Below are 135,037 nucleotides of genomic sequence, written 5' to 3'. Positions count from 1 at the left end.
GTTAAATTTGTTTGATCTTTTAGGTAAAACTATTCAATCTCTTCTTAATAGTAGTTTAATTAATGGAAATGTCCCTGTTTGTTTTAAACATGCAGTAGTCCAGCCACTTCTTAAGAAACCGAATTTAGATTGTACTGTTTTAAGTAATTACCGACCTATATCGAAACTTCCTTTCTTATCGAAAATTTTAGAGAAGGTTGTTCTGTCCCAGCTTGCGTCATATTTAGATCTGAATGCTGTTATAGATATGTTCCAGTCAGGTTTTAGGTCTCTTCATAGTACAGAATCCGCCCTTCTTAAGGTTTTTAATGATATTTTTTTGGCAGTTGATTCAGGAAAGGTAGTTATTCTTATTTTACTTGATCTCACAGCTGCTTTTGATACAGTTGATTATGGTATTTTATTGCAGCGTTTGGAAGATGTTGGTGTTAGGGGTACTGCCTTAGATTGGTTCAAATCATACTTAAATGATAGATCTTTCTCGGTTTGCCTTGGAGATTTGTGTTCGACATCAGCTACATTACGTAGTGGTGTGCCTCAGGGGTCTATTCTTGGGCCTATTTTATTTTCATTATATATGGGCCCTTTGGGTTCAATTTTTCGTAAATATAATATTATGTATCATTTATATGCAGATGATACTCAGTTATATATCCCAGTAGATCCAAGTGCATCTCAATCTTTTGAGGAACTTGTTCAGTGTTTAGGTGAGATAAGAGCCTGGTTGGCAAGCAATTTTATTCATCTTAATACTAATAAGACTGAGTGTGTTGTTTTTGGACCTTCCTCTGCTTCCAAGGAAATTATAAGTAGGTTGGCCTCTATGAAGATAAGTGTTTCAGATCATGTTAAGAATTTGGGTGTTACAATGGATTCAGCTTTAGTTTTAGATAAACAGGTTTCTAGTGTTGTGAAGGCTGCCTTTTATCAACTTAGAATTATTTCTAAACTGAAATCTATTCTTTCTTTTAAGGATCTGGAGACTCTTATTCATGCTTTTGTGTCATCACGCATCGATTACTGTAATTCTGTATATATAGGTATCTCACAGGGTCAGTTATCTCGTCTTCAATTAGTACAAAATGCTGCTGCCAGACTTTTGACGCATACAAAGAAGAGAGAGAGAGAATTACTCCAGTTTTGGTTTCTTTACACTGGTTGCCTGTAGAATTTAGAATTGAATTCAAGGTTTTGTTGATGGTTTTTAAAGCGTTCCATGGCATTTCTCCAAAATATATCGCTGACCTTTTAATTCCTTATCAAAATTCAAGAAATTTGAGATCTTCGAATCAGATGATTCTTCATGTTCCTAAAACGAGATTAAAATTTTCAGTGGCTGCTCCCCGTTTATGGAACCCTCTCCCAATGCATATTAAATCTTCCCCATCTGTGGATGCTTTTAAGTCTAGATTGAAATCGTACCTTTTTAGTAGAGCCTTTGGAGTCGATTAGAGGGATTAGGTTGTACTTTTTAATGTTGAATTTTGTTGAATTGTTGTGGAATTTAGTTTTTGTGACTGTATGTATTGAGGCTGGTAAGCACTTTGGTCAACGGCAGTTGTTTTAAATGTGCTATAAAAATAAAATTTGTACTGTATTGTTTGTATTGTTTGTTACTGAATTAACATACATCTACACACCTCTAAAATTTCAGTAACTGCACCAGACTCAGTTATAATAAGACTTATGTATGATTTATTTCATCACATTGAATGTTTAAATTAAGACACCAACACAAGAATCATGCAGTTTCATGTCAGTTTGTCAATGAATATTAATGTGCTTTGTAGAATAGTGAACTATTTTACTGTTATTTTGTATGTGTTCAGATCTACTCATATGTTGTGAATAAGGTTTATAGCAGGTGTTAACAGTGATTAACAACAATTAATCTAAAGGTTGGGGTCGGGTGGGGTTGCTATAAACCGTTTATGCTCATTTGACTTGAGAAAATACAACCCCGCACCTCTTTTGTTAATCACTGTGTCACACCCCCCACCAAACACAACACACTACACCACACCCAGCATTTAGAGCGCTACAGTGCCCCCCCTGCACCCATCCACCACAGTCCTGCAGGGGGGCCAAGTCATTAGTTCAATTTGTGGTGGCCAAGGCAAATTACTACTGTGAAATGTGTCTGCTTTACTCACTGCTCATGAAAGACACACTGCCAGATTCAAATGCGTAGTATGATGTCACAATGACAGAGAAATTAAATAGAATTTTCGGAATCTTTGATCTTCAGTTGAACCTTCTGAATAACTCTTGCTGCAGATTTAAGCCTCAGATTTCTCTCTTAAACTCAAAGTTTTTGTTAAAAAGCAAACACATGAACAAAAAGAAATAATAAAGAGCATACATTTCCTTAAAATTATGACAGTTCACTGATTTAGAAAGCACAGGAATATTAAGAAATAATAAACTCACAGAACTGAAACTAAATGATCCTTGTGTTGAATCTTTTAATAAACTGATCATGATTTGAGTGCTGTTAGTAAAATTTTAAGATGTGTGTGTTTAATAAAGTAATGTTTTTTCTAACAAGTTAAAGTCCTCATTATATCAAAATTTAATTTTTTAAAAATTTTTTACTTTTAGTATGAATGTTAGCCTTACATTTATCTATAAACTACCTGTCTCCCATGTTTGGTTTTCCTTGTGTTATCCTCTCCGTGTGAGTTTTTCTCCGCATCAGTCCAAATCTTCTGGTTTCTCTGTCTCCAGCTGCCCACAATGTATGTTATCAATCAGTGTTTGCCAGTTTGTGGATTATATATTATTATCTGTATATCTGTATCTGTCTCTCACATAGAATTATACATTTTGTTGTTGTTCATTTTTATTAATCTCAGATTTTATATGTTTGGCTGGCTTAGAGGGACAACCAACAATTAGCAGATTAGATTTGTTATGTCTGTTAAGTGTGTTTTAGTGTGGACTTTTGACTTTGCTGCACAAAAACACAGAAAATAGTACATATCTCCAATAGCACAAATCACCAGATAATGATCAGGCTAAGGAATCTAACTTCCTATCCCTATCAAGGAGGCTGCAGGTCTGGCTTGATTCTTGATTGGTGAAGCTACAGAGCTTCAGCACCATGGACAGCAGCTGATCCAGAGCCAAGAGCAGCAGTGGATGTGACGACTACCGAAGCACCAACAGGCATCCATACATTCCAGTCGAGACTTTATTGTCGGTTTACTGCTGCATTTTCTGTAATTTTCCAGTTTTCAGGTGTTCAAGTAAAACTTTGTTGTATGTGGCTTAAAATACATCATGTTTCAATTTTTGGTAACCTACTGTACGTTTCTTCAATTTATAAATTTTTACACCATATGTTTTCATTTGTTTAATTTTATGATCTCCACATTCCATATATTTTTTCAAGTACTGCCAATAAATTTAAACACTTATGACACTTCCTTGTTTTCTGCTGGAATAAAACAGTATATTGAGATTGTTGATGTACAATACAGTCTATCCTTAAACCTTAAAGCATTTATTAGAATATTGATAGCAAAGTTTAAGAAATAACAATGGAATTAAACTTGTTAAATATTTAACAAAATTAAATATTTGACAAACACAAATATCACCCCCATCCATCAATATCCAATAGCATGTGCAATACATTCACTTATTAAGGTGTATTTGACAAACACAACGATCGTTCATGCCATCATGTGCAATACATGACTTATTTCATTCCTAAGGATGCATTTTCTATCCCTGCTTCTGTCCAACTGTCTGTCTGTCCACCACCTTGCTGTAATAATAATAAAAAAATCATATTGGCTCATTACCATCACATTTGGACAGAAATTACAAACCAGATATGAACAGAACCACTACACAACTTATATAGTAGGACTTCTTATATAATTGTACATTTCATTCCATTAAAAAAAAACAAAAAAAAAACAGTGGCAGCATGAAGCACATTTGGATACATTACTTCACAAATAAAACAGTTTTCAAAGACATTTCTAGTTTCTAATGTCTTTCCTGAAATAAAGCAGGTGTGTACAGCCCCAGGGACAAACACCATCAGTGGCAGCACAGGACCCAAAGACAGACAGCCAAGACAAAGATGCTTTGGAGGTGAACTTTACTGTACTGTCTTTTTTAGTGTGCACTTACACTTCATTAAAAGTATGTTATGCCAACATTATACATAAGTTAAACATATTAATAAGCATGTAAAATTAAACATTATAGTGTCCTTTATTGTGTAATTACTAATAATAAGCTAAACACAGATTTATCAAAAGATAACTTAATTGATCTCATCCACTAGTAAATTGTGAGGGAGGACTGAATATTCAAAGGGGAAGGGGAGTTAGAGAAGCCTATTCGAATCAAATAATTCACATTAAAATAAATGTTTCTTTATGGTGTTTATCTCATAGAAAGGGAGGAAACCACAAAGAGCACAAAGGCAAAATCCCATGGACCACTTTGGAGACATCACTGACCAAAGGAAGTGATCTACACCTTTAAATTGGTGAATGAAGTAGTGATCAAGCAAGGACAAATGTTAAGCATCTCGCCCCTACAAACTTGGCTCAGCAGCAATGAAGTGGATGCAGCTTCTTTTTACATTTCTCAGTGGTTTCAGTCCAGGTTACTCTATCACCAAGGGAGTGTGGTTGGGACACCACAGACACCATTTGTGAAAGTAATGAACATAAATGACAACCACTGGATCACAGCAAGCAACATTTTCTGTTGACCCAATGAGGTTTTCATATATAGCAGCCTGAGCACAAACATTACCAAGCAGATAAAGCAATTATTATTCTGGTTGATTCGTCCACAAGCACCCCAGTTGTGGATTTTTGCATTGGCCTTTGCAACTGTGTTATGTGATGGATTCAAACCAGAGGAATGTCTGTTTCAAGAAAGAAACATGAGCTGAACACTGTACAGAGCTTTGAGGAACAAAAAGGCTCCAGTATTTACATACCAACAAATATGAGCAAAACCTGAAAGGGCCACAGTGGAACTGTAAAATCTGCACTAATTAAAATATGCATTGTAGTGGTTGGGATTAATCTTATAATATACTAAATGTTTGAGCTGACATAAATGTTCATAGATATGATGTTGCAGAATGAATAAGCAGAATGAGTAGATTTGCTGTGTTAGTCATTGAGTATATTGACAAACATACACTTACTTTTCTAAGTTGTTATTTGGAATTCAACCTATTCAAAGTAAACAATTCCTTTGTCTTGTGGTATGTTGACATGCAAAGATGCTGAGAAAGTGTTTATTCCAAAATGTAAATTTTTGGAATAGATTTTCATTAGTTTTAAAAACAAATGTCACATTGGATGAATTTCCAATATATTTGCATTGAAAAAAGGGAACAAGATCCATCTGAGATTAGGATGACACCATAGAACCTTTTTGGTGGAATACTGGATTGATTTGTTGAATTGTTGAGAAATTCTACTGGTCAGCATAATTAAGATATATAAACCCGCTTTGTTCCAAGGCCTTGAAATTTACAAATTAGCCACTGGATGCAGCACTTCACCAGTTTTACACTGAGAAAAAAAATTACCATCAAATACACATTGAAACTGAAAGCAAAAATGAAAGACCTTCATGACAACACGTCAAAATAAAAGTCGGGTTTAAGATATTATGATAGACACATTACACTAGGCTAAAAACTATGGGTGATCTGGCCTTCTCTTCATTGGCTCCTAAATTGTGCAATTCCCTGCCCTCTGAGAATAGGAATGCAGAATCCCTTAGCATTTTTAAATCGTCCCTTAAAACTGAATTTTTTAGGGTTGCTTTTACGTGATTTATGTGATTACTTTGTCTTTTATTATATTGGCTTTGTATTTTTTGGTTAGCATTTTTTTTTACTGCCTGTATTTTTAAAAGTTTGTAATAACTTTATCATTTTCATATGCATGTAAAGCGCTTTGAGGTGCTACTTTTAAAGGCGCTATATAAAATAAAGTTTATCATTATTATTATATATTACTACTGTGTACAAAAATTAAATTAATATTATTATTTTCAAGGAATATCATACAACCATTTTTTTTTATTATACAGTTCTGTATGTTTACATCCAGTATCAAGGTCTCATGTACATGTGGAAAGCATTTTCCTCCCCATTAATGGTAAATGAATAATGTGATAAATATCGATATCTTATGATATGGGAAAAATATTGTAATACTGTAGAAATAAAAAATAACACTATACCCTGAAGGGATAAAATAGTCTAGAGGGCTATTTGTTTGAGATGTATAGATAAAAAAACAAGTAGCCTTCTAGATTTTATCCCTTCAGGGTGCCCTCACTCACAGAAAGGTTGGAGACCTCTGGCCTAGACTGTTTGAAATTTTGTTCTGTGTGTGTCATCCTATATTTTGCATAATAGTAAATCTGTGTATCCTGTGTCTTTAGTAATTGCATGTACCGGCTTGTGTACTGTTCACATCTCCTTACATCCTGCCTCTCGTTACTGTGCGAGGTTAGAGAAAGGGACAGGAAAGAACAACCACGCTAGGGATTGAAACAAAAACTCACATGACAGGCCATTTGACAGCCAGCTTTCTGTGCATGCACTTAATGTGTGTGCAGTTAGAAAAAGTTTTGCCATCTGATTATGGCTACACCTCTCTACTGGAGTCATTAGATCAGTGTTGTAATCAGGCCTATATGCATGTATACACCGTATGCTTATGCTTTCCCAAGTTTGTGTATAACAACTTCTTAGGATCAATATTTGCTTAGTTACATAACCTCTCAACATTGTAAACCATATTTGGACGGTAACTGTTTTCCACGTCTGTAAAAATAAATTTACATGGCACCTTAGTGATAAAACCCATGGACTCAGATGTTGAATATTTATGGTGGAGAAGCAAGTTCAGTTATCCTACGAAGCCGGGAACACGCTGCTCACATGGCCAGTCGCATGATTGTCAGTTGTAAATAAAATGTAATATGCTTGGAATAATAAGAATAAATTCCTATTTTTCATATCCTATTTATTATTTAAATCTCCTGTTTAAAATCAGGAAAATAGAAACTGTTGTGCATTTCATCTCTCAAAATGATGGATGTCATTAAAAATTTAGAGATTAGCAGAAAGAAGTTAATGCAACCTCTTATTTGCATAAGGTAAACACAGAGCTGCTTGCTTTACATTTTTATATATAATTGTATATAATACATATTTTGAAATTGTATTGCATATCTGTTGCTACCATAATAATGACCCATTTCAAATGTGTATGTGCTTTTCTTCTCTTATTTTAGTTCTTAGTTGAGCAGTTATGAAATATTGTTCTTGTATACTTGTATTGTTCCAGCATTTCACAATAATTACGCGCGCAAATTACAGTGAAGCACCACAGTTATCATAAAGGCATTGGTCAAAAAGGATTTAACAGTGAATGAAAATAAGCAGTCATTTGTTATATTATTATTATTATTATTTTAATCCTCAAACAAACAAACAAACAAACAACAAAAAAGCAAGTTAAGACGGCGTTCTCCCTGGGGCTAAGCGGAGATATAGATATCTCCTTGTATAGATTGTATAGATAAAGTGCACGCCGACCCAAACAAATCCATGCATTAATTAAATAAGACATTTATTTCGTCTCATACGTCTATTTAATTGTTCATATGATCCCGAGGGCCGAGTTACTACCTGAGAATGATTAGCCTATGTTAATAAAATTGAATTAATATAGAGAACTGATGTGCAGTTAATGCTTGTCAACTGTTTTTAATGTCAGTCAGTGTTTTAGGATATAATATAACATACTTCATGTATGTGCTTTCAAATTGATCGGTCGCTGTTCATTTCCAATAGTGCTGAAATTCTGCTTCAGTCATAAAAACTTTAAACTTCGCTATGCTATTGTCTCTCATGTAATCGGTTTCAGGTTCTTTTAGTGTGACTCCCAAATTAATGCAGACACAGCCTGAGTCCAATATTAATAATTTTATATTAAAGCTGTGTCTCATTTAGAAGGCTGCATCCTCCAGAGGTTTCATTCGAAGGCTGCATATGTCATTGAGGCTGTCTCATTTCAGAAAAGCAAGTAGAACATTGCTTTAGGTGTATCCTTCGCTGCTACAGATAACCCACAATTCTTTGCGTCGCCATAAACAACCGTCGTTAATTTGAAAAATGCCAGCGCCGGCAGAAGTACACACAAGCGCAGATGTGGTGTTTTCAACTTAACTTAAATTGCCTCCAGTAAAAATGGATAAACTTTGTTCTTAATATCCTCCTCCTTTTTTTCTCTAACAGATGTGTGTTGTACGTACGCTGCATCTCCTCAAACATTGAGCAAAATAAAACAATTTTTTCTAATTACTTTCCAAATTTAAAAATAATTTTCCTTCATTTAAGTAGTGTGAGAGCGCAACAATGCTCTAAATGTGTTGGCAAATCATCGTGATACTTCTTGTTTCCTTTTCCGCCCGTCCGAAGGCCGTCTCGTTTAATTCTAGGTTGAGGGCACTTCGTGTACGTTACACATCCTACAAAGGATTCGACCTCCGGAGGACGCAGCCTATACAACTACTCAGGTGTACATACACTTCTGTTTTTATTCTTCTCTACACGAATCAGCAACGTTCTAAAACACATCGCCCCCATGTGGACATTTTGGGTGACAGCTACTAGCTCATCACAAAATAATATTGCATATTGTACATAAAATGTTAATTAGTGTTTTTTCTGATAAACAGATTCTCCCTCTGATAATTTTTCTTCAACAAACCTGCTCAGTCCAAAATCCACAGAACTACAGGACTGACCCAGATGGTAATATACGCATATAACGGCACTCTGCAAGAACAGCAGGACACAAACCAGATATAAAACCTTGCAGTATGGAGAAGCCTAATGGTTGTTGTACAATTTAACTCTGGTTTAGACAGCTTAAAGCTTATATGCTTCAAAGTAATGTACAATGAATTAAAGATGCAGTGAGGAATAGTTTACATTTAATAAGTCTACTCCCCACTGGCTTTTTCTTATAAACTGAGATACAAAATGAATTTACAGTTTTTGTTTAAAGTTCAGAAGTCAGTCATTGAACTTCATTTACCAGATTTCCGGTTAGAAACTATTTTTGTGGTTTGGTAAGCTTCTACAAATTCTTTAACATTTGATGTAAAAGGCTTGCAGCTTGAATCCACCAAACACATGTTCCTCTTTTCTCTTGCATGTAGAGCATGTAGCTGCATGCAGTTCTTACAATCGACCCAAGCCTTACTTTGTGATGCTGTAGTAGTAGGCCATTAAAAAAAACACAGAGAAGAAACTGACAACTAATCTCTAGTGGTGAGTTTAGGAAATTGCAGAAGTTGATTGTTAGACCTATTTTTATTATATAATATTTATTTTATTTTTTCAGTCTGAAAAAAATCTTGACCAATATTGTTTTTTTTTTTTAGAAGTTTTTCCCCCTCATTCAAGTAGATATAAGCCGTACATGCCTGTCTAGAAATTAGAGAGCATCACCAAGATGCCAACCAAATGAACTAATGTTTAATTACTTTGAACATGTGCCCTCCACATGACAATGAGGACACTTCAACTGATTGATGCTTGCCATGTGATACTTTTATTGAAAGAAGGTTTAAGGAAGAATTCAAGAAAATAATTTCTTCCTTTTTTATTTTTCATGAAGTCGCATAACATTTGTAATGATTTGGCGGATCCATGGAAGATATTCTGAAATCTTAGTATACACATTAGGTTTCTCAGGTGAATTGCAGAGAGCAACGTAACGAAATGATACGACACCAACTGCATTGTCTCCACAAACCAAAGGGCCCCCAGAATCTCCCTGTTGAGAAACACAGATCAACACATTACTTAAGTGCCATATATCAGTTAAATCCAGTTCATGAATTAACAAAGTCTATGGATCATCTTTTGTACGTACATTGCAGAATCCACCATGGCCATATGTACACATCATCTGTGAGAGTGAGTAGTAAATCTCTCCCCACCTATTGTAGCATTCTCTGTTATTCATTAAATACACGTTTGCCTCCATTAGACGACTACTCGATTCGCCATTAGTCCACAGGTCCCCCCAGCCCGCAACACTACAGAGAGTATTTTCGTGAACATTTTCTCCATCCTTTGGTAATGATATCCATTTAACATCGTTGCTTATTTTGACTTTTTCTTGTAGCTGTAATTCAAAAACAACCATTACTAATAGAGAGATTTAGTAGTCTTTTGTAAAACTGAACCACAGTTGATTATATTTGATTTTTGATTTTTATATTTATATTTGACAGTTGATTTTTAAGTACTTCTTTAAAAGTATTTTTCTACATTTTATATATATATATATATATATATATATATATATATATAATTTCTTTTTTCTTTTTTTTCTATAAACTAATATTTTGTAGGAAATAGACTCTTTTTTTGATTATGTCATATAGAAATAATACAAGAAATAAAATAAATACATTCTCATAGTGTGAGTTTGGTTTATGCTAGTGTTTCTGATCAGATATTATTTTTAACAGATAAACAGGTTGTTACCCTCAAAAGCATGATGTCATTCCAAATAGGACGAATGTTGTAGTTTGGATGTGGGAAGTAGTCCTTCACGCCGATGCGCTTCAAAGTCTCACTGTTGCTTAAGTCATGAGCACCAACCACAACTGTCCGAATCCCATATCTGTTGAAAGAGTGCATTGGAAATTTTATGAAAATGATACACCGTATGGTTGCACTGCAGTCGTTTTTTTTTCAATCAAACTTGGTTTGTTTGCAGTTTAGACTAAACAAAACTCTTACCCTTTCCAGCAATGTGCAGCAGTCAAGACAAATTCATCAGAGATGAGGAATCCACCGCAGTGGTGTTGCCCATAAGCCTGAATAGAAACCATATAAGGTCTGGAGTGGGGTTTTGCTTCGCTGCCGTTCACTATACCCACATGAGCTGAAAGAGATTGCGCTATTAGCTATCTTATTCACCTGATTGATCAATATTCAATTTAGTCAATCTGTCTTACCAGTGAAGGTCAGGTGTGGCAGCAGAGAGGCCAGCAGGAGCAGAGAGATGATGGTCATCATGAAGACAATCAGTGAGCTCTTACTGACAAAACACTGTATACATATATTTTAAAGGGGGTGGAGACATTTATCTGATCACAAATCTGCATAAAATGTGGAAACGGCTCTAAATGACTGATTGTTTAACGTCTTATAAACTCTGAATTCAGATAAATTTTGCCACAAAATTGTTCCTTGTTTTCCTTTGGGAAAGAAAAAAAAAAGCAATGTTACAGTGAGGCACTTACAATGAAAGTGAATGGGCCAGTTTTTGGAGGGATCTTCAGATTTTTGGAGCTTCAGATATTTCAGAAATATGAAGCTCATGACTTTGTAAAAGCATCTACATTAATTATTCCGTTAAAACTTGTAATTTGAGCCATAAAGTGGTTTAAATCACCATTTTTACAGTCGTTTTAGGGTTTATGGCATTGTCATGGAAACAAAGTTATAAAATTGGATACAACTTTACACAGAAAAGGTTAGTTTAGTAAGTTAACACACATGTTGTTCACATCTTGTGCTTATACTACTACAACAGTGAGTATTTGAACATTTATGGATTGGCCCCATTCACTTTCATTGTAATTGTGCACTGTGCACATTTTACTGTAGCCAAGATTTTTATTTCATTTTATTTTATTAATAAATGGAGGGACAAGTGGACATTAATTTTTGCGGTAATCAACAATAACAAGTGCTATCAAATAAATTTGTATTGAATATCAGATATTTAGATATCAGTTCTCATAATGTGGTAAAAAGTAAAAATTATAGTGATTCTTAATTCTTACACAAAATGCAGTAAAATTTACAATTATATTTTATTTTTTACTTATTTGTTTTCACTCGATACACTTTTACTTGCTTAACAATTCCTTGCAATCAAAGATGGTTTGTGTTGCAAAAGCAGAGCAGTTTCACAATGTTCAAGTTGGGTGTAGTAAAATGAAGAAATGACCCCAAGAAGCCTTGGTTTACAGTGAATTTGTAACAGCTGTTACAAATAAATTGTAAACCACGGCTTCACGGGGCTTATTGCTTTTATAAAACGGTTATTCCATATACTTAGTAAGGTTTCACAAAATAAAACAGAGCAAATAATTGTAATGATATTAATAAAAACAGTATTCCTCCACCAAACAATGTAGTTCCTCAGAAACAGTTGTGGTTGGAACCTATGGTTGGAACAATGTGGTTGCCAAGCAACACACAAAGTAAACAAAGGTGTAGGTATGTACAGAGCCGTTAAGAAAGAGAGTTGCGACACGCTTTGATCTCGCCGCCGCGCGGTCATGTGGTTCATGGAGCTCTCAATAGTTCCAAACAACTCCGCTGTCAATAGGTTTGAATGGGATTAATCGGGTCAGACAACAACAGCGGGTATACTTGCAGCATTTTCCGCCAAATATTAACACAAAACGTCCATTGATTAATTCGTTTAATACACTGATGTATACATTTTGTCTGTGGAGTTTAATGGAAATAATATTAATGAGTTTTTCTTGTTTAACTTTGGAGGAGTAAAAACATAGTACAATGCAACACACAGGATAAGGCAGTTACATTTCTTTGTATGCAAAGTATAAATAGTGTAAACTGCTTAATAAAGATTGGAGACTTGAGGCATGACTTTGTGTGTTTTTGTGTTACACTTATTCCTGTGGATGTGCAGACCAATGATGAAATAAATTATGCTTATCTAAAGAGTATAAGAAATCTAATTAGTATGTAAAATGTGTTATTGTATTAATATATATTTCTTCATCTATGGTCATAATTATTCACATTCTAATACAATATTATGTTAAAATATAAGATACAATATGCATACACAAGTGAATATCAATGAATACTAGAAAAATGCTAGACTTGGTTTGAGCCATTTTCAAAAAAACCATCTGACCAATTAATACACTTACCTATTCTATTCTATTTATTTATTTATATTTATTTAAAAAAAAAAAAATCATTGCTACGTGAACTGTGCTAGACTAACTGAGACTTGTCACAGCACTTGTATTTTATTGCTCATTCGTTGGTCTGTTTGCTTCTACATTTTAAGTCTTTTTGGATAAAAGCGTCTGCTAAATGTAAATGAAAAAAATGTAGATTTAAGTTTTGCAAATACTTCAAAATAAAAAAGGCAACCAACTGTATTCATCAAAATATTTTATTATATAATATATCCAGGAAGAGAGCAAATTGTGTTCCTTGGCAGTCTTCATAGAAACATCCTAAAGGGAGAGAAAGACTGCAGAAAACAAACAAGGAATAGTTTGATATGAACATAGATATGTTCACAATAGCCATTGCTTTCTTTCATTTATCTTAACAGTAGGAAATTCACTGGGTGAAGGCTCAAACATCCTCAGATATGGATCCACATCCACAGTCAAATTATTATATAATCAGAGCTGGGTAGTAACTGATTACATGTAATCTGGATTACGTAATCAGATTAAAATATTTTGAAGAATGTGGGTAACCAAACACTTACTGGTCCCCATTGACTTTCATAGTATTTTCTTCCAAATAAAATAATTTTAGTTAAATATTGGTACCTTTCACCAAACAAGAGTAACAATACTATTCCTTTTTTTTGTTATTATTATATTTATTTTAAAGGACAATGAAAATGAATAAATGAAAGAAATATTAATGAGAAAATCTTTACTGTTCAACAGCTGACAACTGAGGTAGGTATTGATGCCACCCAGTCAGCAAACAAATTTGGCCCAGACTTGGCATGCATCTGGCACAGTTGGCATTCATCCGGCACTGGCATACAGCATGTGGGCCAAACATGGCCCAGGTTCGGCAGAGATGGTACCGGGTTTAAGACGGCACACAAGACATGGGCCAGATGTCAAATGCAGTATTTGGCCCAGATGTCAAATGCAGATATGTGGGCCACACAAGTATTGCCGATCTTGACCCATATTTAAAATCCATTTCAAATATTTTTGAGTAAAATGCCAATGTTTTCCCATACAGAAAGGTAATATATTCACATATATGTGAAACTGTAAATAAAATTTTTAAAATGCATAACATAAAGCTCATACTGTGTGTTATTATGTGTTTGTATGCAAAATTATATTCATGCCTCACGATATTATATAATATATGATATTATATAGTATATTATAGAATAATATATTCTGTTGTTTTATATATATATATATATATATATATATTCATCTGCCATTCATCCAGCATGTGGGCCAAACATGGCCCGGGTTTGGCAGAGATGGTACCGGGTTTAAGACGGCACACAAGACATGGGCCAGATGTCAAATGTAGATATGTGGGCCACATAAGTATTGCCGATCTTGACCCACATTTAAAATCCATTTCAAATATTTTTGACTAAAATCCCAATGTTTTCCCATACAGAAAGGTAATATATTCACATATATGTGAAACACTGTTAAATATATTGAAATACATTTTGAAAATATATTTTTAAAATGCATAACATAAAGCTCATATTGTGTTTAATGGTGTTTGCATGTGAAATTATATTCATGCCTCATATGATATTATATTATATGTTATATTATAGAATAGTATATCCTGTATTTATATGCAACTGACTTCAAACAATGTTTTGCATTCACTGCTTTCATATTCTCATTCAATTTACAGTTTGATGTAGGCCTACTAAACAATACATGATGAAATTTCAGGACATTTTATTTGACTTTTGTACTATTTATGTAAATGCGTAACTTTGATGTGTTTTAGGCCATGCTGGCCAATCAGAAGCCTGACAAAGTTTCAAGTAGGCGGAGATAACAGCGCAGGCTCTGACGTCACAAGCCAAAAACTCCGGTTTAGCTGTCTACATGATAACACTGCAGCCAGAGTTTTTTTTAAATCTTCACCCTCGCAGGAGTTTTTTCAAAATGTTCGGTTTCAGTGACCTGGGGCAGTGTTTGCGTGAGGACGAACGGAACAAACCGCATAGAAAAGCTGCTGTTTTGAAAATAACCGCGTTCGTGTGGACGGCCAATGAGCGCGCGCGTTGAGCATTCAAATCACATTTAAACTGGAGCGGAGGAGGTTACCATGGTAACAGCGCGTCAACTCACTCAGCTGATAAGTAACGAGAAGCTGTCTCTCTGCTGTCTTCACTGCTTTCAGGTAAGTTTAGTCCCTAAAGTTACACAAATAATACATACAACTGTTCCTGACACTTTCTTACATGTTACTGACACGTTTCTGTTGAATCTTTACTTTACAGGAGTGGTTTAGTGTCTTCAAAAAGACCGTTAGCATCACAACCGTTAACTATAGAGGCTAACAATTAGAGGTAAGGTAACTTATACATTTGAGCTCTTATTAATGAACGTTTGAGCTTTTAAGCACCTTTTATGTGTAGATGAGCGGCTTTGATAGTTTTGTAAATGTTTTGCTGATACTTTGTCAATAGATAAATGGAAGTCACTATAAGCTAATTAATTTAACCTAAAAGTCTGCACTGTGGGGTCAATCGGTGACGTCACTTACATGAACTAATGGGCTGAAACTATTTCAAACACATTTTGAACTTTCATTGCAAACAAATATTGATCAATTGTACTATGATTTCAGGAGCGTCAGAAAAAAATACCTAAAACAGGGGAAGTTACAAAACAATTTGTAATGTGAGCTGCTGACAGAGATACAGGAAACACAGGTGATCTGAGAAGTCTTATTAAATAACTTTATATGAATTTTTCACAGTATATTTCAACTATATCATCATGCATCTGTAAAACCTAAAAATATGAATTCTGGTATCTTAAGATTTTTTGTATGTTTTGTATATTATTATTATTATTATTATTATTATTATTATTATTGCATTTCACCTCTCCTGTAGTTTGTTTATTTCTAATAATCCTGACATTGAATACTACATTTGTTGGCTATGTGACATATTGTTCCTATTCTTCTGTGCTGATGGCTGTGCTGCAGAGCTGGAGCGGAGCAGATCTCCTGTCGAAGAACATCTCCAAAGCACCATGAACCATCTGACTAGTAAGTAAAACCTCAAACATTCAAAAGTTTGTCGAATATTCAAAAAAATATATCAAATAAATATCAAATATTTCCCAGACAGCAAGCAGTGTCGGCCAGATCCGGCCCACATCTGGCCCGCATGGATTTCACGCGGGCCAGATGTGGGCCGGATCTGGACCGACACTATGTTGCTGTCTGGGTTCCTGTATGTCCTACAAGGCCATCTTGTTTAACTCTGCTCTGAGGACACTTCATATACAACAACCTACAGAGGGGTCAATCATAATTCAAAAAAAGACACAGATGATAATAAAAAAGTTCTTTGAAATTAAAATTTATAACAGTAAGACAGAACCAGTACTGTGAATGCACCTCACTTCAAACTGTAACGGTCTGTATATTATTTTCTAAACTTTAAATGTAGTGAAATTTTTGTTTAAGCAGACTTTGTTGCTCGTGGAAACCTCACGCGAGCCTGAAAGATACTTAAAACTTAAAATATTATTTGCACTCTTGAAGACTGTTCACCAAATACTAAATTTCAGTCCAGCAGAATTTTCTGCACACTTCACCACCGAGGCCAAAATGAGCATTGTGAATGTAAGAGCCTCACACTACATTGTTTGTTTGAATTGTATTTCAGGGCAGTTCGTGAAGACGGATAACCTGGACAGAAGTCGGTTCCAGATCCAGCCTCCACACCAGACATCTCACTCACAAGGATTGCTGTCTGCTAGATATTATGTGTACTCTTCAGACTTAGGTTCATGCAGATATTATTCAGGGACATGAACACTTGAATACTGCAAAAATATACCTTATTTAAGAATTTTGTGTTAATTGCGTGAACATTAAACAAATATATTTATTTGACTGTTTTTTTGTTTTGTATTCCAAAGCACCTAAAAGCCAGTTCACACTGCCATACTCCAACAGGGTGAACACACTGACCAAGCAAAACAAATAAGCATGTTTTTATAGTTTTTGTGAAAGTGTGAACTGACAATGCTGTATGTTAGGTGTGAGATTCATTCAACTTGGTTTGCTGATTAAACATGATTAAATATTTGTTCAGAATATTTTGTTGTTGTTGTGACTATTCATCTAGGAGGGGTGTGTATCAAGTGGCTTGGTTATGGTTTTGTTGAGGCTGACATGTGGAACCCATCTGATCCAGTGTATAGGACCAAAACAGGGCCAGCTATGGTCATACAGAACCTCAGATCCCACATAGCAATTTTTCTCTGGCCCAGCTCCGGCCCACACAATCAGCTTTAGCTTGGCCCACATACCGCAATGACTTACGGTCCTAGTGTGGACCAGGTCTGGATTCCAGACAAGGGCCACACATAGGCCAGAACTGGCCCAATTCAGGGCCAGTTATGGGTAATTAACTTGGCTGAGACTTGGGCCAGTTATGGCCCATGTGTGGCCCTTATCTGGAATCCAGACCTGGTACACACTAGGATCTGGGCCAACACTATGTTGCTGTCTGGGCCAGAATAGGGCCAGCTATGGTCATACAGGTATGGTCCCACATAGCAATTTTTCTCTGGCCCAGCTCCGGCCCACATAGCAATTTTTCTCTGGCCCAGCTCTGGCCCACACAATCAGCTTTGCTTGGCCCACATACCGCAATGACTTACGGTCCTAGTGTGGACCAGGTCTGGATTCCAGACAAGGGCCACATAGCCATAACTGGCCCAATTCAGGGCCAGTTATGGGTAATTAACTTGGCTGAGACTTGGGCCAGTTCTGGCCCATGTGTGGCCCTTGTCTGGAATCTAGACTTGGTACAAACTAGGACCGTAAGTCATTGCGGTATGTGGGCCAAGCAAAAGCTGATTGTGTGGGCCGGAGCTGGGCCAGAGAAAAATTGCTATGTGGGCAGTACTCCTTTCTTTAGACTTCTCAGTCACCTAATAAAACAGAGATTAAAAAAGTTCTAAGACAATGCAAAATTAAATGTCATCCAAAAGTACATAAGCAATGATGGTACAATAAACAAATTGTAATGTTATAATCAAATATAATAAAACTTACCTTTATTCAAAATAGAGCTGCAACTCACAATTGCCCTATTTACCAGAACACAGTTTCAGGTGTACGCATTTCTTTATGCACAAAGTGAATTACGTTTTTGTTTTTTTTCTGGGAAATTAAATGAAAATATTGGTAACACTTTACAATAAGGTGTCATTTATTAACATTAGTTAATGTATTAACTAACATGAACAAACAATGAACAATGCATTTATTACACTATTTATTAATCTTTGTTAACGTTAGTTAATGAAAATACAGTTGTTCATTGTTTATTCATGTTAGTTCACAGTGCATTAATTAACATTAACAAACACAACTTGTGATTTTAATAATGCATTAGTAAATGCTGAAATTAACATTAACTAAGATTAATAAATGCTGTAGAATTATTGTTCATTCTTAGTTCATGTCAACTAATGTTGCTAACTAATGTTAACTAATGAACCTTATTGTAAAGTGTTACCAAAATATTTGTTATTAGAAACATGGAACAATAAACACGAGGAGTTGTGTTTTCGTTCATCACTATATTATAACAACATATAAGCATGTCTTCTGTTCCAAGCATATGCACACAGGCAGTTATGATAACTAGTTTAGTTATTGTAGCTAGTATATCTATAATAATATAATAAAAATCTAATAGTCTCACTAGCTATTATCTAACAATAAACATTATTAAACCTGACGACATGAAAATACCACTATTAATTACTATTCAAGAATAGGTCAGCTAAGGCGTTAAAATATTTAAAAAAGCAGTTATTTCATCAACTTACGAGTGAAAATGCTCCAAAGACACTGAAATTAATGGGGTTAATTCAACTTCCTTCATCGAGAGAAAGATTACAGAAAGACGTAAAACAACTAGCATCAACTAGCATCTGCTATTAAGGTGTTTCTCACTTTATCTAACTGCAAATATAGCATATACTGCCTATTATCTAAAAATAAACATTAACTATAACGCGTTTCATAAAATACAACTACTGGTCAGATTTCTGAAAGGTAAACTAATGTGTTAAAATGGCAAAAAATGCTGTAATTTCCTCAACTTTCTGGCGACTGTGCTTGAGAAGCACTGAAATGAATGGGCTTCAATGCTGAAACTATCGGTTGTTTGGAACTATTTGCTGCTCCATGACACGCTTTACTTCCGCATTCCTAAGTTCCTATGGAAGCCTATGGGAGTGTCGCAACTCTGTTTCTCAACGGCTCTGGGTATGTAGTGTAATTTACAACGGCTTCAAACGTGGCTCAACCAATCAGAATCAAGGACCGGAACTATCAGATTTATAACCAATGTTGCCAACTTAGCGACTTTTCTGACCCCCCTAGCGATTTTTTTCCACAAAAGCGACTAGCGACTTCTTGGACAAACCTTAGCGAGTCTCTGTGATCGCTGGTACTGCCGCAACGATGCGAGAGGAGCAGTGCGTTCAGTTAAAATAGATAGATATTATGTTGCTTCTCTAATTTTCCATGCAAATATAGCCGAAATCACAGCACAGGAATTGTCTTTGTCTTGTCTTATCTTGTGTGTATTATTTGATTTCATCAAACGATGGTTCAATTATAAATTAGGATTTTTGTGCAGAGTAATATCTTGGAAGGGAGAGCTGGTTATGTTTTCTTAAAGTGCTGCGTTTCAGTCACTATTTCATATTTATCCCGTTGACTGACAACAGAAACAGTAAAATATATAAAGGAAAACAGTTTTATTGAGAATTTGGCTGCATTAAAATACAGTATGAGCACAGCGAGACAAACAAATGTAAAAGGCAATACGACGTCGAAAGAAGTTGGCAACACTGTTTATAACAATGCTATTAAAACCACATCTAAGCTGATGACCACAACTGTCCTCTGTTAGGGCTTTAGATTTGGAAGCAAAGATACTGAAGGTGCAAAGTTTGTGGTCTTGCTAGAGGTTTCCACTATGTATGATGTAAATGGTTCGCAGCTTGAAGCCACCACACACATGTTCCTCATTCTCTTGAATGCTGTGGTGACTGGTAAAGGACATGTTTAGTTCACTTCACTTCTGTTCACTTTCTGTTTTGTTGTGGTGAAAACATATCGTAAGAACATGGTAATAAGTCGTGGCCTCAAGATCCAGTGTTGAGGGAACAACATCTTACCTCTACAAAATGATCTGGGGTCTCATTTATAAATGTTGCGTACACACAAAATGGGCATAGAAATATGCGTACACAATTTTCCACGCACATATCGAGATTTATAAAAAATAAACTTTGCATAAATATGTAGGCCTACTCACCGTACAGACATTCTAGAGTATGCGTACAAACTCTTTTTCCTGGAGTGAGAAAAGTAATGAAGTAAACAATGATTTTAAACTCTGTTTTCATTACGATATACACAATTACATTAAATATTCCACTCTCATTAATGGAGATAAGCACTGAAATTACATAAAGTCATTACGCAGAACACTGTAAAAAGTAATTTGTTACATTTACTTAATTGAATTAAGGCAACAAGTTTGCACAATTTAATTAAGTAATCTTAACTTAATTGAATAAAGTGTAATTTAAGTCTTATTTACTAATATACTAAAAGTATTCCTTACTTATTTTAAGTCCTATTTACTTAAGCCATTTAAGTTTAGTTAACGTAATTGAATCTGTGATCAGAGGAACACTGAGAATAACTATACCTTGTTAAAAAAAAACACACAGCTCTCCATTCACATTTCAAAACATTTATTTCATATAAAAAAGCAGAAAACAAATGTAAATCAGCATGGTAATTTGTAATAGTTGTTCATTAACAATGCTTGAATCAGAAAAAATCCCAAATTAAATGTTAAGAGTAGTACGTTTACATTTAGTCATTTAGCAGACGCTTTTATCCAAAGCGACTTACAAATGAGGACAATAGAAGAAATCAAAACCAACAAAAGAGCATTTAAGAAGAATAATATTCCCTGAGCACATTAAAACAATAAAAAAACCTCACCTGCCGGTAGCCCTAGTAATTCTGAAGACCTCGATTAGCTTGTTCAGGTGTGTTTGATTAGGGTTGGAGCTAAACTCTGCAGGACAGCGGCACTCCAGGACCGACGTTACCTACCCATGATTTAAACTGAATTTTTTAATAGACTTCTTGTAAACTCAGAGATGTGCGTTCAGACGGCTTTTAAATTACCACACAACCTTGCTGTTTGTCAAAAACTGTAATTCGGCTGGGGATTTTAACACAGGTCGAACAAGATCTGTAATCATCAGGAAAACCCAAAATAATGCTCAAGTAAGGCCTTTTCTTCACCTGTCTCTGTTTGCTCTGTGTGCCTGAGCCTTGTCTTTAACACAAAAAAACAGATGACAGAGGCCACATGATTGGCTAAAATGTTGGTCACAATCATTTTTATGTAAACACAATGCACCTGAGGAGATCCTACTTCCAACTTGCACATTCATTATTACAACATTACACATTAAATGACAAAATATGAATTTAAAACAAAATTTTTTTTACATGTAGTACAGTGGTTCTCAATTCCAGTCCCCCTCCGTTCTGCGTATTTTGTATGCATCTCTTAGACGTTTGTTCTATTATTATTTTTAATTAGGTTACGTGTTTTCATTAATCTTAATTTCCATATTTACATGCTGCAACGTTGTATGATTTTTTTATGAAATATTTTTAAATATAAACTATAATTCGCTCATTTCTCTCCTCTAATCCTCACTCATGAAGACTGTTGATGCTGATCAATGCATGTGAGACTAATTTTAATTACTTTTCGTTTATTTGTGCAGATTGGCTTTTTGTAAAGAAAAAAACAAAACAAAAAAACAGATCACCTTATAGAAGCACGAGTAATTTCTCCTGTATTATTTTCCTCCTCTCGCCGCTTCACTCCAGTCCAGCGGGAGGCGCTAAAACACACGATCGTTTGTCAAACACCATTAAACCTCAGAGGAAGAAGTTCAGTTTCACGCGCTCTCTGTTGTTTTGTTGTGATGCTGGCTTAGTAAAAACGGTTAGAAATATTGTTTCTGTAAATAGGAAAATACAGTTTTTGAATCAGGTCAGTAAATCTCTGTAATATTCTCATCCTCACAGTCGTGACTAAGTGTTGAAGCAGGAATATCTGGAGGAGTATCAGCTGAACTGAGATCTGCTGTGAAGATGGTGTTTGTTAAAGAAGAGAGTGAGGAGAACATGATTGAACCAGAAACCTGCAGAATAAAACATGAGGAACCAGAAACATGGAGAATAAAACACGAGGAACCAGAAACCTGCAGAATAAAACACGAGGAACCAGAAACATGGAGAATAAAACACGAGGAACCAGAAACCTGCAGAATAAAACAGGAGGAACCAGAAACATGGAAAATAAAACAGGAGGAACAAGGAGGTTGGTGTTTATTCTTCATTTATCTTTAATGACTGTTTGTGGTATATCCACCAATCCTTAATGTAAAAATAAGACCTTAACTTACAATTCCAAGTTTCAAAGTTCTCATGGAAATGTGACTGAACCGACACAGAGATTTAATTATTAGACTTTATTTTCGCTTTTTGGAATCGTAAAACTGTTGAGAGTGTATGAGACTGAATTTGTTTGTACGTTAATAGAAGCCGTATTTTAAAGGGATAGTTCACCCAAAAATGAAAATTCTGTCATTAATTACTCTTCCTGATGTTGTTTGAAACCCGTAAGACCTTCGTTCATCTTAGGAGCACAAATTAAGATGTTTTGGATTTAATCCGAGAGCTTTCTGATCCTCCCATAGACAGCAAGGGTCCTTACACGTTCAAGGCCCCAGAAAGGTACCAAAAACATCATTAAAGTAGTCCATGTGACAGCAGTGGTCCAATCGGAATGTTATGAAGTAACGAGAATACTTTTTGGGTGAAAAACAAAACAAAAATAACGACTTTATTCAACATTTATTCAACTCTTCCGCCTCTGTTTTGGATGCATATTCATGAGAGCGCCATGACGCATACGTATGTATTACTGTTGTAGGGTTACGTCAGCACGTATGCGTGTAAGTACCCTTGCTGTCTATGAGAGGATCTTAATTTGTGTTCCAAAGATGAACAAAGGTCTTACGGGTTTGGAACAACACGAGGAACAGTAATTAACGACAGAATTTTCATTTTTGGGTGAACTAACCCTTTAAGTAAAGTCACTATAGGACTGTGGTTATTTTCAAGCATGTGAATGTCTCGGTAGAGCATTGTTTGATTGTTCGGTACATTTCACTGTAAATCAGTGAAAGATTTTCAGCAGGCTTTTACTCTCAGATATAATCCTGACAGCACTGTCACAAACATGTAAGTAACCTTGTTTATTCTAATACCTGACCTGTGATCAGTGATTTCAGATATGCAATTATTCAAGTATATTGCATAAATGCAAAAAACATTAATAGGCCATATGCCTAACAATAATTATTCAATAACGTGTGTCCACCAAAGTGTTTTTAGCCAGCTGAAAAAATGCCAGGTGCTCTTCTTAAAACGGCCAGCTGGTGGTGCTGGAGAATGCTTTGGTGGCACAGCGTTTTTCCAGCTGAGACGCTTTGGTTGTTATGATTTGAAATATCCAGGGTAGGGCTGTAGCTATGGAATATTTTAGTAATCGAGTATTCTACCGAAAATTCCATCGATTAATCGAGTAATCGGATAATAAGTACTTTTTCTTTTTTAAAGAGCAACATTAAATATACAAGAGAAAATAAGATGGGTCTCTTAAAATGAACAAGTAATTTGTTTCCTTTTTAGAAAAATAAACATTTTTATTGCTGAAATTGCATATATTAATAACTGTGAAAACTAAACCCATTTAGTGCATTTAATTGCCATATTACATTCAAAATGCAAATACAAATATATAAAAATCAATTTCAAATTACTTTAAAAAAGGTAAACATAGTACATCCTAAAACTGACTAGGGCTGTGTGATATGGCCTAAAAAAAAAATCCTGATTTTTTCCACAAAAAATCCGATTTTTGATTTAAAACGATTTTTAACTTTATTTTGTTTTGATTTTCCCTTCTGGGATTTGATCTGGATTTCCCCCTTGGGGTTAAAGTGCAATCAGAAAGAACAATCCAAACGGCAAGATGGCAGGCCCTGCCATTGTAAACAGTGAAAATGTAACATAACATAAAACACAAAATTACCCTTTTTTATATGTTTTCTTTAAACACAAGTTTAACATCTTTCTATTTAGTAGATAGGAGGTAGTTCTGATAAAGTGCAAACAAAACATTAAACAGCATTAAATATCAGTGCATGAGAACATAAAGTGCTTATTTGTTGTGCTGTTTTTAGTTTGAACATCCTTTCTTTTTTTTCTAAACATTCTTAGACAGGAAGACAAGCCTGTCTACTACCTCTGGCTTGAGGCATGCACTGTGGCATGTAACAATGCCTCCCCCCACACTGAAAAACCCTCTCTGAGGGGGCACTCGTTGCTGGGACCGAGAGGTATTTTTTTGCCAGACTACTTAGCCTTGGAAAATTCTGTTGGTGGCGCTTCCACCACTCAAGGGGATCTGTGTCTGGGTCTACCTCAGGGGTCAATAAGTAAGTTGTCAGCTCAGTCTCTATCTTTACTGCCTCTGACTGGTGGGGAGATGAAACTGGTGCATTCTTTTTGAAGAAGGCAGCTAAAGTCATCTTCTTCTTGGGCGGAGGCTGTGCTTCTTCTTGGTGCACCTGCACAGCTGGGCCAGGCTGCTGTGGTGTACTGTAGTTGGCAGGAGCATGAGCTCAGCCTCAGCGACAGCTCTTTTTTTGACTTGTTCCACCTTCTCTGTAGGTTGTGCGGAACCTTTGGTCCATCAGTGAGGACATGTCCAAGAGTTCATCCTTCACAGGGTCGCTGTATTTGTCGTCAAGGTACCGCATTATGTTTCTTTTTATTGTTTTGGTGAGCTCTGTGTCTTCCTCCTCTGGCTGTAGGAGACTGGTTTTGGACAGATGGAGCACCGATTTAATGTATGAAACGCTGACATAAGACTCCCCAGAAAGTGCGTCGGTAAAGTCTTGGAGTGGTTTCACAGCTTTATTTATGGACTCCAACACATCAAGATCTTGCCAAGTGGGCACAAGATGACGACTTTTCTTGTCCGAACCCAGGACACGGACTATGGCCTTCTCCTGTTCAAGAAACCTCTCTATCATTTTTTGGCGTGAACCCCATCTGGCCGGGGACTCCGTTACTAGCTGATGAGTGGGTAGACCAAGCTCAGCTTGTACTTCAGTCACGTCTCTTCTTTTTTTCCAGCTGTAAGAAAAGGCAGACACAGCCTTTTTACATACCCCAATGGCACGTTCGATCCGCGGGCCCTTCACACCATTTTCTGTAATAAAGAATACATAATCAAAACACATTTTAGTGGAACATGACCTACATTCACAAACTTGTCTTTCTTCATTTTCTGCATAATATTAATGCATGCACTCATACACACACATGTGCACACATATACCATTATGATTATTCATGCCAATTTTGTGGAAATATATATCGGTTTGATATAATGGATTAATTAGGCTGTTCACGTGTCTTTTGCGAATGGGAAAATATATATCACTTGAATGCAAAGCCATTAGATTATTACCTATAGCATTGTGCAATCTGTGTCCAAAGCACTGGAGGTTGGGCCACTCATTGTCTTGCAGAGCTTTGATCATGCTGGTGCCACTGTCTAGTCATACAGACGAGTCCGTCTTCAGCAAGGTTCCAAGAGCTCAGAGCATCTTTTAGCCCCTGGGCAATTATTTTGCCTTTGTGGTCATTGGGAAAGTAAGCCGTTTGGAGGCAGACGTTTCACAGAGTCCAGTCGTCGTTAACGAAGTGCACCGTTAAACTCATGTAGGGCTGCATCGTTTGACTGGACCATAAATCTGTTGTGGCGGAGTAAACCGACACCCCTTCCAGCTCCCTAGTGATCCTTTGGCGTGTACCGTTATATAGCTGAGGCAAGGCAACTTCAGAAAAATATTTGCGGCTAGGTAGCACATACCTGGGGTCCAAAACATTCAGCTTGTGAATAAACCCTGGCTTTTCCACAGTATATATGAGCACCATATCTTTTGCAATGTACATTGTACATTGCGCGTGCCTCAAAAGGTGACTTACAATGACTTACAAAGATACATAACAGCTACAAGTGTATGCACTACTTGCTTTATGCAAGCACTATATAGGATAAATCACTAACGTTATACTATATTTAGCAGGAGCATTCAATAAATTGAATCAACAAATATAAAAATAAAACACTATATAGATTGATTCCTATTAAATCAACTGTATTAGGGTCAAAGATGAAAATGGGGTTTCAAGCATAAAAAAAATAAGTGTAAAAGAGCTTTAAATTTTGGCTTTTTCACATACATTAGAATATGTCCTGTTTAACTTTATATTTTTCTGAGCAAAAAATAATTACTACCGTGCATTTTTACTTTGATTTTACAGAAGACAACCACTAAAATGTCATTCAGTGTAACAATATTTTTATGCAAAAAAATCTTATCAGACATTTTTAGAAAAACTATAATCTGATGACATATTACAGGACTCTATTTAAAGATCACAGTGCAGCCCCCAAATACTAATTTTTTGTCATTTTAAATCTTTATACTTCGCCAATATCCTTTAAACCATTAGGTTTTACCCATTTGTTACCAAGACATTTTTGTAAGGAAGTGAAAATCAATTGAAATCTAATAAAATTTAAGAAGGAGCACATATTATTTTACATATTTTAATAAGTACAGCTCAGAATAAGTATATTGTTTCATTTTTACATAAATATATTGGTTACACCGAATGACCATGGTTTGTTAACTGAATGACATTTTGACAAAAATTGAGCAAATATTGTCATTGTTTCCATTATTGCAATGTTTTGAATATTATTTTGTATCATTAAATTCCTGAGCAAATCACAGAAGCTGAATCAAATAATAATTTTATTCCACAATGCATACATATCATATATTTCATTTCATTGAGAACTTGGAACTTGATGGACAAACACCTTAACAATTTTGAAACAAACTGGTGGTAATATAATCAATATCCCTCATTTCATTGAGAACTTGGAACTTGAAGGACAAACAAACACACACACACCTTAACAATTGTGAAACAAATGGTGGTAATACAATCAATTTCTCTCCTTTCATCCATGAGAGAGAGAGAGAGAGAGAGAGATGCCTACTCTATAAATTTCTCCCAGTCTGCTGTAGTGAGTTTGGACTTCCTCAGGGTTAATGGCTCAGGTTCAGACACTATTGCCTTCACATCAGATGTGAAGTAAAATAGTTTGTCTGGTGTCTCAGGCCACACAAATGCATTCTTTCCAGCTCCACTTTGATGCATGCAGTTAACCTCTAATTCATCAACTTCAGCCCTCAAAACCTGCCCAACAAAGGGCTTGCCATCATACAGGACCACCACAAATTTGCCAGATAAGTCATCATCAGGTTCCAATGTCACAGAGGCTTCTGTATTTGTTCCTCTGACCTCTTGGATGGTTTGGAAGTCGATCTGCACTGATGGTCCACATTCACAAGTAGCATTGATTCTGGAGCAGAAACAAGATGACTCCCGATGGTGGATCTTCCCAGGTGTGTCTGCCACAATTTGGTGGATTTTTAAAGTGCCCTTCACAAGTGGCAACTCATTTGGAACAGCTTCGTCATATTTGCTTACCACAGTCTCATCAATCCAAAAGTATTTGATGCTTGATGTTGTGTCTTGAAGGACATTGAAGAGATCTTTTGGGTCCTGGATATCTCCTCCCTTTCGTACAAAGTCATCAGCACATCGCTTGGCAGCACCACCCACTCCATCTGGTGCCCCTTTGCCATGACTTTTCTCTGAGAAGTTCCATGTCACTCTTTTGAACCCAAAGAGAAAAGGAACTGTGCTCATCAGGTAAAAATTCTTGCCATTTCTATATTGGGTTACTGGGCCATCACTCATGCAGTGTAGTGTGGTGATTGAAGGATTTTGTTCCCTCAACTTCTCCAGTACTGGTTTGAGGTGAGCCCAGATAGCACGCTCATCATGACGCAAAGAATTTGAAATTGTAACGTAGGACTGGTGACTGGTAGATGTGTATGCTACACTTGTGTGAATGGTAGCCTGTCTTCGGTTGCCACCAAAATGAAATGCCTGCACTTCAGTGGCCAATTTGCAGGCATAGTTTTCTGAAAAGTCCATGTGGAGTACAGCCTCTTCCTCAGACAGGGTCTCTTTTAGACATCTACACTGTTCTGCCTGGTGGAGCCAATTATACTGGTGTCTTGCTAGAGAGTCAAGCTTACTATTAAAGACTTTCAGAAGATCATCCCAAGTACCATTGATTGTCTTCTTCACAATGTTGGTGAATGGCTTATCCCCTTCTACAGTCTTCTGTCTTTCCCACTGTTGCCACATAATCTTACCAGGTTCTTCAGGCACATCAGCCTCAATCTCATTATAGCAGCACTTGGGACATACACGGTACTAGTGTTGTCAAAAGACCCGGTACTTCGGTACCAAGTCGGTACTAAAAAAGTGAAAACGTCACGGTATCAGGTTTCTTTAAGTACCGGTGGTACCGAGTACCCGGTCAACCCGGTTCTTGACGCGTAAGGCCCGATGATTTCCGCGATGCAGACAACGCAGACGGAATCTAGTTATAAAAACGGAATTTACAGTTTAGCACGGAATGTCACGGAATTTGTCAAAGTTTGGATGAATTAATCAAAAGTAGGTCATTGCACTTAAATCAAATCGTGACGTGGACTAGTATCTGTAAATATTAAGCTGCAAAAGTCGATTCAAATATGAATCCCGCATGTTCTGCAGTCTCTGTGTGAGTGAATGAATGGCAGAGGCAGCGGTTTTTTCTTTTACTACATACGCTGAAGCGCCTGATGCTCGCGGTGATTCATCATCTGCCATCTCAATGAGGACATAAATACATAAACAACATCTACAGAACTGCTCTGAGAGTCCCCTCGCGAGCATTTTACCGTTTCATTGAGTAAAACCAGCGTCATCATATAGCTACACAGAAATGTAAAGGTATTCACGGCAACCCGTCAAAATAAAAGTTCATCTTAAAGACATTGTTCCAGAAATATAATTTTATATATATATATAATTTTTTTAAAAATTATTTTTTTTAAAGAAGTCACAATATTTCTTCCATATTTAAATTTTAATAGTAAATCCCCTTTATTTACCAAAACAATACAATGTGGTTAAATTTAATTAATTAAAAGACAAATTAAATTTGGGTGAAACTTGTTTACTGTTTTTCATACTTTTATTACTTGCTGAAAAACTTGAAACACAATTTAAATAAAGTATAAAGAATGGCATTGGTTTTTGTACATTTTTATTTTTGTTTGACTTTATTAAAAATAGTGTTTTTTTTTTTAATTAGCATGTGGTACCGAAATTGGTACCGAGAACCGTGGATTTTGACTGGTATCGGTACCGAATACTGAAATTTTGGTACCGTGACAACACTACACGGTACATGCAGTTTCTTTGGCGGGGGTCACAGACGATGGCTGCTATTAGTTCAGAAGTGCTTGACGTTTTAAGCAATCCTTTTTGCTTGAGTTTTTCGACCAGAAGCTTAACATTCTCATGATCTATACAAGCACATGTGTTCCGATCATTTGCTTTTGGCTCAGTGATGTGAAATGGCCTTAAACGTAAGAACTGTCTGTAGGATACGGAGTCCTCTCTGGCCACCTCTGAGTTATACTCTCCATGGAGTTCTATCAGTGTCTTGGTGAGGATGCGTCTCTGAAGTTTAATTTTGTTTTTCGTTACAGTATCTTTCTTACCAGACAGCTGTCGGCTGTTCTCATCTCTGCTAAGAAAAGAATGGACCTTTTCTCGTCGTGATGACTTTTCCTTCAAATCCCCTTTCCTCTTACTGGCCATTTTCACCCGGCTCTGTTTCTTAGACCTTTGTAAATCCTTCCTTAACTTTTCTTTTCTTTTTTGAGCTTGAACTAGTTGTTTTTTCAATTGGAAGAGCTGTTTCCTCAATTTCAAATTTTGCTTTTTCAGTCTTTTGCACCTGTTAGACAGCTTTTATTTTGTTCTCATTTGGGGTGGAAAACGCCAATGGTGGTTCTGGCAGAGACTGAGGCTGTTGAGTGGGTTCTGCAGGAGAGGTTCTTTCAATATTTTCCTCAGGAGGCTCTTCAAAGGAATCTGGTGTAAGATCCAGAACTGCCCTTATACGTTTTGCTTCTGCCCTGTGTTTTCTTTGATTTTCCTGCCATTGCTTTCGCCTCTTCTCAGCTGCAGCATCTGATAAATTTCTGATTGACGGGTGATCAGGATTTGCAGCCAAGGCAGCTTGCTTTCTTCTCTGGTAGCTGAAATACAGATTCCATGCAATTATTGACAAAATTACTGACATAGATATAAACCGTGTTATGAATTAAAAATACTTTCTGTTTGGCAACATAAATGACATGTTATCAGGATTGGTATTATGGGCAGAGACTCCCCTCAGTGGCCTCTCTTGAACTTGTGGTATAGGTAGGTTGGGCTCTCTATCTAAAAACAGCAGTAATCTATTATTCTGCAGGGCTTGGCTTTGACACAAATTTCACGATTTGATTTGATTTCAAATCAATTTGATATTGATTAACATCAACTGAAAACAGCATAGACTGAAAGATCGATTCTTGGGATTTACAAATCCGTATTGTTTCTTCAAAATGAGAATCAATAAAAAATCGAGAAATCTATCTTTTTAACCCAGCCCTATTATTGTGACATTGCACTCCTCAATACCTTTCTCGTCTCCTTGCTAAAAGCGCTGCCCTAGCTAATGGGTCTGCATTAACCTTTTGCCGGTGCCTAGTAACTCTCTCTTTGTTTGTGGGCATCTAAAAGAAATCAGTAAAAAAAGACAAAAATGCATTAAAACATTAATATTTATAAAGTTTAATATATATTTTTTGTGCTAAACATCCCTCATTTATCTGAAATATAAATAAAATGCTAAAAATGTTATCTAAACAGTGACACTGTCATTCAGTGTAATGGGTGACACTGTGGTGTAACAGACAATTTGCATTACACCGAATGACAAAACATTACCCTGAATGACGAGACTTCTACTTAAGCTAATATTGCACGCTAACAACTAGCCACCTATATCAAACAGTGAACTTGACCAGAAAGGTTCATCATAATTATTCACAACATCTACTTATTTTTCAAAAAATCTAACAATAAAAGTGTTTTTTGGCATTTCACTGAATGACATGCGTTATTGTAACTCAAGATACCACACTATAAAAGGTGAAATTATCAAATATTTAAGAGCAATAAACGTACCTTGCTGCAGTGCCACACGGCCTTCAGGGGGGCTTTTGATGATGTCACAGACTGCTTGATGACTATTGGTTGTTCATTTAATTTCAAAATGGCTTCCTGATCCTGTTGCACTGAATGACCTCTGACAAACTGCATATTCGGGACAAAAGTCCCCTAGTTATTTCAATACTTAATGAAAAAAATAACATATAGTCCTTTTAATATAATACAGCCAACAGTTATGGTAACATGCCAAAGAAGCAAATATTTTTTTAACATGGTATTTTATGCGTTTATTTAAAAATGTATTAGTAAAATCATAGTCCGGACCATTACACTGAATGACAATTTGACACTTTGGAGCATTATTTAACTCATATTTTGTCATTGTTTTTTCACAAAAGTTATTTGAAAAATGAAAGTAGACACTTTACTTGCATTTAATATGTTTATTTTGTATGTAAAACCACTTTTGTAAATTTAATTTGATGCGGACACAAAAATGGTGACGTCTCGTCTTTGACCCATTAACGTTTTTCAGTCAAGAGTAGTGAGTGATTTTTCTCTTTGTGTTTTGGTGTTTTATTAACATTGAAGGAATAATTAACCCCAGAATAAAAAGTGTTTTATATTTATATCATCATTTACTCACTCAAAAGTTTCTTTAAACCTGAGTGAGTTTCTTCTGCTAAACATAAATGCTATTTTGAGGAACATGGAAAACCAAACAGTTGCTGGTCCCCAGTGACTTATTCCATAGTATTTTTTTTTTCCTTCTATCAAAAGTCAATGTGGACCAGATACTATTTGGTTACCCACATTCTTTTGGGACAACATGTGAGTTAGTAAATAATGACAGAAATTAAATTTTAAGGTGAACCATCCCTTTAATGACAGTCAGCAGCATGTTCAGTACTGCCCCTTCAAGACATGCACGCATCTAATATACAGAGGCACGCATCCGTTTTCTCTCAGCTGTTTACTTACTCATTTTAGACATAAGCAACGGAGTCTATACATAAACCTTGTGTGTTTTGACAGTATTAGTGCACAAGATAACTTGGTTCAGTAATCAGGCGCTTTTTGACAGGCTTTAGCACGCGCTCAGAAAAAGCGCACGTCAGACCAACACATGAATAAAACATTTAACCTGCAAGGCTTTAAAGCAGATCCGAATAATGTACAGTATATTGAGACGGAGGAATAAGAACTGCATCTGATAGAATGTGCGCTGTAGCACGATACTACGATATTTCTTCAAAAGCAGATCGTGGAGACATTTTTATCGTCCATGATCAAAAATCGTCATATCGCACACCCCTACATGGGGGTAAGTGATTAATGACAATTTTCATTTTGGGGTAGAGTAACCCTTTAATCAAAAATGTTAACTTCCCCTCCCCCTCAAAATGACTCATCTTCTCCTCTGGTCATGAGCTATGGCGCAAGGGGTAATCACTGGGATAAATGACGGGGGGGAAAGCTGAAGCTGATGCTTCACTTTATAGAAATCAATGCACTGACCAGTGCTGACATGAGCCATGGGGGAGTACACTACCCTTAAAAATTGAAAGGATATTATGATATTACCACAACATCTTAGGACATCGAAAAAAATTTTTTTTAATGAATATGACTTAACCTGATGGAGGATGCGCTCAGTCATTCATGCAGTCTCTCTCTCTCTGTTAAGCCCCGTTCACACTACAAGCAACACGCAGCGACACAAGCAACAGCGAGCAATAATGACTGGATGGGACGTGTCCAGCGACATGACAAAGTTCAGAATCCTTAAGCTTTATGCAAATGAAGAGCGACTTTTGGGACCGACAGCCAATAGGAAAGAAGACGGTAGAGCTCGTGATCATTCTCCTCTCAGCCGTAGGTAAACATACGCAATGGAAGAAAGTAGGCTCTGTTTCTCATTCATTTTTGTTTGTATGTACGAATTTAATTTAGATTTAGATTATATTTAGTCTTTTGCCTCCAAAATGTTTGTACTTGGCTGCAAGAAACCTGATTCGCTGTCAAGGGAACGCCCACTAGTGACAAAAGTCGCTGCTAGTGTGAACGGGGCTTTAGGCATTTTTTGTGCTGTTGATCGTTCTCGTCGCCAACATTCTCAATAAAAAAATTTAATTCTTCATGCTAGGGTGTCTGCAGTAAATCCCCCCCCCTCCCACAACTAACTGCAAACTGGCATTCAGATCTGCCTCCATTTTGTTAGCAATGCCCCAACTTTTAATGATCCAATCAATTCTTGAAGGACAAAATCAAGTCCCGCCCTCTCATGTTTCAAAAGAGAATTGCTACTTCCATTTCATGCCGACTTTAAAAGTTGGCAACCGTGCATATAGTAAAGTTGTCACGAATCCTGTCCATGGCCTTCCATCTGCTTGCCACCAGAGGTCTCCCTCCCATTATATTGACTCTCACGTTACACAGACTGTTACATGTCACTCTGGACTACATTTCTCATGTTCCATTTCACTGATTGCGTTTTCACCTGCAGCCAGTTACACATGCTATAAAAATCAGTCTCAAACCACCATTCAACACCGAGTATTGTTTGCGTTTATCTCTCTCATAGCCAGAGGCGTCATGCCCATTCAAAGTGAGGGGGCACGTGATTTTTGAGCCAAGTGGATTTTGAATGCAGTTTCCAAAAGACAAAAAAATAGCCGATTAATGTTTTCTATATTTAATATAATCACACCGGTGTGATTACAACGTTCAGCGAGCCAGATACAGACGCGTTTTTACAGCACTGCGCATTAACCAATCAATCACACATGATTCTGTTGAGCTTATGAATGCAATGACGCAATCAGAGGCGTTCAGATGAGTCCATCAATAAAATGCCGGTGTTTTCTTCACTCGCTCGCTGACTGAATACCTCTTTCTCTCGTCAGAAACAACAGTACAAATGTGTGTATGAATCTGTAAGATATTAATTTCACAGTGTAAAGAGCCTCAGTGATTTTAATGGGAGTTTTTAAGAGTGCTTGAACTCTATACTGTCAGTAAAAAACGTTCTTTGCTCTCTTTATTTACAATGAAAGTGTTATGATAAGTAGCCTAACTTACAATGTGTTTATTTGCATTCACTTTCAATGTTAAATTCACATTAAATATGAAGTCAGTCGTATTAAAATGTTATGGCATCACATCCATATCTGTTAATTAAAACAGACTTTTTATGCATTTATTAGGTTACTTTGACCATCGCCCTCTAGATCAAGTAACATATGTAAAGGTGAGAATCAAGATATTTCATGATATAGTTAATGCGTTTGGGAATGTTTTGAATAAAAAGGAAAAAAATAAAACATAAGTGCTGTTGTGGCTGCTGTGTGTCACATGACCCCCCAACTTGTGCCCCCTCAAAAATAATGACTGCATGACGCCCCTGCTCCTAGCGATACCATCTTTACGGAGCCAGTTCCCTGTTCTAGTGTCTAGTTTAGTCATGTCTAGTTTTGCCTGATTACCTGTTTCCTGATCACCTGTCTTGGATTTATCTCTCGTCTTGTTGTTTGGACTCTGTCTGTTCCTTGCCTGGATTAGTTCTTGTTTGTGGATTACCCGTTTGCCTTGCCCTCTGGATTACGTTCACCGTTGATTGAGCTACGCCTGTCTTTGGATTACTCTTTAGTCTTGTCCACCTGTTTGCCATTGTCTTACCCCTTGCCAATTTTATGACCTTAAAGATTTGCATATGGATCCGCACGTCTCTCGTCTCAGTCTCCGTTACAAAAGTACTGATTAAAGTAATGAACAATATGCAGGTTTTGTGATGTCAAGAATGACATAAAATGTGCTTGATTCTTTTTAATGAATCACAAAGTACTAAAGAAACACCTAAGATATACATATGACTCATTTGTACAGTAGTAAAAATAAACTTGTCTCTGTGTATATATACAGACTAGGGATGTGCGGGACTAGTCGACTAAATGGTTCAGCTCCTGCTAGTCGACACTGAAATCAATAGTCGATTAAACGAGAGAAAAACCCCCCCCATAATTTTAACGTTACATTTAAAACATTTTAACAACAAGCTAAAGTAAAACTTTTAAAATATCAAAATATTTAAATATTTTTAAAGCGTATCTGGGTGGAAACTATATTTTACTTCAGACGTCGCATGCCTTTTCTTCATGTCAGTTGCGGTGAGATCAAAATGACCAGCGAAGAACCAGCAAGGTGTGGGATTATTTTGAATTAGAAGGAAACGGAAAAGTTTTGTGTAAACTGTGTAATGTCAAATTGGCTTACAATAACTCTACTGGAGCGATGCGTAATCATATTCAATACAGGCACGTATGCTTTAGCTTGGAGGCTAGTCAAAGCCAACAAATGTCAATCATGTCATAGACTACAACCCGCCGCTGCGGTCCGCGATCCCATCCGCGCCGTCTATTCCTCTAAGACCCACTTCGGTGGTGGTGCGGGATTTCCAGGCTCTTTTCGAAACTGTCTGCTTGTTTGTAGTTTTCTCTCTGTGTGCCTGTAACTTCAGTTCCTGCCGGTTTTTTTATTTCAAGTGCGGAATCACCTCTAGTCCCGTCTTTCGCCAGACCACGTTAACATGTTAAATTCATTGAACAAATGCGCATGCTCTGAGTAAGTAAAACGAGCATTGTTTTGTTTTTAGACAATATAGCCAACATGAAGTACATTTTTAAAAGCTGTTTTAATTTTTTTTTTTTTAACTTGTGTTTTAATATGTTGGCTAACGTTATATGAAAATGAAGAATTCTGTCAGTCTATTTTCCATTTCTGCGTTGCTCCAGCCGATCTGAATAAATAAGCTATGCACTGGTTTATGTTGAGTGTATGCTCTTCCTTATTTTCTGTTTAACGAGCGCCTAAAATTAAATGGTGATAACGCGAGGCAAGCATACGACATAATCGCGACCTATTTTTAGCAGATTTCATTGAGGGATTTGACAGTGTGATGCAAAGATTAAGTATTTCAAGTGTAGGCTGTTATACACGCACAGTTTTTTTTTCTTTTGCCATTTTTTGGGAGTTTCTAGCTTTTAGACTAGTCGGATACAAAACTTCCGTTTAAACGACTGTCAAATTAGTCATAGCGCACATCCCTAATACAGACACACTGGTGTTTTTATCCTGATGCAAATTCAAGAAATAAAGTCTTTACAAAAGTTATTCAAAAAAATTTAATAATAGGGTGATTACTAGAAGATTCATACAATATATTTTTATAGTCATATTCTGTTAATCATTATGTAGTTTATCTTGCAATTTCACTTTTATTGTAATTATATTTTATAATTATTAATTGGAATATTTTTCAACATTGCAGCACTTGACTGAGTGCAGCGACTATTTTATAACAAAATGTCAAAGATAATCAAAGATATTCAAAAGGCTTTCTAACAGAAAGTACTGGCTTATTTTTTGCTAAAAACTTGTGATTATTTCATATTATTATCAGTGGCAGAAAACACAATACTGATTTATTCTTGGTGTATAAAGAAGATGGTCTAGATGATGGTATTTACAAACATTCCAATGGTTTCATCTGAAATTGATTATTTTTAAATTATTATTCTTGAATTAAACCAATAAATAGCGGACAGTTATTGAAATCAACCATCATTCTGATAAACAACATTATTTTCGTCACATTGTTCGCGAATGCTCAGGTGTATAAAATCTGCTTGTGATATTTTAGGCCAAGCATCTTCAACATTTATAGATGTTTCTGAAGTCTGTGAAGTGTTTGAAGTTTGTTCATTTTCTTGACTTATCTGGTTTGATGCAATAGAATTGATGTACTTCGAACATACACCTTTTGCTTTCGTCTTGGCTATTTGTCTCAATTGTTCATCCAAGTATTCATCAGTTTCCTCGGACAGAAGCTCCTCATACCGCCTCTTGTAATAGGGCTTTCTTTTACAGCAGTTCTTCAGATACTTCTGACAGCATTTATCACAACAAATCCCAATCTTGGTGTTTGACATCAGACACCATCCAAAGAAACCAACAGCTATGAGGATGTAACCCAAAGACTACAAAAAGAAAGAAAGAAATGTATAGTTAATAGATTAAAAAACCAGAAAGCTACAGTAATTATTCTGTAGGGGAGACAGGGCTAGGTGTTGACAAAGGAATGTTTATAAGTTTCTTGGCTGCATTGAGGTTTTGAGTTAAACTCCGATTCCAACTGAGTCAGATTCCAATGATAAACTTCCAATTATAATTAATGTTGAATGGAAGATTCCATTGTCACAACATGCTCCGTGCCCAACAAAAGGATTAGGATTTGGTTTTTCCAGCAAAATGGTAAAAATAAATGAAGTAAAAAAAGAGGCAACTGGCCACAGTCTCCAGGACACACTATACAGTATCAACCACCATACAACGAATGTAACCGATAGAATCTATACAGACGGGGAAAATAAATTCAATTTTCCCCCCAGATTTAAATATCATAATTTTATTGTCCTGATTAAAGTACTTACCTGTGAAAAGTTTTTGTAGATTGTAATCATGCTCTTTTCTTGAAGAGTGTGTTTCTCCTTGCAAGGAATTTCAACCAGTGAGTCATTAAATTTGGTCACAATACAAACATAAAGGTCTCCATCTAAAAGGACAAATCCCCACCAAAACAGATAGATTCCAAAAAACTGGAAGATGTGAGAACAGAGACCGCCGCAACTGACAGCACAAACCTTTGTTGTGGTTTGTCTAACTATTTTTAAAATGAAGAACAATATCAGAGGAATGACAATAATGTAAATGTACCCAATTAAATGAAAATCAAGTGTGCAGGAGCATGAAAACTCAGAATTAAAGATGTACTGAACAATGTAAATCAGAACAACAGCTAGAAATATATTTGCAGCCTGTGACAGTATCACACGCAGTTTGTCTGGAATATCAGCGAAAAGATGTGGCATGGTTGATCAGGTGAAGCTCAGATGCAGCAATTCAAGACAAATAGCTATTTCCTCTCTCCTGAAGTCTTGTCTGGGTCCTTGATGTATCTGTATATCAGTCAAGAACAAGACTTTTCTCATTCTGGTTTTACGCAGTCTAGCCTTACCACAAAAGCTTCCCCTCTAGAAGTGCCATGACATTTTTCCAAAAAGGTTTCAGTTTGAAAGATCATATGCATCACTCATGGCATGTTGATATTAGGCAACACTAGCAACTGTCTAGGAAAAAAATAAAAAAATAAATTAGTATATTCCATTTCATTGGCCCACACCCACCGCCACTTATGTATTTCCATTTTTAAATACTGTTGTTATTCACCATCATCATAACCATAACTCTTGATAATGGTATTTACCATGTGCCAGCAACATGTTTCAGGTTTCTCTGTATATTTCTATGAAAAGTGAAGTAAGAGAGCAAAACATGACCTGATGTCTGTGTCCAAGACCACAATTGCAGAACATGTGTTTTCCCGAGTACATTCTGCCAGTATTAGTGTTCCTATATGATCAGGGTTCCCACGCTTCTTGAAAGTATCTGAATTTCAGACATATGGATTCAAGGCCTGGAAAGTACTTGAAAACAAACATAGGTCCTTGAAAGTGCTTGAATTAAATTTGAAATAAATTTAGTTTATGGCGCTATTTCAAAAATTGTCCTATATGTGTTGTCAAAGACAGAATGAAAAAAACCTAGCGTGTGTTTATGTGCAGCCTGGAGTTTTCTTAAGCCGCTCCTGCTGAGTTTCTGACTCCTGCAAACATTCTGTATTGTATATAATTTTCGCGCTATTAATATGTGGGGTATTGAAATAACATTTGAATAAGCGCTCGCAGTTCACTTTCACGTTCGATTTCGCGATCACGCGCACTCTGTGTAAAGTGAGCACATCTTTACAGTGCGTGAATAATTATTAGGCACATTGATATTCTGATCATATTTTTTTCCAAGCATATTTTACCAATTCCAAACCACATCAATCTTAATAACTACTTAATACTTAATAACTACTATTCATTTTGTATTTAATCATATATATATATATATATGATGTGTAATTGTTCATGAAGGCTGGAAGTGAAAATCTCCTTATATTCATGTGTGCAGAATTATTAGGCACGCTTTCTTTTACAGATAAAATGAGCCAAATAAAGAGATTTAACTGAAAAGTCAAAAATTATTAAATCCCCAATGAGAAATATTCAAAACTAATGCAATACAGAAATTGTATGGTTAAGACATGACCATTGGTCAGCGAAATGCTCATTGGGTCAGCAGGGTCAGACAAAAACAGGTGGAGAAGAAAAGACACACGGTAACTGCAAAATAATTAAGAATTAATGTGAAGAATTAGGTGTAAACCATCAAACATTTATTATCCAGCGCCACCATTTTCCAGAACTGCAACCTTCCTGGAGTCTCCAGAATTACAAGGTGTCAGACTTTGCTTGGGTAAAACATCCTAAAAAATGACCCTCACTTAATAAGAATAACATGCTGAAGTGTTGTGAAATACATGAAGACAATTTTTTTATAGGCTTTATAGACGGATAAGTTGAGAGTGACTCTTGAAGGACCAGCATCACATCCTCCGGTACCACTGTTTGAAGAATGTATCTTCCAGAATAGCAGTAAGTTTTAGGAGCTCATTTTTAGTCAATCTCTGCAAGACAGACTTTTCAGGACTAAAAATAAACTCCCAGAACTTACTGCGACATGGAGCTAAGGAGAACATGTAGAGCTTGAAAAATAAGAAAAACAGCTTAGTGAAAAGCGTTTACAGTTTAAAAGCAAATAGAAAGTCCTTTCCTTTTTTTTTTTTTCCTCCAGATTTGCACACGTACAAGGTTTAAAATATTCATGACATATTTTTTTTAAATATTGGAATTTTGAGCAGCTGCATTCCTCTAGGTCAAAGATGAAAAAATGGGATTTACAAAATAATTTTGACTTCAGTTATTTATTAACGAGTAACGTATCTATTGAGAGAATGTGCACATTTTTAATGTTAACAGGTTTTACAGTATTATTACATTGAACCACTTTTTATCCATTTAAAAATTGTGAAATTCTTTCAAATTTAAATCTTGTACAAGAACTACAGCAAAAACCAGTTTGATGCATATATTATCAATATTTTAGAAATTGTATTTGAATATTACCAGTATTAACTTAAATTCCTTTGAACACAACTGCTCACAACGGTCTAAATTTATGAAACCCCCACATTCAAAACATTATTACTCTGAAATTTTTTATGTAAATGTTAAGTGCAAGTAAAATGTTTAGTACTGTAAGGTCTTTCATGACACTACTTATGCTGGCGTGTGAATTTGATAGGTGCTTGATATAAAATAAATGGTGCTTAAAAAAGTCCTTGAAAGTCCTTGAATCTGGTGTTCATGAATGAGTGGGAACCCTGTATGATTTTAATTGGTATATCTCACAACACCATAGCAATTTCACAACTGTGCTCTATATACTGCCCTACAAAGGCAAAAGACCTTAACTCGCTAGAGTGTGAAACTGAGAAAAATGACTTTAAAGTTTTTTACTTGTCCAGCCAAATTAATTATAGGTAGGACACTGGAAATTTGGCAATTAGATGTTTTAGTAATGAAAATGATCTACATTAAAAAATTGTGAACTCAAACTTGATTTTTGTTAATGTACTCTGCCTTTGCACTGTCTGCAAAAAGTGAGAAGTCACACCAAGGCAAAAGGCAGTAACTTCCACATTATCAATATTTGGTTGCTGATCACCATTTACAAAATCGTTATAGTAATACCTGTATAAAATCTAGTGATCATGGGCTATCTCATATAGGCTACTGCATATAGTAATGTGACTGTATTCTTTTTTTTTTTTTTTACCATAACAAGCAGACTAAAAGTTAAACATGTGAGTGGATACCGTTTTGCAACCAATTTATTTGCTATGCTTGGTAACGTAAAAGAATGCTAGACATAACATAATTGCTTATATTGACTTGAATGAAATAGCCTAACCTAAAAGAACGACTTGTGGATTTATGTGAACGCCAGCAAGCAGGCATGCTCAGAAATGCATGTGGATTAAACATCCATGGGTTAAATCCATATCCTACCTTTTCTTGTAACCCGATAAAATTAATTGCAAACTGCTAGACTACTGATTTTATGATTGATCATGCCACATGCTACGGCATTCAACACGCATCCAACTAGAAGTGACAGCCTGGTGAATAATCTGCATTACAAAAAATATATTTAAATATTAAAAAATATATATTCACGATTATGTATTGCTGCCAAGGTGTCTGGTCTTTACAGTGCTTAAGCCAGGGACCAAGCTTATCATTGTTTCTCCTAATAGCATGAATGCAATCTGTTATTTAAATGATTAAATTAACTAGTTTGTTAAGATGAAATAACAAACCCTGTTTGCTGGAGCTGTCAATCACACAGCGCGAGTTTATCTGGACACTTAAAACCTCGTTATAATAAATGTTTCTCTTACACAACACAATAGGTTAAACCTTTTGCAGTATTTACATGTTTGCTGTTAGTTATGAAAGTATTTTGTGAAAGTGCAGAAAACGAGATGTGGTGATAAGATCAAACAGACTGTCATCTGCTTAGTGCTCATCACTGCAGCCTTTCATGTGATGGGAGTAGACCTAAATATAACGCTATAATCAACACTTTTCATGACAGCTGTAATTGTAAAAACATTGTAAAAGTATTTAAGACTATTCCACATGTAATACTGCCTATGTAAAGATGTTAGCCCCTTCAAACAGAGTGTTCAAATGACTAAAATCATAATTTATTTCTATGTAAGAACATTATAAAATAATAATAATAATAATGAATGCAGGTCATGACCCCTTTAAAAGTATTAAATTTGAAGTGCTAATACCTGCAGATTCCCTGTAGACAGCAGTAACATCACGCGCATTTGTATTACATGTTCAGCCTATAGATCTGCAGTGTTTACAAATGACATCGCCATCTACTGGCCTGTCAGCATAATGCAGTGTTTTTAGTCGTTTTCATAGATCTGTGTGAACGGGGACAGTTTTGACAACATCTGTACACAATAGGGCTGAAATTATTAGTCTACATTATCGACAACGTCGACACTAAAAAATTGTTGACACATATTTTTGTCGTCAAGTATTTGTTTCATCTCATATGACCTAATGTCATATGAGAGTCTGCAATAATGTGGTTTGACCAGTGTGGTGCTTTAGTGCGAACCTGTAATTCAGCCCTCCTGGATGCAATTCAAGAGAAGAAGACAGAGCTTCAGAACAAACACAGCCAAACCTGAAGCTGCTGAGTGGCGTTTGGATGAATATGTAAATATACGCGGCACGCTTTCCTCTCAATAACAAAATAAACAACAAAAACTGGCAGCGGTGAGAAAGCAGCAGTTAAGAACTCATCTGATTACAGCGATGAGGATGTTTGCTCAAGCTCTGCAGTTCTGTACTCCAGTAAAGTCCAATCATGTCACATTTATTTATATAGCGCTTTATGCAATATATAGCTTTAAATCAAGCAGCTTTACAGTATTAAACATGAAAAACCAGAGTCAGTGTCGCTTTCAGTTAGAATTACAACTTGATTTTCTGTTATAAAGCAGCTCTCCAGTGTGCTAGCTAATGATAAAATCTTTTTATTAGTGGGGAAAAAATATATAAAAATTAATTAACGTGATAGCTTGGTTTGCAGAGATCAAAGCTTGATCTAGCTCAGGACTATTTTGATTATCATAACCCTATGTTATTTTAAAAGAGATTATGTTGTGAATAAAATAGTTTATCCAAAAATAAAATGTCTTATCACCAGGGATGCATCAATCTGATGCTCAGTATTGGTATCGGCTACAACACTGGCGTTTTCTGTCGGATCGGGTATCGGTTAGACGAGACCGATCTAACTTTTAACTTTTATTTGTTTCCCAATAAATAATGTTGTTTCATTAAATGTTTCAATTTAAAAAAAAAAAAACGTATACAGTGAGGAAAATAAGTATTTGAACACCCTGCTATTTTGCAAGTTCTCCCACTTAGAAATCATGGAGGGGTCTGAAATTGTCATCGTAGGTGCATGTCCACTGTGAGAGACATAATCTAAAAAAAAAAAATCCAGAAAATCACAATGTATGATTTTTTAAACTATTTATTTGTATGATACAGCTGCAAATAAGTATTTGAACACCTGAGAAAATCAATGTTAATATTTGGTACAGTAGCCTTTGTTTGCAATTACAGAGGTCAAACGTTTCCTGTAGTTTTTCACCAGGTTTGTACACACTGCAGGAGGGATTTAGGCTCCACACAGATCTTCTCTAGATCAGTCAGGTTTCTGGCCTGTCGCTGAGAAACACGGAGTTTGAGCTCCCTCCAAAGATTCTCTATTGGGTTTAGGTCTGCAGACTGGCTAGGCCACGCCAGAACCTTGATATGCTTCTTACAGAGTCACTCCTTGGTTATCCTGGCTGTGTGCTTCGGGAGGACCCAGCCTCGACCCATCTTCAATGCTCTAACTGAGGGAAGGAGGTTGTTCCCCAAAATCTCGCAATACATGGCCCCGGTCATCCTCTCCTTAATACAGTGCAGTCGCCCTGTCCCATGTGCAGAAAAACACCCCAAAGCATGATGCTACCACCCCATGCTTCACAGTAGGGATGGTGTTCTTGGGATGGTACTCATCATTCTTCTTCCTCCAAACACGTTTAGTGGAATTATGACCAAAAGTTCTATTTTGGTCTCATCTGACCACATGACTTTCTCCCATGACTCCTCTGGATCATCCAAATGGTCATTGGCAAACTTAAGTCGGGCCTGGACATGTGCTGGTTTAAGCAGGGGAACCTTCCGTGCCATGCATGATTTCAAACTATGACGTCTTAGTGTATTACCAACAGTAACCTTGGAAACGGTGGTCCCAGCTCTTTTCAGGTCATTGACCAGCTCCTCCCGTGTAGTTCTGGGCTGATTTCTCACCTTTCTTAGGATCATTGAGACCCCACGGTGAGATCTTGCATGGAGCCCCAGTCCGAGGGAGATTGACAGTCATGTTTAGCTTCTTCCATTTTCTAATGATTGCTCCAACAGTGGACCTTTTTCACCAAGCTGCTTGGCAATTTCCCGTAGCCCTTTCCAGCCTTGTGGAGGTGTACAATTTTGTCTCTAGTGTCTTTGGACAGCTCTTTGGTCTTGGCCATGTTAGTAGTTGGATTCTTACTGATTGTATGGGGTGGACAGGTGTCTTTATGCAGCTAACGACCTCAAACAGGTGCATCTAATTTAGGATAATAAATGGAGTGGAGGTGGACATTTTAAAGGCAGACTAACAGGTCTTTGAGGGTCAGAATTCTAGCTGATAGACAGGTGTTCAAATACTTATTTGCAGCTGTATCATACAAATAAATAGTTAAAAAAATCATACATTGTGATTTCTGGATTTTTTTTTTTAGATTATGTCTCTCACAGTGGACATGCACCTACGATGACAATTTCAGACCCCTCCATGATTTCTAAGTGGGAGAACTTGCAAAATAGCAGGGTGTTCAAATACTTATTTTCCTCACTGTATATGTATATATGACACTGTTATTTATTATGCGTTAATTATTGCTCTAATTATTCTGTATTTTCATTTGTTATATGAGATTGCTATGGAGTAACAATTTGATGATTTCATGTAAATTAAATGTTCAATTAGTACATGAATGATTGTTCTGATCTGTTGTATCTATAAGCTATTGGGGGTTAAACCGATCGCAGTTGCTCTGTGATATACACAGACCAGGCACCATAGTTCAGCATGCATGTGATTCGCAGATAAATTTGCCAATTTACACATTTAAGCGATTTTAAACCACAAGAGCAAGAAAGCGAAAGACAAGGGTTTTTTTTTCGAACACGCTTAGAGAAGTATTTTACACAACACGTTAATACTGTTCATTCTTGTCTCAGATCTCCATTTGTTTATATATATATATATATATATAGAGAGAGACGTGAGAGAGCCGGTCCTTAAGCATATTTTCAAAGTGAAACTGTTTTGTGGTGTAAAAAAGGTTGGAGACCCCTGTTTTAACTAATTGCAAAGGCTAAATAATCAGTCAATGTCTACTGATTAATCAGTGAAATAATTGATGATTTGTTGATTAATCATTCTAATAATCATTAGATGAATCAATTATGAAAATAATCAATTGTTGCAGCCCTAGTACACAAATGTTTTCCTTTTTCCAAATGTCCCAATTGATTCTCATTTATTCATTTTAGGCCTGATGAAAGTGAAAGAAGAAAGACAAGATCTGAATGAGGAGGAGAAGAAACATCAGTGTCAGAAAGATCATGATGTCAATGCTGGAGAAAAATCAGTGAGTTGCAGCATTCAAATAACAGACGTCAAAAAGCCTTTCAGCTGCTCTCAGTGCAGAAACACTTACAAACAGAAAAGAAGCCTTATGAAACACATGAGAATTCATAGAGGGGAAAAGCCTTTCAGCTGCTCTCAGTGCGGAAACACTTTCACGTGTAACAAAAACCTTAAGAATCACATGTTAATTCATGCTGGAATAAAGCCTTTTACCTGCTCTCAGTGTGGAAAGAGGTTTACCAGGAAAAGTCAACTTAAGGATCATTTGCATATTCACTCTCCAGAAAAGCCTTTCAGCTGCTCTCTGTGTGGAAACTCTTTCACACGTAAAACAAACCTTAAAACTCACATGTTAATTCATACTGGGATAAAATCTTTCATCTGCTCTCAGTGTGGAAAGAGTTTTACACAGAAAGGACACCTTAAGGATCATTTGGTAACTCACTCTTCAGGAAAGCCTTTCAGCTGCTCTCAGTGTGGAAACACTTTCACACGTAAAGCAGACCTTAAGAAGCACATGTTAATTCATACTGGGATAAAGCCTTTCAGCTGCTCTCAGTGTGGAAAGAGTTTTAGAGAGAAAGGAATCCTTAGGAAACACACGAGAACTCATAGTGGGGAAAAGCCTTATCGCTGTTTTCAGTGAGGGAACACTTTCACGTGTAATGAAAACCTTAAGAATCACATGTTAATTCATACTAGAATAAAGCCTTTCAGCTCCTTTCAGTGTGGATTGAGTTTACATTTATGTTTACATTCACATTTATTCATTTTATCCAAAGTGATTTACAATTGGGGAATACATCAAGTAGTTCAACTCAAAGAGGTAAACAGACACAGAAAGTGCTCGTAAAACCAAATTTCATTGTGCAAATAAATACAAGCCGCAACTGGTAGCCAGTGCAAGAAGATAAAGAGAGGTGTAGACTCGTTGAAGACCAGTCGCGCAGCTGCATTCTGAATCATTTGTAGAGGTTTGATGGAAGTCCAGCCAGAAGAGCATTGAAGTAGTCCAGTTTTCACATGTAAACGAGGATTTAATCATCACATGAGGATTCACACTAAAGAGCTGCCTCACCAGAAAATTCACACAAATTAAAAGACTCCCCATCTGTCCTGTTTGTGGCAGGATATTTCTATTGGTTTTAAAAGCGTGGAAAATTGTACTGTGTAGGGATGGATATTGTTAAGGTTTTAAAGGCATTACTGTTCTTACTGCTGATCTATTTAGTATTTTTATCGGTTGTTTTTGTTATTTGGCTCAATTCTCAGGATGTGAACTTTTTCTCTCAAAGCTATAAAACTATGTAATATGTACAAGCTCTCTGAACAATTAGTTTCTTGTTCTGTTTACATGTAACACACCGATACACAAATAAATCTACTGTATGAATTAAAATGTGCATATTCTTTTTCTGTGTACTATAATATAGACTTTTCCCAGTAAACTTTTACCTACCGTTGAAATCAACCTGTGAACACACATGTGGGGCCCAAATTGGTTGCACCTAGGGCCTGGTCAATTTTGTCCCATAAAACAACATGTCATCTGCTGAGAATCTTTTAATTGCTGGCAATTCTATTTAATTGTTCAAAAAACATGCTGAAACAATGAATCAAACACATCAGGGTTATGTTTAGTGGTATCAAGGCAATCCCCTTCATTTCAATGGAGAGCCAGCGATTCAGGCGTGTCCAGTGCCTGTAATGGAGGAAATGTTAGTAGAGCTATGACAACAATACTCTTGCATTTATGATGTTTCCTTGAGGGACTACTGCAACAGAGTGAACAAAGGTCAAAAAAAAAAAAAAAAAAATATATATATATATATATATATATATATATATATATACAGGTGCATCTCAATAAATTAGAATGTCGTGGAAAAGTTTGTTTATTTCAGTAATTCAACTCAAATTGTGAAACTCGTGTATTAAATAAATTCAATGCACACAGACTGAAGTAGTTTAAGTCTTTGGTTCTTTTAATTGTGATGATTTTGGCTCACATTTAACAAAAACCCACCAACAAATTAGAATACTTCATAAGACCAATAAAAAAAAACATTTTTAGTGAATTGTTGGACTTCTGGAAAGTATGTTAATTTACTGTATATGTACTCAATACTTGGTAGGGGCTCCTTTTGCTTTAATTACTGCCTCAATTTGGCGTGGCATGGAGGTGATCAGTTTGTGGCACTGCTGAGGTGGTATGGAAGCCCAGGTTTCTTTGACAGTGGCCTTCAGCTCATCTGCATTTTTTGGTCTCTTGTTTCTCATTTTCCTTTTAACAATACCCCATAGATTCTCTATGGGGTTCAGGTCTGGTGAGTTTTTGCTGGCCAGTCAAGCACACCAACACCATGGTCATTTAGCCAACTTTTGGTGCTTTTGGCAGTGTGGGCAGGTGCCGAATCCTGCTGGAAAATGAAATCAGCATCTTTAAAAAGCTGGTCAGCAGAAGGAAGCATGAAGTGCTCCAAAATTTCTTGGTAAACGGGTGCAGTGACTTTGGTTTTCAAAAAACACAATGGACCAACACCAGCAGATGACATTGCACCCCAAATCATCACAGACTGTGGAAACTTAACACTGGACTTCAAGCAACTTGGGCTATGAGCTTCTCCACCCTTCCTCCAGACTCTAGGACCTTGGTTTCCAAATGAAATACAAAACTTGCTCTCATCTGAAAAGAGGACTTTGGGCCACTGGGCAACAGTCCAGTTCTTCTTCTCCTTAGCACAGGTAAGACACCTCTGACGTTGTCTGTGGTTCAGGAGAGGACAACTGTAGCCAAATTCCTTGACACATCTGTGTGTGGTGGCTCTTGATGCCTTGACCCCAGCCTCAGTCCATTCCTTGTGAAGTTCACCCAAATTCTTGAATCGATTTTGCTTGACAATCCTCATAAGGCTGCGGTTCTCTCGGTTGGTTGTGCATCTTTTTCTTCCACACTTTTTCCTTCCTCTCAACTTTCTGTTAACATGCTTGGATACAGCACTCTGTGAACAGCCAGCTTCTTTGGCAATGAATGTTTGTGCCTTACCCTCCTTGTGAAGGGTGTCAATGATTGTCTTCTGGACAACTGTCAGATCAGCAGTCTTCCCCATGATTGTGTAGCCTAGTGAACCAAACCGAGAGACCATTTTGAAGGCTCAGGAAACCTTTGCAGGTGTTTTGAGTTGATGAGCTGATTGGCATGTCGCCATATTCTAATTTGTTGAGATTGGTGGGTTTTTGTTAAATGTGAGCCAAAATCATCACAATTAAAAGAACCAAAGACTTAAACTACTTCAGTCTGTGCATTGAATTTATTTAATAAACGAGTTTCACAATTTGAGTTGAATTACTGAAATGAACATTTCCACGACATTCTAATTTATTGAGCACCTGTATATATATACACTGTTAGAAATCGCTGTAGATTTAGCAGCACAGTACTGTAAAAACCTACAGTACAATACCACATTTATATATTACTGTAAAGTGCTGTAATTTGTATTGCATTCTGGGTAGTTTTGCTTGGGTGGGAATATTTTACAGTATATTTTAGCGTTGCTGTAATATGAGAAGTAATAATACAGGGATTGCTGTAAATACACACACACACAACACAACTGCAGCAGGTCGCACGTTGGAGAAGAACGGATTTCGGGAACTTTGGTAAGTTATTTTTTAAGTTTATAATTAGGTTTTAAGATTTTTCACTGTAGTGTTCATAGTTTTTATTGTGTAATGAAACTGGGAAGCTAGCAAGCGAACGTTTCACTCTTCTCTCTCACGCTGTAACGTTAGTTGAAAACTCTGTTAAGGAATTGTCTACCGCTGTTCCATTCCCATTCCCTGCTATCGTTAAATTTTTTAACCTAACTCCGTGAATAAGCTTAGTGTATTTCGAGCAATATTACCTTAGAGTATTTCAAACCATATTTTATGATTGCTGAAACTGTGAAAAGACAAGTCATGGAGGTTTGTGTAAATTTGATTTTGTTTGTCGTCTTTCTTTGAATGAGGTGTGTTTTACCATAGTTTGTGAGGTAAAATAGCATTCGCCAATAACAAATCTCTGTAGGGATTCGATAATGTCAGTGGTTAAAAAGGAGATTTAGGCGGGCGTCTTGGGCAACCGCCCAGGTGTACATTTCCGAATTTCCGTTGTTGCCAATAAAGTTCAGTGGAACACCCTATTAGCTAACGATGCTTTTAGGCAAACGCACCCCAGGGCAAATTGACGGGGGCAACACCTGCTTAATTTTCACCAGTAATGTAATTAAATTAACATTGCTATTAAGTACACTATAATACTGAAATGCAGTAATACTACGCTAACGTTACTGTCCTATTATTTAAAGCATCATGTTAGAAAAAAATAAATGCATGGAATGATTCTAGGGATTAGCTTTTCACAGATTTCTGTGCATAGTAATTATCTAAGACTTTACTGTCAGTAGATCATATCACAAAATAGGAATGTGGCTAATTACTCCTTTACATGTGGCTTACCTGAGTGCCCTTGCAAGAAATTTCAGTCTCTTAAATCTCATATGTATCGACACCATGGCAAGACAAAAGTCGTGAAGGCACATTTCAACCTTTCAATGTTATACTGTCATGCCAGGTTAAGGATTGCAAATTCCAGAGCACTGTTTTTTCAAGTCTGTGTGCACACTTAAAATGCCATATAAAGAATGGTAAAAAAGTGGCCAACTAAGAACCCACAAATTTTCCTACCAAGAAACTAGTAGTCCCACTGTTCCTACCAGCCAACAAATTCAGCAGTGTACATTGCCTGAAGAAATGTTTGCTGAAGCTTTGCTTAGTGAGCAAGATGCAGAGCAGGATGATGTTCCTGACCAAAGTCAGTTTTTAAACAATTTGGCTCTCTTTTATCTTAAAATGCAAACTAAAATGCTCTTTCCTGCTACCACTATTCAATCAATCATAGAGGAATTTCAGGAGGTGCACAACACTGGCATGAAGTTTGTACTCTCAAAGGTTCATGAGAAGTTAAATATTTTGAACCTGCAGGACAGTGAAATGTGACGGGTCTCCCGTTCTTCCTGCTAGGGCCGGCCAGTGGGTGTGGCTGGAGACTCATCAAGTTGAATGATGTACACCTGTTCTCCCCACTATAAAGCTTAGGTTTTTTTGGCATGCTGGGCTGCTCCTGTTTGCGTCTGGTTTGAGTTTGTGTCTTTGTTTACTTGGCTTTTGTTATTACCTTGGTTCTGTCTGATGCTTTGATTTAATCATGTGCCTGACAGAAATTGTATTTGATTGTGTTGATTTCTTGTTTTATTTACTTTTATATTTATGTTAATAAATGTTTTCATTGCACCCAAACCAAGCTGACTATGTCCTCCACTCTTTTGTCACGGCTTTGAGCCAGACGTGACAAATGTGGGGGCTCGTCCTTTAAATTTAGATATTTGCTTTGATAAACTTCTGGAGGATATGGTTGGTTTGGTTCTTTTGGGTTGTTTCACGGGAGTTCAGCTTCGGTAAGTACTGGCTACTACTTGTATATTTGAGGGGAGATTTATTGTTGGATATGCTTTTCCCTGTTTAGGTTTAGCGGGGTTTTACTCCGATCTTTTTTTATTTTAGTTTGTTTTGTTTGTATGGTGAAAGCAGGTAGAGCAGTTGTATCGGGAACACGTCCGTGTTTTGAATGGTGACTCGTTAATCGGTCGCTATTTTAAACGCTGGTTTACAGTGTATAAAAACCCACTGCAAGTAACTGTATGAAGATTAGGGATGAGTTTAGATAGTTTTGAAATTTAGTTAGAGGGAATTGCTTATCTAATTTCTACCCCTCAAATATTTTTGAGAAAATTAAGTAGCCATACTTTTGTCTTTCACAATGGCCTCAAAGGTTGAGGAATTTATTAGTGCTCCGTCTCAAGATTTGTTAAACGATTTGACTAAGGATCAACTAGTAGAACTTGCAGGTCATTATAAAATTAACTTGGTAAGCCAAGATAAACGTTTAAAAGATAATCTTAAAGTCTTGGTAAAAATGGAGTTAATCGAGCGTGGTGTTTTAGAGTCTCATTCTCTGGAAGGTGAATCACAAGGTGTTAATACGACATCCACAACGTCTCATCTAACATTTGAACAACAAAAACAATTGTTATTAATTCAAACTGAGATGAGAGAAATTGTTAGAAGCGCAAAATCGTGTTGAGATGTCTAAGGTTCAATTACAACAACAACAACTTGATCTTGAACGCTATCGTTTAGATCTAATAAGAGATGGTAAAATGCCGTTAACTGGAGGTGTAGAGTGTGATTTGGTTTCGTGTAAATTTGATGTAGTGACTAATATGAGACTGATCCCTAGATTTGACGAAAAAGATGTTGAACGTTTCTTTTTGTTATTTGAACGTGTGGCAGATGCACGTACTTGGCCAGATGGAGAGCGTACGTTTATGTTGCAGTCTGTTTTTACAGGAAAAGCTCAAGAAGCCTATTCGTCTCTTAGTGTGGAAGATGCTACAGATTATTTGACTGTTAAGAATGCAGTGTTGAGGGCATACGAATTGGTCCCAGAGGCCTATAGACAATTTAGGTCCTGGAAGAAAACTGATAGACAAACGCATGTTGAGTTTGTACATGATATTTCAGTGTATTTTAATCGTTGGTGTACAGCCTCCGATGTAAAACGTTAGCTGATTTGAAGGAGTTGATGTTGCTTGAACAAGTTAAAATTCTGTTTCACAGCGTGTAGCAACATTATATTAGTGAGCGTAAACCTGACACTGCATACGAAGCGGCAGTTATGGCTGATGAATTTTCTCTGATTCATAAAACCGCTTTTGGTTATAAAAATGTTGGAGAAAATTTTCAGAGAGAATCAGGGTATGATCCTAGTAGGTCTTCCAAAATTTTGCGTGCTTCACCTGACAAACAACGTTTTGTCTTTGGAGAAAAAGAGAAGGCAAACGTGTGTAATTATTGTCATGGGTTTGGTCACTGGAAGAATGAGTGTCCGTTGTTGAAAGCAAGAGATGTTGCTAAAACTAAGTCTAAGTTCTCAGTGAAACCTGTTGTTTTGGCTGTGAGCGCTTCAGAAGTGAATAATGTGCAGAAGAATTGTTCGGAATGTGTTTCAACATTCTCTCCATTTGTCACAGATGGTTTCGTGAGACTGGTTAATTCTACGGAAGATGTACCAGTAAAAATTCTCTGTGACACAGGGTCGTCAGAAACTTTTGTTCTAGAGTCTATTTTGTCTTTTTCAAATGACTCTTACACTGGAAATGATGTGTTGATTAGGGGCATTGGTCTGAATGTGATATCTGTTCCCCTACATAAAATCATTTTGCGTTCTGATTTGATCCAGGGAGAAGTGGAGGTTGCTGTGCGTTCCTGTTTGCCTGTGGAAGGAGTACAGGTAATCTTGGGAAATAATTTGGCTGGTGAACGAGTTTGGCAGGATGTTTTACCAAATTTGGTGGTTACACCATCTGTGTCGATTTCTGAGATGACTGATGAAAATTTTACCTGTCCCTCAGATGTGTTTCCGTCATGCGTGATAACACGGTCTATGAGTAAGATACAATCTGAGGTGAAATCTAGACCTAAAAGGATGGGGAGTGAAACTTTGGACATCCCTTCCATCTTATCGGTGTCACGTGGTGATTTGATTAAAGAACAAAAAGCTGATGTTACTCTTACTGAGTTGTTTGACCGAGTTGTCCCTTATGTTACAATTGTTAACCTTCCTTCTGGATATTATCTAGAGGAAGATGTGTTGGTTCGAAAATGGGTGCCGCATGGAGAATTTGTAATTGGTGATCCTGTGCTACAAATTGTAGTACCTCAGTCTCTCCGTCAACTTGTTTTACAAACGGCGCATGATGCATCTGGACATTTGGGAGTGAAAAAGACATACAAGTTGCTTTTGAAACGTTTCTATTGGCCAAAATTGAAACGTGATATATCTAAGTATATTAAGTCTTGTCAAACATGTCAGCTTACTGGAAAGCCAAACCAGTCTATAAAACCGGCTCCTCTCTATCCAATTCCTGCTATTAGTCAACCGTTTGAGCATCTTATTGTGGACTGTGTCGGGCCATTGCCCCGGTCAAAAATGGGAAATTAATATTTGCTCACGGTTATGTGTCAAGCGACTAGATATCCAGCTGTGTACCCATTACGTTCTTTAACTGCAAAGTTGGTTGTAAAAGCACTAACTCAGTTTATCTCAGTGTTTGGAATACCTCGAATTATTCAGTCTGATCAGGGGAGTAATTTTACTTCCAACTTGTTTGGTCAAGTTTTGAAACGGCTTCATATTCAACATAATCTATCTAGCGCCTATCATGCCCAAAGTCAGGGAGCACTGGAAAGATTTCACCAAACATTAAAATCTTTATTGAAATCGTACTGTGTTCAGATGGATAGGGATTGGGAAGCTGGGTTACCGTGGTTAATGATGTCAGCTCGGGAAGCCGCTCAGGAGAGTACCGGGTTTAGTCCCAATGACCTTGTTTTTGGTCATGATGTGCGTGGTCCCCTAGCTGTTTTGTCTGCAGATTGGAAAAAATTTTATCCACCCAAAAATATTTTATCATATGTGAGTGATTTTCGCAGACGAATTTTTGAATCCTGTCAATTGGCAAAAGCATCTTTGAGTAAAGCACAAGATCGAATGAAACGGCTCTTTGATCGTCGTACAGAATTGCATTCATTTCAGTCAGGTCCTTGTTTTGTTTACTATTGTTGGTTCACCATTTCAGGCCATATTTGCAGGTCCATATACTGTTGCTCGTAAAATTTCTGACCTGAATTATTTAATCACTACGCCAGATCGGCGAAAGAAGACTAGAGTGTGTCATGTAAATTTGTTAAAGCCTTTTTATGGTTCTGAAGATGCTGGGGATCCTAAAATAAATATTGAAGACAAAGTTGATACATCTGATTCTTGTATTAAACCTGTTTTGCTTACAGGTTCTTTTGCCGGTGATGACGATACTGGATTGTCAATTGTGATCAGTGGGGACCATGAGGAGATTGATCCTGGAGATTCTATTCTTCAGGGTCGTTTACACAATTCAGAAGCGTTAAGTTCTTTACATGATCGATTTAGTCACTTAACAGAAGTGCAGCGCACTGATTTGATTAATTTGATTTTTGAATATGTTACACTGTTTCCCGATACTCCGTCTCGTACAAGTCTGATTGAACACGACATTGATGTGGGAGATTCGGTTCCAATTCGTCAGCGTTTTTATCGAGTATCTGTGAATAAAAAGAAACAACTAGAAAACGAAATTGATTATATGTTGAAAAACGATATCGCTGAACCTTCTTTTTCTAGTTGGGCGTCTCTGTCGTTGTTGGTGAATAAATCTGATGGATCATTCAGATTTTGTACTGATTATCGAAAAGTAAACGCTGTAACAAAACCTGATTCGTTTCCATTGCTATTGTAATTAAACAAGGTGTGCAACCACTGAGTAAGAGCTTTTCCTTCTGGAGCATCAGAGAGTGTTTGAACCTTCTGTAATGTTGCATATGAGTCCCTCAGTTGTCCTCGGTGTGAAAAGATGGATCTCAAAATAATACAGTCATTGTTGGAAAGGGTTCAAATATACAAAAATGCTGGAAAACCAAATAATTTATGGGACCTGAAGGATTTTTCTGAAGAATAGCAGGCAGTTTAACTGTTCAGGACAAACAAGGGACTCATGAACAACTATCACTAAACAAAAAAGAGTTAGTTAGCATGTGGTAAACATAACTTGACAACACTTTGGCGTTTTGTTCCACAACATAAAGTACACACCACATCCATACCAAAAACACAGATTCGCTGGCTTATAAATACATTATTGGAAGCTATAAAAAAGACTAATAATGGATTATGAGCATGCACATTGAAAAAGCAAATGCATCACTTACAAGTAATTATAAAAGTAATATAAATATAGCTTCTTATAATGTGTCTTTATAAATATATTTATAGCATATCAATACTTGCTTATAAATAAGTATAAATGGGGCTCATAATATAATTCATTATGAGCATGGGCTTCTTAGAAAGTGTTACCATCTTTCTTTGTTGAATTTTTTTAAAGCATATTTATTTACTGATATGATCGTTAACAGGCTTCTGGTCAGAATAAATCCTGAAGACGAAAATACCAGAAAGAGGGTGAAGTGTACTGCCAGACAGGGAGTCAGCAAGAGGACCAAGAAAGACGTACAGAGGAAGGTCACAGCCATCAACCCTCACGTAAACCGCTTCATTCGGTCCTTGATAGAATATGAGTGGAGAACCTCAAACTGAATCTTGCTTGCCAGCACTTTTAGTGGGACATTTGTTGTTCTTGTTTTTGTTGTTGTTTGTTCATTTTCAGTTCTCCCTTGAGGACATTGTACCTCCGTAAGTTCCCTTCACTGGTACACACATACACACTCATATTCCCACAGACACATTTGTACAGAAACATTTACTCACACAAACTCAGACACTCACAGACAGCAAGAGGACTTAAAGAGGATTAATATGAAATGGCATTAATATTTAACAGTAATGCATCAATATTGATATTACAGTACAATACCGTATAATAAATTAAAGCAGAAATGCATTTTATTACAAAACACACTAAAAATACAGTAAAATACTGTTTTCTAGTTTCACAGCACCGGTTTTGTGTACTGTAAAGTGAATTACAGTTCAGTTACTGTAAATCATAATACAGTAACTTGCTGCCAGTAAGTTACTGTAAAAATACAGGAAATCGCTAACAGTGTGTGTATATATATACATATATATATATATATATATATGTGTATATATATATATATATATATATACACAGTGCTCGACATTAACACTTGTCCGGGACAAGTGAATGTAATGGACGGGCAAGTGAAAGAAAAATTTACTTGCCCGATTGGACAAGTAATTTGAAAATGTCAAAAACAATAATATCTGCCTATATTTGTGATATAGCCTTCGTTATAGTCAGTAACAAAATTCAAGCTGCCGCAGCGGAAACTAGATCAGCGATTGGAAGCGAACTTGACCAATCAGAATCCAATTGTATTTTTACCTCAGGCAGCAACAGCTAAGCGCGTAGTTTTAATTTCCTAAAAAGCGATGTTTCTCAAGCCTCCGCAGCCCGGTCAAGGGCCTGGTAAAGCATCAAACGCAAAAAAAAGGACCACAGAGTCTAACACGGATTATGAAAAAAAAAGGAAAAGGAAATTTATCAATTCGTGGAGGGATGAATTTGACTGGGTGCGCTATAAGGACAAGGATGGAGTGATGTTTTGCACGGCCTGTCGGATGCATCCTAATTTGGCTGACAAGTAAGTGATTCATTAAAGGATTTAGAAATCTAGCTTCAATATCTGACCAATTTTATAATAAAACGTCTATTGTTAGTAATTTAATAACTTCTGTCATCGTACACTTCAGTCATGGAAAATGCAATCCCATGGGTCCTAACGATATATGTGTACACACATTGTCACACATAAATTAGACAGAATCATTTTATTCACACGTACTACTAAATTATGTAATCCGATGAACAAGTAGTAGTATACAGCGGTGTCTCGCCGTCTTTCACAGTTTCAGAATTGAAATCCAACCCACTTCGAATTTGCATGTTTTGATGTTGTACACGTTGCGATGTTCAAGAAATAGTCACTGTAATCAATACAATAAAAAAAGGATAGGAGCGTGAGAGTGATAGGACCTCTTAAATGCAGTTTAGAAAATATTAAATAAGGATTTGATTGTGATGTAAAGTGTAACAAAGACTGCTGGCGACCTCTTCAATACGACTTGCACGATGTTAATTCATATTTTAAGTTATTTTAAAGGCTATTGTTCACTTGGGCCTATTTTTATTACTTAAAAATAACTGTCTGAATAGTGAGCCTTAATTTTTAAAATGTATACTGTAAAATTTTTAAAGATACATAATTGTGTGTGTGTAATCAAAAGGACTCATGGGTAGTAACTTTTGCATTTGTGCATGTTTTTACACTCCCCTGCCAAATGAGGTGGAGAGTTTGAGAGGAGGTTAGGAAAGTGAAAAGTATTACTCTATTACAGCTCATCTTCATTAGTCAAGGGGACAGATGCCTTCAGGCATGATACACTTCTGGCCCATGACAAAAGCAAACACCACCAGTCCTGTAGTGCTGCACAGAGGGTAAAAGAACCTAATGCACCAGTACCAGCTGTTGTTCAAGGAGTGCAAAAAATGGAGCAGGCTTTGTTTGAAAAAATGAAGAATGTGATGTACACAGCCTACTACATTGCAAAGGAGGAGTTACCTTTCAGTCTGTTCCCCTCTCTACATGGGCTCATCCAAAAACAGGTGGAAAACTTCCAGACTGCTATGATTCTGACAAAGCATGTGCTCAGTATGTATTGCCTTCATCACCCACAACTGTAAACTGCTATTTTTTGTTTGTTCTTTTAACAGCTTCATAAGCATCATATATGACATGGAGAGGGAAAAACTAATGGAGACTTTAAAGAAGTATTTCTCCATTATGATTGATGGGGCAACTGATGCAGGCACAATCGAAAATGAGCTCATCTATGTCCGCTTTCTGGGTGAAGAAGGGCCAGTAAATGTCTTTCTCTCTATTCAAGATGTAAAACAGGGAACCGCTGCTGGAATTCTGCATGCCATTTACACAGGTAATGTTGTATGGGTGTCATTTTAACTTAACTGCCTCTATCACCAGGCTGGATCTTTTTTTGCACTTAGTTAGAAAATGTTGTCTCTTTTTTCCTGTTTTCTTACAAAGCTTTTGAAGAAGCAGATATTTCTGACTGGAGGCACAAGCTGGTTGGATTTGGCAGTGATGGAGCAGCTGTCAATGTAGGATGCAGGAATGGTGTGTCAGCCCAACTTTTGAAGGACATCCCTCACCTTATAGCAATACACTGTGTTGCTCATCGGTTGGAGCTTGGTGTTTTGAAAGCAATTAAAGAAGACTGCAACATGGCGAAACTTCAGAGCACCTTGAGGCAGATCTATGAGCAGTACCACTACTCCCCCAAAGCCCTCAGAGAGCTCCGCCTTATCGCTGAGGCTCTGGAGGAGAAGGTACTTAAGCCATCTAACCTGCATGGAGCTCGATGGCTGCCATATGTGCATCGTGCAACAAAGGTGAGTGATGAATCCTTCTCAGCCGTGTCAATCAAATTTTAATGGAAATGAGTTCAGGCACATGGACCTTATTTTGTTGTTGTTTGTTTTTGTAGATTTTATGTGACAGTTACCACATCTTTGTGGCCCATTTTGAAGACCTGCTGAGTGTGGAAAGGAAACCAAAATCAACAATCAACAGCTGTGGGACGGGCAAAGCAAGTAACAAACTATTTGCATAACATCAACAATGTCTTGTTCCTACACTTCATGTGTGACACACTGGACCAGCTAACAGAGTTAAGCAAAGAGATCCAGAAAGACACAACCACTATCTGTCAAGCTATCGAGAGCACTGAAAAATGCTTCTGGAACATGACTGCCCTAAAAGCAGAAATGGGCCCACACATGAGTTGTGTTTATGATGCAGTGACAAAAACTGGGGAATACAAAGGAGTGAAGTTTCCTGGTGCATCACCACCAGCCTTGAAGGAAGAGAGGGTAAAAGTGATAGGTAAGAAATTAAGTATTATGTAGAATTATGCACATTAGCCTTCTTTATGCATTAAAGAGTTAGTTCACCCAAAAATGAAAATTCGGTCATTAATTACTCACCCTGATGTTCCACACTCTTAAGACCTTCATTCTTATTTGGAACACAAATGAAGACATTTTTATTTGAAATCTGAGTTTTCTGTCCCTCCTTAGCAAGCCAACAATGCACTTGCATCACTTCGTAAAATTGAGATTAAACCACTGGAGTCACATGGATTACTTTAATGATGTCTTTCCTAGCATTCTGGGCCTTGGATGTTTAAGTTGCAGTGGCTCTCTATGGAGGGACAGAAACCTCTTGGATTTCATTAAAAATATATTTGTTGTTCTGAAAATTAATTTTGTTATGATCCAAACAGATGTCATCTCACATTTAGAGGAGAGAATAAAGGACCTAGAAAGGGACAGTCCTGCCAGCCGTTTTAGGGGAGTTCGATCCATCTGTCTGGCCCAAATGTGAGAAATCAGACCTCAGTGCATGCATGCAGTTCAGGGAGAGTGGACAGGAGGATGTCAGGTCACTAACAGAGCACTTCAGTGGTCTTCTGTCTAGGTAGGGAATTTGCACTGAGGATGTTGTGTCAGACATCCAGACTTACAAAGCTTTTGCTCAGGGCAGATCATCTGTCCCTATGAGGGACACATTTATGAACATCCTGATGTCAGGTGTGTGTAATATTGTAGTGACATGAATGAATATTGAATACTGAATCCTTATATTCTGTGTATGTAACAGGAACATTTCAGGATGAACATTGACCCTTTTCGGTTCATGTTATGAAATGAAATATTTTGACAAACAGCCCTGTACTGATAAACTCACAGCTTAATGTCATGCTTTTCAGAGGAAAGGCGTACACGGTTCAAGAATCTGGTGCCTCTGATGAATGTCTACCTTGTCCTACCAGTCAACACTGCAGTGTGTGAGAGAGGATTCTCCACCATGCAAACGAGTAAAGTCTGATTGGAGGACCAGCCTGAACCCAGACCAGCTCCAGCGACTGATGTTTTTATCAGTGGAAGGCCCAGCTCTTAAGCATTTTGATGCTGGACTGGCAGTGGAGAGGTGGTGGACCAGCAGCCAAAGACAGCGTCGACCAGGGTTTAACCCCTGGCAATCAAGACAAACAGACACCAACACCGAAGACGCAGAATTGCTGAACTAAATGCGACATGCACACAAACTTGCATATATACTATTAAACTCTATAAACTAGGGATGCACCGAATCCAGGATTCGGCCGAATATTGGACTTTTTGACGGGGTTCGGTTTCTGCCGAACCTTAAAAAAAAAATCCACCGAACCCTTACCTTGCATTAAGCGCGCTACACTGGTCAACGTCACGCCGCCGTTGAGTACGGGAAGGTGTTTAAGGTGGACCGTTCGAATGCAGTATATGTGAGAAAGTGAAAATGGAACTTGTGAGCAGAAAAAGTGTTGTTTGGCAGTACTTTCAGTTGAAAGAAGGCGATTCAAGTCGAGCTACATGTTCAATTTGCAATGCCGATTTGTCTCGTGGTGGCAAGGACCCCAAACAATACACAACATCGCCGCTGTTAAAACATTTGCGTATTAAACATCCGAAAGAATACAAGTTGTGCATGAAGGAATCTACAGACAGCAGCCAAAATGCAGCAACTTCAGGTATGGCAAAGGAAGGACAGTCACAGCTAAAAACTTGTGTTAACCAGACGACCATTAGCAGCTTTGCTAGCCCTACACCAAACAAACAGTGGGCCTCAGTGAGCCATTCATGCAGCAATTGGGAAAATGATAGCCATTGACTTGCAGCCCTATAGCATAGTGGAAGATACTGGATTCAACGAGCTACTCCATCTGCTTGAGCCACGTTACAAAATCCCCTCCAGGCGCTTTTTGCTGATAAAATCATCCCTGAAATGCACGAGTCCATCACTTCCCGCATACAAGCACACGTTGCCGAAGCACATGCTTTTGCATTTACATGCGACATATGGACTTGTGAGTACACTACACAGTCCTACATCAGTGTGACCTCACATTGGATTGATGATGATTTTAAGCGCACACATGCTATTCTTCGATGTGAAGCATTTGATGGAAGGCACACCGCATTAAACATTGCAGATGCACTGCAAGAAATTATCAGAGCGTGGGACATACCTGTTAACAAGTGTCACCTGGTCTTGAGGGACAATGCTTGGCAGGGGTTCCAAGTGTTGGCTGTTTTGCGCACACGCTCCAGTTGTGCATCCACGACAGTCTTTTATCACAGCAAAGTGTTTCTGACATGATCGCACTGGCCAGGAAAACTGTTGGTCACTTTAAGCACTCTTCAAGTGCTAAATCAAGGCTTTCTGCTCTTCAGCAGGAGTCGGGGCTGCCAAATCACCATTTAATCCAGGACGTGTCAACGCGATGGAATTCGACATATCTGATGTTCGATCGTTTAACAGAACAGAAACGTGCCATAAACCTCTACTTGTCTGAGACAGATGGTATGCAACATATTCATGCACAGAGGTGGACTCTAATGGAGGATGTTCTCAAGGTGCTCAGACCCTTTGAGGAGTTGACGAGAAATAAGCGCAGAAAATGCGTGTATATCCACTGTTCTGCCAGCTGTGATGATGCTGAAGCGCTATGTCCACAACAAAACAGACGATCATGGAATCAAGCAGATGAAAACTCGCTTGCTGAAATCTCTGCAGGATAGATTTGAGGGAAGCGAGCAGAATAGCCACTTCGTTGTGGCAACAAGTCTGGATCCCAGATACAAGGCGAAATTTTGGGTGAGTGACACAGAACAGTGTCGATCAAAGTTGCTTGTGCAGGAGGCTGTATCCCGTTTATCTGAATCAGATCAAGACGCATCTGCTAGGCCTACTACTACAGCAACTAAACAGGCTGAGGAGGAACAAGGTCCGAATGTTTGCGCTAAACGACACTGTTCAGGAATCTGGAGCGGCTGGGACGATCTGTACCGCAGCAATACTGAGGCAGTCACACCGGGTGCTGACGCGGAGATGAGCGTTTTTTTCAGCGAGCCTCTGATTCCTCTTAGAGAGGATCCTCTTCAGTGGTGGAAGACAAACCAGCAGCGATTTCCACTGCTGGCGAAAACTGCAAAAATGTACCTTTGTGCGCCACCAACCTCTGTGCCCAGTGAAAGACTTTTCAGTACTGCTGGGGACATTCGTTCCCACACTCGCAACCGGCTGTCAGCCGTTAATGCCGAGCGTCTTGTTTTCCTGAAAGGAAATTCTCATTTCATGTGAAAGGTTAGATGTTTAATTATATCAGGCCAACAATTTTTCGTAATATTTGGCTACTGTTCTAATCGCAGCCTATACTGTTATAAACGAAACAATCGCCTACTATCCATGTTTGAGTAAATGTTCAATAACGTTAATTTCAGATTTCATTCTGATTTAAAAAAAAAAAAAAAAACTTTTCTTTGCAGTGTTGCACTTTTATTGAAAGGTTTTGGTTTTACTTGGGGGTAGCCTACTTTATGGGATTATAAATCTAAAAGGCTAATATTTTGGATATTGATTGGATCCTGGCATAATGTTGCCTATTCTTTTTTTAATTTTTTTTTCAGTTAAAATAAAATAAAATGAAAAATACACTGCTGTGGACGTTGTTTACTTCATTAATGTGTTTATTGTGTTAATGGTCTGAGGATGGGAGTAGGATTCGGTATTCGGTTTTGGGTTCGGCAGAATCTTAACCAGTGGATTCGGTATTTGGCAGAACCCCAAAAATCTGGATTCGGTGCATCCCTACTATAAACACTATAATATGTTTTGTGTATCTGCAATAAATAATTATATTTATAACTCAATTGAAATGGGTTTTTTTCTCTCCGGGCAAGTAACTTTTATACTCGGACAAGTAAATGACAAATTGAGACATGAGAATGCTTAATGTCAAGCCCTGTATATGTATATGTATATATATATATATATATATATATATATATATATATATATCGTATTGACCTGAATATAAGACGACCCCTATTATAAGGCTTTTGAAAACCAAATTTTTTTTCTCTCTCTCTCTGTAAAACACTAGAATATTACTAGAATATTAGCCATTTATTAGTAGTAATTAAGCACATATTAATGCCTTATTCTACATCCCTAATCCTACCCAATACCTAAACTTAACTACCTTACTAACTATTAGTAAGCAGCAAATTAGGAATTTATTGAGGGAAAAGTTGTAGTTAATAGTGAATAAGTGTTCCCTATTCTAAAGTGTTACCAATTTTTGTTTTGAAAGTATGGTAAACACTGGTAAAATGTACCAACAATGACATTGAAAAATATACACTTTTTGATGTACCTTAAAAATAACAGGTAGCCCATCTGAATTATATAACATTTAGGCTATCCATCTCATAGTAGCCTACCAAAATTTTATCAACAATAGAAGTGAAATCTTATTGTAGTCTTCAAATCTGGGTACTGTCTTATGTTTTAAAATCACTTACAGAGGAAGTTTGTTCCCATCAGGCTAACATGACAGTCACGACTCATGCTACTGTAAGCTTTTCTTTTTCTTTTGTTTTCACTTTACAGCACACATTACATTATATATTTCATGGCACACTTGTTTTATGCGTTTTTGGCGCCACCTATTGTTGTGGGTGTATTATTGTCAAAGTCTAGACACTGAATATAAGACGACCGCGTTTTCTCAGATGTATTTCCAAGAAAAAAACATTGTCTTATATTCGGGTCAATACGGTATATATATTTTACCTCAAGTTCTCTTTGGAGGATTGACAGTTCATACTGTTCTCTTCATGCAATCCAGGTATTTATCCACTGTCAGTTTTCTTTTTGGACTTTTCTGATGACAAGACAGTCAGAGCAAAAAACAGCATTAGGTAGCCATTGTTTGTTTATGTTCACAGTACCTTCTGTCAGTCGATAGTCCTGTCTTCTTGAAGAAAGCACACACATTTTAAAGATAGCAAGCGATGAAGGGTCGGGTAGAAGCGTGTAGACTGACATGTTTTTTGTCCACGACACACCAAGATTTTGAGAGTCACAATCACATAATCTGATACAATGACTATCGTAATCAACAAAAATATTGTGTAGTCTGAACTTGACATTAGAAAGACAATCCTGTGACAAGATACAAATTTGGCAGGGTTCATACGGCTGCTTGAATTCCTTGAAAATGCTTGAATTTTAATGTCGTGTTTTCAAGGTTTGAAAAATGCTTGAATTTTGGATAAAGTGCTTGAAAATTCAGATGCATCCGTTTCATAATAATTCGCTTTCTTACTGAATAGTTTATCATTTTTTACATAAAATAAGCCTAAAACAGCTCCGCTCTAATCAACATTAAGTGTAATTGTCACTTCAAATTTAAGGACATAAAATACATAAATGCTTTAAACGATACAAGAAAAGACTTCATTATAATTTCATGAGGTCTCAAAACTATATAGGTATGATTTCGTTGAATAAATAAACAAAACAATGTCAAAATGCGGCGTCGGTGTGAAAGTATCTCTGAAGGAAACCACCTGTACTCAGAAAAGTTTGGCATTTTCATGTAGCGTTAATGAGCATTGCTGCTTTATGTACAGTCGTTACCGGGGAAACCATTTTGTGCAGTTCCAAACGCGCCCCCTGCTGGCAATTTGCTGTTTTTGTTTCTGAACAATGCAAACATTGCTGTCTGTGCCTTCAAAAATCCAAACTATTAACAAAGTAAGGTGTGTGTTTTAAATTAAGATAATTTATACTTTTGCATGTGGGTGTGTTTTAAATTAAGACAACAGCAACTTTTCACAAATCCATTTTGTTAAAAATAGTTCAAAGGCTGAAATGTGAAGTTTATCACTATGTAAAACTTTGTGTATTTATGAAAAACCTGTTTTTGAACTGCTAATCATGTTTGAAGTCATTTTATGTTACCATAGACATTGCCCCTACCTTGCTCATACAGTAAAATTTTGTTTTAAAAATAATGCAGATGCTCTGAAAATTCTTTAATTTTTGAAATTTTATAAGTTATGTACTGTATGTTGGCTATTTATATTAAGCAATGTTATATGCAATCCAGACAGGTGGTTTTTAATAGCACAATAACATCTGATTTAAAGTGGAGAACCCAAGTATATATGTAAATGTAATTTACCAGTTTAAAGTGCTGGAAAATCTTGAAAATGCACCTTGAAAGTGCTTGAATTTTACTTTTGAAAAGGTGTAAGAACCCTGATTAGGTCACAGTAAAGCAGACATTTGCATATGCATTTTCATTGAACATATATTCAACTTCATCCTTCCAATTCATGCTGTCTTTTGACTAACTACTTTATGAAATCCTTCATCCATACAGATGGTTTTGTCCTGACTAGTGCTTGGTGGACTTGATGAGTTGAACAGAGAGAAGCAGGTTTTTCGAAATTGTGCTCACCTCACATTATCAGTCTATCGTGCATTGATAACTCATTATGGATTCAGTAGAATGATGACAGGGTTGTATCGTCATCAGGGGCAGTTCTTTTTAGGTAGTCTCAGCCCCCCTAAAGCTATACTCAGCTATCTGAACGATCAGGCCAGTACTGCTTCCTCAAGAAAGTTTATCATTCTCGCTTGTTTATCAATCTCAGTGTGGTACTCATGCGCAGATCGTTAATTTGGCATTGTATGGACAGCACGGCAGCCTGGTCTCATGAAAGTGCATTTCAATAGCATTGTTTTCTGTTTCTATTTGGTGTGCTATTTATACACAGAAACTGACTTTGGCGTGCATGCATATGGCGTGCATATTTTTTCAAAAGTATGTGAAATGGTTAAGTCAGTTTCTGTGAATAAATAGCACACCAAATAGAAACAGAAAATCGTGGCATTGAAATGCACTTTCATGAGATCGGGTCATTCACTTTCGCATCTTCTTGAGCAAATAAGCAAATACACCCAATATTGTGTCACAATTGCTGTCTTGACAAATATCCAAGAAGTTAAACGTATGTCTCAAACATAAACAGTTACGAAAATATTGGATGTGTGTCAGTATAACGGATCCATGCATTTCTTATATTAGGTTAATAATATTAACCAAACAACAAAAGAAAAACATAAGAGCTGCTCTTAACTAAGTAACTTCTGTAACTTTAATAGGTGATTGTGTCTAACTGCTTCATACAGTAATACAGTTTTCATAAGCACAGTAAAATACTGTTTATTTAGGGCATTTGTATCGTTGTATCTAATGGTCTCCCCCTAAAGATGAAAGCCTAGAACCGCCTCTGATCGTCATCCTTCCTGTTGTGTGTCCATCTCTTCAGTATTTGCATTCAAAGCAAACTCAGCTCAGGACAGGATTCAGAAGCTGTTGTGAAGACCAGAGTTGGTGATCCCGGGAAGACTGCAGAGAGCATTTCAGGTTTCTCAAAGTCGTCAACCATTACTGGTATGGGCGTTCTTGATAAGAGAAACACAGCAGCTGGGCTGAACACCTCTCCACTCTCATTCCAGCATGTCTAATTCCTTCCCAGCAATGTAGTTAATGCTTTGTGGTCAATTCATAGCAGAAAATTGATGCCCCCCACATGATCCCAGGTAAAAATCAAGTACACTTCCATAATGTATTTAAAGTGTTCTATTTTCGCGCACTAATTTTGTACTTAATATACTAAAAATGATCCTTTAGTGCTTCTTAAGTTAAACTTAAGATCATCTAAGTGTACTCAACTGTGCTATTTTGAGACACCTTGAATATGAACTAAAATGCACTTTTAACATACTATCTCTGTATTTAAAAAATGTATTTAGTCACCACTTGTAGCACACTTGAACCCATCTTTCATACATTAGTACACTCAAGTGTACTACAAGTGGTAGCTAAATACGTTTTAAATACATACAACAAATGACTTTCTAAATCAGTTTAAGTTGAAACGACTTTCACAATCAATTTGATTCAACTTAATTCATGTTTTACTGTTGCTTATTGTCATTGTAGGCTTAGGCTTCTTATTAGCCTATTTTCTATTAATTGTAATGAGTTTTATTTATTTTTTGTTACAAAATCGTAATTTATTTATTTTTAACATCAGCCCCCCCATTTTTTCTTGGGTTACACGCCAGGGGGGGCTGCAGCACCCTCGGCACCCCTACTTCCCGCGGTAATGGACTGGAGCAGAAACAGTAAGAGTACAGTCATGGTATATAGCAGGGGTGGCGCTAGGGGTGGGCTAAGGGGGCTGAAGACCCGAATGTTTTTATTACCATGTCTTGTGCGCATCAAGATGAATTTTCATGCTTATTAAAATCATTACTATTAAAATGCAGCTGCTTCAGGTATATTTAACTTACTGTAGCCTATAAATTCACAATACCAATCTCACCATCTGTCAAAATTAGATTATTGTTACTGTATAGCAACAAATATATATTTTAATGGTATTATATGCACAGACTTTATTTCTAGGACACGCATTTAGAACGATTATATGAACATGTTAGGATTTAGCATGGTCTGTGGAAGACTTTACTAAGTCTTAAGGCAACAAAATTCAACCAACAAGAAATTAATATTAAGTGATTTGAATCGTAGAAAAAATATTGTCTTTTTGCTTTAATTTGTGAAACTGGTTCTAAACAAAGCCATGTCGTGCATCTCTGCACATAGCAGTGTTTCATTGCTGATAAAACTTTAGTTTTTGAACGCCTTGAATCAGCGATTTACTGACCCATTCATAAAAACAGTTTTGAACAAACTGAAAAAATTACTTCGGTCAATAAGACTATTGGTAATTTTAGTCTAATTTTTAAAAGTATTCTAGTTTTTTCTATCATTTTATATTTCTGTGTTTTAAATGTTGTATTTGAAACATTAATGTCATAATATTACTTATGCAATTTGTAAGTGCAAATTGTAATTAATTAACTTGTCTCTTAAAAGAAAAAATAAATAAAAAAATTAAGCTACTTATCCAATGTAACGTTTCAGCATAGCCTATTTTATTTGAAGTACTGGTATATACCTATTCTGATACATACATTAATGGCTCTGGACTAAACCCCGGATATCCACTCACCCTAGAACCGCCCCTGGTATATAGCACATTTTAGTGCTTTATGTACATCCATGCCTAATAAGGTACTGGTGGTGGGTGAGGAGAGATCCCCTTGTATGATTATAAAGCACTTTGGCTGTACAGAAATACACAAAGTGCTATATAAATGCCCCATTCATTCATTCAAAAGATATATTTTTGATTTTGGCAGATCAGCTCCTCCCACACATCAATCACATCATCGGTGAAGCTCCTCCCACAACAGTCACTTGATCACTGAAGCTCCTCCCACAGCCATTCACCAGTAAATGCTGGAATATTCCCATCAGTTTACAAGTGAAGACGAGCATCAGAGCATCAGTGAGAGCTGAAATCTGCAAAGACTGAGTTTATTAAAGAGGACAGAGAGAAGATGAGAGATCCAGAACCCAAACACACTGAAGATAAAACAGGTTGGTGTTTATTTTTGATTTCTCATTCATTCATGATGCTGAAGAACATTCATGTTATAAATATTCAAGCACTTCATCAGATTTAGATGAACAGAAATGGGACTATACATGAACTTTCCAGAATGGCTGACAGGATTGCAAGTGTAACTTAAGCAAAACCTGACTTATAGTTTCTAAAAAAAAGCTGTATTTTTCATAAATTATCTGTAATCTTATTTCTCTCATTCTTCTTGCAAACACTTTGGTTAGAGGGTTGATGAATGCGGTCAAAACTCAAAGAAGTGCAGTAGCTAAAGCTGCGGCCACTCTAGACATTGAGCATGTGAAGTTTCATTGTAAAGTTGAACAGAAATGCAGGGAAATTGGCTTGAGCTTGTGTTTCAGTCTTCCACGTTCACATGCGTATGAATGGAAGACTGTTGGAAATTTAGACGCAAAAACAAGGGAGACTTGATGTCTCTTTAGCAAGGTTTCTTCATTGAGAATGTGCTGTGACGCTGCAGTCATCAAAGTTAAACTAAAGACGTGTTTCATTGTAGTTTATATTTTATGGGGTCAGTGTTTAGAGATGGAGACAAATACCTGGGTGACGACCTTAGATGAAGCATGCAAATGAGGTATTCAGGTATCGTTAACTGCTCCAGACTCCAGAGTTTCACAAGTCCTGATCCAATCTGTATAAAGAATGGGAAGGTGGCTCCATGAGCCATTAAAGACAATAGAAGAGAGTCTCTGTAATCTGGCTCATTTGACTTACAATGAAGAGGACAGGAACCTCATGCTAAAGACTTTGCTTAACATGATCATTCTTCTTCATCTTCATCTTTCGTAAACAATGCACTTCACCCTAATTTTTCATGTGATGTCTTAAACTGATGTTTAAACATTTGTAATCCCACAGAACAAAAATTCAAATATTTTTAGAAAAATATATTCTCAAGTTGTTGTCAAAATTATGGCACATTTTAATGTTGTTATTACGTTAGATAGTAATAATGTACCTAATTCATGGAACGTTTCAGGAACATATAATTTATAGAAATGCATCAAAATGATCATAGAAGTTGTGTATTTTATCACTATTATTCCATTTCTCTATTTGAATTATTTTGATGTACTAAAAATGAAATTCAACATTTTTCAGAGCTGATGGAAGAGAACGAGGCAAGTGAAGAACTGAGTGAAGTGGAGGAGGAACATCATGACAAACCTGGAGAAAAACCTTCGAGTCCCTCGAAGACGAAAAAGACACTTTTAAAGAAAACAAGAGCCAAGAAGTCTTTCACCTGCACTCAGTGTGGAAAGAGTTTCCCGTACCAAAAACATCTTGAGCGTCACATGAGAGTTCATACTGGAGAGAGACCGTTCACATGTGATCAGTGTGGGAAGAGTTACATGCTATCATCACACCTTAAGAGACACATGAGAATCCACACAGGAGAGAAGCCGTATGCATGTGATCAGTGCAGGAAGGGTTTCTCAGAAAAACGAAGCCTTGAGATTCACATAAGAGTTCATACTGGAGAGAAACCGTACACATGTGATCAGTGCGAGAAGAGCTTCAGAGGAAAGCGAAGTCTTGAGATTCACATGAGAGTTCATACAGGAGAGAAGCTGTTCACGTGTGTTCAGTGCGGGAAGAGTTTCACAATAAAAAAACATCTTCACCGACACATTTGGATCCACACTGGAGAAAGCCCACACGTATGCGACCAATGTGGGAAGAGTTTCACAGAATCATCACGTCTTAAAGGACACATGAGGATCCACACCGGAGAGAAGCCGTTCACATGTGATCAGTGCGGAAGAACATTTTTTGTGGCATCAGCTCTGAGGACACACTTGAAGGTTCATGTGAAGGAGAAGCCGCATTCATGTTCTGAATGTGGAAAGAGTTTTTCACGTCAGCAATATTTACAAGAACATCAGAAAATACATACCGGTGTGAGAGAGTACATGTGCTTTGAGTGTGACAAGACTTATACTTCAGCGAGCCATTTAAAGCGCCACCAGGTAATTCACACTGGAGAAAAACCTTATAAGTGTTCACACTGTAACAAGAGATTCAGTCTGTCAGCATGTCTGAAAAGACATGAGAGGATCCACACTGGAGAGAAACCGCACGCGTGTGATCAGTGCGGAAAAAGCTTTGCTTTTAAAAGCTACCTTAAGCTACACATGAGGACCCATGCAGTGAATCATAAATCATATCACTGCTATCCATGCAGGGAGAGTTTCTCTCAGTTATTTTCTTTATTCATTCATATGAAAAACAATCACGGTCTGAAATCACGGTGAGTAGTTCATATTCATGTGCTGAGCAGTAAAGTCTCTTCTGTGTAAGTTTCCTAACAGCCATGATGAGCCATGTCATGTCCTTTGGAAATAAAACGTATTACTTTTTGGCAGAACTACCAGAAATCATCCGGAAGGAGAGGACGGAGAGAACGCTAGTGATCCAGAATCCTGCAGAAAGAAACATTATGATACTGAAGAGCCAAGAGGTTGGTGTTTATTCTTCATTCCTCATGCTGAAGAACATGCTGATGCTCACTACATTTACACGACAAAGCCAATAGATTTTTGTTTTCTTCTAGAACTTTTGTCGACCAGATTTGATGGGATTAAAATGACTCTTGAACTCAACAGTGATCTTGACTTTGGGGTTTTCATGTTTGTCTCTCATTTGAAATCTCACATGATTTAATGTTTCTTTTAGGCCTGATGGATGTGAACAAGAAAGCAAAAACTGAAGCCAAAAAATCTGTCAGCTGCCCTCAGTGTAAAAAGATTGACATGCAAATCAAACCTTAAGAAGCACATGAGGATCCACACTGGAGAGAAACCACACACCTGTGATCAATGCGGGAAGAGTTTCTCAGATAAAGGAAACTTTAAGAGACACATGAGGGTCCACACTGGAGAAAGACCCTTCACCTGTGATCAGTGTGGGAATAGTTTTCCAAGTAAACGAAACCTCAAGAGTCACATGAGGATCCACACCGGAGAGAGACCTTACACCTGTGACCAATGCGGGAAGAGTTTCACTCAGGCTTATGCTCTGAAAACACACCTGCTCACTCATAGTGAAGAAAAACCATTTAACTGTGATCAGTGTGGTAAAAATTTCCGTTTGGCATCAGTCCTGAAGAGACACCTGATGGTTCACACAAAGGAGAAGACTCATTTGTAATATAAGGAAGTCATTTACTTCAAGAGCACCAGAAAAAAAACAACTTTCAACTTTTTAAGAGAGACTTGAATCTAATATTAATTTTTAACCAGTTCTTCATTGTTTTTCATCAGACTTGCTCTGCCACTTCTGCTCTTCCATGAAAATGCAAGATATACTTTCATGTTGTTTTGCAACTGGCCACTTTGCTTCTCTTCTTGTCAAGTCACCTTTATTTATATAGGGCTTTTAACAATACCGATTGTGTCAAAGCAGCTTTACAGTATCAAATAGGAAAATAGTGTGTCAATAATGTATCTATCAATAGTATCTGTGCAATCAAGTCGACGGTATCGCTGGAAATGAAGTGTCCCCAACTAAGCAAGCCAGAGGTGACAGCGGCGAAGGAACCAAAACTCCATTGGTGACAGAATGGAGGAAAAACCTTGGGAGAAACCAGGCTCAGTCGGGGGCCAGTTCTCCTCTGGCCAGACGAAACCTGCAGGTTGTTCAATGCTGCAGCAAAGTCAGATTGTGCAGAGGACTCATCTGGTTCCCATGGTCTTTTCCCGATGGCTGTCTAGGTGACGAGGTTTTCACTGGGGATCAGTCTCTGGGGCTCATCTAGTTGTCCTGGTCTCTGCTGATGTTCAGGGCTGTAGAGGTCATCTCTAGGTGCTGATCCACCATCTGATCTGGATACGGACTGGATCGGGTGGCTACGGTGACCTCTGAATAAGAAAGAAACAGATTAATATTAGCATAGATGCCATTCTTCTAACGATGTAACAAGTACATTGTGTGTTTTGGGAAGTGTTCCCGGTTCTGGTTATAAGTAATTAGCAAGATTTTAAAATCTATACGATGTTTAATAGGGATCCAGTGCAGTGTTGACAGAACACGGCTAATGTGGTCATACTTCCTGGTTCTTGTCTTGAGATACTTTGGGTCTCTTATAAGTCAATAAAGAGAGATCTGTCTCATTCATTTTCACTTTTACCTTTATTTGAACATTTTTTTTTATGATGATACTGCTTGCATCAGGTTGCATATTTTGATTTTGTTAATAGAGCTTTTAAATGCCTAATAAATTATATTTCACAGAAGACATACATTGAATGGGGTTGCTGTCTGTCTACATTTAATAAGTTTCACCCTTGATAACCAGTATCATATGTATTTCACAGGTGTCTTTTTATTTGTACCTTTAATCCCTTTAAACCTACTGCAAAATCCTCTAGTGTGCATACTACAATGAGTAAAAGTGTTGCAGTTAATGAAATCATTAAGTGATTAATTAAAAGTGCTGATGGAGTATTAGTGATGAACACCTGCTGTTAACAAGCAGAATCACTGAAGAAAAGAGAAACACAAGAACTACAACTGACTTCACACCCGTTTCACACCGCACGCGCAAGCAGAGCAGAAAGGCTGTTTCAATAAAGTGGGGCAATTCCAACTTTGCAAGGACAGTCTGACACTTCTGACTCACAGCCTGTAAGTACATTTCTGCTACATTTAGTCGTGCTACTGACTATTCAAACTGACTATTGTTTTGAGCAGTGTAGAGTAGTGCTCGTTTGTCGTTTCTCCGATCACAAATGCAGACATGGTAATGTTTACACAACGTAACGCGTAGAAAGACAGTATAAGTCATTATAATCAGTATTTATATCCCCAATGGATGCAACAAATGCCTCGTTTATAATGGGTTTTACTGTTTTTGCGTCATTGTGCCGGAACACGGCATCACAATACGGTGAGGGGTGTAACATTTCCTTCTCACGTTTGAGGTATTCGGCCAATCACAACGTACTGGATAGCTGGCCAATCAGAGCACACCTTGCTTCTCAAAACTATGAGCTTTGTAAAAAATTGACGCATTTCAGAAAGGCGGAGCAACAATAATGTACAGTATGTGGGAAATAATGTGTTTTTTGAACCTGCTGCAGATTACATTTTTTCTGAGTGAACGTGAACATATAGTGGAAATAAATCTGAACAAAACACACATAAGAGAAAATAAAATACAAAACTGTACCTATTCTTCTCAACTCTCATTAAATCACATTAATGCAGTGAAACTGTAAACTCAAGGTGACCAATATTTTACATATTTTGTATAAAAGACAGACAGAACGGGAAAACAAAACTCTTGAACGACGCAACACATAGTTCAGCACGTGCGAGTGTGCAGCACATGTGCTAAATGCTAGCTGCTAACAATTTACACAGAACATGACAAAAACAGAATAAAACACATACCTGGGACAAACAGGACCATAGGCTGGTTAAATTGCAGCTCAATGATGTTGCATGACAGTCTTAAATTAAATAAACCGTTTCAGTGTTTACAAGCAGGCTAATACACACTCCTCGTTTTATCGTCACAAATAACACATTTGACTACTAACAGAACTAGGAGCTGACAGACAAAAATAATAATCTTGTGTAGCATAAACGTTCAGCTTTTTAAAATTTTTAGAATTTTTTTAAAATATTTTTATCAGAACAAGGTACATTGAAGGCATTTAGTGACAGAAGCACCTTCAAAAGGCATTCATTTTTCACTTTATCTACCCACAACAAACAAACAAAAAACCTGTGGAGGGCTCAAAGTTGGAGGAGTACATTCTTCTCAATATAGATTATTAAAGGATCCCATGTTTTGTAAAATGTTCTGGTTGATCCTCTGAGAAAATATTAGACTTTTTCCGTTTTTAGAAAAAAACATTACATCACCAAGCCATAGTGACAGTTTAGGTGGCACTGGTGATTTCCACTCTAAAAGCATTCTTCTTCTAGCTATTAATGTTGTAAATGCCAAGGCATTTTCTTTATCTTTAGTTTTGTGAATGTTGTCACCTGTAACTCCAAACAAAGCCATTATTGGGTTAGGCTGAATTGTTAAATTAAATGCCGAGTTTAAAATTTCAAATATTGAAAACCAAAATTGTCTCAGTTTAGTACATGACCAGAACATGTGTGTTAGGTGCATATAGGTGCATTACAACGATCACGTTTCATCTATATTTGGGTTTAGTTTGGTTTTACTATAGTGAATACGGTAGAGAACTTTCATCTGAATCAGATTGAGTCGTGCACAAGATGAAGTCTTATTTATTCTTTCAACAGCTTTATCCCAAGTGTCTTCGGATATGTCAATTCCCAACTCTGCTATCCATTCTGTTTTGATCTTCTCTAGTGATATATTTTGGAATATCATAATTAAGTTCTATATTTTGGAAATGATCATTGTAATTAGCAAAAATATTATCAATGAATAAGTCACTAGATTTAACTGCCCAAGTCCTGCCATTGCTTGAAAGTAGCATCTAGCTTGGCAGCTGGGAAAAGACGATTACATATGGGGGTTTCCAAGGAAAAGTCTGTGAGTTGAAATGCCTGTCTAAACTGATTATATATTTTGAGAGCCGAAATTACAACTGATCTTGGGGAAAACTTTGATGGTGAGAATGGTGACTTCATTGGGATCAGCACCGTCAGTGATGTTGATTTGCAGGATTTAGCTTCGGCTTCACACCATTCTATAGGTGGGGACTGAAACCAATAAATAACTTTTTGTAAATTTGCTGCCCAATAATAATATAGCAAATTTGGGAGAGCCAGTCCTCCGTCCTTTTTAGGTTTTTCAAGAAACTCTCTGCGTATTCTTGGCTTTTTGCCAAGTCTATCGTTTCATATTATGTTCTATAGTTTATTTCGTGGTGTCGCAAAATACATTGTTTACGGTAATACTTTTTCATCATTTGGATGACTGAGATCTTTACACACCACCACGGGGCGTGAAGGGGAGACAGAACCAGAACAAAACGAGGAGCTCGTTCCTAAACGAGGAACTACATCTGTAGCATGGTCGCGTGTTTTTAAGCACTGCAGTTTTAAAACAACCGATTTTAAGCCATTGAAATACAAACAACAGAGCTATATGCGTGCGCCGTCTCTGTTTCTGTGTGAGAGGACCGCGCATTTTAAATTTTTTTGAGAACATAAACACATTTATATGTGTCAGAATCCCCGTCTTGACAAGTATCCTCATAAACACAGCGATTTAGGTGTTAAGAGAGAGGAAACAGCTGAAAGAGAAAACGCATATGTAACCGTATATTGGATCCGGACTTCGGTCTTAAAGGGGAAGCTGTCCAATATTCGTTCTTTCTGCCATTCATATTAATCATAGCACATTGCTAGAAAATCTCTTACTGCTCTTGACTAAATCACTTTTGTAACTTTAACAAGAAGAAATAATAATAAAAAAATAATAATGATATATTTATATATGTACAGAATCTATACATAATACACATGTTAATTATATCTATTATAGATAGATAAAATTAACACAGTGAAGACTAATTAATTTACACAATGTATGTAGCGTTTCTTATTTATTGTAGTTTTTTGTCCTATTGCTTGCAATTAGTTTCTTATACTTATTTCATCACTGACTGTTTATTTATTTTCAGTGAGCTTGAGTTTTTTTTTGTTGTTTTTTTATATTTTTAGGCTTTTATTACTTTGATATTGACATTGGTGACAAGGATTATGAAAATTCTATGGTATCAAAGATTTTAATATCATAAAAATCTTTTTAAAAGAAAACAAAATTACTATATCGTGATATATAATTTGTCATATCGTGATATAAGATTTTGGTCATATCGCCCACCCCTAATCAAGAGTATTCTTTTGGTCTATTTTAACTGTGGGCAGGTTAACATTAGCCAAAAATGTTGACATGAGAGTATAAACGTTCAGCTTTTTGCTCGAAAACAATCCAAACTCAGTTAATAAGACTGGTTAATAAGCAAGGTTTCATGGGACTTCTGGCGATTACATGGCACTGCGTCCTAATATACTGAACACGACTGCAAGCAGTGCAACAACCAATGGCGAGTTTTACCAATTTATGCAGGAATTTAACTAATTATTTTAACTCCGTTACATGAAATCAAATGAATATAAAAAATCTATTTGCAGTTGCACCAGTATGAAGGCATTTTTTTACGGTTTAAGATTTATATACAAAGTTTGTATATGATTTTGATACTAAAGCAAAAGTAGGATGGACTAGTATTCAGGTAAATAATAGCCTGCAAAAGAAATTGTATAAACTAATCAAATGTCAAATAAAACTGCATAGTCTTCACTGTATAAACTGACTTGATCAATGCATATTAAAGTCTTTACTGTTTAGCAGGGGCGTAGCACCAAATGTTGGGCTCTGGTCAAAAACAAGGGGTGGGCCCTTCACAACACTAAAAAAACCAGAGACTGCTTTATTTTCACGATGATACACAACTTTTATTTACAAGAAAATTATATATTATAACATTAGAATGTTCAAATATCAGCGTTCTTACACCTTTCCCAAATTCAAGCACTTTTCAAGCATTTTCAAGATTTTCCAGCACTTTAAACTGTGGTAAATTACATGTTTACACACACACACACACACTTGAGTTTTTCACTTTAAATCAGATGTTATTATGCTATTAAAAACCACCGGTCTGGATCGCATATAGCCTGCATAATATAATAGCCAATATAAAGTATATACATTATAAAATAAAAAAGAAAGAAAGAAATAATTTACAGGGTACCACCAGGATTTTTAAAATAAAATGCAAGGCTTTTTTAGACCTGCACAAATCAAATAAATACTATATGAGCGGGGAATGGCAATGTCTTTGGTAACGTATTAAACCATAAAATGACTGCAAAAAACATGATTTGCAGTTCAAATACAAATACACTTTTATTTTATAAAGTGACAAACTTAACATTTCAGCCTTTAAAATATTTTTAAGAAATAACTAAAAGGGATGAGTCAGAAGTATAAAGAATAATTTTGTTTTTCAGCGGCTTTGATGGCAGAGGATTAATTTGCACTTTCAATATGCCCGCCTGCTGTTTTTGCTCAGAACAAAAAGCTTTCAAAAATTCAAAAATCAGCCTTCCAAAATCTAAAACATTTAAACAGTAAGATGTCTTTTGTGCTTTAATTAAAATAATTCTTTACACTTTTAACTCATCCCTTTCCTTTATTTCTTAAAAATAGTTTAAAGTTAAGCTAAAATATGAGGTTCTGTCTGCCACTAGGTGGCACTTTTGGAACTGCATTGATACAGTGGTTTCCCCGGTAACGGCTGCACACAAAGCAGCTGTGCTCATAAATGATACTTTCAGACATTATACTGTACGTCTATGAGACGAAAGAAAATGCCAAGGCAGTCGGTTCACTTCAGAGATAAATTAATATTAAAAACACCCGCCCTGCATTTTGACTTTGAAATGTTTATTTTATTATTTCACTTTAATCGTGACAGTCTTAACATTTAATTTAAATGAGCATGGGCATTTTTGCTTACCTTTAACATGACCTGAAAGCACAGACTCTCCCATGAAAAAAAAAGCAGAATTTACAGGAGACTTTACATTATTTTAACCATAATTTGTATTTGTCGTTTTCAAGCCAACGCTCACTGAAGTGGCAACCTCCCGACGTGTTTTTATCTCCCGCTCGGTTCTATCACAGGGCGCACGTCAATAAAGACAGACAGATCACACTACAGCCACACGGACTCGAGCGGAGCTGGAGCTTATTTTCTGTAAAAAAAAAAAAAAAAAATTATATTAAGTATTCCGTAAGAATTTTTTTTTATAAGAAACCAATGCAACTGCATTTTCAAGCATTTTAAGCACTTTATCCAAAATCCAAGCACTTTTCAAACCTTGAAAACACTATGTTAAAATTCAAGCGTTTTCAAGGATTTCAAGCACCCGTACGAACCCTCAAATATATTTTAATTAAGGAGTCTTTACTTTAAAAGTATTAATTGAAAAGGCAGTAAAAAAATAAAAAACAAACACATGACTTTTTATTCTGCCTGTTTATCACTGTCAATCATTTCAATTTCAGGAAAGACTAACGGAAAGATTTAGATCCTGAAACTGCAGCGTGTAGTGTTTTAGCAGCATGAAAAAAAAACATTATTGAACTTTATTGAAATAGTGAATGAGATATATACTAAAAGTTCCAAGTGTGCACCCTCTTATCGCTGAGGCTGGCAATAACAAACAAGTATGTAAACTAGTAACGTCACGTTTTTTCCAATTTATGAATACACATTTTTGACAACACAAGGCAAGGTTCACAGGGCTCACAAAAGCACTGCTAAACGAAATGGAGCACAATAATTGATTTGCCTCAAACATCTTGTTTTTATAATCCTTGGAAGCCAATCTCAAAATAAAATTAGATTAATCTCACAGATTTAAAGTGCAAGGGAGATCTCACTTCTGGGTTGCAAATAATGAAAAACACATCATAGATGAATGTCCTGATATTATCACATATAGAAATGGTTGGCTAGATACAATTAGTTTGAAAACGTTTATGTACCATTAATAAATTATAAGTGTATTTTCTTAATTTCTCCGACTCTGAAAGCGGAACAGATAACATCAGAGCTTATCGATACTGCGGTCTTTCGTAATTTAGCCCCAGGGATCATTTAATTCTGGGTTCAGGTACCCATCCATACTTACAAAAGAAGCAAAAGGAGGATCAGTTGCAAAGCAACATGACAGTATATCCCGCATCAGCGTTTTATAAATACATAATTGAAGAAGTGGTTTTAAAAACAACAATGAAGTCTTTTAAAAGTGTTACAGTCTCTTCTTCAGCTTCCTGCATAAGAACAGTTTGTAAAAAGCTGCTGTCCTTTATGAAAGAGTAAGCAAACTACAAACAACACGTCAAATGTGTTGACCGACTGAATCTCTTGTCACAGTGTGAACGCTTGTACGTTTTTTTTCTCCAGTGTAATTTCTCTCATGTCTTTTCAGGTTTCCTGACCGACTGAATCTCATGTCACAGTGTGAACACCTGTAAGGTTTTTCTCCAGTGTGAATCCTCTGGTGCCGTTTTAAACACTCTGCAGATTTAAAAGTCTTCCCACACTCAACGCACATGTGCTCTCTCACAGCAGTATGTATTTTCTGATGTCCTTTCAAATGATCTAGACGTGAAAAACTCTTTCCACACAAATGACATGAATGTGGCTTCTCCTTTGTATGAACTCTCAGGTGCTTCTTCAGGTCTGAGGCCCTCAAAAATGTTTTGCCGCACTGATCACATGTGTACAGCTTCTCTCCAGTGTGGATGTTCATGTGATCCTTAAGGTTTGCTGATTTTGTGAAACTCTTCCCACATTCATTACAAGTGAACGGCTTCTCTCCAGTATGAACTCTCATGTGATCCTTAAGACTATATTTGCGTGTGAAACTCTTCCCACACTGAGTGCAGGTGGAAGATATCTTTAAATGTTTCTGTTTGGTTTGAGAGCAACTCAAAGGTTTTTCTCCAGTTTTGACATGATTTTTCTCTTCAACTTCACTCAATTCTTCATTCTCCGCACTTTCTTCTATACACTCTAAAATAAAAGCAAAAACAGTTCATTGGTTCAAAAACAGCATTCTTCCATCTTAGAAACATTGCCAAGCTTTGAAACATGGTACCTGTTTCTGATGCAGAAAAGCTAGTTCATGCATTCATGTATTGTAATGCACTGCTAGCTGGTTGTCCTGCATCTTCAATAAACAAGCTACAGATAGTCCAAAATGCAGCTGCTAGAGTCCTTACCAGGTCGAGAAAATATGATCATATTACCCCAATTTTACAGTCCCTGCACTGGCTACCTATTAAGTTCCGTATCAGTTGCAAAATATTACTTGCCTATAAAGGCCCCGATATACTTGGTTCTTCGTTTGGGGATAAAAAGAAGTTTGAAAAGACTGAGCGACGGTATACTGTTTTCGAACATTCCGACACCCTTGCGCTGCTGGAGGCGGGGTGTAGATTAATGTAAACGTGTCGCAGCGCTCGCTCGTACGCCCTGAACACAACAACAATGCAATGAAGGTGTATCTAGGTCTTTTATTAAACTGGATAAATTATTACACATTTTATATTTTATGTGTTGTCATAATTTGATAAAAAAATACAAAGGTTTATTATTAGTATGTTCTTTTGGCATTTAATTTATTGTATACCTTTTAAATTCGCTTATTGAAAGAAGAACAGCAGCAACAGCAGCATGGTGTAACATTTATTTCAAACATGTATTTGGTACTTGCTACCTTATATCTTTACTCTTTCGTTTAATTCTTTTCATGGCTTTGGAAAACTTGCATCTGATGTTTCTATACGTCGCTTTTTGCATAACTCCGGGTCGTCGACACCAAGCTTCGTTGCAATTTCTTTCTAGGAATTAAATGCTTTCTCTGAATCTTGAAAGTTTCTCCGCGAGCGATCGTACAAGTGCGGATATATTTGCGGTAGCTCAGCTATTTGACAGTGTATTTACAATCATTGCCAAAAATATCGGCACCCTAAGTAAATATGATCAAAGAAGGCTGTGAAAATTAATTTGCATTGTTAATCCTTTTGATCTTTTATTTTAATTCACAAAAATCTAACCTTTCATTGGATAATAAGAATTTAAAATGGGGGGAAATATCATTATGAAATAAATGTTTTTCTCAAATACACGTTGGACACAATTATTGGCACCCCTAGAAATTCTGAGTAAAATTATCTCTGAAGTATATTCCCATTCATATTCACAATTTTGAGCACTCCAGGTTGATTATGAACATGAAATTATCCAGCCATGGCTTCCTGTTTCACAGAAATATAAATAGGAGGGAAAACTAGGCCAAATTCCCTTAATCATCCATCACAATGAGAAAAACCAAAGAATATATTTCTGATGTACAACAAAAGATAATTGAGCTTCACAAATGAGTGAAGTGGCTTTAACACCGTGTCCTAACTACACGCGATAAAAGGTATCTTTTCCATAGAGTTTTTGTCCTAACTAGCTGCGACGGCGACACACGAAATTTCTCATTTAGAAACAGTTTCCATTTCTGCGACGTCGCGACTGGAACAACATACAAACTATATGACAGTAGATAATCTCAGGTGATTATATCCTTTATTCAAAAGTTAAACGTGTCTAATATGAGTTTAAATCATATTAAAACCTCAGATCTTGAAAAATAAATTAAAGCAAAGATGACCGTTAAAACTGTGAACTCACTGTGAACCAACAAGTGTATTCCATAAAGATGTTATCAGTCACTCAGTGTACATTTAATGATGTTAAAAAGCTTTAATATTTATGAATTAGATTATAAACATATTCATTTCGTTGCAAGAGCAGTGCTCTTTCAGAGAGAGCCCGCCCACACGCTTCTGATTGGCTGTGATATTTGATTGATTCTGTTGCATCGCGTCTGGTGTGGACACCCAAATTGATTGGCGCTAGAATCTTGTTGCGTCGCATGTAGTTAGGACACTGTAAGAAAAGAGCTAGAGCAGTGAAAATTCCTATTTCCAATCAATGTAAAATGTTACGAAACTGCCTGGAAGAGGACGTGTATGGAGCGAATTTTGTGACAAAATTATACAAACAAATCCAGTGTTTTGCAAATAAACACAATCTGCTTTGCAAAGAAAAACTCAACTTTCAAACAAATGCAAAGTGATTTGCAAATACAAAACTCTATTTGAGAGAAAATGCAGAGGTATGGACAAATATACGTATTGTGTGTTACAGTTGTGAGACTCATTTGCCTTTGAGGAAACTTGGCTTGATTTTCTTCACTTTCTTTTCCAAAAACAGGAGATGGCGCTGTCGGTCAATTTACGCTAGTCTCCCGAGACCCAAAACACCTCTTTAGAGTGGGGAACAGGTGAGTTTCTGTCTTACTATCTCTATAATTAAACATTTAGATGTTTTCAAAGCGACCCTACTACAGTGTAAGTGAAATTCACAACAAGTGCTGTAAAACTGTTAACATGATTGATTAGTTCAAAAATCAGAAGTGACATGGCTAAACATTTAACTAGGCAGTCTTTCCCTATGAAAACTGATCCATCCTCCGTACCTCTTACCCCCTGTTGAATCGCAGGATATACACTGAACAAAATTATAAAACCCAACACAACATTTTTCATGACTTTTTCTATGTACACAAAAGGCCTGTTTCTCTCAAATATTGTTCACAAATCTGTCTAAATCTGTGTTAGTGAGCACTTCTCCTTTGCCGAGATGCTCCATCCACCTCACAGGTGTGGCATATCAAGATACTGATTAGACAGCATGATTATTGCACAGGTGTGCCTTAGGCTGGCCACAATAAAAGGACACTCTAAATTGTGCAGTTTTACTGTATGGGAAAAAAACCAGTCAATATCTGGTGTGACCAACACATCTCCTTCGCATAGAGTTGATCAGGTTGTTGATTGTGGCCTGTGGAATGTTGGTCCAAGTTGCTGGAGATTGGCAGGAACTGGAACACGCTGTTGTAAACGCCAATCCAGAGCATCCCAAACATGATCAATGGGTGACATGTCCGGTGAGTATATGCTGGCCATGCAAGAACTGGGATGTTTTCAGCTTCCAGGAATTGTGTACAGATCCTTGCAACATGGGGCCATGCATTATCATGCTGCAACATGAGGTGATGGTCATGGATGAATGGAACAACAATGGGCCTCAGGATCTCGTCACGGTATCTCTGTGCATTCAAAATCCCATCAATAAATTGCACCCGTGTTTGTTATCCACACCATACACCTGCCCATACCATAACCCCACCACCACCATGGGCCACTCGATCCACAATGTTGACATCAGCAAACCGCTCACCCACACGACGCCATACACACTCTCTGCCATCTGGCCTGTACAGTGAAAACCAGGATTCATCCATGAAGAGAACACCTCTCCAAAGTGCCAGACGCCATCAAATGTGGGCATTTGCCCACTCAAGTCGGTTACGACGGCGAACTGCAGTCAGGTCGAGACCCCGATGAGGACGACAAGCATGCAGATGAGCTTCCCTGAGATGGTTTTTGACAGTTTGTGCAGAAATTCTTTGTTTATGCAAACCGATTGTTGCAGCAGCTGTCCGGGTGGCTGGTCTCAGACGATCTTGGAGGTGAAGATGCTGTATGTGGAGGTCCTGGGCTGGCGTGGTCTGCGGTTGTGAGGCCGCTTGGATGTACTGCCAGATTCTCTGAAACGCCTTTGGAGACGGCTTATGGTAGAGAAATGAACATTCAATTCACGGACAACAGCTCTGGTGGACATTCCTGCAGTCAGCATGCTAATTGCACGCTCCCTCAAAACTTGCGACATCTGTGGCATTGTGCTGTGTGATAAAACTGCACATTTTAGATTGATATGCCACACCTGTGAGGTGGATGGAGAAGCGCTCACCTAACACAGATTTAGACAGATTTGTGAACAATATTTGAGAGAAATAGGCCTTTTGTGTACATAGAAAAAGTCTTAGATCTTTGAGGTCAGCTCATGAAAAATGGGGGCAAAAACAAAAGTGTTGCTTTTATCATTTTGTTCAGTGTATATTTATGCAATTGTTCAACATTCAAAACAATGCAGGGGTATAACAATATATCGTGTCACAATATATTGTAATACTAAAATGCAAATGTATTGTGTATAGCGACAATATTGTGTACCAAAAATGAAAGCGTTTTGAATTTTATTTTTACGTTAGGTCAAGTAAGATTTATTGTCATTCTGCTATAATATATATATATATATATATATATATATATATATATATATGTTGAGACATAGCCTACAGTGGAGAGAAATGTTGTAGGCTACCTCTGCAGTAAAAGTTTAAACAAGTATAAAACTACACATAGACAACGTACTGAATGGAGTAGGCTAAACTAATTATACAAATAGGCTATTATAATCAAACTAGTTTAAGTTCAGGTGAGCTTTATTGTGACTCAGCTATATAAATGTACTGAAATATAATCTAAACATTAATATCCCTTATGAAAATGAACCATGGTTTTACCAAATAAATTCCATGGTATTTGTAGTAAAGCTGCCATTATAGAAATGGTAACCTGCAAAAAAACATGGTTACCACACTTTTACTATAGTAAAACTAACTTTAATTTTCATAAGGGATATCATAGTTTATCATCATATTTATGTTTATATATAGCATAGTAATATACATGCCTTGTACAACATTTAAAACTAAAAATGGCCTGTAAGGAGATATTTCATATTTCAACCAATATACCAGCAGATTTTAGTCTGACAATACCCTGTTTGGAAAAATCCAACTAAAGATATGTAGCTTTTTATATAAGGCCGAGCAACATTTTAACTTATGAAGTTAAGAATAAAAGGCTACTGTCAGGAATTATATTAGTGGCTCTTTAAAATGCAAACGTTCGTCATCTGAGTCACTCCGAGAAGAGTCCTCGCTGTCCAGAGTGTGTCTTCACTCATGTAGCACGCGGTTTATTAAAATGCTGAATTTAGTATTATATCAGCGTGAAACTGGAGTGAATCCTTCTCCCCAATTCACAGGACAAGAGTGACACCAGAAGAGAAATATTCATCATTTTGTTTAGCTAAAAAATAAGTAATTATTTTAGGCACAAATGATTGCACAGTGTTACATCATTTAAAAAGTTTTAGATATTGTACTAAATAATATGATTTGTTTTCTTTTTTTTTTTAAATTAATAATTAATGACCTCTTGGGTGATATTACTATATCTGATACTACATTAAATTGTCTAAGCTTTCATTTTTGGTGCACAATATTGTCGCTATCCATAAAACATTTGCATTTTAGTATTACAATATATTGTGACACGATATATTGTTATACCACTGCATTGTTTTGAATGTTGAACAATTGTATCGATATATATGTATATTCTATATCCTGCGACAGAGGATAAGAGAACAGAGAATGGATCGGTTTTTATAATGAAAGACTGCCTAGTTAAATGTTTAGCCATGTCACTCCTGATTAGCACGGTGAGAAGGAGAGTTTGAGTGGCTAAAGACTCTGCAAGGACCACAGCTGGAGAATTGCAGAAAATCTTTAAAAAAAAATTGTCAAACAGCACCTACACATCACCACGTTGTTTGGGTGGGTTTCAAGAAAAATTCTCCTCACTCATCCAACCTCAGATGATGCCAACCCTGAAACAACATACAGAACTACCAAATTTTGCTATAAGTTCGATTGCGACATATAATCATTGCTGTTAATAGTGTTCATCTGTTTGATTACGTCATTAACTGATTTTTACCGTACATTCTGCCATATGTACATCAAGTTGACAGTCACCACTGATAAGCTACTACTAATATATTGAAGAATCTTTCATTTTCTGTAAAGCTGCTTTACAACGATTTGTATCATGAAAAGCGCTATACAAATTAACTCGGATCTGAAAATTGGATCTTCAAACTAATCATTTTTAAAACATTATAGGCACAAATCCCATGTTTCTATAAGGAGAACGATTAAATATGTTTGACACAAGAATTGACCATACATTTTGTTGAAAAAAAAAAAGTGTCCCTTATTATTTGTTGCTCCATTATATTATTCAACAGCTCTTGTTTTTTATTACAACAAACTAAATCTAAAACACCTTGAAACTTTATAACTGTCAGTATTACTAAAACTTTGTAAGCCTAATGTATCACAAACAGACATTAAAGATGAATGAAGAATAAACACCAACCTCCTTGTTCCTCCTGTTTTATTCTGCAGGTTTCTGGTTCCTCGTGTTTTATTCTCCATGTTTCTGGTTCCTCGTGTTTTATTCTGCAGATTTCTGGTTCAATCATGTTCTCCTCACTCTCCTCTTTAACAAACACCATCTTCACAGCAGATCTCAGTTCAGCTGATACTCCTCCAGATATTCCTGCTTCAACACTTAGTCACGACTGTGAGGATGAGAATATTACAGTTATTACTGACCTGATTTAAAAACTGTATTTTAATATTTACAGAAATAACATTTCTAACAGTTTGTATTAAGCCAGCATCACAACAAAACAACAGGAGCGCGGTGAAACTGAACTTCTTCCTCTGAGGTTTAATGGTGTTTGACAAACAAACGGATGTGTTTTAGCGCCACCGGCTGGACTGGAGTGAAGCGGCGAGAGGAGGGAAATAATACGGCGAAAATTATTTTGTGCGTGAACAAGGTGCACTGATTTTTTTTTTTTTAAAGATGATCTGCACAAACAAATGAGAAGGACTTTAAATTATAGACTTGCATGCTATTCAATCAACTTCAACAGTTTTTGTGAGTGAGGATTAGAGAAGAAAAACGAGCCAATTTATTAGGCAAATATTTCATAGAAAATCACACAACGTTGCACCATGTAAATATGGAAATTAAGATGAAAACACGTGCTAATGATAAGATGTAGCCTAATGAAAAAAGAGAACTAAATCCAACATATGAAACAGATTTAACATGAAAAACATCAACTTGAACAGTTGAATGATATGAATTTCACATCCACAAAGAAGATATTTTGAAGATGTTTCTGAAAAGATGCTTTTGAGGATTAAAATTGATATTGCATTTTGCAGTGATCCTTTGTGTGTCTAACATCAGATTCTGACTTTTTCCGTGGTGAAGAGAATACTAAAAAGGATATTGCTTTATATCCCCTCCAATTTTACAAGAAGCTGTGAGACCCAATTCAAAGCCATAACTTTATTGTGTTAAAGTCATTTGTAATGGTTTTACTGGTTATAATGGGACTTGTATTGGCTTTATAGGAAACTGTAATGGACCCTGTGTGTTTCTACTGGTAAACGGTCACCTTCTATTGGCGGCTTGTTAAAACCACTAAATCCTAATGGATTATGTCCCTTTTTTTTTTATAAAGTTGATGGTTTTTAATGTTTTTTGTAGTGGAAACTATTAGAATTTCTGTGGTTTCTATTGTTTTTTTTTCAGCAGGACACACTGGGTCATCATGAGTGTGTGGGATGATTACTGACGTACAGCAGGGTAATCACATCGGAGTAAAGAGGTTAAGGAAACATTATACTAGCGTTATAGAAACCAAAAACTAAAGTTTTATTTCTGTTAATAAGACTTTCCTGGCCAACCAAACACATAAAAACTAATGTATCGGGAACCAAAAACTAACGTTCTGGGAACCATGATTGTTAGCTGGGAGTCGACTTAAATATATATTCATGAAATTATAAGTACCTGAAAAAACTGCTTAAAAACAATAAAGTGATTAGTAGTTATTTGTTACCTCCACCCAGGCCCGGATTAACACAGTGTAGTGCCCTAGGGTGACCACATTTGAAATAATCACAAAAATGTGCCTTCCCAAAACAAGGTAATATTTGACTCCTTAAAGTGATTTACAGGGGCATTTTTTTGTAATGCCATTTTACCCCCTTAATTTTATTAAAAGTAGGCTATGTCATTGTCAAATTCAATAATTTATATTTATAAGCTTTTCCAAAATTTATAATAAAAAAAATAAATAAAATAAGAACAGGCAGAATAAGAAGAATAAGTTACTAATCAAAAGAAATCAATATTAATAAAATTAGTTTACACTACAACGGTGGCACAGAAGAACACAAAAGTGGCATGTAGGTAAATTTACAGACATTTACAGAGTCTCAGAGATGGCATGGATGTTTTAAATTCATAACAATGTTGTGAGATTAATGTTAAATATAGAACTATTGTTTGATTGAAATGATTTAAATTACTGAAATGACACTTTAAACATAAAAATAAAACTGCCAGTAGGTGGCGGCATGTCACTGATTTTTTCACTGAATCATTCATTCAACTGATTCGTTTGAACGGCTGATTCATTCAGGAACGAAGCAAGTGACTGTCTTTATGAATGGGTAATTAAATTGACTCACTAGATTCGATTAAAAACGCAGGTTCATTCATAAACGAAACAACACTGTGTTTGAATGGAGATCCGTAGCGGCTCAGCTTTGACTGTTTGAAACAATTTTCCCCTCAGCGCAAACACAAATAGCCTATGCTGATCGGGTTAGTTGCACAGGTGCTCCTAAATATATTTTGATAGTCGCACGCAGTACTTTTCAGTTGCACTGTATAGCCCTGGCTGTGTCATGATATTTTCTCTTTTTTTTTTTAATTTATGTTTCACACAACCGATAAGTTGATGCTCGACTCTAACTGGGAGGAGGGGGCAAATACACTGTGACCTGACCCAATCGCAATTCTTTATATGCGTGCATATATTTGATATTCTCTCTGTATATATTGTATCATTAACTGTGCATTTTCTATGCATCTGTATCTCTTCCAGCAAAATAATATATACAAAACATGAAAAATATTTTAAAAGGTCTTGTCATTATCGTAATAATGTCAGATCTTTTTTTTCCCCTCGTTCTTCTGTAAACACAGCGTTGTCTAAAGAAATATCTGCATTCACACAAAACCACTAAAACCGACTTAAAACAATGTAGTATACATGCCAGACCAATATGTGGCGCAGTATTTCTGCCACAGAGATACACTAAAAATGGAGAAGAAGACTTGGAACATGCTGGCTGCATCCAAAACCGCCTACTCAATGAGTAGGTACTTCATTTCAATAAGTACTTACTTAACGAACATTAAAAGAGTACGTACTCTACAGCCAAATCTCGTTGAGTATGAATGCGATCCGCCATGTTGACGTTATCATGTGACCTATGACGTTATAACAAGCGCAACAAGTTAAAATATATGAGTGACAGGTTCTGTAAATATTTTGATGTTGATGAAATTTGCTCATTTTTGGTCTTGTAAAAGAAACAGCTGCCCTTGTGATTGTAGTATAACCAATAAATTTTGTGTTAAGGTTTTTTTTATATATATATATTTTTTTTTTTTTTTTTTTTTTTTACTCTACTAATAAAACCCAGTTTAATCCTTAAAGATTTTTTTTTTAATTACGAAAAAACAAAATCGTTTCTCTTGAATATGTTATTAATCTCTTAATTGTATGTGCAAAATTGTTCATCCACACGCAAAACTGGCTTAAATCTCCTTTGTTTTCCTCTTTTTTTTGTTGTTGAATGTCTCTCACGTTTGATCCAAGAGGCTTAAAGTATAAATAAAAACAACAAATGCAATTTTTAATGCATTGTGATTAAATTAATTTTATTATTCAAATATTTATTCTTTTTTTTCTGTGTATATAATTTCATACTATGATGTACGCAAACCCATTATAGTTGTTTTGTTTTTTTGTCATTATAATTGTTCATTGTTAAAGATACTACCATCTTTCCCTGAGCTTGTATGTAATCATAAGTTCTGCAGTAATAATACTAAAAAGAAATTAAGAGCAACAGGTGCACAAACACCTCATAGCATCAATAAATCCACAACCCTACCTAGTACAGTTTTCCTCCATGTTTGCAATATATGCAAAAAGGAGACGTCGATCAGCTGCTCAAAGATCTCGTCTTTGGAGAAGACTGTTGATTTTACTCAAAAAATTTAAGTATTACTACTTAGAAATTAAGTTTTACCTCAGAATGCATTGCTAGCCCACACCAAAAATTATGAACAATAATAAAGACAAATGCTGACCAATAATTATATTTTTAGTAAAAATAAGCAAAATGTATTTTATTTTGTCATATGCCATAGCTATGCACGACTACACACTACTAGACAAATTCAGCCAAGGTGAATACATCTCAGTTTTCAGTCGAGTAATGAATTAATGCATGTGTTAATGAAACAATTATATTTTATTTATTGACACCAACAGGAAACATGAATAAATGAGTAAAAGAATAAATAAAAGTAATCATAACAATAAATAAATACAAGTCAAGGACACATGAAACAAAGCTTTATTCAAACATATTGTTCTGACAATCATGTATTTACAGACAGTGAACCCACATCCTACTGCCATCTCAACACAGCTGAGCCAGTTCTGCAGCTTTATTCTGATGAAGACCACCGCGTCCACCTTCACCTGTCTCTGCCGTCCATCACGTCCCTCACTGCTGCAGTCACACTGAATCTGATCATGGATGAGAAAGAGACATCAAGGCTATCATTGTCTGAGAGCACAGAGAGGATGAGGCTCCCTGTACCGCACAATCTTGAGTTTGCTTGTCAAAAAAAAAAAGATTTCTTTTTTTGAAAGATTTGAAAGATTTCTTGGCTTCTCTTTTCTTTAAATCTTTAAATCTTTAAATCTGTTTAGTTTGAGAGCAACTCAAAGGTTTTTCTCCAGTTTTGACATGATTTTTCTCCTCAGTTTCACTTGATTCTTCATTCTTCTCTTTTTCTTCAATAAACTCTAAAATAAAAGCAAAAACAGTTTATTTGTCAGTAGCTTGAAAAAAGGAACAAACGGAGAAATGTGAAAGTACATAAAAGTGAACCGTGGTGTAACAGTGTAAAGACAATTTCTATACAAAATTGTTCCTTTTGATGCAGTTTTATAAATTTTACCTCCCTGAAAGTTTTCATGAATGATGTACATTGATCTTCAAAGTATAATTTTTAAAACGTTATTGACACAAATCACACGTTTCCATAAGGAGAACTATTAAATGTTTGATCAACTACAATATTATTTTTCATACATTTTGTTGAAAAAAGAGTGCCTTATTATTTACTGCTCCATCTATATTATTCAACCACTCTAAAGATTGTTTATTACAACAAACTAAATCTAAATCTCCGCCCCTTTTATCAAGGATGCATCATGGCATGAACTTGAGGCAGCCAGGTATCCCAGAATGCATTACGCACCAACCAGCGAGCGTTATTGGCAGAGGAGAAAACCTGTGTAATTTTCAAAATATTACTGTTTTTGAGCCATGAAATGTAGTTTTAAGAGTATTTCAGGCGAGAATGTAGTTGTTTAAAATTGTAATCTGTGAATTATTTATAAAGTTAGGGCTTATTTGAAAATTAGCTTCGCTGATTTCAGACATGTGAGCTCCAGGCGATCACCGGGCGCTCAGTGCTCATGTATCCCGCCAGGGGCAATTCTAGGATTTTCATTTAAGAGGGGCCTGGGGTCCGGGTCCCAATGAGGGTATAATAGTAAAAAATAAAAAATAAATAAAATAAAATAAACATTTGACTAACAGGGTAGGATGGTAAACTTATTGCAGTATTCCACTGTATTGCATAGATGGGTATAACATTTGAGTACCGAACAAGCCAAATACAAGTCTTCCTGATCACACACACACACACTTTTTGTTTACTGTATAAACACAAAATTTTACTGTTTGCATTTCTAGTACAAACCTCTTTCTATGTTCAAGTACAAACAGAATAATTTAACCAGAAAACAACATATAACTTTAAACTTACATTGGCTATTCATATTAGCAATATGTATCGGAGGCTAGCTCGCGGGGGCCAGCCGCGGATAGGTGTAGAGCACTGACTAGCCAATAGGAACGAAGGAAATTCCAGGGAGGTGGGACGAGTAAAATACACAGAATTAGAGGTTCGAATCCCGCCTCGGCCACAAATAACATAATATTAATTTGTATTCGTTGTTCATCTAGATACACTTTAAGTACAATTAACATATAATAAACGAACTTTGTGCACAAAGATAAAATAAATCTTGTAATAATTGTAGGATGTACAAAATGTGCAACGATCTTAATAAACATTTACATTATAATAGGGTATAGTTATCGCTAATATAGAAAATGTGAATGTGATTAATTGAAAAGAACATTTTGATCATGACATTTTCTTTTTTTTTAAATTTATGTTTCGCACAACCGCTAAGTTGATGCTGCCTATCCATTTGTGAATAAATATGCTCGACTCTGACTGGGGGGAGGGGGCAAATACACTGTGACCTGACCCAATCGCAATTCTTTATATGCGTGCATATATTTGATATTCTCTCTGTATATATTGTATCATTAACTGAGCATTTTCTATGCATCTGTATCTCTTCCAGCAAAATAATATATACAAAACATGAAAAATATTTTAAAAGGTCTTGTCATTATCGTAATAATGTCAGATCTTTTTTTTCCCTCGTTCTTCCGTAAACACAGCGTTGTCTAAAGAAATATCTGCATACACACAAAACCACTAAAACCGACTTAAAACGATGTAGTATACAGCCAGATCCATCTGGACGAAACACTGATACAATACAAAATATTTACATATAGCTAAACGCGTCTCTGTGTATACAGGGCCTTACTGTGATTTTTTGTATGACTGTGTAGAGCAAATGAATGATTGAAACGCTTCCCACATTCAGTGCAGTGATATGGTTTCTCTCCAGTGTGGATCCTCTCATGTGTTTTCAGATTTGATGACACACTGAATCTCTTGTCACAGTGTGAACACTTATAAGGTTTCTCTCCAGTGTGGATGTTCATGTGAACCTTAAGGCTTAACGATTGTGTGAAACTCTTCCCACAGTTTCTCTCCAGTATGAACTCTCATGTGACGCTCAAGACTTGTTTTGCTTGTCAAACTCTTTCCACACTGAGTGCAGGTGAAAGATTTCTTGGCTCTTCTTTTCTTTAAATCTTTCTGTTTGGTTTGAGAGCAACTCAAAGGTTTTTCTCCAGTGTGGATGTTCATGTGAACCTTAAGGCTTAACGATTGTGTGAAACTCTTCCCACAGTTTCTCTCCAGTGTGGATGTTCATGTGAACCTTAAGGCTTAACGATTGTGTGAAACTCTTCCCACAGTTTCTCTCCAGTGTGGATGTTCATGTGAACCTTAAGGCTTAACGATTGTGTGAAACTCTTCCCACAGTTTCTCTCCAGTGTGGATGTTCATGTGAACCTTAAGGCTTAACGATTGTGTGAAACTCTTCCCACAGTTTCTCTCCAGTGTGGATGTTCATGTGAACCTTAAGGCTTAACGATTGTGTGAAACTCTTCCCACAGTTTCTCTCCAGTATGAACTCTCATGTGACGCTCAAGACTTGTTTTGCTTGTCAAACTCTTTCCACACTGAGTGCAGGTGAAAGATTTCTTGGCTTCTCTTTTCTTCAATAAACTCTAAAATAAAAGCAAAAACAGTTTATTTGTCAGTAGCTTGAAAAAAGGAACAAACAGAGAAATGTGAGAGTACATAAAAGTGAACCGTGGTGTAACAGTGTAAAGACAATTTCTATACAAAATTGTTCCTTTTGATGCAGTTTTATGAATTTTACCTCCCTGAAAGTTTTCATGAATGATGTACATTGATCTTCAAAATATAATTTTTAAAACGTTATTGACACAAATTACATGTTTCGAGTAAGGAGAACTATTAAATGTTTGATCAGCTACAATATTATCTAACATACATTTTGTTGAAAAAGAGTCCCTTATTATTTACTGTTCCATCTATATTATTCAACCACTCTAAAGATTGTTTATTACAACAAACTAAATCTAAAACTGCAGGATGTATTCTTTCTCCGCCCCTTTTATCAAGGATGCATCAAGGCATGAACTTGAGGCAGCCAGGTATCCCAGAATGCATTTCGCACCAACCAGCGAGCGTTATTGGCAGAGGAGAAAACCTGTGTAATTTTCAAAATATTACTGTTTTTGAGCCATGAAATGTAGTTTTAAGAGTATTTCAGGCGAGAATGTAGTTGTTTAAAATTTTAATCTGTGGATTATTTATAAAGTTAGGGCTTATTTGAAAATTAGCTTCGCTGATTTCAGACATGTGAGCTCCAGGCGATCACCGGGCGCTCAGTGCTCATGTATCCCGCCAGGGCAATTCTAGGATTTTCATTTAAGAGGGCCTGGGGTCCGGGTCCCAATGAGGGTATAATAGTAAAAAATAAATAAATAAATAAAATAAAATAAACGTTTGACTAACAGGGTAGAATGGTAAACTTATTGCATTATTCCACTGTATTGCATAGGTGGGTATAACATTTGAGTACCGAACAAGCCAAATACAAGTCTTCCTGATTACACACATACACACACACACACACACACACACCTGTTTACTGTATCAACACAAAATTTTACTGCTTGCATTTCTAGTACAATCCTCTTTCTATGTTCAAGTACAACATATAACTTTAAACTTACATTGGCTATTCATATTAGCAATATGTATCGGAGGCCAGCTCGCGGGGGCCAGGCGCGGATAGGTGTCAGAGCGCTGACTAGCCAATAGGAACGAAGGAAATTCAGGGAGGTGGGACGAGTAAAATACACACAATTAGAGGTTCGAATCCCGCCTCGGCCACAAATAACATAATATTAATTTGTATTTGTTTTTCATTTAGATAAAACTTAAAGTACAATTAACATATAATAAACGAACTTTGTGCACAAAGATAAAATAAATCTTGTAATAATTGTTCTCGTGTAGGATGTACAAAATGTGCAACGACCTTAATAAACATTTACATTATAATAGGGTATAGTTATCGCTAATATAGAAAATGTGAATGTGATTAATTGAAAAGAACATTTTGATCATGTTTTAGACATTTATTTTTAAAGAGACGTTTGCTTTATATTTGTATAACTATGTACAGAAAACCCATATATATGAAATACAACCAATAAACAATAAAAATCAGAAAGGCTCTCGTTTTATTTATAGTACAATAATATACATATTATATAAAACTGAAAAAAGGTAATTGCTACAGTACAGTACTAACCAAAACATAAAATAATTGATTAAATATACATTAAATAATTATAGATTAAACAATAATAATAATAAAATCTAAAGTTGTGAAGAACACAGAAAAAAACAAGAATTTTAAATTAAATAATTATGTACAATTATGTATGTTTAATAGTAACTGTTATTAATATTTAGTGTTTACAAATCAAAATAAAATAATGCAAGTAAATAAAATTAATTTAAAAACACACTAAAATGCAATGCAAACAAGGCCAATACTTGATATTTTAATGAACAAATGGAAATAAATGAAACAATTTACATTTATAGATTAAACAACAACAAAAACAAAATTAATAATAGTAATAAAATCTAAAGTTGTGGAGAACAGGAAAAACGCAAAAAAAGAACATGCTTTTTTAGAAAGAGGCTACACAGTACTTTTTTCAGTTAAACAGATGATACTGTCCATGTACATGTATATAGTACAGTTATGAATATGATTGTGCCAAAAGTAATAAACTAATAAAATGTAAAAACAGTGTTTTGAAAATGTTTTGAAAGAATGGTAAAAAAAAATTCCACTGATAAATAAAAAATGATGCATATATAACAGTAAAAGTTAAGCAGACTTTTTTTTACATTTTACAATCCTGCATGGAGTCAACATAGTATTCCAAAGTAAAACAAACAAACAAAAAAAAAACAGAAAGGCAAATAAGGCAAGAACATACCAACAAACAAGATACAGAGTTATATTTTTATGATACAATAATTACAATACATACATTCAAAACCAGGAAACATGAGGACAGTCACTTTCCCTTTTCTGCTGCCCATCTCTTCCTTTCAGCCTCATAAAAGGAAGACTGACAGAACTCTGCCCAAGTCATCTCGTGAGTCATCCCCTCTGTCTGATATAGGGAAAACACTCTGGCAGGACAATAGACATATTTCCCTGCCACACCGGGAACCCAGTATGTATGTGTGGACTCTCTGGGCCTTGTTTGAGTGGCTTGTGGCAGAACCTACAGAGGCGACCAGTGGGATGCTGCTCCATGGCCTTTCTCTTTCTCCGCTCCTCCATTACCTGTCTTGCCTCTGCAGAACGCTGCTTTGCGGCCTGTAGCTCTTGTTTAAAAAAAGGTGTTTCAGCAAAGTCAGCAAAGGGCATTCGAGGATTGGTGAGGCCTTCCCTCTGCATACATCTGGTATACCTTTGTAGAGCAGTAAAAGTATGAAAGTATCAAAAAAATGAATGGAGGAGCCATCACCAAGGTAACGTGACTTTGGCTGGCCACAAGCAAGACAGTTCTGTGTCCTCTTTTCAACAGGCTGCTGTTGCTGCTGCTTCTCCACAAACTCTTTCACCATTTGTTCAATCTCATCCTTAGTTAGCGGGAACTCCTGGGGCTTATTACTGGGTGGGTTCACTGGGGCAGGTGGGAGGGTTACCACTGGTACACTTACGATTTCACTACCTTCTGTGAGGTGATGCCACAGCTGCTGGGTCTCCAGGAGTTCCTCTGAACTGGTGTTCAGGGATGAACTTGTGTTTGTCATCTTGGCCAGGTGTTGCACATAACGTGAGATATGCTGTTTCATGGTGGGGTGTAAAAGGCTATTGGGATCCCTGGAGGCAGCCTGCACAAGGGCAGCATACTCCGCATCCACCTGGGTGAGAAGGTCTTTCTGCCCATGGTACTTTGTCAGAAGGCCATCAATGGAATCCCTCATGGGCTGTGTCCACCGAAAATGGTCCAGGACAAAAAGTAGACCGCCTGCCTTGATGGGACCTGTGCGAGCAGCTTGTGGAGAGGGAGCAAAGGGCAGTGGTGGTGTCATCTCATCTAAAGGAGAGGAAAAAGGACAGAAAACAATAAATCATTTTCACTTTTATCTCTGAAATATCTGTAGTATATATTTTAAATATTTTATTTAAGTACATAGTGAGAGATTAATGATGAAACATTCACCTTTACAAACAAAGATACTCTTATAAAATAACGGCTACATTGTAATATTGATAATTCACATATTTTCATTTAAAAAAAATTTCAAAATTTTGATCAGATCCATAAAATATTAAACAGTTATATTCTTTGTTTAAAAAGTGACTATTAACCAAAAGTTTAAAGGTATAAAGATGTATTTTAAGTGTGAAATCATTTTGCCCACAGATCTCACGATGGTCCCATATGTTCAAACCTATATGGGACCCACATTGTGAAGCACACACACTGTTACAGGGTTGTAAACTTGTGACAGTGTTGAGTTATTTGCTTCATTTATTAATAATTTTAATGAAAAAATATAAAATAGTCATGGTTTCAGTAAATATATATACTCCAAGATCATGACAACTCATATTTTTATATTAAAAATAATTTTTGATGTAATATGTCCACTTAAACGTGGACAAGCATCATACATCAGAAATTGCCCACATTTGCAGCAGAAAGACAATGTTGGCCATGCAGATATGTTGACCCAGAAACAAGGGGACAATATGAGAGAGAAACAAAACCAAAAAATTTAATTTGAGGCAATGTATCCCTTCAAATGTGTTACAGTCTTCAACCCCATCACACCTTGTCACATTAATATTTTTAGAAAAATATAGGGAAGACAATTAAGAACAAAAGTATTTCTTGCTGATTACCATCTGACATGTTATGGGCTAAAACAATACAATTGTGGTTTTAGTTAAAATTTTAAATTAAATTTTTTTTTTTACAAAAATAAAGAGACTGTAGACAAAATTTGTGTATTTTTAGCTTCAGTCCTATAAAAATGTGAAAATGATAAATGTTACATTTGTTATCAGGGACACAAGAGCAGTAGGTAGATGTTTGTTTTAGAACGAGTTCTGTGTAAAATCCTTTTTAAACCAGTCCCATTTTGTCCGTTACAGGGTTGAGAAAAAAAAAAAAAGCTGGAAAAAAAACTCAAATTGATAAAAGGTCTTTTAATGCCTGAGGTGGGAAAATATGATATATTAAAATATGATGAATATTTTTTGGAGGTTTGATATCAAACAACCCGTCGGACCTGAGTAGGTATCAGTCTCTGCTCTCATCTTTCTCTGCTGATGTCCACACTGCCAAATCCTCACATTTCCACAACAAGATCAACAGCGCTCCAGACATGCGTAATCTCTTCAGAACATTTAATTCTCTCCTCTGTCCCCCTCCACCACCTCCCACCACTTCTATTACAGCTGATGACTTTGCAACTTTTTTTACAGACAAAACTAGATCGATCAGTGATCAGTTCTCACCTCCACGCACACAGGACCCCCAACCAACCACATCCACTGCTAAACCTCCCATCTTCTCCTTCTGTCCCCTGACGGAGGCTGAAGTATCCAAACTTCTTCTCTCCAACCATCCTACAACATGTCCTCTTGACCCAATCCCCTCACACCTTCTGCAAGCAATCTCTCCCATGCTCTTACCAGTACTCACACATCATCAACACATCCCTCCTCACAGGCATCTTCCCCACTGCGTTCAAGCAGGCTCGGGTAACCCCACTGCTCAAAAAACCTACATTAAACACTTCTCTTATAGAAAACTATAGACCTGTCTCTCTCCTTCCATTCATAGCGAAAACACTTGAACGTGTTGTCTTCAACCAGGTCTCATTGTTTCTTTCACAGAACAACAAACTGGACGCTAAACAGTCAGGTTTCAGGAGTGGCCATTCAACTGAGACTGCGCTTCTCTCGGTCACTGAAGCCCTGCGAATTGCAAAAGCTCATTTCAAATCATCAGTCCTCATTCTGCTGGATCTATCTGCCACTTTTGACACTGTCAATCATCAGATACTCCTCTCCACCCTCTCATCCCTGGGCATCACTGGAATTCCACTTCGCTGGTTTGAATCCTATCTCACTGGTAGGTCTTTCAGGGTGGCCTGGGGAGGGGAGGTATCCAAAGCACATACACTGGTCACTGGGGTTCCTCAGGGATCGGTTCTTGGACCCCTCATCTTCTCCACATACACTACATCACTGGGTCCCATCATACAGGCACATGGATTCTCCTACCGCTGCTATGCTGATGACACACAGCTCTATCTCTCTTTTCAACCAGATGATCCAACGGTAGCTGCAAGGATCTCAGGTTGCCTGTCAGACATCTCGGCATGGATGAAAGAACATCACCTCCAGCTCAACCTGGCAAAGACTGAGCTTCTTGTCTTTCCTGCCGCTCCAACTCTACAGCATGACATCACGATCCAGTTAGGTTCATCAACAATTACCCCATCAACTTCGGTCAGAAATCTTGGTGTAATCTTTGATGACCAGCTGACCTTCAAAGACCACATTGCAAAGACTGCTCGATCTTGCAGGTTTGCACTACACAACATCAGAAAGATCAGGCCCTTTCTGACGGAGCATGCTGCACAACTTCTTGTCCAGGCCCTTGTCATTTCTAGGCTGGACTACTGCAATGCTCTTCTGGCTGGACTTCCATCAAACACAGTCAAACCTCTACAAATGATTCAGAATGCGGCGGCACGACTGGTCTTCAAGGAACCCAAAAGAGCCCATGTTACACCTCTCTTTATCTCATTGCATTGGCTACCAATCGCAGCTCGCATCAAGTTCAAGACACTGATGCTTGCTTATAGAACAACTAGTGAGCGACGCCTCGTGGTACCATCACAAAGAGGCTCAAAATCACTCTCCAGAACATTCTCGTCACCATTCCTGGCTGGTGGAATGATCTTCCCACCCATATTCGGAGTGCTGGATCCCTGTCAATCTTCAAGCAACAACTGAAAACTCATCTCTTTCGACACTACTCGACTTCACTCTACACATAAAAAAAAAAAAAAAAAAAACTCTTTCTCCTTATTTATTCCTAACCTTGCTAGCTTGTACTTATTTAAACAATGCCTGAGACTTGGTGTTACAAGCACTTCGTTTGTCGGATTGCCTCTTCAAGATGAATCGCTTTATGTATTCCCAAAATTGTAAGTCGCTTTGGATAAAAGTGTCTGCAAAATGACTAAATGTAAATGTAAATGATATGTGCCTAATGATGTGGGGTATTTAGAAGTTGAATCACATGTAGTTGAAAAACATGTATATTCCAAGTTGAAATGTTACCGAATCCCAGGAATGACCCTCCTGTCATTGATCAGAAGGTCTGTTCCTATTTTTTATTTATGTATTTATTTTTTTTTACTAGTGCTCCTGAAAAGAAATGTAAGCATAGAGTCCTCAAGAATGTAATATTAAAAACTAACTGCAAACGTTTTTGCAAAGTAATATGTGCAAATTCACACACAACATATCTTTAATTTGGCCAGAATTGCAGGTGCTTGTCTAAATATACAAGAAAGTTTAGAGAAAATATTAAATACGTTGTTAATAAATGTTATTATAGATTATAAAGTGTTTTATAATTAAATACATCCGAAAGGTCATCTAAAATTACCATTATTAACCCCCCGACCCCTTTCCAAGCTAGAGTACCCCCACCGAATTCTGGCCATTTCCACCACTGTATATATATATATATATATATAAATCAATATAGGAAAGAAAAGAAAGCAAATTAAATCAAGTCAATTAATTATTCATATCAGTTACACTGGCAGGACTTGGAGTTGAAGTGTTACATCTTTTACTGTTTGGACACAGTGACGAGCATAAACTGATCTCTGAGGTAGTTCTTCAGTTCTTGCATAACACGGGACTGTTTAAAAGAATTATGTTCAAACTTTGATCTGCCGGAAATCTACACGAGAATAAAGAGGACTTTTATTTTGGTGTTGCTACATGACGTCACAAGGCCGCGCCGCGCTCCTGCGTCTGTTGTTTTTAGGCAGAGGGAAGGTTTTGTGTTTTTACTCATTTAAAATGTTAAAATCGATGCAAACTGTTCAGATTTCAGTATAGTTTTTCCAACATTAGTGTTATTTTTGTGAGTAAAGCGGATCCACGCGCGAGTAACAGATGCTTGTAATTATCGTGAATCAGTTTATCTTGAACAAGAATTCAGTCGCTGGCCAGCAGTGATGAGAGAAACGGAGCTTTTTAAAACTCAACTGAAACGATTGAATCGCTCTTTCACAACAGTGTAAACACAACGGTAAGTTAACAAACACACCCGTGTAAAAACGTATTGAGCCTTTTCTTTTTAACGAATCAAAAACATCCCGCGCGACGAATGAGTCTGATTCTGAAGAGACGGCTGTTTTCAGTGAGATCAGCTGCAGCTGTTTCTCATTTAATCTGACTCATTCATCTAATTAATATAGTCGTGTGTGACTTTATGAACCAAGAACTGATAGTGTGTTGTACTTGTGAGATCTGAATGGTTACTGACTTCATTGTTCATAGCAGGACAATTTGGAGTTCAAGATATTCATTATTGTTGTTTATATTTGCTAATCAGGCCATTAACTGTTACTGACTGACTGGAAAGATTTACTTTTTTTTTTTTTTCCCCAAACACAGAAACATTCCCGCTGAAGCGACTGAGATCCACGTGACACTGCCTATAAAGATGGCCTTTATTAAACAGGAGAGTGAAGACATAAAGATTTTAGAAGTATTCAGCATGAATCAAGAAGATACTGAGGAACAAACAGGTTGGTTTCATTGTCAAAGGTGAACTCACTCATTTGATCCTTATTCAAATGTCCAGCTCTGCAGAAATGAATTTTGAAGAAAGTCATATGAGTGTCCAAATGAAAGCGCTTTGATTTGACATGGAGCGGGTCGTCTCGTGTCGACACCTTTTCGGCTGATGGATCAACATTCACCACATGATCGCTATCACCAGCACCATTATTTGTAACTTTAGGTGGTTTACAAAATAAATCTGTCAGTGTTTCTTTCCATTTTCTCTCTTCAGCCCTTTGCATTTCCCGCGGTGGTTAGCTCCCTGTCACCTGACAGCGGAAGGCAGTGACTGAGTGATTGACAGCTAATATTAACCAATCTAAAATCTGCATTAAATTATGTAACGTTTGATAGAACGGCAGACCGTATCGGCACACAGAAGGCACATAACTGTGAAAGTTTTTAGAGAAAAGAAAACCGGTCGCACTACAACAATTATATGCACTCGCACAAATGCTCCTAAATATATTTTGAAGTTGCACAGATTAAATTATGATCTAATTATTAATTAATAACTAAATAAAATGCAATAATATTACTACTATTATTAATTTTCTTTTTATAGTTATATTTAATACGTCACACTTTGTGCAGCGTGAGGACCAAACCAAATCTCCAGGTTCTCTTATGAGAACCAGGCAGAGAAATGTATGTGCACCCCTGTATATAATACTGCAAGTTGTCATAGGAAGTGTAGTCAGATTTTCGTGCTTTTTTTTTAATCGCGTAAATTGTACATTTACATTCCACGTCTGTTATCACAAAACACACAACAAAAACAGCTCCAATCACAGCACCCTCTGTTCACCGGTTGTTGACGTTTGTAAGTGCTGCAAATAAAGACGTCGCTGTCGGCCGCAGAGATCTTGCTGTAGGTGTGAATGCAACCAGGAAAACGGCCCAAAGGGGGAAATTGGTTGTCAGGCTCAACTATGAGCCTCTTTGGCTACTGCTTGTAGAGAGGAGTGTTTAGGCTTCCTCTCCCTATAGAGAAGCCTCCTCTGCTTAGAGTTCCACCTGGGCAGCAATATCAATTTGTTAGGTGCACTGTGTGCCTCCTTGACATCTACTTCTAGTGTAGTGCATAGGTTGGCCTCCTTTTGCTTTGGAGAGTCATCATGGCCCCGTTTACACTGTCAGTTAAATGTGACCCAATTCCGATTTTTTGCTCATGTGACACAGATTGGATCTTTTCTATGACAGTGTAAACAGGGGGAAAAAAGCCTGCATTCGGATATTTTGAGATCGGTTTCAGGCCTCATACAAATGTGGAAATACATCTGATATAAATCAGATATGTGCCAATGCGACTGTCGTGTAAACAGGCAGATTGGATTTTTATATAGGCATTGTGTTCTGTACGTCATTAAAACTGCGTCAATTTGGTCATTCTCTGTGGTTTAATGATGTCATTATTCTCAGGAGGAAGCACGTGTGGAGGTGGTAAATGACAACTTTTAAAGTGTTAGTTCACCCTAATGTTGTTCCAAACCCGTAAGACCTTCGTTCATCTTCGGAACAAACACAAACACAAAAATGTATGTTACAATGGTGACCAATGTTTATAGGAAGCGCATTAATATAGAACGTGATTAAACTGACCTGGAACTACCTGTGCGGTTCAACGAATTTAATCAACACCTGCCAGCCAATCAGAATCGAGTATTCAGACAGACTATGGCATAATCATATTTATTCATAGCCTTTTGAAGTTTAATCGTTACATTTAAGCTGTATCGTGATTCTGGTCTATATCCAAATTCATAATTAAGACTTTCTTGTACAATTTAAGACTTTTTATGACCTTAAATTTGATACAAATAAATGTAAAACTTTTTAAGGACCCGCGGGAACCCTGAACACAGTAAAAACCACTAGCCTAACAAATGTAAAGTTCAAACATTATTAAAGACAAGTGACAGCTAGTAAATAAGAACAAATGAATAAATTGCAGGTAATAGCACAATTAAATATAGCACAAAGATAGAAATTAAATTTTGCTAAAGGTTTTATGTTTGTAGGTGTTCAGGTACAGAAATTGAATAATCACATATAAAATAACATTTGCATATTCTTCACTCTGTGTTGCACCTTGATTTTTCATAGCCATTTTAAATTAGAGGCAACCACTGCATTTCAATCATGAATCAATCCAAAAAAAAAAAAAAAAAAAGTGCAATGTTTGATATATGAATGATTCATTTTATATTTATAGATTTATATTAGACTGTATAACAGGGTTCCTCAAATCTTACCCTGGAGGTCCAATCCACTGCAGAGTTTAGCTCCAACCCTGATCAAACTCACCTGTCTGTGATTTTCTAATGATCCTGAAGACATTGATTAGCCTGTTCAGGTGTGTATGATTAGGGTTACAGCTAAACTCTGCAGGAAAGTGGATCTCGAGGTCCAGATTTGAGGAGCCCTGCTGTATAATTTCAAAATCTATGGCAAAAACAGAATGGTGTGACTAGCTTTGTGAAATTATGCTACATAAAACGTGCAAGAAACAGAAACAGCAGACGGGTTGAATGAGACGAAGTTTCACTCTCTGACAGCAGGTGGTGCTTATGAAACAGTAATACAGCGTTTCCTTGGTTACCACTGTAAACACAGAAGCTCTGCGGTGTATTAACATTCATTTAAATGCATTATAAAGAGGCAAGATGAAAAGAAAACGCCATGTAAACTTTTCTGAAAACAGCCAGTTCCCCTCAGAAACACATTCATATAAAATTCAATATTTAGGATTCCTATATTTTGCGCATCTTGAGCATTGATCTTGCTCTGCCTGCTATAGAATTTTATCCTCTTTGTGTCTGTCTTCAGCATCTCTAGCCTCTGTTAATGGCTGTTTACAGACTAATTATAATAATAACGTAATATTTGACAAATCTGTAAACTATCCCGAGCACCCTTCATGCTGGCTCCGGGCCATCAGGCACTCCTCATTGTCGAGCTACTGCAGAGATACTGCAGTCTATTTTAAAATGTTTCATTAAAATGATTCTTTAAAATCGGACTCGCTCATAAAGACGTCAATTGATTAATTACTGAATAAATCAGTGAATTTAAACAAATTTCCTAAGATGATGCTTAAATCCTGACAGAAATTGCTCACAAGTTCCATAGCGTAGTGAAGAGGACAGGTCTATAATTACCCAGTTTTGTTGGATAGTGCTAGTTTTGATCTGTTTTGATGCTTGTCTTGGTTTTAATGTCTGCTGCTTTGAGCCATTAAACTGCCATTAACTTGTATTTGTCTTTTCCACTTTAGAACTGATGGCACTGAAAGAGGAGAAAGAAGAACCGAAAGAAATGGAAGAGAAAAATCACTATGAGAGACATGATTTCATACGGCCTGAAAAAAAATCAGTTCGGAAGACTAAATCTAAAAGAAACTACCCTTGCCATCAGTGTGGATGGATTTTCACACAAAAAGGAAACCTTAATGTACACATGAGAATTCACACTGGAGAGAGGCCTTTCACATGTCAACAGTGTGGAAAGAGTTTTGTTAAAAAAGGAAACCTTAAAGAACACATGTATGTTCACACTGGAGAGAAGTCTTTCATCTGCAAACTGTGTGGAGATAGCTTCTTACAAGCAGGAAATCTTACGTCACACATGAGAATTCACACTGGAGAGAAGCCTTTCAAACGAGAGTTTCAGTCGTAAAGCAACCCGTTTCACACATGAGAAGTCACACAGGTGAGAGTCCTTACACCTCCAAACTGTGAGGGATCCACAGAAATGTTATTAATTACAATAAAGTGACATGACTGGGGATGATTTTTTTTCATACATTGTCTGCAGACATGATTAGTAAACAATGAAATTCACTGGTGCTTATTTTCATTAACGATTTATTTTTTCATTGATATTAACAGTTGGTTGATACAGCTGTAACATCAGTAATACTCTGTACTAACTTGGACGGTTGTGCTGTCTTTGTCATAATTCTCAAGCTAACCAAAACAATGTTGTGATCTATGTTGTCAAAAGCACTATTAGTGTTAGAAGAAAGATGTACTCATGATTGGATGCCAAAAAGTCATGCATCACTTGAATAAATAATTTGCTTAAATGCAAACTGAAACGGTTCACAAGTACCATTGCTTAATAAAGAGGACTAAAATTTTAGACATGAATGGAAGATTCAGGACTGGTCTATAAAAACAGTTTTGTTGCATGATGTTGGTTTTGGTGTTTATACAGTGCACAGCATAAATGAGTAAAACCCTTCTAAAGCTTAACAAATTCAGCAATTACTCTTTACTTAGATGACATGTTAGGGTTCTTTGGAGATATAATGTTCCATCAAGCCTGCTTGATCAATTAGCAAAGAAGAATGTCAAAATTATTCAGCAAAATAAGATTTTCTTATCAAAGTGATAAAATGTTGTGTTGCAAAAATGAGTACCCCCTCCTGAAAATTACTAAATAAAACAAACAAAAAAAAGTGTATAGGTTTAAGGCTATTTTTGATCAACAGGTGAGTATATTGAACCAAAACTGTTAAAGACAAGTAATTTCCTGACAATTAAAAGTGTTATAGCCCACTGAATCATACTCAGGCTTAATGCTGGCAGCAGTGGAAGCACTTGGCAGAGAACTGCCAGGTGACTTATTTCTTAGCATAAAAGAGGACAATGTTACGAGAGGAATACCAAATTATTGTTTTAAGTGTGAAAATATAGCAGAAGTAGCACCGACATTCAAAAACAAGGCTCCTGAAATAATCAGGTATTCATTTTTTAACATGCAAGTGTCTCATAGCCGTCAAAAGCTAGATGAAAAGAGTGACACTTTATGTCACAGAGTATGATGCAGCCTGCAGAAGTGACATGCATGGTTGTTGTCACCACTAGAATTACCTACTGTAGCCAAAGCAAAATAAACTCATTTAACCTCTTCCAAGGCCCATATTTACAAAATAGAGACTTCTGGGAATCCATACTCTGTTCTCAAGAGACCAAGTTAATCATTTTGGATCCAAAAGCATCCAAAATGTTGTGTTGCTAGAGGAGGAGTACAGTGAGAAGTGGTTGATACCCACAGTGCCGTTCAGTGGTAGTAAAGCTCTTATATAGGGATGAGTGAGTGCTGAAGGTGTGAGGGAGTTGTGCTTTATCAACACTGTCATGAATTCACACACCACTGTGATGGAATACAAAAACTTGAAACAGAAGACGCTATCCTCCCCTCATTCCCTGCATTATTGGGCATTTTTTTCAGCATGACAATGAAGATATTCATTCTCCCAAGGTGAAAATCCTTCAGTGGACATGTATTTCACTCAATCTTAACACTCTTGTGCAGCTGTGGGGGATTCTATAGAGACGAGATGAGCAAAACTCCCCATTAAAGACCAGAGCATTCAAGGAGATGGTCCTCCAGGAGTTAAACAGGACAGATGTTAAAATTTGTCATGAACTTGTACACTCGGGAACTTGTGCCAAGAAGGGTCAGAGCACTATAGACCATTTCAAAGACGTAAACAATAACAAAGGCGTTGGAACTCTACTGCGCATGTCTGGCCCTGAAGCATTTCCGGTAGCGCCATTTTTAAATCTCAGATCTCTCAAAACAAGCGCGTACTATTTTAGTCTAGCAAAAACGTAATATTTAAGTTATTTAATAAATAAATAAATAAATAAACGGTGATTGGAATACCCTAAATATTTCTGAGGCACAAACCTACAAGGAGCATTAAAAGTAGTCTTCTGAACAGCTCAAAGCGGCTCTGACTGATGCTGCCTGTGCGTGTATGCGAGAGATGGCGGTAAATGTATCGCAGTCTGGATGCTTACAATTAACTGCATAGCGGAAAGTTTGGGATCATTTGTTCGTACAATGGATGACATCAGTCTTATGTTCGGTTAAACTGAAGCTAGACAAACAGTGTCACTTACGTACTTATCATGGTTTGTCGCCAAGATGTCCAGGGAGCCGATTAGTTGACATTTCACTTGCATTGCTGGGTCAGTCTGTATATCTATGCAAATATTATTTTCCATATTTATTTGTATAGCGCTTTTCACAATACATAGTTTCACTGCAGCTTTACAGAACATGCATGTATATTACAACGCTATATGAATGCTAATAAACTAATCACTACATGCCATTATTACTGATTTTATTAGTTTTAAAATGTGTGCTTAGTTTGGTTAAGTTTGTTGCTGTGGAATTAACAGATTAATAAATGCACACACACTAAATACAGTATATATGTGGGTATAAATGTTTTTATGCACATTTACTGTAAACACATACACATACAGTAGTACTGGTCAAAAGTGTGGGCACTATTACTATTTTTAATGTTTTTCCGAATCAGAATGAGCTTTATTGCCAGGTATGTTTACACATACGAGGAATTTGTTTTCGTGACAGAAGCTTCCACAGTGCAACAGATGACAGAGACAGGACAAAAAATACAGATAATAAAAAGAAGAATTGGACATGAATAGTGTGTATTCCACAATTATTGTCAGGTGTTCATGAGATGGATTGTCTGAGGGAAGAAATTGTTTCTGTGCTGGCCGTTCTGGTGCTCAGAACTCTGTAGCGTCGACCAGACGAGAAAAACAAAACAAGACTTTTTGAAAGAAGTCTCCAATGCTCATCAAGCCTGCATTTAATTGATCAAAAATAGACAAAAAGAGTCATATTTTGAAATATTACAATTTAAAATAATGGTTTTCTATTTTAATGTGCTTTAAAATATAATTTATTTCTGTGATCAAATCTGAATTTACAGCATAATTACTCCAGTTATCAGTGTCACATGATCCTTCAGAAATCATTCTAATATGCTTATTATCAGTGTTGGAAACAATTGTGCTGCTTAATATTTTTTATAACCTGTGATAATTTTAGTATTCTTTGAAGAATTAAAGAACAGCATTTATTTAAAATATAAATATTTTGTAACAACATGCTACTACTGTTCAAAAGTTTGGGATCAGTATTTTTTATTTATTTATTTTTTGAAAGAATATTAATACATGTATTCAGCAAGGATTTTAAATTGATTAAAAAAGTGATAGTAAGGACATACTGTTAGGAAAGATTTCTATATTTTGAAAATCCCTGCCAGGATTCAATCAATCAATTGTGTATAAAGTATCACAGTTTCCAGAAAAATATCAAGCAACACAATTGTTTCCAACACTGACAATAACCAAATATCAAATCTGCACATAAGAATGATCTCTGAAGGATCATGTGACAAGACGAGTAAAGGTTGATGAAAATTCAGCTTTGCATCACAGAAATAAATACAAAGAATATTAAAACAAAACCATTTTTTAAAAATGTAATATTTCACAATATTACTGTTTTTGTCTGTATTTTTGATAAAATAAAATGGAGGCTTGATGAGCATGAGACGTCTTTTAAAAACATTAAAAATAGTAATGTGTCTAATAGTAATAAATCTAATACTAATAATAATGTATAGTGTGACTTTTGACCAATACTGCATATAAACAAAAGACATCCTCTCACTTTCAACTGTTTCCATTTATTAATATGTGATCAATATCAAAAGCAGCAGTCAGTATCTGGCCTGGCCATGAGCGGCTTTATGTACTACATTGCATTTCATCCTCAAGTTCTCAAACACATCTGGGTGTTCATATGGTCACATGTGGTTTGGCACTGTCCTGTCTCCCTGTAGCACTCAGTGACATTACAGATGATGGCTTTCCTAAAGACAAAAGTAGAAATTATTTAATTTAATGCACAATATTTAAAAATAATGCTATTATTGTTTAATACATCAGTACATGTTGGAATTAATTAGTACTTAATAAGTGATTAATTTTTTTTTTACCGTTACCTTTTGTAAACTACAGTTAACTGTTACACTATACAACATTCAAGTTTACAGTATACATTTCTATAATGTGTTACGCACTGCATTTATCTGCTGACAAGATAGCTGGACAACTAATGTGAACTCATATTTAATTATAGCCCTCATAATGCTTGCAATAAAACGGAAATAAAAGCTTGGCCTTTTTCACTAAAAAAGAATCAAAACACTAGGCGCATATGTAAACAATGATGGAAACACAATGCTGCATCATACTTGAAGAGTTAACGTAAAGAAATTTCCTTACCTGAATGGAAATGTTATATCCTAGAGCTGCTAGTTGCTATTCTGCCTTCTCGCTTCACTGCTGCAATCCAGGTGCGTTTCTCGGAAATCTAAACCCTTTAATTTCCGATTATTTATAAATGAATGTTAGTTCCAGCCCAGAGGGAGCACCCAACCACTGAGCAACAAGGATCTCAATTTTAATTTTGACAATTTAAACAGCAGAATTAAATAAATTATCGCAATCCTACTGCGTATCAAGCGCCTGCCACCATTGTTTCGAATGCGCTCGAACATTAACCGGAAACATCCGAGGACCAAAGACGTCACTTCCTTAAACAGCCGAACAGCCGTTGAAATGGTCTATACTTAGTTCTGGAGGACATACTAAGTACTAGAATATTATACATTTGCTGAATTAAATCTAGGATGTACTCATTTCTGCATTCCTTCATTTAAACAAAATTGGCTAATTTACTTATCTTAAAGAAAATATTGGCATATATTTTGTTGTTTTTATTAAGTATATGTTTAATACATTTCAATTCTGCCATCTTTCCATGATTTATATTAGTGATCATTAAGAAAATACATTTTATATTTATTCAGAGGGGGTGTACTTATTTATGCTGTGCACTGTATCTTGGTTTTGATGTCTGTTGGTTTGAGCTATTAAATTGCTTTTAACTTGTATTTGTATTTTTTCACTTTAGACCTGATGGCACTGAGAGAAAATCAAGAACTGAAAGAAATAAAAGAGAAAAATCTATATGGGAGACAATTTCATAGCTGCAGAAAAATCCATACCGATGGTACAAACAAGACCAAATCTAACAGTTAGCCTACTTCACCTGCCATCAACGTGGACAGAGTTTCAACATCATTTTTGTGAACACATTCTGGAAAGAAACTGCAGTACTCTGAGAGTAGAAAGAGGATTAAAAATAGGAGTAATTAAAAAAATAGCCCATGTATTCACTCGGGAGGAAGGCAGTTTAATTGTTTAATATCTTTTGCCATCACACTTAAAGCCAATCCACACCAACAGATGCAGACCAATGTCGACAGCCAACAGAGTACAGTACGTCCCTTCTCAGACGTTTCAAGGTAGACAAACAGTGATTCAACATGTTCAGTCAGCGAAATCTATCTATGTGAACTTAAAGTTACGTTCACACTAAAGCTGATTGTGGCCCAAATCTGATTGTCCACCTTCATAATCATTTGCATTCTTTGCCTCTTTATAATTTTGCCTTTTTTTTTTTTTTTTGTCTTGTACATAATAACTTCTGTGATTGCACCAGGTGGTCCCTGCTTTGCTATAATTCAGTTCTCAAACTTTTTTCCCCAAGAAACCTTTGACTATGAAATTAATCTTTTAAAATTTGCAGATTCTAAGTTTTCTCAGTGTGTTCTGCGCCGTCGGCTGAAGTTGGTCCTCATAAGCTTTTTTTCGGCTGATTCGACATGTCGCAGTCTGCTTTCGTCGCCACTAGTTTGTCGGCGTCGGCTTGGTGTGTAGACAAATGCAGCAATGTAAATGAAATTTTATAAATAAAAGGACATGAGTAAAATAAATGTTAAACTGCAGTATTTGATTAATCTTTATTCATTAAAGGCCTTGTTTACACTGCAGGTCTTGGTGCCCAATTCTGATTTGTTGCCTATATCTGATTTTTTTGTCTGTCTGTTTACACGTTCTTTCAATTGTGACCCATATCCGAGTCATGTGTTTACACTTGCCATACCATCTGAAACATTGCACACATGCGTTGTTGTCATTTAGCGCCTCCACACGTGCTTCTTCCTGAGAATAATGTGACCTGTGCTGACCATGCGAGTCACAATGAACAAATTGTAAAAATTAGTTATTTTTATTTTCACACTCTCGATTAAAAGACCTTCAAAATTATGTATGATTTCTTGTAATCTGACAAAAAATTACTGCTACACCCGTTTGAAGTCGATAAAGAGTCAGCAAAGTTGACTATGAGAAAGATGAAAGTTTTCTTCAATTTTTTTCATATTAATAGTCATAATATAGCTATTTTTATTTTTGCCATTATAAATAAGAACAAAAAAATTAAAATAAAAAATGGTCGAACAAACAGCCTAGAAAGAACCAAATAACGTATTACCTTTATCATTTTACGTCTAAACAAAAGTATTCATGTATGAAAAACAAATAATCTGATGTAAAAATCACTTCAGTGTGTTCATTACAAATAAATAAATTATTAAAGTGCCCCTATTTTGGGTTATGAAAGGTTCATATTTTGGTTTTGGGAGTCCCCAACAACAGGTTGACATGCATGCAAGGTCAAAAAACACTTTCATCGTCTTAAAATATGCATTTATTTTTTCCTTTTTTGCTCACGACTCCCAAACAGTTCGCTCAACGATTGATTTTTCCAAACCCCTCCTTTGCGTGACGCTAATCTGCGGTGATTGGTCCGATGACCCAGTCTGTTGTGATTGGTCTACTGCGTGTAGCTCGTGTAACAGAACGCCCATCACCATCACTTAGCCCACAGCTCGGTGGTAAACACCCAAGCAGCCATGGTATATGCGTTAGCCCAATGCAGAAACGTATTGATAAAGCACTGCAGTTTGTACACCAAAGTTTGTATTGCTCTATTCTTTATCAGAACTCCAAGTAATAACGACAAACTATCACTATTCATCGACACATTTCTAGACAATTACGAGCTAACAGATATGGCTGTTAGACGAGACCTACAAGCTGCGCGGAGCGAACACAACACACACAATAAATGCGTATCTCGCATGCTACAGTACAGAGTACATGACAGCAACAGTTTTTAAAAGAATTACTCCACTTTCAGAATAAAAATTTCCTGATAATTTACTCACCTCCATGTCATCCAAGATGTTCATGTCTCCTTTTCTTCAGTCGCAAAGTATTTATCAGTCACAATTTATCTAGTGAAACCATCGGTAATTTTCTTTTTTTTTTTAAATGTTTATAAAATTTTTAATCACAAATGCTTGTCTTGTCTAGCTCTGCGAGGCGCATGCATACTTTGTCTGTGTATGGTTCAAGACAGGGTATGTCTAGAAACTCCCAACACTTTTCACCTCCAACTTCATAATTGTACTACATCGTTTTGTTTCCTTTTTTTTTTTTTTTTAAAGGGTGTTTGACCCTCCTTGCACGTTCACTTTGTAAACACTGGGTCGGTGCTTCTGCAGCGATGTAGGATAAATTTTGAAGTTGGAGGAAAAAATTAGTTGGGAGTTTATCAGATTTACAGCGTCTTCTCCACAGGAATCCCGCTAGGCAATCCTGCTACGGTGTTTGAGGGAGGGGAGGTTCAAGTTTTCCAGGGTCTGCATGCGCAACAAGTGGGCAGGCATAAATATGCTAATGTTTCATATTGACATCACCTTGAAACAGCTAAAGATTCATTTTAAAAATGACTCATTTTCATGACTCGGAGTCTAATCTTTTTTTTGAAAGACAATAACTATACACGGTGCACTTTTAGATTTAAAACTTCGCAGGATGTTTTCATTCACTTAGAGCTGTGTAATTTTCAAAAATGCATAATAGAGGCACTTTAAAACTACAAAAGCAGTTCAATGAAGTACAGCGATTGATTCCCTCTTTTCTTTTATTGTTATAAACATTGAGACAGACAAGCTATACTGTAATGGACATCTAATATAATGTTACACATTCGATGTTTTTCCCCAACAGTTCCCCAAGTGTTCACTTAAAACACAACAGATTATGTTTGCGTGAATACTGAAATACTGTAATTCTGTGTATGTATTTATCAGGATCATCTGGCATGATCCAGTGAATGGAGCCTTTTGGTGACCTTTTGTTCAGGGCATTTTGTTTGGTTGAAGGAACACCAACTCTTCCTTCTCGACAAGTTCCACATGCATCGAATCCCAGCTGATAGCACATGTCAAAAGAAGAGAGGGCTTGTGTAGAAATTGTCACAGTAAATGACATAGCCTGACCCCAGGTAGTCTAGGTTCACCAGTGATGTGACAACATCAAAAGACAGGCCTTTCCCAGATGCAATTTTGACTTCCCAGTGTAGATTTTGAAGTTAATGGTATAGCCGTTGACATCAGTGATTTTGTGCCTCTTTGGGATGAACAAGTTTCTAGAGGGCACATAAGTATATATCAATATGTAATGTATATAAGTCTATGTATGTGTAAATGCTATACATAAACATTAAATACACTGAACAAAATTATAATTGCGTTTTAGAGTGGCCTTTTATTGTGGCCAGCCTAAGGCACACCTGTGCAATAATCATGCTGTCTAATCAGCATCTTGATATGCCACACCTGTGAGGTGGATGGAGTATCTCGGCAAAGGAGAAGTGCTCACTAACACAGATTTAGACAGATTTGTGAACAATATTTGAGAGAAATAGGCCTTTTGTGTACATAAAAAAAGTCTTAGATCTTTGAGTTCAGCTCATGAAAAATGGTGGCAAAAACAAAAGTGTTGCGTTTATAATTTTGTTCAGTGTATATTTGTATGTGGACATATGCAGAAAACGCATTTGTATACATATACTGAAATAAGTCAAAAATAACTATTTTGAACTCTCTTTATGAACCTCCTAACACAAACAGTGCCTTTTCTTACAAAACTTGACCATGCCAAAATGCATATTATATATATATATATATATATATATATATATATAAAAGGTAGAAACCACCACACTTGCACATACTCTTCCACAATGCACCAGCTAGGAGGGAGGATTTCACTGCTCAAACCAAATGCACAAAATTTCCACTTCCGTTCTGTGGACACAGGTGGCTTGAAAATCTAACAGTCGTGGAGAGAGCTTTGGAGGTCTGGCAATCATTGACCATGTTCATGGATGCAGTTAGGAAAAAGAAGATACCAAATCCAGGAACAGCATCTTATGACACGCTTGAAGCTGCTGAAAAAACCCTCTTATTCTAGCAAAGCTACATTTCTACATGGCTATCACAAGGACCTTCAGTCCTTTCCTTACCTTCTATCAAACAGATGTGCCTGTGATTCCATTCCTTGGCAAAGACTTGGCTGAGCTGATTAAGGTATTATAATTCCAGTACAGCATTCTGATAATGCTAATTATTTTAATTTAAATCTTGTTTTGGAAATTTTGCTTTTAATAGCATACATAGCTTATGAGACTAGGGAATGAAGCAAACACTAACAACAATACTTGTTACAGTAGTATACTACAATAGTACTTTTACTGTTGAATGTCAAATAATTAAATTGAACTTAAGTAAATGTAATATTTGGGTAACATTTTTTTGTTTTGGCGGAGTATGCTGAGGCGTTTTGTCAAGAAAGAGGTACTCAAGGATATCAGTCCACTTCAGTTAGTCAGGTTGGATGTCAGTGACAAGCAGAGCTGGGTCAACCCAAAGGAAGTAAACATAGGCTAGGGTGCAGAATCTCTTCTTAAGGTACTGTTTTCACGGTTATTTTGATGGATTCAGCTAAAAGCTTGATTTTATAATAGGTTATAATAGGTTGTTAACATCCTCCCATCAGGAACTACAGAAACAGAAAAAGATAGGGGAACTCACAGTTCTGGAGTTTAGGAAAGACTGTGTCAAAGTGATGTCTACCATCATCCAGAAAGTACAGGACAAGAGCCCATTAAAGTATCCTGTAGTGAGGCAGGTGGCCTGTTTGTTTCCCAGCATGATGTTGTCTGACCCTGACTGGTGCAAGAGCAATATGACAAAACTGGTACAGAAGTTTTTGCAAGCCCAACAGTTGTCAGGAGGTGTCTCTGCTGGTAGGAAAGAATACTTCAGTGTAGTAAATCAAGTTATGAAATGTCCTATTATTCTAAATGTAAGAAAGTGGATTGTGTAAACATTATGTATTACCGTATTGACCCGAATTTAAGACAATGTTTTTTCTTGGAAATACATCTGAAAAAACGCGGTCCTCTTATATTCAGGGTCTAGACTTTAACATGTCAATAATACACCCACAACAATAGGTGGCGCCAAACACCCATAAAACGAGTGCGCCATGAAATATGTAATGTGTGTTGTAAAGATCATGAGTGAAAACAAATGAAAAAGAAAAGCTTACAGTAGCATGAGTCGTGACTGTCATGTTAACCTGATGGGACCAAACTTCCTCTGTAAGTGATTTTAAAACATAAGACAGTACCCAGATTTGAAGACTACAATAAGATTTCACTTCTGCTGTTAATAAAATTTTGGTAGGCTACTATGAGATGGGTAGCCTAAATGTTATATAATTCAGATGGGCTACCTGTTATTTTTATGGTATATTGAAAAGTGAATATTTTTAAATGTCACTGTTGGTACATTTTACCAGTATTTACTAAAATAGGAAAAATATGCAATATGAAAATATTGAAAAAACTATTTCTAAGGAGTTACTGGCCTCGGCTGCATCTGCCAGGTCTAGAATGCACCTTGATCAGCAAAAGGCAAAGAAAATTACAGATGTCCAGGCACAGAAACGGAAAGCATTAGAAGAAAGCATTGAGGACCTGAAAAAGAAAAAGAGAATTCTGGTCCAGGTCTCTATGAGCCTGCAGAGGGATGCTGATCAGCTTGCAGAAGAAGCTGAAGGAAAAGCTGGCACTTTAATGGCACAGCTCATTACAAAATCAAACGCACTGAGGAATAGATATAAAGAAAAAACAAGTGAATTACAGCAAATTAAGACAGAGTTGGAGACAAAAGGCAAAGAACTGAGATCAGTGCAGTAAAAACCAAATGTTCAGGTTAATGGTGTGCAGTGTACATGCCTCATGTTACTGCTGTGCAGTGTTTGTTTGAAATCTTTATAGGCTCAGACTGTCAATGTTCTGCCTAATGATTAGTTTCATAATCAATATCAATAAACAGTATGTTGAGGTAATTGGTTGTATTGTGTGATGTTTGCAAATTTAATACTACGAAACTGGTCTTAAATTTCATTCTGCACGGTATTAAATGGGTCTTAAAAAGTCTTAAATCGAACTCTTAGAAACCTGCAGATACCCTGCTTCCTACATACATAGCTATCTGAGGATATCTATGTGCTAGCTCAGTGACTGCGGTCTCCTTGAGCCCTCGCCTAGATAGCGCTATCTCTAGGGTTGTAAGTAGATAGCCCACACTTTGTGGTCTGGGCAGCCTCTTAAGAGGTTTTAAAGGGGTTTTTCAGGCTAGCTATGCGGGACTAGCTGTTGATAGCTCGGTGATTGCTCCCCTTCTTTGGGTTTTTAAGTAGCGGTCTCCTTGAGCCCTAACCTAGACAGTGCTGTCTCCCCTGCTAGGGTTGTAAGTAGACAGCCCACTCTTTGTGGTCTGGGTAATCTCAGTCGGTTCCCTTCTGGTAGCCTTCCTAAGTACATGACTATCTGAGGATATCTATGTGCTAATTCAGAGATTGCTTCCCTTAGGATTTTTAAGTAGCGGTCTCCCTGAGCCCTTGCCTGGACAGTGCTATCTCCCCTGCTAGGGTCATAAGTAGATAGCCCACTCTCTGTGGTCTGGGCAGCTTCACAGGAAGGTTTACTTGGTTTTTTGGAAGGTAGCCCCTTCCTAAGTATATACAGTGCCTTCATACCCCTTCATTTTTTTCACATTTTATGTTGCTGCCTTATGTTAAACTGTTTTAAATGACTTTTTCCCCCCACATCAATCTACACTCCATACTGACAAAGCAAAAACAGAATTGTCACAACTTTGTAAATTTATTTAATTTTTTTAAACTGAAATAAGTACATTGCATAAGTATTCATACCCTGAACTAAATATTTAGCTGAAACGTCTTTTTTGTTTAATACGACAAGCTTTGCACATCATCATTTGGCAATTATCTGCCATTCCTCTCCTCTTTACCTCTCATTTGTCAGGTTGGATGGGGGCAGATACACATTTTCAGGTTTAAATATTTGATTGGGTTCAAGCCCAAGCTGTGGCTGGGCCACTCAAGGACATTCACAGAGTTGTTTATAAGCCACTCTTGCTGTGTGCTTAGGGTCATTGTCCTGTTGGAAGGTGAACCTTCTGAGGTCTGAGGTTCTGAATGCTCTGGATTAGGTTTTCATTAAGGCTCTCTCAATATTTTGGTGCATTGAGCTTTTCTTCCACTCTGACGGGTCCCTCAGTCCCTGCCACTGAAAAACAGACCCACAGCATGAGGCTGCTACCAGCACACTTTACTTTTGGGATGGTACTCTGCAGGTGATGAGCAGTGCATGGTTTCCTTCAAACATGATGTTTGGAATTGATGTTCATCAGACCAGAGAATCTTGTTTCTCAGAGTCTGAGGGTCCTTTAGTTGCTTTTTTGTAAATTCCAAGTGTGTTTTCATGTGTCTCAACTGAAGAGAGGATTGAGTTTGGCCACATCACCATAAAGCCCAGATCGGTGGAGTATTGTCCATCCTTCGATGTTTGATGCAGTGATGTTTGTCCTTCTGTAGGTTTCTCCCATCTGCATATATGATCATGGAGCTCAACTAGAGTGACCATCAGGTTCTTGGTCACCACACTAACCAAAGCCCTTCTCCATCAGTTTCTCAGTTTGGCCAGGAGTCCAGCTCTAGGAAGAGTCCTGGTTGTTTCAAACTTCTTCCATTAAGGGTAACAGAGACTGCATGCTTTTGTGAAACTTCAATGAAGCAGAATTTTTTCTGAACTTTTCCTCAGAACTGTGGCTTGACGCAAACCTGTTTCTGAGCTCTGCAGGCAGCTCTTTGGACTTCAGGGCTTGGTTTTTGCTCTGATATGCATTATCAGCTGTTAGACCTTTTATTAAGACGTGTGTGCCTTTCCAAATCATACCCACTCAATTGAATTTGCCACAGGTTAACTTCACTTGAAGTGCAGTAACATATACAAGCAATATGAATGCTCCTGAGCTAAATTTCAACTGTCCCAAATAAGGGTATGAATACTTATGCAATGGAATAATTTTAGTTTGTCTAGGCAGCACTATCTTTCCTGCGCGGTTTTAATGGCCATCCCCTTGGTCTGGGCAGCTCTTTAGGAAGGTTCTTTTTCCTAAGACCCTTTGGATATAGCATTTTGTGTCCTAGCTGGGATTGTTGGTAGCAATCTTGAGAAGTCCTCTAGGCTTCCAGCCTCTCAGTGGTCTTGTGTGTTCTGGCTACTATTGCTCACATAGCATAGCCATCTGAGGATGGTTGTGTTCGTAGCTCGGTCAAGGGTTTCCCCTTATCTGAATCGGGCTCCCTCTTTCTACCAAGTTGTGTGAGCCGCCCGAGGCGTCAGTGGCTCGGCCCCTTTCTTAATCAATCAAACTTTATTTATAAAGCACTTAAAAACACCGAAGTGGACCAACGTGCTGTACAGAAACATAAAACTCATACAAGACATAAAACACATTAAGAGACCATAGAAAGATAAAATAATTAACCAAATAGCAACATCAGGTGTCAAAGGCCAGGGAAAAAATATATGTTTTAAGAGACGATTTAAATAAAGACAATGAAGAGGCCTGCCTAATGGGCAGAGGCGAATCATTCCATAATTCAGGAGCTGCCACAGCAAAAGCACGTTCCCCTCTAAGCTTATGCTTTGTTTTTGGCACATTCAGGAACAGCTGATCAGCTGACCTGAGAGAACGGGTGGGCATGTAAGTGTGTAGCAGCTCAGAAATGAAGGGTGGGTCAAGCTCATTTAGGGATTTAAAAACAAATAGGAGAATTTTAAATTGAATCCTAAAATGTACGGGCAGCCAGTGAAGTGAAGCTAAAATGGGGGAAATGTGCCCATATTTATGTGTTCCAGTTAAAAAACGCGCTGCAGCCTTTCTAAGTGGCACATAAATCTGGCTATCATCTGCATGACAATGGAATGACAAGCCATGCTTCCTGATTATTGAACCAAGGAGGAGCAAATAAAAAGAGAAAAGGAGAGGGCCTAAGACTGAGCCCTGCGGTACCCCACAAGAGAGAGGAGCCAAAGAGGACACAGTGTCACCACAGCTAACACAGAAAGTCCGGCCTTTTAAATAGGACCTGAACCATTGGAGCACTATGTCCTTAATGCTCACCCACTGCTCCAAGATTTCATGGTCCACAGTGTCAAACGCAGCAGTTAAATCAAGAAGCACCAGAATAGCACAGTCCCCAGCATCAGTAGCTAAAATGATATCAATAAAAACTTTTAGAAGTGCAGATTCTGTGCTATGTAGGGTTTTAAAATCAGACTGGAAAAATTCTGATCTTTCAGATTGGCCATTAATTGACTACAAACTATCTTTTCAAGGATTACTGGAAGAAAACGTAGCTTGGAAATACAAACCCGATTCCAAAAAAGTTGGGACACTACAAATTGTGAATAAAAAAGGAATGCAATAATTTACAAATCTCATAAACTTAGATTTTATTCACAATAGAATATAGATAACACATCAAATGTTGAAAGTTAGACATTTTGAAATCTCATGCCAAATATTGGCTCACTTTGGATTTCATGAGAGTTACACATTCCAAAAAAGTTGGGACAGGTAGCAATAAGAGGCCGGAAAAGTTAAATGTACATATAAGGAACAGCTGGAGGACCAATTTGCAACTTATTAGGTCAGTTGGCAACACGATTGGGTATAAAAAGAGCCTCTCAGAGTGGCAGTGTCTCTCAGAAGTCAAGATGGGAAGAGGATCACCAATTCCCCCAATGCTGCGGTGAAAAATAGTGGAGCAATATCAGAAAGGAGTTTCTCAGAGAAAAATTGCAAAGAGTTTGAAGTTATCATCATCTACAGTGCATAATATCATCCAAAGATTCAGAGAATCTGGAACAATCTCTGTGCTTAAGGGTCAAGGCCGGAAAACCATACTGGATGCCCGTGATCTTCGGGCCCTTAGACGGCATTGCATCACATACAGGAATGCTACTGTAATGGAAATCACAACATGGGCCCAGGAATACTTCCAGAAAACATTGTCAGTGAACACAATCCACCGTGCCATTCGCCGTTGCCGGCTAAAACTCTATAGGTCAAAAAAGAAGCCATATCTAAACATGATATGGCCAGAAGCGCAGGCGTTTTCTCTGGGCCAAGGCTCATTTAAAATGGACTGTGGCAAAGTGGAAAACTGTTCTGTGGTCAGACGAATCAAAATTTGAAGTTCTTTTTGGAAAACTGGGACGCCATGTCATCCGGACTAAAGAGGACAAGGACAACCCAAGTTGTTATCAGCGCTCAGTTCAGAAGCCTGCATCTCTGATGGTATGGGGTTGCATGAGTGCGTGTGGCATGGGCAGCTTACACATCTGGAAAGGCACCATCAATGCTGAAAGGTATATCCAAGTTCTAGAACAACATATGCTCCCATCCAGACGTCGTCTCTTTCAGGGAAGATCTTGCATTTTCCAACATGACAATGCCAGACCACATACTGCATCAATTACAACATCATGGCTGCGTAGAAGAAGGATCCGGGTACTGAAATGGCCAGCCTGCAGTCCAGATCTTTCACCCATAGAAAACATTTGGCGCATCATAAAGAAGAAGATGCGACAAAGACCTAAGACAGTTGAGCAACTAGAAGCCTGTATTAGACAAGAATGGGACAACATTCCTATCGCAGAAAACCTCTGTGACATTTCCCATTCTACGACTAATAAAATAACCGCAACTTACTCTGTATATAACTGAACATGGGTTTCCTCAGAGTAGCTGCGTGCGCTGCAACTTCTTCTTGTTTGACAGGTGTCAGGGTTAAGGTGCAATACTGCCACCTGGAGGTCAACCAGGTACTGGCACTGGAGTATTTACATGTGTTATCATAAGAGTCCTGTTCATTTTAAATATTGCGGTTATCGCCAGTATATCGTCACACACTACATTAACACGATATCGATAATTGTTGCTTTGAATATCACGGTTATCGTCAATACCGGTATATCGCAACACCCCTAATGTGTGTGTATATATATATATATATATATATATATATATATATATATATATATTTATATCAGTGGCGGTGACTTTTTTAACCAGGAGATTCTGACTTAACCGGGTGATTTTCAACCGCTGATTCTGTAGACTGATTAGTAAGAGCCTTTTTTTTATAACATTTATTGTTGTTGGTCATTGTTTGTCTGTAAGTTAATATTGTGCTATTTTTGTTTAAACATTGTACAGCACATTGGTCAATGTTACGTCGTTTTTAATTGTGCTTTATAAATAAAAATAATAAAAACAAAGAACAAAAGAACAAAGAGTGCAAAGATTAAGATGCCCCTCCCCCCTCCTCTCCTCATTGCTTTTAGGACACACTCAAAGAGGAAAACACAGTGGCAGGTGTAGATTTAAAAGTATGCAAATTCCTACCTTATTTCTAAATGAAATTCATTTTCCAATCCTTCTTCTATTGTTTCAGGTTTATCCATAGTTATTAGAATGCTAAAAAACAGCTCCTTTTAAGTAAAAATCACCAAATAACATTTACACATAGTTACGTTATGATACGTAATATTCAGAGTGGGGAGATGGGAGATTCCCCAGCTCTATACGTCTCTGCATCGACTGAATGATTTTTTTTTTTTACATTTATTATTTTATTTTTATTCCCAGTGAATAGAGCTTGGGAACCTACGTCACGCCGCGTCGGATTCCTCCATGTTTTAGGTCACGCTCAGGAGCACACAGCGTAAACAAATGCAAATCACCACAGAAAAAGCCGACCGTTTTACATTCATATTTTTTGAAAAACATCTTACATACGCTTAGAATAAATCGGACTAATATGTAAATCTCTTTAAATAAAAAAAAAAAATCGCTCTGTTGTTTGTCTGAGAGGCTGCAAATATTCATTACTAATCAGTCTCCTTCACTACAGTGGTAACGTTAACGTTATTGATATATGCTAACTGCTAAAACACTTACGACAATTGACCATGGTTTTACTATAGTAAACGTGTAGCGACCGTGTTTTTGGTGTATGTATTCCCATTCCTATAACCACAATCTTATTAAATACCATGGATAAACTACTGTATGGTTAGAGTAGCTAAACCATGGCTAATTTTGTAAGGGGAGAATACACTATAGCTAGATCTCAAACAGTGGATCATTGTTATATCGTCATATTGCCCGGTAAAACTGCTCAGTGTTAGAGTTAAGCCCTGTTCTTATACAGTCTATGGTTAAGCCATTATAGAGGTAACAGAACTTGAAGCTGCTTTGAAACGATGTGTATTGTGGATGCTATGCAAATAAATACATTGACTTGACCGAACCAAGTTGAAGACTCCTACTAGCGATGCCGAACAACGATGCGAGCGATCAAATGAATGAAGGAAACTTAATCTGTACAAAAAGTGGCCGGGTAACGAGCTGCCGCAAATAACATTACCATATATGATTTCCTTCTATTAGTGGTGTGAGGGCTTACAGTTTAATGCAAATCACTGTATCTATAATATATTAAATCTACAGAGATGAATTATAAAGCCACATTTTATTTTAGATATTTATCATACCGAGTTTCAGTTTAATTTTCATCCGAGTTCCATAGTGAATGTAGACATATTTAATGTTTATGATTCAACTTAGATCATTGGAATGATCAATTGCCATAGCCCTTATCATCAATGTCTGCAGGTAAAACCTCTGCTTTTTCAGCATTATAACGCGGAGAAAGCACGTTTTTCACACCGGCTGTGCAAAGGGATATGGCAATTGATGATACAGTAAACCTTAACCACTGCAACGCGATCTTAAGTAGAATAATATAAACATTAAATAATATAAAAAGTCTACATTCACTACCACTCAGTATCCGTTGTAGCTCCCGTGACCTAAATTCCCAGAATGCATTGCCGCTTGACACTACTCCAATAATAGACCATGCAAAAACCAAAAAAATAAAAAAATTGCCAAGTAACGTTGCAAACAACAATAAAATCAGAGAAGGACTTCAACTGTAAGCGACACAAGTATACAGAAAACGTTCCTGTTTTTAAATTTTTTATTTAGTCGAGTTAGTTTTGCATCAAACACAATGTAATTTTCGGCAATCGAGATCTGGCAGCAACAGCGCATTTTTCCACTTGGGCAAGCGCTTCGCAGACAGCTTACCTCGCGCATGAAATCAGCCGTCTACCAGCAAACCAATGAGAACGTGCTACAATCGAGTCATAGCAACAGAGCGGAGGCGCCAAAGCTGCGGAGAATCCGCTTACCCGGAAGCTTCCGTAACTGAGGTAGATTTACAGAATATTACAGTTGTTTTCAAGTAAATAATTTTACATACTTATTCTCAACACTTTATTAAGCTTTGAGTCACATCTCAAATGACAAGGGATCAACTTATAATCATGTTTATATTCATTAGCCCGTGAACTCATTCTCTCAGAAGGCCTAGGTATGTGGTGCATTCACAGCTTATATGGACGGAACACCACTGATATACTGTATGTGTGTATATGTATGTGTGTGTGTGTCACAGATCAGCCAGGCTCGCTCACCACCCAATCCCAGCACACACCCTCACTTGAATACTGATTACACACACCTGCTCCTCATCATCACTCTCATCAAGCTGGCTTCATAAGCACACACCTCACAGCACTCCAGTGTCAGGTCTCGTTCATACGAAGTGGACTCTGTATGCTACTTGATACTTCTACCGCCTTCGTGTACTTACCTCCTGTGATTCCCCCAGTGTGTTTTCCAGTGTTCCATCCCAACATCCGTCTACACCAGTGTCTCCAAGTGTGTGTCTCCATAGCCCATAATCGTGAGGTCTGTGCTCTAGTCTGCCCTCCATCCATTCCAGCCACAAGTTCCTGTAAGACAAAGAGAATCTTTGTTACATACCTCCATTGAACTTAATACTCATCTGCTATGCTGCCATCGTCAATAAATAGTGTATGTGTATATATATATATATTAGGGGTGGCACGGTACACAGATGTCACGGTTCGGTACGTATTTCGGTTCAGGGGTCACGGTTTGATACGATTTCGGTACAACAGGGGGGAAAAAATTTACTATGCTCAGTTTCTTTTCATTTATTTTGAACAGACAGTAGTGAAAATTAAAAAAAAATTTGTCCATCTAGATGTGAAAATGCTAAATATTATTACATGTTATATATATAAAATCTGTTTTGTTTTCATTTTGAGTGTACACAAATAAAAGCAGACCTTTATACAGTGATTATTAATAAGACAATAAGTGTTTACAGTTGATTCTGCTGGTATAAGGAAACAGTTGAAGTGATCGCGCCGGAGCGCGTGCGCGCACACACACACACACACACACACAAACATCAGTTCCAGCATTGCTAACTTGACAGCACAGTTGGTACTTTATCAAAATAAAATACAGTGAACCAAACATCAGCGCGCCTGCCTCTGTGTCACTGTTGGAACGCGACTGAAGTACAAAGCCTATCATTTACATAATAAATAATAGTTTAGCATTCAGATACGTTACATCGCAAATATGGAAATATTATGGAATATTTGGATTTGTGCCGAATGAGAGACTACACGAGCACAAAGCTCCATTTCGCAAACAGTTGAGTGCGCAAGCCTTTAAAGTATACTCCTTTGTCAGTCTATATGTGAGAGACGCGTTCAGAATCAGCACATGGTCACTGTCTAGGGGGCTTTGTTTGCAAGCGCGCAACTCGGCATTCGCTGTTCTTCTGCTGGCGGTTATCAAACAGCGTTGCATTACTGCGGGCGCCCCCTTCTGGATTGGGGGTGAATTGCCTGTATTCGTCGTAAGGCCTCATGCACCGAACCGAGATGTCCGTACCGTGACGGTTCGGGACGAATACATGTACCGTGCCACCCCTAATATATATATATATATATATATATATATATATAAAATATTATTTATTTATTTATTAGGGCTGTCAATCGATTACAATTTTTAAAATCGCATAATTGTCATGAGTACATTTTCGCACCGTACATTTTTATTTGTTCTAAATGTATCTTAAATTGATACTTTCAAGTTTTTAATACTCTAATCAACATGGGCATGGACAAATATGGATGCTTTATGCAAATGCATTTTTATTATTATTATTGAAACCATAGTCAAAATAGAGCATGAAGAGTAGATGTTTCAAAGGTCATAGACATTTTTCAAATAACTTGTTCATGTCTATTAGACACATGAAAAAAGAAGTTCCAGGTTCCCATTACTTTTCCTTCTTTGCACTGAGCAATTTACTTACACAAACCTGTTTATATTTTTCCACGACAGGGCAGCTCACTTCTTCTGAAAACGCAAAATGTAAATTTATTATTAGATTTGTTTGCCTCTCTGTGCCCACCTACTATATTTTGATGCAGCTAAATTCTCAATAAAACAGTTTTCATTGATATTTTTTACAGTTTATGTTGTCAGACAACAGAATGAATATGAAATAATGACTGAAACATGACCCATTAAGACTACATAAGCAGCTCTGCCTTCCAAGATGTTAATCTGCACAAAAATCCTGATAATCGAGCCGTCGTCTGACAAAATCAAATACACATAAGATAATGACAATAGCTGTGCTGTGATTTCGGCTATACTTGCATGTAAAATTCGAAAAGCAACATAATATGTGTTTAAAGGTGGGGTATGCAATTTTTCATAAACACTTTAGAAAACTGAGTCGTGGCCGAGTACCAAAACAAACTTGTAGCCAATCAGCAGTAAGGGGCGTGTCTCCTCGTGATGTAGAGGAGAGAGCTCGCAGTGCACAGGAGGACGGACATTAGCCGAGCCGAGCCGACCGTCCCTGGTAACACCATGTCTATACTGGACGCGCCACAACAGCTGAAGTCTGTCTACACTGGACGCGACGAAGCGACTGTTGAAAGTCTTTTGAAATTTGTGTCAGCACGTCATAAATAGAATGCGGCAGCAGTTTTCTGTCGGGGATGGGTCATGTCGTGCCGCACCACTCGCTCCACGGTGTAACATTGGTTTTGCTTTGTTTCACAGAACTAATCGTTGCCTGGGTTGCATACGTATGTGTGGGGCGGATCTATCAAAATAGGGGCGAGACCCTTTTGGGGTAGGGGCGTGTTTGTTTTGGTGATTTCAAATATCAACATTGGCTACCAGAAAGGGGGTCTCTAAAGGGGTCTGCAACACTGTGCATCTCCATTTCTCCAACTACGGGTTAGGCCACGGGTCAAACAGAAAATATGCGCTGCGTTAATCGCACGTTAATAAAATTATGTGTGTATGTGTATTTGTACTACGGGCCCTTGAATGCTTGAATCTGATTGGCTGACGAACGTTCTAGGTGTGCAATTATTTTCAGAGAACCGCACGGCGAACGTAGTTCCAGGCAGCTCTTGACCTCATTACATAACTGAAATCATTTCAAAAGGTCTTACAACAGCAAAATAACCAAAATTCACAACGGCACTGACCAAACACATAAATATAGTAAGCAACATGATATAAACGATAGATCACTTCCATGTTTTGCCACAAAATTACATTTTATTATGTTCGTAAATTACATACTCTATTTCTCCCGCTCTCTCTCCCTTACAGACACACAGTTTACACACATGAAAACATACGCACTAATGTTGTTAGCGCTATTCTGATGACTTTCAGTAAATAGTTTAGCAACTTTAAAGTTACATGACATTTCTCACAAGCGAGGTAACAACGGTGCTGTTCGTGAAGAAAATGAACTTAAAGTTTCACACACACACACACACATAACTTGCATTTGTCTGCTATCAACGGCTTAAGCCTCCGTTACTAAGTCTAAAATGACGTTTTGGAATGAGATTGGATGAGAAGCGGAAGAAATGAATCCTACTCACAATAGCGATTTAAGTACAAAAACCAGACGAATCCCTTGAAATATATAATCTGAGCGATGTCTCGAGGTGCCCGCTTCGTGTCATGGCCGCATCACCACCTCGGGTGTGCATTATTTTTCTAATAATCCAACGGTCCATTGTCAATTATTCCTTACATGATCACTTATAATGCCTCCTTGTCTTTTTATGTGTCTTGATGTTCTACAGACAAACATTCATAGAATTGTATGATATTTTCCCAAGGTGGATCGGTTTGTACCTTCCTCATCATATCTGCCTCTTGAAGCCCAGTCTAAAGAAAAGAGATTAAAAGGTTATTTGACTCTTAACTAATTTCAAATCTCTTAACTAAAGAGTGAGGAATATTAATCAATTACCAAATTACAATTTAATAAAACAATTCTTAATAGAAAATTTCATTATATTTCAAATATAGATCACCCCCAAACTCCCTGGTGGAGATATTGGTAATGTCATATGACTTACCAGTCACCAATGCTCCCAAAACTGAAGCTTTATACAATCTGTGTGATCGGCTACGTAATAAGTTTGCATTTCCACTGGAGCTCCCCTGATTTGAACAGTTTCATTGGCAGAACCGACATGAACTGCTTTCACCTTGACAACAGCAACCTGAAACAAAAAATGTCTTTTATTTAAACAGACAAATACAAAAAAAAAACAACAACCTCTATTACATAATCAGGCTGTCCCAATTCAAAGGTCACGGCCTACGAAGGCCTCATTTGAAGTGAGATTGTAGCGCGGCGAAGACTGTCCCAATTCACAATTTCACCACCAATTCACCACAAAAGTGTGTGAAACTGTATTTCGAACTAAAACACGGAGTCTATGACTATTTTACTCACATTTCTCATAACTTCATCAGAAAGAAACAAACTTCACTTACCAATCCACGTCTGGATCAATGCCAGAAGCATACGCATCCTCAACTCCGGGTCCGAAGAGTCATGGTCAGCCTCTTCCCAGGTGTCATCAAAGATGAAATCAATCGCCTCCTCTTTTGTAAAACCTTTCTTCACCATGTTTTTGTCCGTTTTTTTAATTATATTTTGCACTCTCAAACTGGCGCACTCTGTATCTCCTGCTTCAAATCAGTCCTTCCCGCTCTCCCCGAAAGCCGCTGTGATTTGCTGATGGAAAGCATGCAATTACCGTATTACGCCATATATTGTCAAAGTGCAAGTTGTCTACTATCAGGGGCAACTGGATTTTTTTTCATAGTGCAAACGGTTGGTGAGTTATGATAACATGAATACAGCATGGTTAATTGTGTCGGCACTGACACATCTGGTTTTAAAGGGTTAACTGCTTTCATTGATTCAACGTGACTAATAAACACAGGATTACAACAATGTTTTATCTGATTTTTTCGTATTATAATTTTCAATATAATGCATATTTTAATGCAATGCCTTTATCACCGCTTATACTATGAAATATGTTGTGTGCCTTATTCTGTGTAAGAAGCCACATCATCTCACAGAAGGATTTATTTCAAACACTTGGCTGACGTTATGAAGTGAGTTTGGAGTAAAACATGTTATTAAATGTGGTATTTTCACGTGCTTTCAGATGGAGCAGCATTTACTACACCGAGCCGTAGTTCACTGACAAGCTATGCAAACAGCTGTCATTATTCGTAAACGATTTCATAATCGTATGATTATATCGTGTGCGTTTTTTTGTATTATTTTAATTTTTTAATGTAGCTTGTCAGAGAACTACAGCTCTTTGTTTTAAAAGCTGCTCCATCTGAAAGCAAGTGATGGAGATTTACTACTAATCACAGAACCGGCTTTACTGACAAGATGCACACGACTATTGAATCTGATTAGATCTGTTAGCATCTCGCTCAAAATGACCAAAGAGTTTCGATATTTTTCCTATTTAAAACTTGACTCTTCTGTTGTTAAATCGTGTACTAAGACTGACGAAAATGAAAAGTTGCTTTTTTCTAGGCCGATATGGATATCCGACGTCTTTTCAGAACAACATATCTGCGCTTTATTCGAGCACCGAAACAGTGCTTCGTTTTATTTGCCAGTGTCTGTGCGCAGCATGTGCATAACGATGCTCAGAACAGGCTAGCCTACCAGTGAATATACGGCCCGCAGACAGAACAGGCAGGTTGTCGATGAGTGACAGAGCAGAATAAAGATGGAGCAGAGTGTGGATGCGCTGTCCTTGAAGAGCGCTCAACTCGGTTTTGTTTATATTTTGCTTAGCCTATCATTTTAAATGACAGATGTCGAATTTATTTATTTATTTTTCTTCCGCGACACTTGTCCTAGGCTAGCTACTGTGTTTACAGCAAGATGTTAAACGAATTTAGTATTTTGACAAGACGAATAAAATTATAATAGGCCATTTTTGTACAACCTACATTTTTTTTTTCTCTGCGACACTTGTTCCTATTGTGTTGTAAAGGTTAAACGAATTGTATCCTGACAAGACGAATAAAAATAAGGAATACCATTTTTGTACATTTTTATTTTCTCTGTGACACTTTTTTTTCCTACTGTGTTGGCAGCAAAATGTTAAACGAATTTGTGCACACTACACGTTTATATGTTAGCCTATCTGTCTTTCTTTCAGTAGAGGAAATTTAAATGTGTGATTCTGGAAACGAGATCTAAATTTAGCGGGAACGGTCGGGTCGGGAAGAAAATTATTCAAAGCGGACAGCGGGTGAACAAAGAGTAAATATATCGCGGGTGCGGGATATAACCTCGCGGGAGCGGATCTAAAAACCAGTCCCGCGCAGACCTCTAGCTCGAACTGACCGGCGTCCTTTGGGTTGTTATGACAACGACGCTGCTTAGAGCCGCACTGTTTCGCGTTTCATTTACACTGAATCAAAACAGCGTTGCGTCGCCTTTGATACTAGGGACTGAGGTGGGTAATTTAGGTCTGCTTTTATGCGACATTGCGTCTTTACACTGAATTCTGAGGAGACACAGACCCGCTTTAGAGCAGCCTTAAATCGATGAGTTTGAAATATTTAACAGTTCTTTCTAATCCTTTATAATATGAAGATCAAGATATCGACTTCATTCATGATTGAGAATATCACAAATGCTCAGTTGTTGGTGTTATAATTGTGATCACTTCACACTTGCATTTAGATATTTAAGCCAGAAGCCTATCCGGAGTGCTGGATCCCTGTCAATCTTCAAGCAACAACTGAAAACTAATCTCTTTCGACACCACTTGAGTTCATCCTAAACTTAAAAAAAAAAAAAAAAAAGGTTCTTTCTCTTTATTTATTCCTGCTAGCTTGTACTTATTTGAACAATGCCTGAGACTTGGTGTTGCAAGCACTTCGTCTGTCCGATTGCCTCTTCAAGATGAATCTGCAAAATGACTAACGTTAAATGTAAATGTAGAAGCCTTTTTAATAATATCAGTGGTATTTATAGCTTTGATTGGTAACACTTTATTTTAGGGTCTCTTAACTAGTTGCTTATTAGCATGCTACTAGAATATTAGCCATTTATTAGTAGCAATTACGCACATATTAATTCTACATGACCATTCTCATTAACCCTACCCAATACCTAAACTTAACAACTACCTTACTAACCTTAATAAGCAGCAAATTAGGATTTTATTGAGGGAAAAGTTGTAGTTAATAGTGAAAAAGTGTTCCTTATTCTAAAATGTTACCCTTTGATTGATCATTTTAATGAATCCATTGTTTGAATGTGTTTTCTGTAGGTGAACTTCTGTTATTATTTTTAGCGCGTGAACGGGACTTTTATTTTGGTGTGGTGACGTCATAAGGCTGCGCCGCGCTCCTGCATCCGTGTTTCTGCTGGAGAAAGGTTTGTTTTTAATCATTTACGGAGTTTAAACCAAAATAACTCTCAGACAATTAAATAGAGAAGTGTGAAATGAGTTAATAATGAATGTAATACTTATACAACAATAATGAACGGTTTTGTGAGTAAACATAAGCGTCTCGTTTCAGTCTCTGTTCATCACAAACACGCTGTTTGCTCACTGATGAGTCATGATAAACAAATACAGCTTAAAACAAAAAAAGCTTGATTTCAAGTTTTTAAGATTTAGATTTTTTAAATTAATTTGCAGTGCTAGTTTTGAGTGTTTTTGTCTAATCAGGTGATTTAAGTCCATTAACTCTCACTCTGACTGACTCCCTTACTAGTGTGCTGACTACTGAACTAGAGAGCTGATTGAGACAAACACACAGAGATCGGTCTGTTAACTATTCTCATCTTAAACACACAGAAAAACTCCTGCTGAAGCACACTGTTATAAAGATGGCGTTTATTAAAGAGGAAAGTGAAGACATAAAGATTGAAGAAGCTTTTACTGTCAAAAATGAAGATACCGAGGAACAACAAACAGAGATGATGTTTATTATAGACGAGAGTGGAGAGGTGATAGAAGATACTCAGCAACAAACAGAGATGATGTTTATTATAGAGGAGACGATTGAAGTCAAACAAGAAGATACTGAGGAACAAAGAGAGATTAAGTTTATTAAAGAGGAGAGCGAAGACGTGAAGAATGAAGTCAAACAAGAAGATACTGAGGAACAAACAGAGATTAAGTTTATTAAAGAGGAGAGCGAAGACGTGAAGAATGAAGTCAAACATGAAGATACTGAGGAACAAACAGGTCGGTTTCATCAGTCATTCTGTGGCATGAATCTCTTTATCTCGCACATTAAATGATGATAAACAGTAAATAGCCAAAACTAAGTATTTTGTGTAACATTAAGCCTAGTATGTACTTAAAAACAATGAAAACCATTCATTTCTATCACTTTGCAACAGTATCTGGGTCAACGACGTGACGCAAATATTTTTTGTGTCCATATGGTTTAATTAAATTTAAAAGGGTTAAAATTTCAAAATAAATGTGCAAATTAATTGCATACATTCTCTTTTTTGTGAAGTCTACAATTTCTGGTTTTAATTCATTTTGAGAGAATATTTGGGGGATGATTGAAAAAATGTCAATGTGGTGTAACCGTAAAAACCTTATACCAAAAAATGGATCTTGTTTAAAAAAGGTGAAATTATCAATAAAACACCAGATCAGCTAGTTTGGCATAATCGTACATTAGCACTATTTAATAGTAAGTAAAAGTAAATGGAGCACCATTGTTCTGAATATTATGATTAATTTGGGGAATTCCTTGAGTGTCAAGGTGGTGTAACCACCATTCAAGGAGCCGTTTTGTTAATATTTTGCAAGGTCATGTGACAGGAAATTATATCACAGAGAAGGACCTCTGGTGATACTAACTGCTGCATGCAAAGTAGAGACCTGCGCGGGACAGATTTTTCAGTCCCGCTCCCGCAAGATTCTGTCCCGTGCCCGCAGAAATTTATCTTATCTGGTCCCGCTCCCAACCGCGACATTCATGTTTTGTCCTGCTCCCGCCCACATGAAAGTAATCTATATAGATTTTTTTTTCTGTACATCGAAGATATGTACATGAAATGGTTCTATAACATCTCCTAAGCTCCACAACATCCAAGCATAAAAGCTCCCAATAAAATATTTGTTATTTAGGCTCAGCATCAACATTCACAAACCACTGTTATTTTTAACAGAAAAGCAAGCATGGGCTGCTGCATGCATGGTGTTGGAAACTTTTTTCCTCGTCGAAGCAGAGACCAGGAGACGTTGGGATATCTTTCATACAGAAGTTACTCTTTATTGAGAACTCGCTGTGCGTCGCTGTAGTCATCCAAGTCTAACTAAATCAGTGATACATTGTAGTATATATACACATTTAGGGGGCAGTGCTTAGGAATGGAAATAAAGCACCTGGGTGACGACCTTAAACAAAGCATGAAAATTAAGTATTCAGGTATAGCAACCTGCCCCATTTAACCACTCCTAATCCAATCAGCCTAACTGCCCAAAGATTGGGGGCAGGGGCACCAAGAGCCATTGCAAACAAAAGGTGAGAGTCTCCGAGAGTGGCTCATTGGACTTAAATAAGAGAACAGGAACTGGCAGGAACCTCTTGCTACAAACTTTGTTTAACAGAATCGTTCATCTGATGTCATCATCTTCACCATAAATGCTAAATACAATGTACTTAACTTTTTCAGTTTATATACTATTACATTGGAACCTAGATTTAACATTTTATAAATTTGTAATCCAACAATGGTTTGGCATGGCAAAATGCGAGCAGGGCTTCCTTTATTATCACTAAAAGCTGACATCTCAGTTCATCGCGATCTCATAAAGCTCTGTTGTAACACAATGAACATATGCACAGTGAATCTTTCACAATGTCTTCTGCTGGAATGCGACTCTCTGGTGAAAGCAAGTACAACAGATAGCAGAAGCTATTACGGTTTATAAAGTTTTAAATATGGATATTTTTCTTACAAAAGTGCATCGATTCGCTTCAGGAGGCCTTTATTAACCCCCTGGAGCCACCTGGCACACTTTTTTTTATGATGGATGGATGCAGTTTATTGGACTATTGAATTGAATCACCCATTCACTTTTAATGCCACTCCAATTTTATTCAATTGAAAGAAGAAAGTCATATACATCTAGAATGGCTTAAAGATGTGGGGAGGATCATGGAGTAATTTAAATTTTTGGGTGAAATATACTTTTAAGCAATATACAGTATCATATAATATAATGTAATACGTATATACATAAATGATTTAATAATATGGCAGAAGGAAGTGGGTGTC

The 135,037-nt window shown here is 37.0% G+C and overlaps 9 protein-coding genes and 3 long non-coding RNA genes across 19 annotated transcripts; 8 read left to right on the top strand and 4 right to left on the bottom strand.

The window, feature by feature from the left end:
* Positions 1-9,588: 9,588 nt before the first annotated feature.
* LOC131539451 (mast cell protease 1A-like) lies at positions 9,589-11,146 on the bottom strand. The gene is made up of 5 exons (XM_058774068.1): positions 11,050-11,146; positions 10,832-10,976; positions 10,574-10,712; positions 9,954-10,208; positions 9,589-9,854 (listed from the first exon to the last, which is right to left on the bottom strand). Exons 1-5 carry the CDS (start codon positions 11,108-11,110, stop codon positions 9,681-9,683), a joined length of 774 nt encoding a protein of 257 aa, XP_058630051.1. The 5' UTR covers positions 11,111-11,146; the 3' UTR covers positions 9,589-9,680.
* A 3,966-nt stretch (positions 11,147-15,112) lies between these two features.
* LOC131539457 (uncharacterized) lies at positions 15,113-17,038 on the top strand. 2 transcript variants are annotated; one of them, XR_009270860.1, is made up of 5 exons: positions 15,113-15,238; positions 15,339-15,407; positions 15,689-15,773; positions 16,055-16,117; positions 16,743-17,038. It is a non-coding gene; the product is annotated as an uncharacterized LOC131539457 (long non-coding RNA). The 2 variants fall into 2 exon arrangements; XR_009270859.1 differs by having other exon boundaries at positions 15,144-15,407.
* A 4,894-nt stretch (positions 17,039-21,932) lies between these two features.
* Positions 21,933-47,631, top strand: LOC131539413 (gastrula zinc finger protein XlCGF8.2DB-like). Of its 3 annotated transcripts, XM_058773998.1 has the most exons (4): positions 21,933-22,154; positions 22,238-22,532; positions 24,953-25,032; positions 45,751-47,631. In XM_058773998.1, exons 2-4 carry the CDS (start codon positions 22,384-22,386, stop codon positions 46,491-46,493), a joined length of 972 nt encoding a protein of 323 aa, XP_058629981.1. In that variant the 5' UTR covers positions 21,933-22,154; positions 22,238-22,383; the 3' UTR covers positions 46,494-47,631. The 3 variants fall into 3 exon arrangements, with proteins under 3 accessions (XP_058629981.1, XP_058629980.1, XP_058629982.1); XM_058773997.1 differs by lacking the exon at positions 24,953-25,032 and having other exon boundaries at positions 21,943-22,154; XM_058773999.1 differs by lacking the exons at positions 21,933-22,154; positions 24,953-25,032 and having other exon boundaries at positions 22,163-22,532.
* On the bottom strand, positions 36,817-39,406 carry LOC131539422 (uncharacterized). Its single transcript, XM_058774022.1, has 2 exons — positions 37,987-39,406; positions 36,817-37,533 (listed from the first exon to the last, which is right to left on the bottom strand). The coding sequence occupies exons 1-2, from the start codon at positions 38,422-38,424 to the stop codon at positions 37,111-37,113; spliced, it is 861 nt and encodes a 286-aa protein (XP_058630005.1). The 5' UTR covers positions 38,425-39,406; the 3' UTR covers positions 36,817-37,110.
* Positions 47,632-50,736: 3,105 nt separating the features above from the next.
* LOC131539387 (uncharacterized) lies at positions 50,737-56,324 on the top strand. Its single transcript, XM_058773958.1, has 2 exons — positions 50,737-54,914; positions 55,964-56,324. The coding sequence occupies exon 1, from the start codon at positions 52,629-52,631 to the stop codon at positions 53,952-53,954; it is 1,326 nt and encodes a 441-aa protein (XP_058629941.1). The 5' UTR covers positions 50,737-52,628; the 3' UTR covers positions 53,955-54,914; positions 55,964-56,324.
* Positions 56,325-56,841: 517 nt separating this feature from the next.
* Positions 56,842-61,652, top strand: LOC131539433 (zinc finger protein 862-like). Of its 2 annotated transcripts, XM_058774042.1 has the most exons (5): positions 56,842-58,526; positions 58,637-59,001; positions 59,097-59,494; positions 59,895-60,088; positions 60,381-61,652. In XM_058774042.1, the coding sequence occupies exons 1-3, from the start codon at positions 58,235-58,237 to the stop codon at positions 59,220-59,222; spliced, it is 783 nt and encodes a 260-aa protein (XP_058630025.1). In that variant the 5' UTR covers positions 56,842-58,234; the 3' UTR covers positions 59,223-59,494; positions 59,895-60,088; positions 60,381-61,652. The 2 variants fall into 2 exon arrangements, with proteins under 2 accessions (XP_058630025.1, XP_058630026.1); XM_058774043.1 differs by lacking the exon at positions 59,895-60,088.
* Positions 61,653-69,016: 7,364 nt separating this feature from the next.
* LOC131539384 (zinc finger protein 501-like) lies at positions 69,017-71,865 on the top strand. Of its 2 annotated transcripts, XM_058773952.1 has the most exons (3): positions 69,017-71,317; positions 71,433-71,527; positions 71,743-71,865. In XM_058773952.1, exons 1-3 carry the CDS (start codon positions 70,173-70,175, stop codon positions 71,835-71,837), a joined length of 1,335 nt encoding a protein of 444 aa, XP_058629935.1. In that variant the 5' UTR covers positions 69,017-70,172; the 3' UTR covers positions 71,838-71,865. The 2 variants fall into 2 exon arrangements, with proteins under 2 accessions (XP_058629935.1, XP_058629934.1); XM_058773951.1 differs by having other exon boundaries at positions 71,433-71,863.
* On the top strand, positions 71,845-72,922 carry LOC131539449 (gastrula zinc finger protein XlCGF8.2DB-like). The gene has a single exon (XM_058774066.1). The coding sequence runs from the start codon at positions 71,845-71,847 to the stop codon at positions 72,214-72,216; it is 372 nt and encodes a 123-aa protein (XP_058630049.1). The 3' UTR covers positions 72,217-72,922.
* Positions 72,923-78,850: 5,928 nt separating this feature from the next.
* Positions 78,851-86,972, bottom strand: LOC131539428 (gastrula zinc finger protein XlCGF7.1-like). Its single transcript, XM_058774029.1, has 2 exons — positions 86,834-86,972; positions 78,851-80,654 (listed from the first exon to the last, which is right to left on the bottom strand). Exons 1-2 carry the CDS (start codon positions 86,970-86,972, stop codon positions 79,978-79,980), a joined length of 816 nt encoding a protein of 271 aa, XP_058630012.1. The 3' UTR covers positions 78,851-79,977.
* Positions 86,973-96,004: 9,032 nt separating this feature from the next.
* Positions 96,005-131,995, bottom strand: LOC131539417 (uncharacterized). 2 transcript variants are annotated; one of them, XM_058774005.1, is made up of 5 exons: positions 131,920-131,995; positions 128,799-128,945; positions 128,572-128,604; positions 125,156-125,297; positions 96,005-97,584 (listed from the first exon to the last, which is right to left on the bottom strand). In XM_058774005.1, the coding sequence occupies exons 3-5, from the start codon at positions 128,581-128,583 to the stop codon at positions 96,821-96,823; spliced, it is 918 nt and encodes a 305-aa protein (XP_058629988.1). In that variant the 5' UTR covers positions 128,584-128,604; positions 128,799-128,945; positions 131,920-131,995; the 3' UTR covers positions 96,005-96,820. The 2 variants fall into 2 exon arrangements, with proteins under 2 accessions (XP_058629988.1, XP_058629989.1); XM_058774006.1 differs by lacking the exon at positions 131,920-131,995 and adding an exon at positions 126,713-126,750 and having other exon boundaries at positions 128,799-129,636.
* On the top strand, positions 101,484-114,000 carry LOC131539453 (uncharacterized). 2 transcript variants are annotated; one of them, XR_009270854.1, is made up of 4 exons: positions 101,484-101,841; positions 102,210-102,343; positions 105,655-106,088; positions 111,201-114,000. It is a non-coding gene; the product is annotated as an uncharacterized LOC131539453 (long non-coding RNA). The 2 variants fall into 2 exon arrangements; XR_009270853.1 differs by lacking the exon at positions 111,201-114,000 and having other exon boundaries at positions 101,497-101,841; positions 105,655-111,180.
* LOC131539460 (uncharacterized) lies at positions 130,311-133,903 on the top strand. The gene is made up of 3 exons (XR_009270865.1): positions 130,311-131,231; positions 132,054-132,160; positions 132,588-133,903. It is a non-coding gene; the product is annotated as an uncharacterized LOC131539460 (long non-coding RNA).
* Positions 133,904-135,037: the final 1,134 nt, after the last annotated feature.

Source organism: Onychostoma macrolepis, chromosome 04, assembly GCF_012432095.1.
Source record: "Onychostoma macrolepis isolate SWU-2019 chromosome 04, ASM1243209v1, whole genome shotgun sequence".
NCBI lineage: Eukaryota > Metazoa > Chordata > Actinopteri > Cypriniformes > Cyprinidae > Onychostoma > Onychostoma macrolepis.
Note: the sequence above shows the minus strand (reverse complement) of the source record. Positions and strands in the feature narration are given on the sequence as shown.

Coding starts and splice junctions, on each gene's coding strand:
- LOC131539451 (XM_058774068.1), bottom strand. CDS start 11,110: ATGATGACCATCATCTCTCTGCTCCTGCTGGCCTCTCTGCTGCCACAC. Junction 10,713..10,831: donor GCTGCACATTGCTGGAAAGG/GTAAGAGTTTTG, acceptor CTCTTTCAACAG/ATATGGGATTCGGACAGTTG. Junction 9,855..9,953: donor GCCATGGTGGATTCTGCAAT/GTACGTACAAAA, acceptor GTTTCTCAACAG/GGAGATTCTGGGGGCCCTTT.
- LOC131539413 (XM_058773998.1), top strand. CDS start 22,384: ATGGAGAATAAAACACGAGGAACCAGAAACCTGCAGAATAAAACACGA. Junction 22,533..24,952: donor AAAACAGGAGGAACAAGGAG/GTTGGTGTTTAT, acceptor CCTTCTCTGTAG/GTTGTGCGGAACCTTTGGTC. Junction 25,033..45,750: donor TCGCTGTATTTGTCGTCAAG/GTACCGCATTAT, acceptor TATTCATTTTAG/GCCTGATGAAAGTGAAAGAA.
- LOC131539422 (XM_058774022.1), bottom strand. CDS start 38,424: ATGCCACATCTTTTCGCTGATATTCCAGACAAACTGCGTGTGATACTG. Junction 37,534..37,986: donor TCTACAAAAACTTTTCACAG/GTAAGTACTTTA, acceptor TTCTTTTTGTAG/TCTTTGGGTTACATCCTCAT.
- LOC131539387 (XM_058773958.1), top strand. CDS start 52,629: ATGGCTGATGAATTTTCTCTGATTCATAAAACCGCTTTTGGTTATAAA.
- LOC131539433 (XM_058774043.1), top strand. CDS start 58,235: ATGTGCTCAGTATGTATTGCCTTCATCACCCACAACTGTAAACTGCTA. Junction 58,527..58,636: donor TCTGCATGCCATTTACACAG/GTAATGTTGTAT, acceptor TTTCTTACAAAG/CTTTTGAAGAAGCAGATATT. Junction 59,002..59,096: donor ATGTGCATCGTGCAACAAAG/GTGAGTGATGAA, acceptor TTGTTTTTGTAG/ATTTTATGTGACAGTTACCA.
- LOC131539384 (XM_058773951.1), top strand. CDS start 70,173: ATGGAAGAGAACGAGGCAAGTGAAGAACTGAGTGAAGTGGAGGAGGAA. Junction 71,318..71,432: donor AATCACGGTCTGAAATCACG/GTGAGTAGTTCA, acceptor ACTTTTTGGCAG/AACTACCAGAAATCATCCGG.
- LOC131539449 (XM_058774066.1), top strand. CDS start 71,845: ATGAGGATCCACACTGGAGAGAAACCACACACCTGTGATCAATGCGGG.
- LOC131539428 (XM_058774029.1), bottom strand. CDS start 86,972: ATGGTGTTTGTTAAAGAGGAGAGTGAGGAGAACATGATTGAACCAGAA. Junction 80,655..86,833: donor AAAACAGGAGGAACAAGGAG/GTTGGTGTTTAT, acceptor CTTTTATTTTAG/AGTGTATAGAAGAAAGTGCG.
- LOC131539417 (XM_058774005.1), bottom strand. Junction 97,585..125,155: donor CACTGGGGGAATCACAGGAG/GTAAGTACACGA, acceptor CCTCTCCTTTAG/ATGAGATGACACCACCACTG.